Genomic DNA, 144,179 nt, shown 5'->3' on the forward strand with positions numbered 1-144,179 from the left:
TAATATGCTATTGATTTTTTCGTCTTTATTATGTGTAGAATTTGAGCTATATCCAGTGTGCTGTCAAGTAACTGAAGTAACATGTGTCGCATGTGGAGTTGATTTTACGGTTTGGTTGACTTTCGTTGAAGGCGCTTCTATACTATACGATCAATTTATTTACTGAAATACTTGATTTCTTTGAATAAAGATGTCAATTTCACCTGTCTGCTTAAAATGGGCTGATTTGGGCCAAGATTTCTCTAATGGAGTAATGGGTCAAATGAGGGTGTCAAATTGGCTTCAAATTATCAATAGTTAATATTAGCCCATAAAATCCCTTGAAGTTGTTTATGTTTAAAAGTTGGATCGTCACCGAAAATAGTAAAGATGATGGTGTGATTTGTATTTTATGGTAGTCTGTTTTCAACGTCGATGGCATTGACCGTATTTCCAACTTCATCGATGGTATTGTCACGACCCTACTTTTTCCGTAATCTTTTACCGTTTATTATTTAACGGCCGTTCATCGTTATCCGTGCCACGTCATTTCTATGACCTATATTATTATTTTAGTAATAATATAATAATTATTACGTGTTATATGAATATTTGTATTCATATTTATAATTATACGTTTCTACGTGCCGTGGATTTCAATCTGGCGAATCCTTTCGGTTTTCAAACCAAAAGTCAGACTTTTGAGATTTTCGAATCCCAATTATTTTAAATATGATATTTTTATAACATATGATTATATATATAGTGATTATATATTTTATTTGTCGCGTGTACGTTATCTCTTCAAATATTTAATCGCGTAGCGGTGTTTTCGCGTTTCGAGTTTCGTTCGAGCGTTCGGGCTAAAAGCAGTTGCACATTTTATAAATTTGGCCCACTATGGGGCCCACCCTCACCCAATTCAGCCGAACACCCCATGGAGGGGGGTGTTTAGCCCTTTTTCCTTCATTTGTCAATTCATTTGAAAATTACATTTCATTTCTCATAACCTACTTCTTATTTTTGCTCTCCTCTTCCTCTTTCTCCTTGTCTAGCGATCGCCACCACCAACCCTAAACATCATCATCATCATCAATTTTTCATCATCAAGTGCTTGGATCATTTGATTGTACACATAAACGGATTACTCTCCGGATTCTCTACACGATCGTATCTTCCATTTCTTGATTAGGGTATAAACTCTAACCCTAAATTTTTTATTTTTCTTTAATTTTACTGTTTTTGATGATTATTATAATAGTATAGTGCTTGTGTGTTGTTGGATTAATGATTGTATGCATAGAATCACTCGTTATTACATGTTTTCGGTTGATTGATTGTGGACAGCAGACTATTCGACCATTTCAGTGAACCTAACTTATGTTTTTGTAAAATTAAAGTGTCTTGATGTGTTCCTATCATCAAAGGCATTGATTTTAGAATCCGGATTCATGTTATTTCGATTCCCGGAACTCTAGTTATGATTAAAATGGTATTTTCATGAAATTAAAATGTAAAAACGAATGTGTTCAGGTTTGGTCCGACTTTGTGACCATTTTTGGAGTCTCTAGGGTGTACTAGTGTGTTAAGATTGATGATTGGATGAACATTCATGTTCGTGTCATCGAAATTCGAGCCACGGATCACCCGGTATGACTAAAACATGATTTTGATCGGATTAAAGTCTCAAGTTGAATTATGGCTGATGGTCACGACTTGAGGGCTGTTCTTAGGGTGTTCTTGAGTTCACTAATGTGTCGGGTGGTGTGGTTAGACAAGGATATATATAAGACTCGTCTAAAACTGACACCCGAGGCTCAAGTTATGACCCGGCGAACGTTTTAATTAAAACTTATGATTATAACATTTAACTTATGATATAAATAATGATTTTCATTATTATTAAATTACTTATGCTATAAAAGTAATTGATTAATTTAAGACTTATGATATATATATTTATTATATCATTTATTAATTACTTATGATTTAATTAAACTTTTAATTAAACTTATGATTAATAATACTTTTATTATTAATGAAAAATACTTATGATAAGTATTAAACTTATGTTATGAGATCATTATTATAAGACTTATAATAAATATTAAATAATTATTTAATTATTATAAGGCTTAGTTATTATTTAATCATAATTTAATTATTAAATACTTATGGTTTAATAATTATAATTAAATACTTATGATATGATTAATAATTCATTATTAATTAATAATACTTATGATATGATTAAAAATCTATTATTAATTAATAATACTTATGTTATGACTAATATTTAATTAATTAATTAAATACTTAATGTTATATTAATTATATTATTTAAAATTATGTTAACTTTATTAATTTAATTTAATTTAATTAAACTTATGTCATGATGTAATTATACATATATGACTTTAAATAACATTATAACTTATATTATTATTATAACTTATAGTTTTTGTAGTGACCCGAACTTTTCCATGTTTATATATATTAATTGAGATTGATATTTACATGACTAAATGTTTCCAACGTATTAAGCAATCAAACTTGTTAAGACTTGATTAAATGAAATAAGTTTCATATAGTCAATTGATCACCCAAGTTGACCGGCGATTCACGAACGTTACAAAATTGTGAAAACTACATATTGTGGTATATATAGACATATATATATATATATATATATATATATATATATATATATATATATATATATATATATATATATATATATTGTAACATCCCGCGTTTTTCCGTTAAATTTAATTTTAACACCGTCTTTTTTTTTAAAAACGTAATCTTTCGTGTTTAAATTAATAGTTTCCGTGAGTAACGTTCATTATATTCCCGCTATTTAATTTTGACATCACCCGTTTACTCGAGCGTTTAAAAATATTCGATCGGTTAAATCCCGCACCCGCTTCTAAACTCGAGGGACTAAAATTGACACGGGGCAAACTAGTTGACTAGGTCAACTAGTCCACCCCAATCACCACCATTCAACCACCTCCCTCTCTCTCTCTTTCTCTCTAGCAAGAACACACACACAAACCCCAACTTCATAGAATCATCATCTAAATTCGGGATTGGAAGCAAACTTCAAAACAAATTACATATTTGGAATCCTCTCTTCATCCTCTACAATTTGATACCAACTTCATCTCGTTTGGGTAACATTTCTAAAACTCTAGATTTCTCTAAATTCGTGTTTTTGATTTGAAATGGTGTTAGTTAGTGTCTATGGCTCGTGTCTAGCATGAATATATGATTTACTTGCTCGATTTGTTGTTTTGAGTAACTAGTTTGAACATTTGAAATGGGTTTGCTTAATCCTTGATTTTGGATGAGTTAATGTTGTTAGATTGTTAAAGTGCATGTTTTAATTGTGTTACTAGTATCATTAGCCACATTTGGATGTGTAGGTTGATTAAGGAAACTTCAAAAAAATCGATTAATGATTTTGTGATGTTTGACTAGGGTTTGATAGTTCTTGACATGAACTTTTGATGCTTGAATGCCATGGAATGTTAATTGTTAGTGATTAGTTGTAATGTATGCTTAATTACCTTCGAAACGGCATACCGTATGTGTGAATTGGATTCCCGGAACTCAAAATACGTTTTACGAACTTGAAACTTGAAAATAAACCTTTCTTGATCAATTGACGAGTTTTTGGTTATTGTAAATGATGTTTTTGATTGATGATATGTGGTTAGTTGTATTCCTTGTCGAAATAGCTTTCCGATGATATAAAATACATGTTCTAATTGTTTGCGGATCATAAAATGTGATTGTTTGTGTTTTGGTTCGTGCATACTTTGAAAACTGACCAGAATTCTCTGGCCAGGTAGTGGCGCGGCGCGCCACATCCCCGCGCGGCGCGCAGAATCGCCTGGCCAGATTCTGCTCACTTTGTCACATTTCACGCGAAATGTTTGACTAGCTACCGACCTCCGATTCACATGAAACTTGTTCTAATATGCTTATATATGAATAAAAACCTCAGAAAAATAGTTCGGGACCGAACCCGAACGCGTTGACTTTTTCGTTGACTTTGACCAAGTTTGACTTTTAGTCAAACTTAACCAAACTTTTATGCAATCGTTCTAACATGCTTTTATACTTGTTTCTTGTATGAAACTTGACAACGTGATTCACATGCTATACTTAATCGAGTCGTAACGAGCCATAGGACTAATTGAACACATTTCACCCGACCTTGTGTCGTAACCGGTTAATTGATACAACTTACTTGTTTAGGTCAAGGCTAAGCAACTTTCATGCATACGTTACTTTGTGAAGTACTTTTATACTCGTGCACTCGAGGTGAGATCATAGTCCCACCTTTTCAACAACTTTTTATACTTTAAATTGTGGGCTGAGAAACATATACTTTGTCGCATTTTGTACTACTTACTTTTATACTTTGAACACAAGTACAAGGAAAACAAACATTTCACAGCGAGTTAGAACAAAAATCCTCAATTCGATTATCATTAGTTATACTTGCAGGGTGTAAGCGAGAACTTATATTGTGTGGCCATACGGGTTTGACAAACCCTCATTACGGACGGTTCGCTACCGTCTACGGATGAAATATATTTTCGGGAAACAGTGTATGTTCTAACACTATTGTGATGGGGTTCTATGGAAGGAAACGTTAAGTCTTGATAATTGGGTGCTCGCGAACCAACTTTTGGAATGCAACTTTTGGATGATCAATTTATGGAAATACTAAATCTTGTGGTTCAAAATATAACATTTACTAATACACCTATGATTTCACCAACGTTTTTGCGTTGACAGTTTTCTATATGTTTCTCAGGTTCATACTTGGCTATTTGATACATGCTTCCGCGTACACTCATACTTGCTTGGGGTCAAGCATACATGCATACACTCTGATTTCATGCTTGGAGTCAAGCATACATACATGCATACGCTAGTGATAGCACCGTTGGATTCAAACATATTGTTTACATACTTACGCTATTTATAGCAACTGTGATTTTAAACTAATTATGTCGCAAGATATTTCATTTGTACCTTACTACTTTTGTAAACTTAAACTCGTTGTCGATCCGTCTGGTGAACTAAACTTTGCATGTCATGCACATTTCAAATGAATGCGACATAATTTTGGTCAAACGCGTCTCATATAGGGACTATGACCACGCAACGGGACCTAAGTAGTGGCGCCGTCAATAACGGATTTGGTCGGGTCGTTACAGATGGTATCAGAGCGTTGGTTGTAGGGAACTAGGACGTGCATTAGTGTGTCTAACAGAGTCGTTAGGACGCATTAGTGAGTCTAGACTACAACCGGATAGTTAACCATTGCATTCTGACATACATTTGCTATAGATAGCACTTACTTGACTACTTGTGCATTATACTTGAATCATTCTTAGGCAAACTTTTTAATGGTACCCAACCTTCATCATACGAACTCGTATTCCGCCACTTTTTGGTAAAACACATGAATTCAAGGTTTATACGCGTACGTATGACCACGACTTCGTTAGTCACTCTAGTTCGGGAATTCTGACTCCTTGGTTGTTATCCACCCCGTCTCAGCTTACTATACACAAGTGTTGTAAAGTTACCACCACCACTCTAGATGAGTATCGTCATCACTATTTATCACTACGGTTGCGTATTACTTGTTATCATGACTCGTTACTCTTTTCATACCTAAATACAATATTGTCTGACTCGAACCACATTGACGTGAACAACCATTTATACACTTCCCACGGGGAAACGCTTCTTTAGAGTTGTAGAAACTCTTTCGATTTAATACGAGTCACGTTTGAGACGTCGTTACATTTTGTTCATTTTAGATTTTCGCGATTACACGAACTTGAATCTATAGAGTGATGTGGGAATGGAAGTATGAGTTAGCGTAATATAACGACACTCGATCAACGTGGTTATATTACGGTAAGACATACCAAAGTTCTAGTGACGCGTGATGGTGGTTAGACTCGATCAACCTAAACACCACCATGTGCCATGTACATGACTTCATCTTTTCAGGTTTGGACATCCGAAAACTCCGAGAATATTTATAACAACCATACCGGGGACACACCTTCAATTATTGTCAAATTATATTTACGCTTCCGAATGAATTACCGATTCCATTCGACTTCAACCGTATGTCACACGGGTATACTAGCTCGTCCTCGCGCAGTCTTATTGACTAACTACAACTTACTCGTTATGCTCGTTATACTCACATCGGGGCGGAAACTTCTTTTGCATCACCTTCGTACTTCCGGTTCAGGAGGTCCTTATTCTAAATTCCCAATGGAGAGAGACTCTCCACGTTATACTAGTATTCACCTCGAGGGTGAATAGTTCCGACGAACGTTTTTGGAAACCGATAAATCTTCCGCAACGCAAATTTCTTGAGAAACTTGTTCTAACTAACGTTTTCGAGTCCTAAAGGATTTGTTCAAATATACCTTACGGAATGTACTCCGTTTCGGACCGAGATCCTCGTTTCATTCCTAGACTTCGGAGTGCCTCACAAAAAGCCTCGGGACCACGTTTAAACATGAGTACCGCGTATCATTCACAAACCAACGGACCAAGCAAACACATGATTCAAACCTTGAAAACCATAATACGAGTTTGCGTTATCAACTTCAAACCACTTGAGAAAAGTCTTGCCTTTAACCGGAATCTCTTACCACGATAGTTATCATTCGATTCTTAACGTCACACCTTTTGAAACCACATGTGACCGGAAACGTCATTCTCTTTTGTTGAACAAAGTAAACGATGATCAATTCACCGGGGCCGAGGTTATTCATGAGCAACCGAGAAAATTTATTCGTATTCAGGTAAAACCCTACGCGACTCGTAATCACCAAGAGCTACGCCGATGTTAGACGTAAACATTTCAAATTCCACGTGGGAAACCGCGTCACGTTAAGAGTCGCACCTTGGAAAGGTGAAATCCGTTTCGGGAAAACGTAGGAAGCTAAATCCGCGATATTTTGATCCTTTAAATTCTTGGGGTGTTTTGGACCCGTCGCTAGCCGTTTAGACTTTTCCGACTCATTTTGGGTCTCCGTTATCCTACATTCGATGTATCAACTCAAAGACGTGTTTTGCGAAACGAGAACTTGTTATCTCCTTTGATGAACTCACTATCGACGATAACCCTCACTTCCTAGGAGGACCGGTTGAAACCATGAATCATGGAAGCCAAACCTTAAAACAACATATGATCCCGACCGTCAAAATTCGTGGAAATACTCAAGGACGTACCTTCACTTATTCGTAGAATTTACAACGCAAGATCTCGAGTAAGATTCAACAACTACTACTTCCAACTAAATTTCGGGACGAAATTTCTTTTGAGGTGTGGATAATGTAACATCCCGCGTTTTTCCGTTAAATTTAATTTTAACACCGTCTTTTTTTTTTAAAAACGTAATCTTTCGTGTTTAAATTAATAGTTTCCGTGAGTAACGTTCATTATATTCCCGCTATTTAATTTTGACATCACCCGTTTACTCGAGCGTTTAAAAATATTCGATCAGTTAAATCCCGCACCCGCTTCTAAACTCGAGGGACTAAAATTGACACGGGGCAAACTAGTTGACTAGGTCAACTAGTCCACCCCAATCACCACCATTCAACCACCTCCCTCTCTCTCTCTCTTTCTCTCTAGCAAGAACACACACACAAACCCCAACTTCATAGAATCATCATCTAAATTCGGGATTGGAAGCAAACTTCAAAACAAATTACATATTTGGAATCCTCTCTTCATCCTCTACAATTTGATACCAACTTCATCTCGTTTGGGTAACATTTCTAAAACTCTAGATTTCTCTAAATTCGTGTTTTTGATTTGAAATGGTGTTAGTTAGTGTCTATGGCTCGTGTCTAGCATGAATATATGATTTACTTGCTCGATTTGTTGTTTTGAGTAACTAGTTTGAACATTTGAAATGGGTTTGCTTAATCCTTGATTTTGGATGAGTTAATGTTGTTAGATTGTTAAAGTGCATGTTTTAATTGTGTTACTAGTATCATTAGCCACATTTGGATGTGTAGGTTGATTAAGGAAACTTCAAAAAAACCGATTAATGATTTTGTGATGTTTGACTAGGGTTTGATAGTTCTTGACATGAACTTTTGATGCTTGAATGCCATGGAATGTTAATTGTTAGTGATTAGTTGTAATGTATGCTTAATTACCTTCGAAACGGCATACCGTATGTGTGAATTGGATTCCCGGAACTCAAAATACGTTTTACGAACTTGAAACTTGAAAATAAACCTTTCTTGATCAATTGACGAGTTTTCGGTTATTGTAAATGATGTTTTTGATTGATGATATGTGGTTAGTTGTATTCCTTGTCGAAATAGCTTTCCGATGATATAAAATACATGTTCTAATTGTTTGCGGATCATAAAATGTGATTGTTTGTGTTTTGGTTCGTGCATACTTTGAAAACTGACCAGAATTCTCTGGCCAGGTAGTGGCGCGGCGCGCCACATCTCCGCGCGGCGCGCAGAATCGCCTGGCCAGATTCTGCTCACTTTGTCACATTTCACGCGAAATGTTTGACTAGCTACCGACCTCCGATTCACATGAAACTTGTTCTAATATGCTTATATATGAATAAAAACCTCAGAAAAATAGTTCGGGACCGAACCCGAACGCGTTGACTTTTTCGTTGACTTTGACCAAGTTTGACTTTTAGTCAAACTTAACCAAACTTTTATGCAATCGTTCTAACATGCTTTTATACTTGTTTCTTGTATGAAACTTGACAACGTGATTCACATGCTATACTTAATCGAGTCGTAACGAGCCATAGGACTAATTGAACACATTTCACCCGACCTTGTGTCGTAACCGGTTAATTGATACAACTTACTTGTTTAGGTCAAGGCTAAGCAACTTTCATGCATACGTTACTTTGTGAAGTACTTTTATACTCGTGCACTCGAGGTGAGATCATAGTCCCACCTTTTCAACAACTTTTTATACTTTAAATTGTGGGCTGAGAAACATATACTTTGTCGCATTTTGTACTACTTACTTTTATACTTTGAACACAAGTACAAGGAAAACAAACATTCCACAGCGAGTTAGAACAAAAATCCTCAATTCGATTATCATTAGTTACACTTGCAGGGTGTAAGCGAGAACTTATATTGTGTGGCCATACGGGTTTGACAAACCCTCATTACGGACGGTTCGCTACCGTCTACGGATGAAATATATTTTCGGGAAACAGTGTATGTTCTAACACTATTGTGATGGGGTTCTATGGAAGGAAACGTTAAGTCTTGATAATTGGGTGCTCGCGAACCAACTTTTGGAATGCAACTTTTGGATGATCAATTTATGGAAATACTAAATCTTGTGGTTCAAAATATAACATTTACTAATACACCTATGATTTCACCAACGTTTTTGCGTTGACAGTTTTCTATATGTTTCTCAGGTTCATACTTGGCTATTTGATACATGCTTCCGCGTACACTCATACTTGCTTGGGGTCAAGCATACATGCATACACTCTGATTTCATGCTTGGAGTCAAGCATACATACATGCATACGCTAGTGATAGCACCGTTGGATTCAAACATATTGTTTACATACTTACGCTATTTATAGCAACTGTGATTTTAAACTAATTATGTCGCAAGATATTTCATTTGTACCTTACTACTTTTGTAAACTTAAACTCGTTGTCGATCCGTCTGGTGAACTAAACTTTGCATGTCATGCACATTTCAAATGAATGCGACATAATTTTGGTCAAACGCGTCTCATATAGGGACTATGACCACGCAACGGGACCTAAGTAGTGGCGCCGTCAATAACGGATTTGGTCGGGTCGTTACATATATATATATATATATATATATATATATATATATATATATATATGGTTGACATGAGATTATGATGAGTAAGTATCTCACTAAGTATATTAACAATGTGTGATATACATAAGAAATGAGTTTACCAAGATAAGAAACTCAAAATGATATATATAACGATTATCGTTATGATAACGTCTACTAAATACATATGTATCATATTAAGATATTTATACACTATATTTAACATGATAAAATGATATTTAAATATATCATTAAGTGTGTTAACAATGAACTACATATGTAAAAACAAGACTACTAACTCAAGAATTACGAAACGAGAACGATTATCGTTGTAACGATATTTTAATGTATGTATCATATTAAGAGATATTCATACATCATAATATCATGATAATATAATAATTAACATCTCATTTGATATAATAAACATTGGGTTAACAACATTAATTGAGATCGTTAACTTAAAGGTTTCAAAACAACACTTACATGTAACGACTAACGAAGACTTAACGACTCCATTAGAATGTATATACATGTTGTGTTTTGATATGTATTCTTACACTTTTGAAAGACTTCAAGACACATATAAAAGTACTTTTACTTAACAAAAATGCTTACAATTACATCCTCGTTCAGTTTCATCAACAATTCTACTCGTATGCACCCGTATTCGTACTCGTACAATACACAGCTTTTAGATGTATGTACTATTGGTATATACACTCCAATGATCAGCTCTTAGCAGCCCATGTGAGTCACCTAACACATGTGGGAACCATCATTTGGCAACTAGCATAAAATATCTCATAAAATTATAAAAATATTAGTAATCATTCATGACTTATTTACATGAAAACAAAATTACATATCCTTTATATCTAATCCATATACCAACGATTAAAAACACCTACAAACACTTTCATTCTTCAATTTTATTCATCTAATTGATCTCTCTCAAGTTCCATCTTCAAGTTCTAAGTGTTCTTCATAAATTCCATAAGTATAGTTTCATAAAAATCAAGAATACTTCCAAGTTTGCAAGTTTACTTCCAAGCTTTCTAATCCATTTCAATTAATCATCTAAGATCAAGGAACCATTATTATTTATAGTAGTTTATCTTTCTAATTCAAGGTAATATTCATATTCAAACTTTGATTCAATTTCTACAACTATAACAATCTTATTTCGAGTGAAAATCTTACTTGAACTGTTTTCGTGTCATGATTCTGCTTCAAGAACTTTCAAGCCATCCAAGGATCCTTTTGTGACGACCCGGAAATTTCTGAACAAATTTAAACTTTATCTTTATATCATTCCGACACGATAAGCGAAGTCTGTAATATTGAAACCTCAAAAACTTTGAACTGTGTTCATATAATCAAATTACCCTTCGACTGCTCTTGACGATTCACGAACAGTTATGTGTAAATGGGTATATATGCATATATATATATATATATATATATATATATATATATATATATATATATATATATATATATATATATATATATATATATATATATATATTTATACATATATATATATATACACACACACATGTATGATTATTAAATTGAGATATATTAATAAAATATTTAACGGTTTAGTTATGAGATCTATTTACGACTTGAAAACAATAATAAAATAGTGAATGAATAATACTCTACATGAGCGTATTGTTTCGATATAAGTTTAATATAGTATCGACGAGATATTAAGATAACATCAAATGGGTGGATTATCAAGATTCATTATGATAGGATTTGCGCGTCTCTATTGAGAGGTCCACTTTGATTTAGAAAACCTTTCCTTTTTATACGGCATCTGGAATATTGGTAAAAGTGATTTACAAAAGTATCATTAACGAGAGTTAGTCAAAAGCTAGTAATCATTTCCGTTTAAATTTCAAAAGTGTACTTACTTTGATTAACTCGTGTCCCTCGATAAACCGACTATTTAGTTTTCATATTAAAAACATTATTTGGTAAAATAAATACTATTATTTAAGACGAGTTAAAATATATAAAACGAACTTTGAAATGTAATTGGTTTTGAAAAAAAAAAAATGAAATATTATATCATTAGAAAAATATTTCAAATATATTTATTATGTACAAATTTACAATTCAAAAAAAAAAAAAAAAAAAAAAAATATATATATATATATATATATATATATATATATATATATATATATATTAACTTAGTCATAAAACGTCCTGATTTAAAATAATATATTTTGATAAACAACGAGTCACTGATTTATAGAAGCAAATGATCACGACGCTCAATTTTATAAGTTACATTTTTTATAAGGTAATTTATTGACGAGTAAGTCAAATTATTAATAAGGGTACATGTCACGTAACGTAAAAGGCTAGTTTTCTAATCATACGAGAGTGCGCTCGAAAAACCGAAAGTAGTACATGAGTCAAGTGACAACGTCCATGTCATTTGAGTAAAAATTACATTTTTACCATGAACGTAAATATAATATAATATATAAGTAATTATATAAATTAAATATAATAAATATATAATAATAATAAAATGGTGTCGGCACACTATTCCATCTAACTTTCACGTAAAATGGAAATTGCATCTTATCACTTACACGTTTTTTTTAAATCTATTATTATTATATTATTATATTTATTTTATATCATTATATTACCATATTTTGCAAAAAGGATGCAATTAGTCAAATTTCACGTGAGGCTAAAAACCAACAAACATGACACCACTTACTTTCAAGTGGAGCTAAAAAGAAGATGGTCTTTAAATTTTGTTTCTTCGCAAATGTAATCGATTTTTTTTTATATATAGATATAGTCCGAGTTAAATGGGGAGATCAACTTCAAAGCACATATTACAACGTAGTACTAATTTTTTTATTATTATTACTCTTAATATTAATATTAGTATTATTATTAAGTAGTATCATTAATATTAGTATTAGTAATATACATAAAATATTATGACAAGGGGTACGTGCGAGCTATTACAACATGGTTTTATGAGTATGATAAGGGTAAGGAAATTATGAGTTATAGCTATGGAGGTGATAGGTATGGTTCATGGTTATGCTCGCGAGGTCAATCTAGTGTTTATCATCTTCGTTGCGTCTACGTACTTTCCTGCAATATTGAATCTCAATATTGATACGTGAGTACTCATAATTTAACTTTTATATATTAATAGTGTATCCCTGACTAGTGCTCGAGTATATAGGATTATGCATGTGGTGGCGGAACTTGAAGTTCATAATTAGGAGGCGAAAACAACGATAATTAAAAATTATCAAGTGTACGACCACATAATTACGAATGATAATAGTAGTCATTGCCTTCCTACCATACGGTCTTTTAACATTTGAAAATCATAACTAATATAACAACTAATCCCTTGACTTTGATAATATCTAGGGGTTTCTTTTTACGAATTTAAGAAATAATATCATTCCTCTCGACAAGTAGTAATAAGTACCTCTATACAAATTACAAATACATTCAATATGACAATAAGTAATAAATACTCGTAATAATTTATTTTGAGATTGTTAGGCACCAATTTTGAAGAACTGAAAGCTATTGACTTTTCAAAAAGAAATAAATATGTGGTTGTTAATTTAGAGAGGCTAACAAAGTAAATATTTTATTTTACTTCTTGAAAACTAAAAAAAAAAAAAGTGTCCTACTAAAAAAAAAAAAATTTGTTTGGGATGGCTAGTGCTCTCCTACCCATAAACGAAGTTCCGCCTTTGTATGCATGTTTGTATTTTGATATTGTCGTTAGATAGGTCATGTTGAATCCTGAATTAGTTACATATGCGGTTAAGATAAGGTATAAGATATGCATGTCATTGGAAAGCTAGCGAAAAATTAAGAACTTTTCATTTAGATATCGAATGGTTTCGATGAACGGATTAGAAGTTATAATCAATTGAATTTTTGTATTATTATTAAAAATGATTATTATTATCGTCGTTACTATCGTCGTCCTAATTTTTATTTAATTATTATTATTATTATTATTATTATTATTATTATTATTATTATTATTATTATTATTATTATTATTATTATTATTATTATTATTATTATTATTATTATCATTATCTATAAAAAAAGTATTATCATTAAAAATTCTTATTTTTTAGTATTATTACTATCGTTATTATCATTAAAGTTATAATTAGTATTACCATTAATATATTCATAATATTTATTGTCATTAGTATTATTATAATTAAAAACTAATATTAGTAACCCCTAATTATTATGATTACTATTATTATCATTAACATGAACACGATATAAAAGACGATTAAAAGCTATTAAAAAAATCAATTAAGAAATAATGAGTATGAGTACCATGATGAAATTTAAATATTGTAAGATAATGATTTAGATAAAATTATCGTTCTTATTATTTTTATCATTAATATTATTATTAAAAGTATCGTTATATTAAAACTATCATTTTAACAAAAATTACCATTTTAATAGAAATGTCATTGTTACTATAAAATATCATTATAATTATCATTTTAAATAAAATTATTATTTTAAAAGATAATATTAAAAAGTATCATAAATATTAATGTTATCATAATTAGAATTATCATTTTATTTTAGTAATTATAAATATTGATATTTTAATTAATAGAATAATAATAATTATTATTACAAAATAATGCAACTTTTATTTACTATTATTATAGATATTATTTTATCAAATACATATGAGATACAAACATATTTTTACTACGTGTAATAAAATTTCTTTAATAATACCTATCATATTATCTTTATGATATTAAATGAACTTTATAAATTTTATTACTTAAGATATATAAAAGTATATTTTTATAAAGTTTTATTTATTAATAAATCAATTATATTATTTACTCTAATAAATCTTTTAAAGATATTTAAAAATATAAAACAACGATATTTAAACTATATATTAATCATGTATAGATTTTGGAAATCATTTTGAGTCAAATTGACTTTTGTTGACTTTTGCATACTAGACTCGAGCATTAGGATTGTGGTACACTATGACCTAACCTAATTTTGTTAGACAATTATTGACCAACACATAAATATATAATTAATTTAGGTTCGTGAATTCGAGGCCAACTTTGCACTTGTTCAATGATGTTATATGTATTTTTACTACGAAATACAGTATGGTGAGTTTCATTACTCCCTTTTTAAATGCTTTTGCAATATATATCTTTGGGACTGAGAATACATGCGATGTTTTTATAACTGTTTTACGAAATAGACACAAGTAATTGAAACTACATTATATGGTTGAATGATCGAAATCGAATATGCCCCTTTTTAGTCCGGTAATCTAAGAATTAGGGAACAGACACCCTAATTGACGTGAATCCTAATGATAGATCTATCGGGCCCAACAAGCCTCATCCAAAGTACCGGATGCTTTAGTACTTCGAAATTTATATCATGTCCGAAGGAGGATCCCGGAATGATGGGGATATTCTTATATGCATATTGTGAATGTCGGTTACCAGGTGTTCAATCCATATGAATGATTTTTGTCTCTATGCATGGGACGTATATTTATGACAACTGGAAATGAAATTCTTGTGGTCTATTAAAATGATGGAAATGAATGTTTATGATAAACTAATGAACTCACCAACCTTTTGGTTGACACTTTAAAGCATGTTTATTCTCAGGTGATAAAGAAATCTTCCGCTTTGCATTTGCTCATTTTAAAGATATTACTTGGAGTCTTTCATGGCATATTTTGAAGGACGTTGCATTCGAGTCATTGAGTTCATCAAAGATTATTATTAAGTCAATTTATAGTTGGATAGTGGATATTATGAAATGGTATTTATGCCTGTCAATTTTCGATGTAAAGAAAGTTTGTCTTTTAAAAACGAATGCAATGTTTGTAAAATGTATCATATAGAGGTCAAATACCTCGCGATGTAATCAACTATTGTGAATCGTTTATAATGTATATGAACGGGTCCTTTCAGTTGGTATCAGAGCGGTGGTCTTAGCGAACCAGGTCTGCATTAGTGTGTCTAACTGATAAGTCGTTAGGATGCATTAGTGGGTCTGGACTTCGACCGTGTCTGCATGTCAAAAGTTTTGCTTATCATTTTGTGTCAAAAAATACCTACTTATCATCCTTGTGAAATTACCTTCTTATCATTCTTAGTCTAGACACGTCTTACTGCATTAATTGCATGAATAGTGTATAGACAAAATTCATATCTTAGCGTATCTGTTACTGTAAACTTTTCCTGACATATTCCGTAAATTCCTCCGTAATCTACGAAATCTTTTGCTCTATATATATAGATATTCTATCTAATTAGAATACCATCCGATAGCCGAAAAATCATTTCATATCGAAATATCCTTTATCCAATCGTACGAAATGGAATTCGTCATCAGTTCAAGTCACTCGGATTCCGAAATGGAATCTCACTCAAGCTCCGAAAGCAGTGTGACTGGAATGGATCAACCAATCAGACATCATCTATTTTGGATGAATTGGGGGGGGGGGGGGGTTCGTAGCCTCCTCAATCATTGGAGACAAGAAGAAGGCGATCATTTCCATCCACCACATTGCCCTCTTGACGAAGAACCTGAAGCACTTACCGGCGAACCAATTCGAAACACCATTTTCTCTCTCATTTTCAGAGTATCTCGCCACGATTATATACTACATCAAATTCTAGATATTATTTATCCACTCGTCCGAACTGACAATCACCCCGGTGTAATAGAAGAAGTCAACGAGCTTCACGCTCGGGTAGTGGCTTTGGAGAATATGGTACAAAGATTACAAACACCATCAGCAGCATCAGCAGCATAACCAGTACCACCATCATCAACGCCAACAGTACCATTACCACCTCCAACCACAACCACATCGTAAACCTCAAACTCCACAATCTGTCCCACGAGCATCAACGTCATACGCACCATAGATACTAAGGAATACTGATGTCATGCGAGGTGTATATAAAATAGTTTATATTTTACTAGGAAAAACTATTAAATACGATACAATTTTACACAAGATATTTATTTATTTATAGAATGGATATACTTAAACCTTGCTACAACACTTATAGGCAGTGTACCTAATCGTAAAGTAGTGTAGTTTTTAGTAAGTCCGGTTCGTTCCACAGGGAAATCTTTAAACAAAGCTCAACGCTATATTAGTTTACTTTTATAAAAATACAAATATATATATAAGTAATATTATTATTATAAAGGGGGGTTTTTACCTTTTAATGACCGGTTTGTCGATTTTAAGACTTTAGTCGCAGTTAAAACCTAATGTAAAATATAAAATAAATACAAGACTTAAATTAAGGCGTAAAGTAAATAACGATAATGAAATTGCGAATAATAAAAGTGCGATAAAATAAAATTGCGATAATTAAAAAGTACGATAATTAAAAATGCAATTAAATATAATAACAATAAAAATGCGATAATTAGAAGTGCAATTAAATATAAAATAAAGGAAATTAAATATGAAATAAAAGAATTATGCTTATTTAAACTTCCGTAATCATGATGTTTGACGTGTTGATTTTAGTTTTATGCCCATGGGTTAATTGTCCTTTGTCCTGGATTATTTAATATGTCCGTCTGGTTTTTGTCCAATACAGTCCATCAGTCATAAATATAAAGTGCGAGTGTCCTCGTCAAATTATTATTATACCCGAAGTTAAATATTCCAACTAATTGGGGATTCGAATTGTAACAAGGTTTTAATACTTTGTTTAATGAATACACCAGGTTATCGACTGCGTGTAAACCAAGGTTTTACTACTTTGTTAACAATTACACCAATTACCCTTGAATGTAATTTCACCCCTGTTTTAATTATTCTAGTGGCTATTAATCCATTCCCGTGTCCGGTTAAATGAACGATTATTCGTACATATAAATACCCCGCCCATCGTGTCCGATCGAGTGTATATGGTAATTTATAGGGACGCCCAATTGTAAATCTTTATATTAACATTAACAAACTATCATTTAGTTAAACAAATATAAAGCCCATTAATAGTCCATAGTCTAATTTCCACAAGTGTCGTTCTTTTGTCCAAACCCCAATTATGGTACAAAGCCCAATTACCCAATTTTAGTAATTAGCCCAACATCATGATTACTTCGTTTTAAATAAGCATAATAATAACTTAGCTACGAGACATTAATATAAAAAGGTTGAACATAACTTACAATGATTAAAAATAGCGTAGCGTTACACGGACAGAATTTCGACTTACACCCTTACAACATTCGCTAACATACCCTTATTATTAGAATTATAATTAAAATTAAAATTAAAATATAAATTATATATATATATACGATATATATAGAGAAGAGAGAAAATAGAATATGAAAAATGATCAGAATTCGGTTTGCTTTATAGCCAGAGTTGATTTTTGGGGCTCCGCGACTCGCGGCAAAATGCTCTTCAAACTCCGCGAGTCGCGGATAGTTAACTTGTAATTTTTAGTCCGTTGCGTCGAGCGTTAAGAGTTGACTCTGGTCCCGGTTCCGGATTTTCGAACGTCCTTGCGTACAATTTTATATTTTGTATGTTGCGTTTTGAATCTTGTACTCTTGTAATTTCGAGACGTTTCTTATCAATAATTGGAACCTCTTTGATTGTCTTTTGTACTTTTGAGCTTTTTGGTCGTTTGCGTCTTCAACTCGTCGAATCTGTCTTTTGTCTTCACCTTTTATTATTTAAACGAATATCACTTGTAAATAGAACAATTGCAACTAAAAGCTTGTCTTTCTTGAGGAATAATGCTATGAAATATATGTTCGTTTTTAGCATTATCAAATATTCCCACACTTGAGCGTTGCTTGTCCTCAAGCAATATTGTCTTGAAATACTAGAATCACTTCTTTATTCTTCACACTTTGTACATCAGTGATTTCTATACGGCGGTATAAACAATGGTAGTAACGATATGGTTTACAGTCCCACATGACTATAAAAATTTAGATCCATTAAGGAAATTGGATCTTTATGAAAACATTTGATCTTTTGAAAATTAAATCTAGTTTTTACCCTAGATAAGTTTTCCGGGATAACCCTTTACCGGTGTTTGCAAAATATTTTTGTGGGTTTGGTGGGTTTCAGATTTGAAAATTTTAGCTCAAAACTTGCGGTTTTGTGTCACCCACTTGCTAACCTTGTATTTGGAAAGCAACACATCCAGTTTACTTGTCCCGTATATTACCTTTCGGTAAACTACCGTCCGGTTGTAAAGGAAAGCGTTGAACAAGCAACTGTTAAGGCAATGTCCCGTGACATGCTTTTAATTATGGTCTATAACGTGTCGGACGCAATTACTATCCTTGGTAGGAGCAATAGTAATGCTCACCCTTATAATTTTTCGGTCTGGCACAAGGTCCTGTCTTTGACCACTATGCAACCACCGTTCTTACGGTTGACACCCGATTTAGTTCAGGTGACCTAATGAATTCCAGGTGAATTCCTAGGATTTTACGTTCAATGGTAATGAACGCATTGAAAATAGGGTTTTTAGAAAACAAATCGGTTTATAATTTAGATCAAAATATTTTCTCGTTTAAGCTCGAGTTTAGATATCATTGAATTCCATGAGTTTGTAATTCTCAATCTTTAAGGTCAATCTCTAGGATTGAGTAATATCAGTCTTAAAAGCTGATTTTTAATCTTTAAGGAGATTATCCTTTCTGGGGATCTGATTCATTAGTCTTGTCCAGCTAATTTGCATGGTGCCCCCCCATTGTACGAGATAAATCCTTCTCATGGTTAGGATAAATCTGACCACTTGGCGACCCTGTTTAATGCTGAAGTCCGTGGATTTCCTGCTGATTTTAGAGATGACTTTTCTAGATTTTTCGTCAACCTACAGCTGGTCTGGACGACAACTTCATGACCTAAATCAAGAAGCGCGTTTCTTTTTCGGAAGACTTTACTTCCTTTTAATGATGGAATTGATTCATCATGTAGATCCATCTCTTCTTTTCTTTCATCGGGTAAAACAGTTTAGTTTAGTCCAAAGCAAAAGTATTTTTAGTTATTTGTTATAGATATATGTGACATATGTTTAAAATAACTTGGTAAATTTTCCCACACTTGGCTTTTATTTTCCTTTTTATCGTCCTCTATTCCATTTTAAATGAATTTTAACATTTTGGTTTGTTTCTCAATTTATGTCCTTTCCGAGGTAACAATAATTTCGGTGTTAAAACCTAGTTTTATCGTTCATAAATATGTATAAACATTATTTTGAGTTCATTTAATTGAAAATTTTGAAAAATTTTACTAGAATTGGGTAGTCAGTATATAAGACTAGGGCTGTTCTTTTTTATCAGAGAGCACTAGATTCTAATACAACTACTGCTTTACTAGTATTTTTAATGGTAACCAAATGTTTAAGATAAAAATTTTAAAATCCGAAAGAATTTAACCCCTTCCCACACTTAAGATCTTGCAATGCCCTCATTTGCAAGAAATCAGGAATAATTTAAATTATTGAGGGTGATTTGTGTGAAAATGATTAAATTTTTACCAAAGTTTCCAAATATATTGTCGTTTGTTTGCTGAATGATAAATGATGCACATCATTTGTTCATTCCGTCTTGTTGTTATTTCACATATATTTTGCATCTTGTCGTCAAAATTAGTTGCTTTTGCTGAACTTAATGCCAGTCTTTGAAAATGCGTTGTTTTACCCTGTTGTGTACATAAGATAAACTGCAAATATATATACATATTTTTGAAGTTTGGTATATTACCCCACATTCAAAAATTATTAAAATCTAAGAATAAAAGTTAGATAATTATAAAAATGATTACAATATTAACAAAAGTATTAAACATATCAATAATTACAAATTACAAAATAAAAAAAAAAAATAATAAGTAAACTAAGGATGATATTGGTACCAATAGGGGTTCCAGGCATAACCATAAGTGCTATAGAATGCTTCGGCAGGGTCATACGTAGGATATGGTGGCTGCATCTCTAAAGACCAAGGAGGGAAGATGGGTTTCGGTGTAGGAATATAGTTTCTACCTATATGTTGGCAATGAGCTATGATCTGGTTCTGATGAACTTGCCAATCTTCAAATGCTCTCTGTCTAGCATTTTCGTATTCCTGAGAAGCTATAAACCTATGCATTTCTTGCATCTCATTCCCCCCTCCTACATTACCTTGCTGCTGGTTTCTCTCCTCCTGTGGATGTCTACCATGGTATCGTACTGCGGCGTTATTTCGCCTCTTCAAAACTTTCGCACCATGGTATACATTTAAACCTATAGTATCGCGGGGTTCTGGTTCTTCTACTAATAATCCCCCCGACTTATATCCACACCGAGATATTCACCAATCAAAGTAATAAAAATACCACCTCCTATTATGCTATGTGGTCGCATCCCCCGAACCATAGCTGATAAATAATAACCCACACAATATGGTATACTTACAGCACCTTGTGGGTCTCGAATACACATATGGTAAAACAAATCTTGTTCATTTACCTTTTCTTTGTTTTTACCCCTTTGTGTAATCGAATTAGCTAAAAACCTATGTATCACTCTTAATTCGGCTCTATCTATATCCAAATAAGAGTAATTTCCCCCTTTGAAACGGTGATGGCTTGTCATTTGACTCCACACACCGTGTGTATCAAAATTTTCATCTATCTTTCTACCGTTTAGTATCAATCCTCTACAATCGGCAGACGCTAACTCCTCAGGCGTATATATACGTAAAGCCTGAGCCATGTCTAGTAAAGACATGTGGCGCATCGAACCGCCTAACAAAAATCTAATAAAAGAACGATCGGTTAAACTAGCTACCCGATCATTCAACTCTATACTACATAACAATTCTTCACACCATACTTTATATACAGGTCTACGTATGGTGAATAACCATACCCAGTCATTAAAAGAAGAATTACCATACCTCTGTACAAGTAATTCCCTAATTGGCCCGGCCAATTCTACAGCTTCTAAGGGTCCCCATTCTATGACCCTCGGTACCTCAACAACCTTGGAATGAAGAGTATGCAAACCCCGTTGATATTTTGGATAATCTATCCAAAGTCTGTCAAATCTCAGGTTCGGGTGCAACTCTTCCAAGTGCATATCGGAAAAGGTCATGACTGGATGAGGTACATCCTGCTTGTAGTAGTTATCCACCTCCTGTTGTTCCAAATTTTCAGCAGGAGCATTGCGGGCTTGGGATGAAGATTCACCCCTTTCATTCTGCAAAACACATCAAACACAATTTTTGTGCATCCAAATATGCATTAGTGTCAGCAAAATCATCAATCAAAATAATTACAATGACATTATCAATTTATATCAAACTTAAGCTCATTTTCACATTTTTATCAAATCTATACTTTTTCAAATAAGCATATACGAAAATGTTCGTCAAGTTCATAAGCATTCAACTTAAATAACATGTCAAAATAATCATTACTAGCAATCAAACAAGTCTCAAATGGCATTATCTTTCAAAAATCAAGTTCATGAATTTTAGACTTGAAAAAGTCCACTTTAATTCTCAAAATCATGTTTAGGCTCATAGTTTGGATCATTTAACGACCTAGACCTGTTACACTACTTATTTTAGCAACAATTCATGACAAAAATTGGCCATAACCTGTTTATATCAAAAAGCCCCAAATTGCTCAAGAACACAAACCCTAGATTATTCAAAATTTGAAGTTTAAGGCTTCTAATCATGTTAAACAGCATCAATCTAGGTTATACAAGCATAATACATAAACAATTTAAGCTTAATTACACTAAAAAGCATCAAAATCAAATTGGGGAAAAAAATAGCTCAAGAACATCAAATTTCGAATTAAATGGTGTTTAGGTGTAGAAATTTTCCGTTTTTCTTGAGTAATTCTTAGATAGCATCCTCCTCAACATGATTTTAGCAAAAAATTTGGTGATTAACGGTTAAAAATTGTGATTTTGGGGGGTTTTTTTCGTGTTTTTGCGGAGTGTTTTTCGCAGGTTTTTATTGTTTTGGGGTTGGGACTGATCTGTTCCAGCTCTTTATTTTTTTTCGGATTTTTTATCCCTCCGCAACTCGCGGGGATTTACCCTCCAAACTCCGCGAGTCGCGGAGTTTGGTAATTTTTTTTTTTTTTTTTTTTTGTTTTTGGCATACTTTAAATCAATAAGATTAAAAATAATGATAATAAAAGTTCTCGTCCCTTCCTCGGGTAAAGCAATTTCGGTTCAAAGACCTAGTCTTCAACTTACGACGAATTTTAAAAATCATATTCTTAACTTAATGAGATAAAGTAAATTTTTGTTTTTAAATTCACACAACTTAAATATAAAATTCAAAATTAATATTAAAAATTCACACAATTTAAATATGAAATTCAAAATTAATATTAAAAATTCACACCAAACTTAAAATTTGAAATGCATAAAATTAAAAATTCATATCTTAAAAATTAAAAGTTCACACCAAACTTAATTTAAAAATTCACATTATAAATTCACACCAAACTTATATTAATTTTTCAAATTTTTACAATTTTAAATATATTGTTTTTACAAAGTTTACAATATTAATTTAAGATTTAAATATTAATTTTAAAAACATGGTAAAGATAAATTTAAAAATCTTTTTGTCTTTTTATCCCACTTTAATCAATCAAATATTATCAAAAATATGCGCCCCTCTTTTCGGTAAAGTAATTTCGGTTCCAAAACCTAATTTAACTCATAACGAATTTTTGAAATATTTTGGGTTGATTGATTAAAGATATTTATACCTTAAGAATAAACGTTAAATTTCGCAGTGATGTAATAAATTTTTGAATGATATCAATAATTTCGGTCGCCAAACCTAATTTTATTCAATACCAATTTAATACTTTTTAGCGAACAAATTAGCGTTTATTATCAAAAGGTTAAAAATAAAAAAAAATAAAAACTGTACAGACATACCTGTGAAATAGATTTCTTAGTTATATGATCTATCCCATTCATAAGATAGTCGGTTTAATTGGTTTTCCATGGCTACATAGGCGTAACCTCGAGCATTCAGTGTCTTTTCTTCTAAACATATGAACGGTCCGTCTCTGCATAAAGTAACAAATTCGGTATTTGAATAGGTTTGATTATTTGAACATTTACCTCCATGTGACCATTTTCCGCATTTGTGACATCGTTCTAGGTGTCGTGCTCTTCTTTTCGCTGCGGATTTTGATTTTCCTTTACCAAATTGTAACTTATTATCTTCGCATCTGGATTCTTTTCTAACTCCGTCCATTCTTTCTCTGATTACTGATACTAATTCACTCGGTAGTATGTCATTATTTCTTTTAGTGATTAAAGCGTGTAGCATTAGACCATGGTTTAGTTCACAGGCAGTCTTCATTTTGTAAAAACCTAAAAAAAATAAAAATTCAGAATGGGGGGAGAAGACTAGTTCTTTAGGGTCTGCTAGGGAAAGACCATACGTGTTCTATTTTCGAGAACTACACGAAAACAGACAATCTAACTCTAACAGAAATACATATTATCCTTTAAAGACTTGGTTCTCCCCACACTTAGTTAGCTGTGGTGTCGAAATTGTGATTAACTTCGTTGTCGACTTCCATCGGACCATGTATGTAATGTTTAACTCTGTGACCATTAACTTTAAATTCAATCCCATTTGAATTTATCAATTCTATCGTTCCGTATGGGAAAACTCTTTTGACTATGAATGGTCCAGACCATCTTGATTTCAATTTTCCAGGAAATAGCTTGAATCGTGAATTGAAAAGAAGAACTCTGTCTCCTTCTTTAAATTCTTTTGAACTTCTGATTCTTTTATCATGCCATTTCTTCGTTCTTTCTTTATAGATTAACGAATTATTGTATGCTTCATGTCTTAATTCTTCTAATTCGTTTAGTTGACTTAATCGTAGACGTCCGGCTTCATGTAAATCAAGATTACATGTCTTCAAAGCCCAAAATGCTTTGTGTTCAATTTCTACTGGAAGATGACATGCTTTTCCATAAACAAGTCTAAAAGGTGTGGTTCCAATTGGAGTTTTGTAGGCTGTTCTAAAAGCCCAGAGTGCATCCTCCAATTTAATGGACCATTCCTTTGGATTTGATCCTACGGTTTTCTCTAGAATACGTTTTAAAGCTCGGTTGGTATTTTCAACTTGTCCACTTGTTTGTGGATGATATGCGGTGGAGATTTTATGAGTTACTCCATATCTTTTAAGAACTTTCTCAAGTTGATTATTACAGAAATGAGTACCCCGATCACTTATTAAAGCTTTCGGTGTTCCAAACCTTGCAAAAAGACGTTTTAAGAAATTGACTACAACTCGTGCATCGTTAGTTGGGAGAGCTTGTGCTTCCGCCCATTTAGATACATAATCAATGGCTACGAGTATATATAGATTATTATTAGATTTTGGAAATGGACCCATAAAGTCGATACCCCAAATGTCAAATACTTCACATACTTGGATGACATTTTGTGGCATTTCATCACGTTGACTTATTTTTCCGGCCCTTTGACATGCATCACAGGTTATGCAAAGAAGGTGTGCGTCTTTGTAAATTGTTGGCCAATAGAATCCAGCTTCATAAACTTTTCTTGCTGTTAGTTGAGGCCCATAATGCCCTCCTGTTGGTCCTGTGTGACAATGGTTTAAAATTTTACTAGCTTCATCTCCAAATACACATCGGCGTATTATTCCATCGGGACAACTTTTAAACAGGTGTGGATCTTTCCAGAAATAGTGTTTTATATCACTGAAGAATTTCTTTCGTCTTTGGTATGATAATCCTTTTTCAAGGAATCCACAAACTAAGTAGTTTGCATAGTCTGCAAATCATGGGATTTCTTTATAATCTATCTTCAATAGATATTCATCAGGAAAGTTGTCTTGTATGGCTGATTCATTTAGAACTTCTAATTCGGGATTTTCAAGACGAGAAAGATGATCAGCGGCGAGATTTTCTGCTCCTCTTTTATCTCTGATTTCAATATCAAACTCTTGTAAGAGTAAGATCCAACGGATTAATCGTGGTTTGGCATCTTGTTTCGAAAATAAGTATCTAAGAGCAGAATGGTCGGTATAGACTATTGTTTTTGATAGAACGAGATACGAACGAAATTTGTCAAAAGCGAAGACAATAGCAAGGAGTTCTTTTTCAGTAGTTGTGTAATTCGTTTGTGCTCCTTGTAATGTCTTACTAGCATAATATATAGGTTGAAATCGTTTTTCAATCCTTTGTCCTAAAACGGCTCCCATTGCAAAATCACTTGCATCGCACATTAGTTCAAATGGTAGATTCCAATTTGGTGTTATCATGATCGGTGCATTAGTGAGTTTTTCTTTAAGAATATTAAAAGATTTGATACATTCATCTGAAAAGATGAATGGCGCATCCTTTTCTAGGAGTTTATTCATAGGAGTGGCAATTTTAGAAAAATCTTTTATGAAACGTCGGTAAAAACCGACATGCCCTAGAAAACTCCTAACTCCTCTAACATTGGTGGGATGTGGAAGTTTAGCAATTACATCTACTTTAGCTCTATCCACTTCAATTCCTTCTTTTGAAATTTTATGTCCAAGAACGATGCCTTCTTTAACCATGAAATGGCATTTCTCCCAATTAAGTACTAGATTTGATTGTTCGCATCTAATTAGCATTCGTTCCAGATTAACTAGACATGATTTAAATGTATCACCGAAGACTGAAAAGTCATCCATGAATACTTCCATGCATTCTTCTATCATGTCGTGAAAAATCGCCATCATACACCTTTGAAAGGTTGCAGGGGCGTTACAAAGTCCAAATGGCATGCGTTTGTAAGCAAAAGTACCATAAGGGCACGTGAATGTGGTTTTCTCTTGATCTTCGGGTGCTATTGGAATTTGAAAATATCCGGAAAATCCATCTAGAAAACAATAGTAACTATTTCCGGCTAATCTTTCCAACATTTGATCTATGAAAGGTAAGGGAAAGTGATCTTTTCTGGTGGCGTCATTTAATTTTCTATAATCAATACATACACGCCATCCTGTTACAGTCCTAGTAGGAATAAGCTCATTTTTCTCATTTGTAATGACAGTCATACCACCCTTCTTAGGCACGCATTGAACTGGGCTTACCCATGGACTATCAGAGATTGGATAAATTAAACCTGCATCTAGCAGTTTAATAATCTCTTTCTTAACTACATCTTGCATATTAGGATTTAGTCTTCGTTGGCGTTGCACATACGTTTTATGACCTTCTTCCATAAGGATTTTATGTGTGCAATATGAAGGACTTATTCCTTTAATATCATGAATCTTCCATGCAATGGCTGGTTTATGAGCTTTCAACACAGAAATGAGTTGTGATTTCTCATTTTCAGTAAGAGAAGACGATATTATTACAGGTAATTCAGATTCACCATGTAAATAAGCGTATTCCAAATGGTTTGGAAGTGGCTTTAACTCTAATTTAGGAGGTTCTTCTATCGATGATTTATATCGATATCTGTATTCTTCTTTTAACATTTGAATTTCTTCTGTTGTTGGTTCATATCCATTAGCTATAAGTGTAGCTAACATTTCAGCTTCATCAATTGGTTCATTACCTTCTCCTAAAGAACATTCTCCTGTTCCTTGTAATTCTGGAAATTCTTTTAATAATTCTGCATGTGCATCTATAGTTTGAATATAATAACATGTATCATCTGCAGATTGTGGTTGTTGCATTGCTCTATCAACTGAAAAGGTAACACTCTCATCCTCTATACTTAGGGTCAGTTTCTTACCGAACACGTCTATCATTGCTTTAGCCGTGTTTAAGAATGGTCTTCCTAATATGAGAGGAACTTGAGAATCTTCTTCTATGTCCAAAACAACAAAATCTACTGGAAATACTAAAGTACCAACTTTAACTAGCATGTTCTCCATTATCCCTCTAGGATATTTTATTGATCTATCGGCTAGTTGTATACTTATTCTTGTTGGTTTTAATTCTCCAAGGTCTAGTTTAGCGTATAGTGAATACGGCATTAGATTTATACTAGCACCTAAGTCTGCTAATGCTTCTATTGAACTAAGACTACCCAGAAAACATGGAATTGTGAAACTTCCTGGATCAGATAATTTTTCTGGTATCTTATTCAACAGCACTGCTGAACAATTAGCATTCATAGTAACAGCCGAGAGTTCTTCCATTTTCTTTCTATTTGAGATTAGATCTTTCAAGAATTTAGCATATCTTGGCATTCCTGAAATTACATCAATGAAAGGAAGATTTATATTTATTTGTTTAAACATATCCAAGAATTTGGATTGCTCGGCTTCAAGTTTTTCTTTCTTCATTTTACTCGGATAAGGAAGTGGTGGTTGGTATGGTTTAACATAAGGTTTATCCTTAACTGTGTTATCTTTATTAACCTTTTCAACTACCGGTTCTTTTTCCTTATTTTGATCAGGTTGTGGTTCTTGTAGAGTAGGAATAGCTTCATCAGAAGTTACATGTAATTCAGGTGGTTTAAGTGTTGTACCACTTCTTGTGGTAATGGATTTAGCTGTTTCATTCCGGGGGTTAGCATTTGTATCACTAGGTAGACTTCCCGGTTTTCTTTCACCTATTAACCTTGCTAGGTTACTCACTTCTTGTTCCAGATTTTGAATAGAAGCTTGTTGATTTCTAAATGCTTGAGCATTTTGTTCATTAGTTTGTTTCTGAGATGTGAAAAACTGTGTTTGAGTTTCAACTAGCTTCGTCATCATATCTTCTAAATTCGGCTTTTTATCATCGGTTTGTTGTGGTGGTTTGTTTTGAAAATTCGGTCTTTGCTGATTGTAAGTATTATTGGATACTTGTTGATTGCTAGGACCTTGTTGGTTGTTATATGGAATATTTCGGTTATAATTCTGGTTTTGATTGTAAATCGGTCTTGGCGGTTGATAATTATTCTGATAATTATTTCCAGGCCTTTTGGTTTATGTATGAAATATTCTCTCTTTGTTCCATTGTTAATTCAATACTGAGACAATCTTTTGTCAAATGTGGTCCTCCACACTGCTCACAACTAATTCGTATTGAGTGAATATCCTTAGTCATCTTTTCCATTCGTCTCTCCACAGCATCTATCTTTGCGGAAATGGAATCTAAGTCATGGCTAGAATCGGCTCTAGCTGCTTTAGATGATCTAATGATATCTTTTTCTTGGTGCCACTCATGTGAGTGGGAAGCAGTATTATCAATAATTTTGTAAGCATCAGTTTCGGTTTTCTTCATAATCGAACCACCAGCTGCTATATCTATGTCTTTTCTTGTAGTGATGTCGCATCCTCGGTAGAATATTTGTACTATTTGACAGGTGTCTAAACCATGTTGCGGACATCCTCTTAATAACTTTCCATATCTTGTCCACGCCTCATATAGAGTTTCATTTGGTTTCTGTGTAAACGTAACAATTTCTGCTTGAAGTCTTACGGCTTTAGATGCAGGAAAGAATTGTTTAAGAAATTTGTCAACTAAAACGTCCCATGTATCGATCGCCCCTTCAGGTAACGATTCCAACCAATCTTTGGCTTCTCCCTTTAAAGTCCAGGGAAATAACATGAGATATATCTGTTCATCCTCCACTTCTCGGATTTTAAATAGTGTGCAGATCCTATTAAAGGTACGTAGATGTTCATTTGGATCTTCCTTCGGCGCACCACTAAATTGGCATTGATTAGTTACCATGTGTAGAATTTGTCCTTTGATTTCATAATCTGGCGCATTAATGTCTGGATAAGTAATTGCGTGACCTTGGCCAGTGCGTTTAGCTCTCATTCGGTCTTCCATACTTAAAGGTTCCAGATTCTCCATAATTGAATTTGTTGAATCGGTATCACTAGATGATTCTGATTTAATGGTTCGTTCCTCAACAATATGATTCTGATTTAATGGTTCGTTCCTCAACAATCTCTGTTTGAATGATTGGTGATTCCGGAGGAAAGTTTAGTGGTTCAGGATCTACGAACCGTTCCTGAATATTCTCCGGATTCTCAATTGTGAGGTCGGGTTCAAAAAATGGATTATCGGAAATTTGAATTGAAGTACTTGGTCGACTGGATGACGATTCTAAAGAAAAATCAACGGCGGTAATATTTGCTAAATATCTTGATCTAGTTACAGGTGGTGAACGTACAAAAGGTGGTGAATGTCTTGCTCGGTGCATTCACTGAATATCCTATTAGTTTTTAAAAAGGAAAGAAAAATTATAATAAGTTATCCAATTAATAGACTTTTCTGATTTTGCCCACGTTTCGAATAGCCAAAAGATGCAGCAGAGGGGCAGGATTCGTTTGGTCTCAATATAATTGAGGACTGTTTGGCTCCAATAACCCGGTCCACGTACAAATCCAACTATTACTACGAACCAGAAAATTTTGATGTCTATTAATTTAACCACTTAAAATAAATTTTCGTAATTTTAAGAAATTTAGATAAGAAGTAGAAAAAATTCTAAGTCCTAAAAACTAGAATGGCGAGAAATAAGAGAGATAAAGAGTTCATCGCAAAAGGTCGAAAAAGAAAAAAAAAATGGTTGAAAAATAAAAGGTGACGGAAAAATAAAAGAAACTTATAATAACTTAAAAATACTTAACTAACCTAATCTTATTACTACAACTAACTTAAAATTATAATCGCAAATTGAAATTACTAATTGGAATGATAATTGATACATAGTAAAAGTCGTCTAAAAATATTAAAGCTTACAGGAAAAACTAAATCCCAAATGGAAATAACTTAAAAAGAAACTAAAACTTAAAAAGGCGTCGCAAAATTCTAAAACACCTAAATCTTGGTATAAAGAAAAAGCACTTAAGGAATTCTACGGCAAAGCCTAAAAATCTAGGAGTAAAAATAACTATAGCAAAAACTAAGTTTAAAATTAAATATGAGCTAAAAATACAAATATTACGCTACAACGATTAAAAAGGGACAAAATATAAAAATATACAAAAAGTTGTAAAAAGTACAATTTTTATAAAAATATTATTTTTATATTATTTATTTAATAAAACTACTAATTTTACAATTTAATAAAACTAATTTAACTAAAATATATAAATTAAATAAAACTTAAATTAAAATAAAACTTAATTATAATATTAATAATAATTAGGTTTAATAATAATAATAATTAATAATAAACCGTAATTAATGCTGAATTAGGGCTCCTGTCCGCGTGTCAGAGAAGCTCCGCGAGTCGCGGCATTTTAAACATCAAACCCCGCGAGTCGCGGGGTTCCAGAATTCAGCTGACAGGTTTGAATTTTTACGCGTTTTTCTTTATTTTTTTTTTATTTTCTGTTTTCTGTTTTTTTTCTATATATAAAAGATATTTAATAAAACTTATATTTTTATAAATTAAAATAAGAATAAAGAAACTTATAAAACTTAAATATTTAACAATACTTATATTTTTGTTTTTTCTTTTTATATTTTCGAATATTTAAAACGTATTTTTACAAAAACGAATTATTAATAGAAATAAGCTAAAAATCTTTTTTTTTTATATATATTAGCGTTGCGCTTCCGGCGTTTAAGAGTGTCCCCGCAGCGGCGCCAAAAATACTTGATGTCATGCGAGGTGTATATAAAATAGTTTATATTTTACTAGGAAAAACTATTAAATACGATACAATTTTACACAAGATATTTATTTATTTATAGAATGGATATACTTAAACCTTGCTACAACACTTATAGGCAGTGTACCTAATCGTAAAGTAGTGCAGTTTTTAGTAAGTCCGGTTCGTTCCACAGGGAAATCTTTAAACAAAGCTCAACGCTATATTAGTTTACTTTTATAAAAATACAAATATATATATAAGTAATATTATTATTATAAAGGGGGGTTTTTACCGTTTAATGACCGGTTTGTCGATTTTAAGACTTTAGTCGCAGTTAAAACCTAATGTAAAATATAAAATAAATACAAGACTTAAATTAAGGCGTAAAGTAAATAACGATAATGAAATTGCGAATAATAAAAGTGCGATAAAATAAAATTGCGATAATTAAAAAGTACGATAATTAAAAATGCAATTAAATATAATAACAATAAAAATGCGATAATTAGAAGTGCAATTAAATATAAAATAAAGGAAATTAAATATGAAATAAAAGAATTATGCTTATTTAAACTTCCGTAATCATGATGTTTGACGTGTTGATTTTAGTTTTATGCCCATGGGTTAATTGTCCTTTGTCCTGGATTATTTAATATGTCCGTCTGGTTTTTGTCCAATACAGTCCATCAGTCATAAATATAAAGTGCGAGTGTCCTCGTCAAATTATTATTATACCCGAAGTTAAATATTCCAACTAATTGGGGATTCGAATTGTAACAAGGTTTTAATACTTTGTTTAATGAATACACCAGGTTATCGACTGCGTGTAAACCAAGGTTTTACTACTTTGTTAACAATTACACCAATTACCCTTGAATGTAATTTCACCCCTGTTTTAATTATTCTAGTGGCTATTAATCCATTCCCGTGTCCGGTTAAATGAACGATTATTCGTACATATAAATACCCCGCCCATCGTGTCCGATCGAGTGTATATGGTAATTTATAGGGACGCCCAATTGTAAATCTTTATATTAACATTAACAAACTATCATTTAGTTAAACAAATATAAAGCCCATTAATAGTCCATAGTCTAATTTCCACAAGTGTCGTTCTTTTGTCCAAACCCCAATTATGGTACAAAGCCCAATTACCCAATTTTAGTAATTAGCCCAACATCATGATTACTTCGTTTTAAATAAGCATAATAATAACTTAGCTACGAGACATTAATATAAAAAGGTTGAACATAACTTACAATGATTAAAAATAGCGTAGCGTTACACGGACAGAATTTCGACTTACACCCTTACAACATTCGCTAACATACCCTTATTATTAGAATTATAATTAAAATTAAAATTAAAATATAAATTATATATATATATATATACGATATAGATAGAGAAGAGATAAAATAGAATATGAAAAATGATCAGAATTCGGTTTGCTTTATAGCCAGAGTTGATTTTTGGGGCTCCGCGACTCGCGGCAAAATGCTCTTCAAACTCCGCGAGTCGCGGAGAATGTATTTACAGCTCACACCCTTGGAGTTTCTCTGCCGACGGTTTTATAATATATATATATAATATATATATAATTAATATAATTAATTATATATTATATTATATTTATATGCATAGTTAACTTGTAATTTTTAGTCCGTTGCGTCGAGCGTTAAGAGTTGACTCTGGTCCCGGTTCCGGATTTTCGAACGTCCTTGCGTACAATTTTATATTTTGTATGTTGCGTTTTGAATCTTGTACTCTTGTAATTTCGAGACGTTTCTTATCAATAATTGGAACCTCTTTGATTGTCTTTTGTACTTTTGAGCTTTTTGGTCGTTTGCGTCTTCAATTCGTCGAATCTGTCTTTTGTCTTCACCTTTTATTATTTAAACGAATATCACTTATAAATAGAACAATTGCAACTAAAAGCTTGTCTTTCTTGAGGAATAATGCTATGAAATATATGTTCGTTTTTAGCATTATCAAATACCAACAACAATAACTGATGAAGTATAACTTCATTGGAGAAATATTCCGCGGAGATTATGTAATCTCTAAAGTCTTAGAGATTATCTAATCTAGCCCTAACCATAAAGCAATTAAGCAAACCAAAATGATAGAAGGAAGAGTATAAACCCTGACAAGAATGATGCGAGATTCACAAGCTAGACTTGTTTTACCAAAAGCATCAACAATGCCGTTAACATCACCAGCACAGTCAGTGCCATCAGCATCGTCAGAATCAGCAGCACCTATAACATCAAAAGCTCCGCCAGTTCAAGAATCACTGTTGACATCATTACGAATCAATAACACACATATTGTATCAACGAGTTATGAAGAATTAACTCATTCCCTCTGAAGAAATTATATGTATATTTTATACATATATATTTTGAAATAAAAATAAATCTTTCCGTGCTAAGCTTTTGTGTGTAAATCTTAACTACTCGATTAATTCATATTACAAATATGCAATAATGTACGTCTTTCGCCCGCAAATTAACCAGCGTTAACTACAATCTCTGTCTCAATTCAACAAATTTCAATTCATAATAAATCAAGGATATATTTGATTTTACACCTTCATCATCGATATAACCGAAACTTTTCAGATACCATCATTCGTACTTTGCGAAGTTCACAAGAATTTTTTTTAAAAAAAAACAAACCAACATCACGCCTCAACAAATAACGAAGTATTGATTCATGAATTCAATATCATTGAAGAAATGTTTATGTAATTTCTAAAGTTTTAGGGATTACTCAATTCTAGCTTCAATCGTAAATCAAATGAGTTTAATTTAATATTAACTCGTTAAATCTATGTTACATCTGAAGAAAATATACCTAGATATATATTTTCATAAAGATAGTAATAAAAATTCCTTTGTACAAAATATTAACTGTGAAATTTTTTTTAACGGGTAAGTAATACCCGAGAGATATAGAAATTCACAATTAATATGTTACATTCTTCAAATCTGATTCAACAATCATCAACTACACTCACTACTTTCACAACAATATACATTCTTTTATAGAAATCAAAACAACCATTCGCATCCAAATTAGATTACATATTTTGATTTTTGACAAATCAAAATCCAAGTCAAGATTTAACAGAAGACATCACTTTTAGATTCCTACATCTTTCAAAATTACACTTTGACTACAAAACTGTACTAGAACATCATTTCTATTTATGGAACCCAGAAAAATAATTGTATCATTCAGAAATCCTAGAACATCAAATGTATATTAACGATTACAATCTATGTTCAAATCCCTCGAAATTCCTGAAGACACTTCAAATAATGAATCATTGAGATAATGATCCAACCACATGTTACCCATAGTTATGCACCTGAAAAACTCTCGAAACCAAAGTCATAGTTTAACATGTACCCACGACAGATCCTTTGGCATTTATTAGCAAAAATAACCTTGCGATTTCTTCTCAATGTAGTTAGTTTTGTCACAGCTCCAACAAGTCAACTTCGACGTTTCAGTCAGACTAGTATCCTTATAACCTCGATAGATACGTTGCCCTTTCGCCATCATTACTGGAAAACCTTTCATATCTCACCACATTAGCAGTAAACTTATTAACAACTTCACTGGTCTATGGCTTTCCGAAAAATCTTCATATTTATCAAAACCCCATCAGTTACTCATCCGCATCTTGTAACAAGGATTTCCAAACCAATTATTGAGAATCAGCAATCAGCATTTTGAAACCTCGCAGCATATCTATATCAACAATTACATATACATACAACGTCTACCTCCAAGACTTACACTCTTTGAATGAGAAATTTCTGAAAAACACCCTAAACTGCGAACCAGTTCTCAAAATTTTGAAAAATGCTGATGAAGCAGCAAAAACTGTAAACGACCTTAACAGTAAAAAGTTTGATGATAAATGATAGTATATTGGCAAAGCTCAGAAAAAGAGAAGTTTTGGATCTGGAAAACGGATTGAGCAAAGTATGAAGGAGTCTGTGGACAAATCACAAAGACTGAACCTGCCTTCAAAGAATCCAAATGATTCAGTATCCGCTGAAGTCATTAACAAATACCTTGCTTCTGACTCTAAACCATTACGGACAATATCTTTCATCATCCTCTGACATTAGAAATTCTAAGATATCGTCGTATCTTTCATTATAAATATCCTCCATATTACTAAAGATATTTTTATATTTATTCTTATCTGAAATCATTTACCTCTTCGTGCTATATGTATTATAACATAAAAGAAACTATTTTAGTTTCTAAATTATGAAACATTCGAGTTTAAAATAAGAATACTTTTAAAGTAGTGTTGGGAGCTGAAGCATGAATTAGTATAATATAATGACACTTGATCAACGTGATTATATTACAGTAAGTCATGCTGAGTTTCTAAATGGAACGTGATGATTCACATATCATAACGTCATCATGTGCTATGTTACACGACTCCTGTATTCTATTTAACCTCTAAAATATCAAGAAAATATCTCTTGATGATTCGGCATTTTCCAGGGTATTCTGGTAATTTAACAAGTCAAAATCGTGCCATTTTGATTTCCTTCTTAGAACATTAACAATGTTCATTTTGAAATCTATATCTGCGAATTCTGGACCATTACAAGCGGTGCTTAATCGCAAGAAGAAGAAACGAAGGGATAAAACTCCGAAATAGAAATTGGGGTATAAATCGTAGCAAATAAAAGAGAGCATTAACTGGGGATGACAATGATTATAGAAAAACAGAAGCAAGGACTTCGAAGTATAAGGGATGATATAAAGTCCAATAACAACCTAGAAATTATAAACCATATATATCGATACAAATAGCAATATAAAGACACGGGAAAACTAAAAACACTATAAACCTAAGGGTATAGTAAAAGTAAATAGATTCCTCCGGCGGCAGATGAAAAAGAAGAACGACAGATATGAAAGTGAGGAGTATATCGAGAACCAGAACTGGATGGAGCATATCGATAAATGAATTCAAAATATGAATTAAAGGAGAAAGAATTGAAGGTGTGAATGGTAAGAAAACGAAGAGGGCGGATTTATAGCAAAATATCCGATAGGGCAATTAAAAAGGATGATCGCATTTAAAGCGGATCCTAATTCCCTTGGTTACCGGAGAATTAAATCTGATTACAAAGATTTTCTCCAAATCTCTTGAACTTGGAAATCAATCCTATCTACGTCAAAAGATATGATGAATCACTATTATCTTATTTCATTCATTTATAATAACTTTCCTCATACGCTTCGAGTAATCGAATTATTTTATCCATACTTCTTAAACATAATGAAACTCTATAAATCATCATAATAACATTCTCATTGTCAGCCATGACGACCTCTATCAAATTTTGGGGACGAAATTTCTTTAACGGGTAGGTACTCTGACGACCCGGAAATTTCTGAACAAATTTAAACTTTATCTTTATATCATTCCGACACGATAAGCAAAGTCTGTAATATTGAAACCTCAAAAACTTTGAACTATGTTCATATAATCAAATTACCCTTCGACTGCTCTTGGCAATTCACGAACAGTTATGTGTAAATGGGTATATATGCATATATATATATATATATATATATATATATATATATATATATATATATATATATATATATATATATATATATATATATATATATATATACACATGTATGATTATTAAATTGAGATATATTAATAAAATATTTAACGGTTTAGTTATGAGATCTATTTACGACTTGAAAACAATAATAAAATAGTGAATGAATAATACTCTACATGAGCGTATTGTTTCGATTTAAGTTTAATATAGTATCGACGAGATATTAAGATAACATCAAATGGGTGGATTATCAAGATTCATTATGATAGGATTTGCGCGTCTCTATTGAGAGGTCCACTTTGATTTAGAAAACCTTTCCTTTTTTTACGGCATCTGGAATATTGGTAAAAGTGATTTACAAAAGTGTCATTAACGAGAGTTAGTCAAAAGCTAGTAATCATTTTCGTTTAAATTTCAAAAGTGTACTTACTTTGATTAACTCGTGTCCCTCGATAAACCGACTATTTAGTTTTCATATTAAAAACATTATTTGGTAAAATAAATACTATCATTTAAGACGAGTTAAAATATATAAAACAAACTTTGAAATGTAATTGGTTTTGAAAAAAAAAAAACGAAATATTATATCATTAGAAAAATATTTCAAATATATTTATTATGTACAAATTTACAATTCAAAATAAATATATATATATATATATATATATATATATATATATATATATATATATATATATATATATATATATATATATATATATATATATTAACTTAGTCATAAAACGTCCTGATTTAAAATAATATATTTTGATAAATAACGAGTCACTGATTTATAGAAGCAAATGACCACAACGCTCAATTTTATAAGTAACATTTTTTATAAGGTAATTTATTGAGAGTAAGTCAAATTATTAATAAGGGTACATGTCACGTAACGTAAAAGGCTAGTTTTCTAATCATACGAGAGTGCGCTCGAAAAACCGAAAGTAGTACATGAGTCAAGTGACAACGTCCATGTCATTTGAGTAAAAATTACATTTTTACCATGAACGTAAATATAATATAATATATAAGTAATTATATAAATTAAATATAATAAATATATAATAATAATAAAATGGTGTTGGCACACTATTCCATCTAACTTTCACGTAAAATGGAAATTGCATCTTATCACTTACACATTTTTTTAAATATATTATTATTATATTATTATATTTATTTTATATCATTATATTACCATATTTTGCAAAAAGGATGCAATTAGTCAAATTTCACGTGAGGCTAAAAACCAACAAACATGACATCACTTACTTTCAAGTGGAGCTAAAAACAAGATGGTCTTTAAATTTTGTTTCTTCGCAAATGTAATCGATTTTTTTATATATAGATATAGTCCGAGTTAAATGGGGAGATCAACTTCCAAACACATATTACAACGTAGTACTAATTTTTATTATTATTATTATTATTACTCTTAATATTAATATTAGTATTATTATTAAGTAGTATCATTAATATTAGTATTAGTAATATACATAAAATATTACGACAAGGGGTACGCGCGAGCTATTATAACATGGTTTTATGAGTAGGATAAGGGTAAGGAAATTATGGGTTATAGCTATGGAGGTGATAGGTATGGTTCATGGTTATGCTCGCGAGGTCAATCTAGTGTTTATCATCTTCGTTGCGTCTACGTACTTTCCTGCAATATTGAATCTCAATATTGATATGTGAGTACTCATAATTTAACTTTTATATATTAATAGTGTATCCCTGACTAGTGCTCGAGTATATAGGATTATGCATGCGGTGGCGGAACTTGAAGTTCATAATTAGGAGGGCGAAAACAATGATAATTAAAAATTATCAAGTGTACGACCACATAATTACGAATGATAATAGTAGTCATTGCCTTCCTACCATACGGTCTTTTAACATTTGAAAATCATAACTACTATAACAACTAATCCCTTGACTTTGATAATATCTAGGGGTTTCTTTTTACGAATTTAAGAAATAATCTCATTCCTCTCGACAAGTAGTAATAAGTACCTCTATACAAATTACAAATACATTCAATATGACAATAAGTAATAAATACTCGTATTAATTTATTTTGAGATTGTTAGGCACAAATTTTGAAGAACTGAAAGCTATTGACTTTTCAAAAAGAAATAAATATGTGGTTGTTAATTTAGAGAGGCTAACAAAGTAAATATTTTATTTTACTTCTTGAAAACTAAAAAAAAAAAAGTGTCCTACTAAAAAAAAAAAAAATTGTTTGGGATGGCTAGTGCTCTCTTACCCATAAACGAAGTTTCGCCTTTGTATGCATGTTTGTATTTTGATATTGTCGTTAGATAGGTCATGTTGAATCCTGAATTAGTTACATATGCGGTTAAGATAAGGTATAAGATATGCATGTCATTGGAAAGCTAGCGAAAAATTAAGAACTTTTCATTTAGATATCGAATGGTTTCGATGAACGGATTAGAAGTTATAATCAATTGAATTTTTGTATTATTATTAAAAATGATTATTATTATCGTCGTTACTATCGTCGTCCTAATTTTTATTTAATTATTATTATTATTATTATTATTATTATTATTATTATTATTATTATTATTATTATTATCTATAAAAAAAGTATTATCATTAAAAATTCTTATTTTTTAGTATTATTACTATCGTTATTATCATTAAAGTTATAATTAGTATTATCATTAATATATTCATAATATTTATTGTCATTAGTATTATTATAATTAAAAACTAATATTAGTAACCCCTAATTATTATGATTACTATTATTATCATTAACATGAACACGATATAAAAGACGATTAAAAGCTATTAAACAAATCAATTAAGAAATAATGAGTATGAGTACCATGATGAAATTTAAATATTGTAAGATAATGATTTAGATAAAATTATCGTTCTTATTATTTTTATCATTACTATTATTATTAAAAGTATCGTTATATTAAAACTATCATTTTAACAAAAATTACCATTTTAATAGAAATGTCATTGTTACTATAAAATATCATTATTATTATCATTTTAAATAAAATTATTATTTTAAAAGATAATATTAAAAAGTATCATAAATATTAATGTTATCATAATTAGAATTATCATTTTATTTTAGTAATTATAAATATTGATATTTTAATTAATAGAATAATAATAATTATTATTACAAAATAATGCAACTTTTATTTACTATTATTATAGATATTATTTTATCAAATACATATGAGATACAAACATATTTTTACTATGTGTAATAAAATTTCTTTAATAATACCTATCATTTTATCTTTATGATATTAAATGAACTTTATAAATTTTATTACTTAAGATATATAAAAGTATATTTTTATAAAGTTTTATTTATTAATAAATGAATTATATTATTTACTCTAATAAATCTTTTAAAGATATTTAAAAATATAAAACAACGATATTTAAACTATATATTAATCATGTATAGATTTTGGAAATCATTTTGAGTCAAATTGACTTTTGTTGACTTTTGTATACTAGACTCGAGCATTAGGATTGTGGTACACTATGACCTAACCTAATTTTGTTAGACAATTATTGACCAACACATAAATATATAATTAATTTAGGTTCGTGAATTCGAGGCCAACCTTGCACTTGTTCAATGATGTTATATGTATTTTTACTACGAAATACAGTATGGTGAGTTTCATTACTCCCCTTTTAAATGCTTTTGCAATATATATCTTTGGGACTGAGAATACATGCGATGTTTTTATAACTGTTTTACGAAATAGACACAAGTAATTGAAACTACATTATATGGTTGAATGATCGAAATCGAATATGCCCCTTTTTAGTCTGGTAATCTAAGAATTAGGGAACAGACACCCTAATTGACGCGAATCCTAATGATAGATCTATCGGGCCCAACAAGCCCCATCCAAAGTACCGGATGCTTTAGTACTTCGAAATTTATATCATGTCCGAAGGAGGATCCCAGAATGATGGGGATATTCTTATATGCATATTGTGAATGTCGGTTACCAGATGTTCAATCCATATGAATGATTTTTGTCTCTATGCATGGGACGTATATTTATGACAACTGGAAATGAAATTCTTGTGGTCTATTAAAATGATGGAAATGAATGTTTATGATAAACTAATGAAATCACCAACCTTTTGGTTAACACTTTAAAGCATGTTTATTCTCAGGTGATAAAGAAATCTTCCGCTGTGCATTTGTTCATTTTAAAAATATTACTTGGAGTCTTTCATGGCATATTTTGAAGGACGTTGCATTCGAGTCATTGAGTTCATCAAAGATTATTATTAAGTCAATTTATAGTTGGATAGTGGATATTATGAAATGGTATTTATGCCTGTCAATTTCCGATGTAAAGAAAGTTTGTCTTTTAAAAACGAATGTAATGTATCATATAGAGGTCAAATACCTCGCGATGTAATCAACTATTGTGAATCGTTTATAATGTATATGAACGGGTCCTTTCACCTTTGAAGCTAGATCCATTTTTCTCATTACTAGTAGTTTTATCTAGAAAACTTGAGGTAGTAATGATGTTCATAACATCATTCGATTCATACATATAAAGCTATCTTATTCGAAGGTTTAAACTTGTAATCACTAGAACATAGTTTAGTTAATTCTAAACTTGTTCGCAAACAAAAGTTAATCCTTCTAACTTGATTTTTAAAATCAACTAAACACATGTTATATATCTATATGATATGCTAACTTAATGATTTAAAACCTGGAAACACGATGAACACCATAAAATCAGATATACGTCGTCGTAGTGAAACCGGGGGCTGTTTTGGTTTGGATAATTAAAAACTATGATAAACTTTGATTTAAAAATTGTTCTTCTGGGAAAATGATTTTTCATATGAACATGAAACTATATCCAAAAATCTTGGTTAAACTCAAACTGAAAGTATGTTTTTCAAAATGGTCATCAAGATGTCGTTCTTTCGATGGAAATGACTACCACTTTAGTAATTGATATGTAACTTAAATTTCTGACTATAAACCTATACTTTTTATGTTTGGATTCTTAAATTAGAGTTCAATATGAAACCATAGCAATTTGATTCACTCAAAACGGATTTAAAATGAAGAAGTTATGGGTAAAACAAGATTGGATATTTTTGATCTTTTTAGCTACGGGAAATGTTTAATAAATCTATACAAATCATATCCTAGCTAACTTATATTGTATTATACATGTATTCTAATATATTATGTAATCTTGGGATACCATAGACACGTATGCAAATGTTTTGACATATCATATCGACCCATGTATATATATTATTTGGAACAACCATAGACACTCTATATGCAGTAATGTCGGAGTTAGCTATACAGGGTTGAGGTTGATTCCAAAAATATATATACTTTGAGTTGTGATCTAGCCTGAGACGTGTATACACTGGGTCGTGGATTGATTCAAGATAATATATATCGATTTATTTCTGTACATCTAACTGTGGACAACTAGTTGTAGGTTACTAACGAGGACAGCTGACTTAATACACTCAAATCTTTAAAACATATTAAAAATGGGTGTAATTATATTTTGGTCATACTTCGATATATATGTACATATTTGTATAGGTTCGTGAATCTATCCGTGGCCAAGTCTTATTTCCGAGGAAGGAAATATCTGTGAAAGTGAGTTATAGTCCCACTTTTAAAATCTAGTATTTTGAGATGAGAATACATGCAGTTTTATAAATGTTTTACGAAATAGACACAAGTAAATGAAACTACATTATATGGGTGAATAATCGAAGCCGAATATACCCCTTTTGCTTGGTAGCCTAAGAATTAGTAAAGCGATCTACTAATTGATGCGAATCCTAAAGATAGATCTATTGGGCCTAACAAACCCCATCCAAAGTACCGGATGCTTTAGTACTTTGAAATTTATATCATATCCGAAGGGTGTCCCGGAATGATGGGGATATTCTTATATATGCATCTTGTTAATGTCGGTTACCAGGTGTTCACCATATGAATGTTTTTTATCTCTATGTATGGGATGTGTATTGAAATATGAAATCTTGTGGTCTATTGTTACGATTTGATATATATAGGTTAAACCTATAACTCACCAACATTTTTGTTGACGTTTAAAGCATGTTTATTCTCAGGTGAATACTAAGAGCTTCCGCTGTTGCATACTAAAATAAGGACAAGATTTGGAGTCCATGTTTGTATGATATTGTGTAAAAACTGCATTCAAGAAACATATGTCGATGTAATAATTTCTATTGTAAACCATTATGTAATGGTCGTGTGTAAACAGTATATTTTAGATTATCATTATTTGATAATCTACGTAATATTTTTAAAACCTTTATTGATAAAATAAAGGTTATGGTTGTTTTAAAAATGAATGCAGTCTTTGAAAAATGTCTGATATAGAGGTCAAAACCTCGCAACGAAATCAATTAATATGGAACGTTTATAAACAATATGAACGAGACATTTCAGTTGGTATCCAAGCGTTGGTCTTAGAGAACCAGAAAATTTACATTAATGTGTCTTATCGAGTTTGTTAGGATGCATTAGTGAGTCTAGACTTCGACCGTGTTTTCTTTAAAAATGATTGCTTAATATTTTTGTTGAAAACTATATATTATTAACATGTAAATATTATGTGATATATTAATCTCTTAACACGTTTGATATTGTGTGATAGATGTCTACCTCTAGCACAAATCCCATTGACTCACCTAATAATAACGAAGAGTCGGATATATATTGGTAAGATTCACAAGTTCTCGAAGAACCGGAAGAAGAGGAAACGGAACCGGAAGAAGAGGAACCGGAAGAAGAGGAACCAGAAGAAGAGGAACCGGAAGAAGAAGAGGTTCCGGAGGGGGGAATAGCAGGAACCACATAAAACCGGTCAAATAAAAGAAAATCCTCAACCAATGGACCAAAGTTAATAATGGTCAATGGTGTTTCCGCTAAGGAAGCAAAATATTGGGAAAATTACCAATTTTCCGATGAATCGGATCCTGATGAGGATTCCGATGATGTTATAGAAATTACCCCGACCCAATTTAATGAGGCAAAAGAAAATAATAAGGGAAAATGCATCAAAATAGAGAAATCTGATTCCGACCCCGATGAACTTTATATGTACCGTCAACACCTGTATTTTCAATATCGTGACAATAACCCGGGAACCTCTAAACCACCAGGTTTTTCTAAACCAATGTGGAAAACGATGACTCATATTAGAGGAACATCATATATCCCTAGAAGATTAGGAAAAAGAACCAAGTCCGAAGAAGAAGAAACCAGTGATTCAGATTAGAGGGGTGTGAGCATGTTGTGTAATAAATGTATTGTAGTGTGCTTGTACTTTTATGTTCTATGTAAAAATTGCTTGTATTGTTTGTTATTACGAATCTAATCCTTGTCTACTTTACAGTATAAAAACAAAATGGACGTTAAGGGTAGACAACCGAATATTTTAGAAGACCTACCAGAGGATATGATTGAGGAAATCTTGTCTAGAGTCGGTCAGAATTCATCAGCACATTTAGCTATGGCGAAATTAACCTGTCAAACATTTGAAAGACTTTCCAGAAATGCCTTAGTTTATAAAAGGATTTTCTTTGATAGGTGGGGTATATCACATTGGGGAGACTTTAAGTTACACCGTGTTTTCTTTAAAGCATTAAATGCGGGGAACCCAAATGCAATTTTACGCTACGGGTTAAGAACCTATTTTGACTCAACATATCCCAACATAGGATTTCGTGAATTAGAAAGAGCTTCTAACCTGTAACATAAAGAAGCATGTTATGCTTACGGGTTAGTGATGTTTGCTTCTTACCAAAGTGAGAAAAAGAACATCGGATTGCAGCTTTTAAATAAAACTTTTCCATAAGTGACGGATTCAGTAGTTAGGGTGAGAAACAAGGTTTTTAGATTATTACGGGGCTATTGGACATTATGAAACCCTCGTCCTTTTGACGACATTACAGCATGCTACATAGCCAATGGTCATAACGGTTATTTTCCACAAGACCAAGGATGGGAAGTCGTCTTAGTAAAACCAGAATGCATGACTTGTTTCTGGACTTATGAATTACGTGTCTTTATTTCCTTTGCTGAACAACTTGCGTATTAACTAGATTTATTTTCAAAACTGTCCTGTATCATAGTGTACTATATTTCATGTTATATGTAATATAGCGAAGTTGTAAGTTTGAAGAATATTTGTATGTGACATATTATTATAATCAGTTTTTCATATGGAATTGTAGTAGTTGAATTGTATATTAGCTACTAAGTATGAACTTAACGGGTAGGTAGTACCCGAATTTAAACTTATAAAACGCTAATATGAAGAAAAAGCTTTTATAAATGAGTTCATATTATGCTACGAGATACTATTGACTACTCTTAATATTCTGTATGATTAACTTGTTTCATTTGACTATTTTGAAGGAAATGGCACCGACTACTCGACACACCTTGAATATGAACGAAGAGGAATTTCGTGCCTTTCTTGCTTCAAACATAGCCACAGTACAGGCCGCGCTACATACCAACAATAACTCTGAATCTAGCAATACAGCTAACAGTGCAAGAAATCGTGTAGGATGCTCCTACAAGGAATTCACTGCCTGCAAACCTTCAGAATTTGATGGGACCGAAGGACCAATCGGATTGAAACGGTGGACCGAGAAAGTTGAATTGGTGTTTGCCATAAGTAAGTGTGCTGAAGGGGACAAAGTGAAGTACGCTACACATACCTTCACAGGTATTGCGTTAACATGGTGGAATACCTATCTAGAGCAAGTGGGACAAGATGCTGCTTACGCGCTACCGTGGTCAGCATTCAAGCACTTAATGAACGAGAAGTACCGTCCGAGAACCGAGGTCAATAAGCTCAAGTCAGAACTTAGAGGGTTACGAACACAGGGATTCGATATTACTTCGTACGAAAGACGATTCACAAAATTGTGCCTATTGTGTCCGAGAGCGTTCGAAGATGAGGAAAAGAAGATCGACGCGTTTGTGAAAGGGTTACCGGAGAGAATCCAAGAAGATATAAGTTCACACGAGCCTGCCTCCATACAAAAGGCATGTACAATGGCTCACAAACTAGTGAACCAGATTGAGGGAAGAATTAAAGAACAGGCTGCCGAAGAGGCCAACGTGAAGCTAGTAAAAAAAAAGTGGGAGGAAAATGGTGATAAGAGTCACCAAAACAACAACAACTATCCCAACAATCGCAACATCAATCGCAACTACAACAAACGGTAAAACAACAACAACAACAACAACAACTACAACAATCATCCCAACAACAATAACAACCGCAATAACAAAAACAATCAGAAGCAGCTATGCCAAAGGTGTGAAAAGTATCACTCGGGGTTCTGCACCAAATTTTGCAACAAGTGTAAAAGAAATGGTCATAGCGCGGCGAAGTGTGAGGTCTACGGACCAGGGGTTAACAGAACGAAAGGAATAAATGGTGTTGGAACGAGTAATGGCGGAGCAAGTAGTGTCGGAGCAAGTTATGCCAATGTAGTTTGTTATAAATGTGGAAAACCGGGCCACATTATTAGGAATTTCCCGAACCAGGAGAACACGAATGGACAAGGCCGCGAAAGAGTTTTTAATATTAATGTGACAGAGGCACAGGAAGACCCGAAGCTTGTTACGGGTACGTTTCTTATTGACAATAAATATTCTTACGTTTTATTTGATTCGGGTGCGGATAGGAGCTATATGAGTAGAGATTTTTGTGCTAAATTAAGTTGTCCATTGACGCCGTTGGATAGTAAAATTTTACTCGAATTAGCAAACGGTAAATTAATTTCAGCAGATAATATATGTCGGGAGAGAGAAATTAAACTGGGGGATGAAATGTTTAAAATTGATTTAATACCAGTCGAGTTAGGGAATTTTGATGTAATAATTGACATGGACTGGTTGAATAAGGTGAGAGCAGAGGTTGTTTGTTACAAAAATGCGATTCGCATTGTGCGTGAAAAAGGAAAACCTTTAATGGTGTACGGAGAAAAGAACAACGCGAAATTAAATCTTATTAGTAGTTTGAAGGCGCAAAAACTAATAAGAAAAGGTTGTTACGTCATTCTAGCACACAATGAGGAAGTTAAACCTGAAGAAAAGAACATCAGTGATGTTCCCGTCGCAAAAGAATTTCCCGATGTATTTCCGAAAGAATTACCGGGATTACCCCCACATCGATCCGTTGAATTTCAAATAGACCTTGTACCGGGAGCTGCACCAATAGCTCGTGCTCCATACAGACTCGCACCCAGCGAAATGAAGGAACTTTAGAGCCAATTACAAGAACTTTTAGAGCGTGATTTCATTCGACCAAGCACATCACCGTGGGGAGCTCTTGTTTTGTTTGTCAAGAAGAAGGATGGTATATTTAGGTTGTGTATTGACTATAGAGAGTTGAATAAACTTACCATCAAAAACCGTTATCCACTGCCGAGAATTGACGACTTATTTGATCAACTACAAGGCTCGTCGGTTTATTCAAAAATTGAATTACGTTCCGGATATCATCAAATGCGAGTAAAGGAGGATGATATTCCAAAAACTACTTTTAGGACGCGTTATGGTCATTACGAGTTTATGGTTATGCCGTTTGGATTGACTAACGCACCAGCTGTGTTCATGGACCTTATGAACCGAGTGTGTGGGCCATATCTTGACAAGTTTGTCATTGTTTTCATCGATGACATACTTATTTACTCAAAGAATGATCAAGAGCACGAAGAACATTTGAGAAAAGTGCTAGAAGTATTGAGGAAAGAAAAACTGTACGCTAAGTTTTCAAAGTGTGCATTTTGGTTGGAAGAAGTTCAATTCCTCGGTCACATAGTGAACAAAGAAGGTATCCAGGTGGACCCGGCAAAGATCGAAACCGTTGAAAAGTGGGAAACCCCCAAAACTCCTAAGCATATACGTCAATTTTTAGGATTGGCTGGTTACTACAGAAGATTCATCCAAGATTTCTCCAAAATAGCAAAACCCTTGACTGCATTAACGCATAAAGGGAAGAAATTTGAATGGAAGGATGAACAAGAGAAGGCGTTTCAGTTATTGAAGAAAAAGCTAACTACGGCACCTATATTGTCATTGCCTGAAGGGAATGATGATTTTGTGATTTATTGTGACGCATCAAAGCAAGGTCTCAGTTGTGTATTAATGCAACAAACGAAGGTGATTGCTTATGCGTCTAGACAATTGAAGATTCACGAGCAAAATTATACAACTCACGATTTGGAATTGGGTACTGTTGTTTTTGCATTAAAGACTTGGAGGCATTATTTATATAGGGTCAAAAGTATTATATATACCGACCACAAAAGTCTCCAACATATATTTAATCAGAAGCAACTGAATATGAGACAACACAGGTGGATTGAACTGTTGAATGATTATGATTTTGAGATTCGATACCACCCGGGGAAGGCGAATGTGGTAGCCGACGTTTTAAGTAGAAAGGACAGAGAACCTATATGGGTAAAAGCTATGAATATAATTATTCGTACTAACCTTACTACTCAAATAAAGGAGGCGCAACAGGGGGTTGTAAAAGAAGGAAAGTTGAAGAATGAGATACCCAAAGGATCAGAGAAACATCTTAATATTCGGGAAGACGGAACCCGATATAGGGCTGATAGAATTTGGGTACCAAGTTTTGGAGATGTAAGAGAAATGGTACTTAAGGAAGCACATAAAACCAGATATTCAATACATCCCGGAGCGGGGAAGATGTATAAAGATCTCAAGAAACACTTTTGGTGGCCGGGTATGAAAGCCGATATTGCTAAATATGTAGGAGAATGTTTGACGTGTTCTAAGGTCAAAGCTGAACATCAGAAACCATCAGGTCTACTACAACAACCTGAAATCCCAGAATGGAAATGGGAAAATATTACCATGGATTTCATTACTAAATTGCCAAGGACTGCAAGTGGTTATGATACTATTTGAGTAATAGTTGATCGTCTCACCAAGTCAGCACACTTCCTGCCAATGAGAGAAGATGAAAAAATGGAGAAGTTGGAGCGATTGTATTTGAAGGAGGGTGTCTCCAGACATGGAATACCCGTCTCTATTATCTCTGATAGGGATGGTAGATTTGTTTCAAGGTTCTGGCAGACGTTGCAACAAGCATTGGGAATCGTCTAGACATGAGTACTGCCTATCATCCACAAACTGATGGGTAAAGCGAAAGGACGATACAAACGCTTGAAGACATGCTACGAGCATGTGTTATTGATTTCAGAAACAGTTGGGATCGACACCTACCGTTAGCAGAATTTTCCTACAACAATAGTTATCATTCTAGTATTGAGATGGCGCCGTTTGAGGCACTTTATGGTAGAAAGTGCATGTCTCTGATTTGTTGGAATGAAGTGGGGGATAGACAGATTACGGGTCCGGAGATAATATAAGAAACTACCGAGAAAATCATCCAAATTCAACAACGATTGAAAACCGCCCAGAGTCGACAAAAGAGCTACGCGGACAGTAAAAGAAAAGATATAGAGTTTGAAATTGGAGAAATGGTCATGCTTAAGGTTTCACCTTGGAAAGGCGTTGTTCGATTTGGTAAACGAGGGAAACTAAATCCAAGGTACATTGGACCATTCAAGATTATAGATCGTGTCGGACCAGTAGCTTACCAACTAGAGCTACCTCAACAACTCGCGGCTGTACATAACACTTTCCACGTCTCGAATTTGAAGAAATGTTTTGCTAAAGAAGATCTCACTATTCCGTTGGACGAAATTCAAATCAATGAAAAACTTCAATTCATTGAAGAACCCGTCGAAATAATGGATCGTGAGGTTAAGAGACTTAAGCAAAACAAGATACCGATTGTTAAGGTTCGATAGAATGCTCGTAGAGGACCCGAGTTCACCTAGGAGCGTGAAGATCAGATGAAGAAGAAATACCCACATCTATTTCCAGAAGATTCGTCAACACCTTCAACAGCTTAAAATTTCGGGACGAAATTTATTTAATGGGTAGATACTGTAGTGACCCGAACTTTTCCATGTTTATATATATTAATTGAGATTGATATTTACATGACTAAATGTTTTCAACGTGTTAAGCAATCAAACTTGTTAAGACTTGATTAAATGAAATAAGTTTCATATAGTCAATTGATCACCCAAGTTGACCGGCGATTCACGAACGTTACAAAATTGTGAAAACTACATATTGTGGTATATATAGACATATATATATATGGCTGACATGAGATTATGATGAGTAAGTATCTCACTAAGTATATTAACAATGTGTGATATACATAAGAAATGAGTTTACTAAGTTAAGAAACTCGAAATGATATATATATATAACGATTATCGTTATGATAACGTCTACTAAATACATATGTATCATATTAAGATATTGATACACTATATTTAACATGATAAAATGATATTTAAATATATCATTAAGTGTGTTAACAATGAACTACATATGTAAAAACAAGACTACTAACTCAAGAATTACGAAACGAGACTTATATGTAACGATTATCGTTGTAACGATATTTTAATGTATGTATCATATTAAGAGATATTCATACATCATAATATCATGATAATATAATAATTTAACATCTCATTTGATATAATAAACATTGGGTTAACAACATTAATTGAGATCGTTAACTTAAAGGTTTCAAAACAACACTTACATGTAACGACTAACGAAGACTTAACGACTCCATTAGAATGTATATACATGTTGTGTTTTGATATGTATTCTTAAACTTTTGAAAGACTTCAAGACACATATAAAAGTACTTCTACTTAACAAAAATGCTTACAATTACATCCTCGTTCAGTTTCATCAACAATTCTACTCGTATGCACCCGTATTCGTACTCGTACAATACACAGCTTTTAGATGTATGTACTATTGGTATATACACTCTAATGATCAGCTCTTAGCAATCCATGTGAGTCACCTAACACATGTGGGAACCATCATTTGGCAACTAGCATAAAATATCTCATAAAATTACAAAAATATTAGTAATCATTCATGACTTATTTACATGAAAACAAAATTACATATCCTTTATATCTAATCCATATACCAACGACCAAAAACACCTACAAATACTTTCATTCTTCAATTTTCTTCATCTAATTGATCTCTCTCAAGTTCCATTTTCAAGTTCTAAGTGTTCTTCATAAATTCCATAAGTATAGTTTCATAAAAATCAAGAATACTTCCAAGTTTGCAAGTCTACTTCCAAGCTTTCTAATCTATTTCAATTAATCATCTAAGATCAAGGAACCTTTGTTATTTACAGTAGGTTATCTTTTTAATTCAAGGTAATATTCATATTCAAACTTTGATTCAATTTCTACAACTATAACAATCTTATTTCGAGTGAAAATCTTACTTGAACTGTTTTCGTGTCATGATTCTGCTTCAAGCACTTTCAAGCCATCCAAGGATCCTTTGAAGCTAGATCCATTTTTCTCATTTCCAGTAGTTTTATCTAGAAAACTTGAGATAGTAATGATGTTCATAACATCATTCGATTCATACATATAAAGCTATCTTATTCGAAGATTTAAACTTGTAATCACTAGAACATAGTTTAGTTAATTCTAAACTTGTTCGCAAACAAAAGTTAATCCTTCTAACTTGAATTTTAAAATCAACTAAGCACATGATCTATATCTATATGATATGCTAACTTAATGATTTAAAACCTGGAAACACGATGAACACCGTAAAATCGGATATATGCCGTCGTAGTGAAACCGGGGGCTGTTTTGGTTTGGATAATTAAAAACTATGAGAAACTTTGATTTAAAAGTTGTTCTTCTGGGAAAATGATTTTTCATATGAACATGAAACTATATCCAAAAATCTTGGTTAAACTCAAAGTGAAAGTATGTTTTTCAAAATGGTCATCAAGATGTCGTTCTTTCGACGAAAATGACTACCTCTTTAGTAATTGACATGTAACTTAAATTTCCGACTATAAATATATACTTTTTCTGTTTGGATTCTTAAATTAGAGTTTAATATGAAACCATAGCAATTTGATTCACTCAAAACGGATTTAAAATGAAGAAGTTATGAGTAAAACAAGATTGGATATTTTTGATCTTTTTAGCTACGGGAAATGTTTAATAAATCTATACAAATCATATCCTAGATAACTTATATTGTATTATACATGTATTCTAAAGTATTATGTAATCTTGGGATACCATAGACACGTATGCAAATGTTTTGACATATCATATCGACCCATGTGTATATATTATTTAGAACAACCATAGACACTCTATATGCAGTAATGTCGGAGTTAGCTATACAGGGTTGAGGTTGATTCCAAAAATATATATACTTTGAGTTGTGATCTAGCCTGAGACGTGTATATACTGGGTCGTGGATTGATTCAAGATAATATATATCGATTTATTTATGTACATCTAACTGTGGACAACTAGTTGTAGGTTACTAACGAGGACAGCTGACTTAATATACTCAAATCTTTAAAACATAATAAAAATGGTTGTAATTATATTTTGATCATACTTTGATATATATGTACATATTTGTATAGGTTCGTGAATCGATCCGTGGCCAAGTCTTATTTTCGAGGAAGGAAATATCTGTGAAAGTGAGTTATAGTCCCACTTTTAAAATCTAGTATTTTGGGATGAGAATACATGCAGTTTTATAAATGTTTTATGAAATAGACACAAGTAAATGAAACTACATTATATGGGTGAATGATCGAAGCCGAATATGCCCCTTTTGCTTGGTAGCCTAAGAATTAGTAAACTGATCTATTAATTGACGCGAATCCTAAAGATAGATCTATTGGGCCTAACAAACCCCATCCAAAGTACCGGATGCTTTAGTACTTCGAAATTTATATCATATCCGTAGGGTGTCCCGGAATGATGGGGATATTCTTATATATGCATCTTGTTAATGTCTGTTACCAGGTGTTTACCATATGAATGATTTTTATCTCTATGTATGGGATGTGTATTGAAATATGAAATCTTGTGGTCTATTGTTACGATTTGATATATATAGGTTAAACCTATAACTCACCAACATTTTTGTTGACGTTTAAAGCATGTTTATTCTCAGGTGAATACTAAGAGCTTCCGCTGTTGCATACTAAAATAAGGACAAGATTTGGAGTCCATGTTTGTATGATATTGTGTAAAAACTGCATTCAAGAAACATATGTCAATGTAATATATTTCTATTGTAAACCATTATGTAATGGTCGTGTGTAAACAGTATATTTTAAATTATCAGTATTTGATAATCTATGTAATGTTTTTAAAACCTTTATTAATAAAATAAAGGTTATGGTTGTTTTAAAAATGAATGCAGTCTTTGAAAAACGTCTCATATAGAGGTCAAAACCTCGCAACGAAATCAATTAATATGGAACGTTTATAATCAATATGAACGGGACATTTCACTTTTAAAGTTAATGTTGACTATGTTTGACCATGGTTGACTTTTAAGTTGACTTTTGGTTGACTTTGACTTTCAGTTGACTTTCTAATTAAGGAAACTTTCCTAACTTAAAAACTTTCTAAAAATAGAAACTTTCTAAATATGAAAACTTTCTAAATATAGAAACTTTCCTAAAATAGAAACTTTTCAAAAATAGAAATTTTTTCCAGAAATGGAAACCTGCTAAAAATAGAAACTTTCTAAAAATAGAAAGTGTGTGTCCGTACGATGTCCTGATCAAACCGAAGCATACTGAGTGTTGTTCTATGTTTACTTGCAACAAGTACTATAGCTATCATACTAAGACTTGACCTAAGTTAGTTATTTATATCGACCTGCTTTATTTATAGGTCGGCATTGTGATCATTCTTGATCACTTTATCATTTGCTACTCACGTTTCTGTGTTATTACTTCGTTTACGTTAAGGTGAGTTATAGTCCCATTTTTCTATTTTAAATCTTTTGGGATTAGAATACATGCATTTTATTTTTCATATTGGACACAAGTGGAAGTTGGTTTAAATTATTCATTGTGAGTCGAACAAAAATATTCCCTAATCTGGTAATTGTAATCACTGGTTTCTACTGGTGAACGCGAATCCTATAGATAGATCTATCGAGTTTGAAAACCCCATTTCGAGCTAGACGCGCTAGCATTTTATAATTGAAATGTATTATGAAACGACCCGACCCAATCCATAGGGACGAATACAATAACATATGATTACATCGCGAGCCATTTGACCTCTATATGATACGTTTTATAAACATTGCATTCTTTTGAAAAGATATACCATAAATGAATATTTAAAATTCAATGTTTTCGACATCTGATGATTTCTACATATAGACAATCACCATAAATAACAGTTTACAAGAATATTCCATTGACAATGCAGTCAAAATAAATACACGGTGATGATTTTGTGAATGCAAAGCTTCCTCGAATAAAACATGTATGACTCCATGCACATGGTTTCTCTAACATATATTCAAACAGCGGAAGACTTCTAGGAACCTGAGAATAAACATGCTTTAAACGTCAACATAAAGTTGGTGAGATATAGGTTTAATGCTAGCAGCGTTATAAATATAGACCACAAGATTTCATATACATAAACGTTTTAATAAAAATATTCTAAGTGGTTGAGCACTTGATAACCATACTTAACATTTAATCAACGTCGCATATTCCCTTTATTATGAAATCTCACTAGACTGTACCAAGTGTAGTCACCAAAACGAAGTACTGTGCAACCGTTGAATACTGGTCGTCCAGTCCGGTTGGGGTTGTCAGGCCCGATAGATCTATCAACAGGATTCGCGTTTACAATACCACATGTAAATAGTAGTTACCAAGCTACAGGGAAGTATGCCAGTGGTACAACTCAACGTAGAATATATTTTTTTATCACTTGTGTCCATAACGTAAATCATAAAATGCATGTATTCTCATCCCGAAATATTTAGAGTTTAAAAGTGGGACTATATACTCACTTTTGCCTTGAAGGTATTTAACTCGACTTGGTCTCCGATAGATATCACGAACCTAACCATATATATATAATATATCAACATATTTTCTTTTCAAGTAATCGTTATATATATATATATATATATATATATATATATATATATATATATATATATATATATATATATATATATATATATATATATATATATATATATATACTTATAATACTTATAATACTTTTAATATTTTCTTAGTCCGTAGTTAGCAGTCCGATGTTAGTGGTCCACAATTAGTTGCTCAATAAAATAAATAAAGACCCCATCGTATTCGTATTGATCAGAATTAATCTCGACCCATGGTACCATGTTGTCAAATGACGTGTTGCGTACATAAAGTACCGTGTTGTCAAATGACGTGTTGCGTACAATCATGAGGTCTTATGATTAATCTTCTCGTGTTGTTTACGGGTGGTCCTGAAATATATAAAATCAAATCATAAGTAATTATATATAAAATATCATATTAATTAGAAAAGATATGATTAATTTACTTTATCTCCAAATATTTTTGTAGCTAAACTAGCTTCGGATACCCAATCTTGTTTTAGTCATAGTTTCTTCATTACAACTCCGTTTTTGTTGGTTCAACTTGCCACTTCCTTGGATCGAGTCAAATTTTAAGAATATGAACTGAAAATACCTTAGTTTGTATTCGAAATCACAAGTTATAGGTCAAACTTTGGTAAAACTTATGAAAGTGATCATTTTCCATCATAAAAACAACATTTAATGATCATTTTTCTAAAAATACTTACACTTTGAGTTAAACCATGAAATTTTTATGTGTTAACATATTCATAAGAAATATCATTTTTCCAGAACATGAACTTCCAATTCAAAGTTCAAGATGGTTTTTAATTATCCAACCCAAAACAGCCCCCGGTTGCACTCTGACGACGTAGATTCAGTTTTTAAGGTGTTCTTTGTAAAACCAAGTTATATCTTGTTAAGTTAGCATATCATTATGATATATTATAGGTCTTGAAGTGTTTTAAAAGTTAGGTTAGAAGGATCTATTTAGTTTGCAAATAAGTTTGAAATCATTCAAACTATGTTCTTGTTGTTAAAATTTTACAACATAAAATAAGATAGCTATATAATTATGAATCGAACAAGATTATGAACAAGGTTACTACCTCAAGTTACTTGGACAAAGTTACTGTAAGAGATAAGAAAAAATCTTGGAATCAAAGAGTGGTGGAGTTAGATCAAAAGGTTGGAAGTATACTTCTTCAAATGGGTGGTTATTTTGATATGTTCTTGAAAGGGTTTTCTTATGGTATTTAAGGCTTGTAATTGAAGCTAAATGATGGGGAAAATGCTTGGAGATGATCAAGTATGAAGTTAGGAGTATTTTGAGAGAGAAATGAGGGTGTAGGTATGAGAAAATGGAGTGAAGAAATGGTGTTCATTCATAAAAACGTTTTTAGTTTATAAAGAAAGAAAAGGATTCCTAATTTTGTTTTCTTACTAATAATTCATGCTACTTGACAAATCCTAGTTATCTCATATCTAGGGCAGTAATAATGTTGATTAGGATGTTGATTTGATGTGTATATACCAATAGTAAATACATATAGAAGCTGGGTATGATACGGGTACATATACCCTGTATATATGTATAGAAATCTTGAGGAAACGGAATGAGAATTCAAATATAGCTATCTTTTTTGAACATACTTATATTGTTTTATGTATTTAAGTCCTTAAAAAGTGATTAAATACATTATATATACGATACATGTATAAGCATTATAGGTTATAAGTATATATATCAAAGAATGTTACGTATAGTTATCGTTTTGAAAACTTAAGTTAGTAGTTTCAAAATATACTTATAACTCATTGTCATTAGTACACAATGAGATTTTAAACCATCTTAGATCATGTTAAATATATATAAATACATATATATACACAAACGTATAATTATCTTATGTTATATAGTTCGTGATATCATCGGTCAAATTGGACTGTCAAACGTTGTGTAAAACTCTTCTCAAAAACACAATTCTCAACAATTTGGATTGCTTATCATGTTGGTAAGGTTTAATTTATGTAAATATTAATCTCATAAGTATAAAACGATTGGAAAAATCCGGGTCGTTACAGTACCTACCCGTTAAATAAATTTCGTCCCGAAATTTGAATGGGATGGTCATGGCTGACAATAAGTATGTTTTCATGACGTATACAAGTTGGAAATTAGACTTTTATTATCATCAAGTAATATTGATAAAGCAATTTGATTTTTGTGAAGAGTACGAGTGAGGCTATCACCAAAGGGTGAAATGAGTAGGTATAGATTCGTCATATCTTTTGACGTAGATAGGATTGATTTTCAAGTTCAAGAGATTTGGAGTAAAATCTTCATAATGAGATTTGATTCTTCGATAATCAAGGAAATTAGAATCCGCTTTAAATGTGATCATCTATTTTGATTGCTCTGTCGGATCTTTTACTATAAATCCACCTCCCTTCATTTCCTTACAACTCATACCTTCTATTCTTCCTCCCTCAATTCATACTTTAAAATATTTATCAGTATGCTTCATCCAGTACTGATCCTGGATATACTCTTAACTTTCATCTCTGTCATTCTTCTTTTTCATCTACCTCCGGAGGATTTTATTTATTTCTACTATTACCTTGGGGTTATAGTATTGTTAATTCTCCCGTGCCTTTACGTTGCAATACGTATTGATATACACGGTTTGTAATTTATTTGTTTTTGTCGAGCTTTATATTTTCTTTTATATTCAACAGTTCCATACTTCTGTTTCCTCTTCCCGACTTCGAGTCAAGCGAATAATGGTCCGGAATTCGTAGGTATGGATTTTGAAATAAACATAGTTAATGTTCTAAGAAGGAAATAGTAATTGAACGATCTTGATTTGGTAAGTTACCAGAATGTCCGAAAAGATAGAATTATCAAGGAGATATGTTCTTAATATGTTTGGAGATTGGGTAGAATGTAAGAGTTGTGTAACATGGCACATGATGACGTTATGATCTGTGAATCATTATGTTCTATTTAGAAACTCAGCATGAATTACTGTAATATAATCTCGTTGATCAAGTGTCATTATATTATACTAATTCATGCTTCAGTTTTCAACACTACTTCAAAACATTCATATTTTAAACTCGAATTTTTCAGAATTTAGAAACTAAGACAGTTTCTTTTATGTTGTAACGCAAATATTGTGAAGAGATAAATGATTTTTGATGAGGATAGTTGGGAATATATCTTCAGGAATATCAGAGATATTTATAATGAAAAATACGATGATATCTTAGAATATCTAAGATCAGGGAATGACGTGGAAAATCTGTCTGTGAAGGTTTAGAATAAGGAGTAAGATTCTTACTAACGGTTTCAGCAGACACTGAATCATTTGAATCCTTTGAAGGTAGATTTCGTCATTATGATTTGTCCACGACCTCCTTTATACTTTGCTCAATCCGTTTTTAAGTACCAAATTTTTCATTCGAGCTTTTCCAATCTATTATTTATCAAACTTCTAACCGTAATTGTTGTCTACTGTCTTTACCACTTTATCAGTCTTTTCCAAAACTTAATAGCACTAATTCGTAGACTGGAGCATTTTTCAGAAACTTCACATTTGAAATATGTAATTCTTGGGGATAGACGTTGTATATATATAACTGCCGAAATAGAAATGCTGCGAGATTTCAAAATACCAATTGTTGATTCCGCCAAAGGGGTAACGAGTTGCTGGTACATCTACTGATAATGTCGTGGAATATAAAAGGTTCCCTGGTAACAAAAGGGTAATCGTATGTATTACAGGTTATAATAAGGCTACTTCGAATGGAAAGTCGAGGTTGACTTGCTGAAACTGTGACAAAATTTGCTATTTTGAAAAGGAATCGCAAAGTTATTTTTGCTAATAAATGCTAAAATATTTAACGCGGATACGTGTTAAATTATGTCCTCGGTTTCGAGAGCTTTTCAGGTACAAGACTGCGGGTAATGTGTGGTTGGATCATCATCTCGATTGTCCATTATTTGAAGTGTCTTCAGGAATTTCGAAGGGTTTGATCATAGATTGTAATTGTTAATATACATATGATGTTTTAGGACTTTGAATGATACAAATATTTTTCTAGGTTCCAAGAATCGAATGATGTTCTAGCATAGTTTTGAAGTCAAAGTATAGTTTTGAAAGATGTAAGAGTCCTAAGAGTGATGTCTTCTGTTAAGTCTTGACTTGGATTTCGTTTTGTCGTAATCAAATTTGGATGAGAATGGTTGTTTTGATTTCTATGAAAGAATGTATATTATTGTGAAGGTAGTGAGTATAGTTGATGATTGTTGAATCAGAGTCGAAGAATATAATCATATTAATTGTGAATTTATATATCTCTCGGGTATTACCTACCCGTTAAAAAAAATTTCACAAGTAATGTTTTGTACCAGAGAATTTTATTACAATCTTTATGAAAATATATGTACATATATATCTTCTTCAGATGTAATCATGAATTTAATAAGTCAATATAATATTAGACTCATTTGATTTTCGGTTTGAGCTAGAATAAGTAATCTCTAAAACGATTAGGAACCACATATTCTTCACAGAATATTAATGAAGTTATGGATCAATACTTCATTATTTATTCTTATATATATTTCCTTAGTGAATCATGCTGATACTCATTGAACTCTTGCTAACTTCGCAAGATATGAATGTTGTTTCCCAGTAAGCTTCGAGTACATTGAAGATGAAAGTGTAAAATCAAACATATTATTGAATAATACACTTGGTTTATAATAAAACGAAATTCATTGAATTGAAACAGGGATTGTAGTTAACGATGATTAAGTTGCTGACGAAGGACGTATATCATTGCATATTTGTAGTATGAATTTAAACGAGTAGTATCTACCCTTTTTCAATTCATACTTAATAGCTTAGTACGAAAAGATTTATTTTGGTTTCCGAATTCATATATATAAAATATTTATATAAATTCTTCAGAAGAATGAGTTAATACTTCATAACTCGTTGATGCAATATACGCGTTATTGATGATGTCCACGGTGATTCTTGAACTGGTGGAGCTTGTGATGTTAAAGTTGCTGATGATTCTAACGATGTTGACAGCGCTGACTGTGTTGGTGAGGCTAAGGGTACTGCTGATGCTGTTGGTAAAACAAGTCTAGCTTGTACCTTACACATCATTCTTGTCGGGGCTTCTACTCTTCCTTTTATCATTTATGTCCACTCATCTGATTTATGGTTAAGGCAGAAATAAGTAATCTCTATGTCTTTAGAGATTACATAATTACCATAGAATGTTTCTCCGATGAAGTTATGAATCAATACTTCATCGTTTGTTGTTGTTGGTACTTCTTGGTATCTATGGTGTGTGTGACGTTGATATCCGAGGTACGGATGGTGATATTGAGGCGTGTGATGCGGATGTGATTGTTGGTGGTGGTAATGATCCTGTTGATGTTGATGATGGTGATAACGTTGATGCTGGTGATGCTGCTGGTGCTTAGGGTATTGAGGCTTGCGATGTTGATGTTATTGACGGTACTGGTTATGCTGCTGATGCTACTGATGGTGTTTGTAACCTTCGTACCGTATTCTCCAAAGCCACTACCCGAGTGCGAAGCTCGTTGACTTCTTCTATTACACCGGGGTGATTGTCGGTTCGGACGAGCGGATAAATAAAATCTAGAATTTGATGTAGTATATAATCGTGACGAGATACTCTGGAAATGAGAGAGAAAATGGTTTCTCGAACAGGTTCGCCGGTAAGTGCTTCAGGTTCATCGTCAAGAGGGCAATTTGGTGGATGGAAGGGATCACCTTCTTCTTGTCTCCAATGATTGAGGAGGCTACGAACCCATCCCCAATCCATCCAAAATAGATGATGACTGATTGGTTGATCCATTCCGGTCACACTGCTTTCGGAGCTTGAGTGGTATTCCATATCGGAATCCGAGGGACTTCAACTAGTGACGAGTTCCATTTCGTATGATTGAATAAAGGATTTTTCGATATGAAATGATTTTCAGACTATCGGGTGGTATTCTAATTATATAGAATATCCACATATATAGAACAAAAGATCTCATAGATTACGGAGGGATTTACGGAATATGTCAGACAAAGTTTACAGTAACAGAGACGCGTAGATATGAATTAGCAAATACGCTAAGATATGAATTTTGTCTATACACCATTCATGCAATGAATGCAGTAAGACGCGTTTAGACTTAAGATGATAAGCAGGTAATTTCCTACAGATGATAAGTAGATGATTTTCGACACAAAATGATAAGCAAAATTTTGACATGCAGACACGGTCGAAGTCCAGACTCACTAATGCAACCTAACGACTTATCAGTTAGAGACACTAATGCAGACCTGGTTCGCTAAGACCACCGCTCTGATATCACATGAAACCAGTGGGGACGCATCCCACCCAGTGCCTTCCTAGCTAACCGCCTGGTGACCACTGAGCGTACCTCAGACACTGATTTTACGGCCCGCCTCTCGGCAATGTACAGCCAACCCTAATATGGACCGCGAGGAGTAAGAGCCAATGCTTCGTCACAGGTAACACTGTGAGAACCCCCTCTACGATTAACCCGCTAATAAACGGCATTAAACCAGCTCTGATACCACATGAAACGACCCGACCCAATCTATAGGGACGAATACAATAACATATGATTACATCGCGAGCCATTTGACCTCTATATGATACGTTTTATAAACATTGCATTCTTTTGAAAAGATATACCATAAATGAATATTTAAAATTCAATGTTTTCGACATCTGATGATTTCTACATATAGACAATCACAGTAAATAACAGTTTACAAGAATATTCCGTTGACAATGCAGTCAAAATAAATACACGGTGATGATTTTGTGAATGCAATGCTTCCTCGAATAAAACATGTATGACTCCATGCACATGGTTTCTCTAACATATATTCAAACAGCAGAAGACTTCTAGGAACCTGAGAATAAACATGCTTTAAACGTCAACATAAAGTTGGTGAGATATAGGTTTAATGCTAGCAGCGTTATAAATATAGACCACAAGATTTCATATACATAAACGTTTTAATAAAAATATTCTAAGTGGTTGAGCACTTGATAACCATACTTAACATTTAATCAACGTCGCATATTCCCTTTATTATGAAATCTCACTACACTGTACCAAGTGTAGTCACCGAAACGAAGTACTGTGCAATCGTTGAATACTGGTCGTCCAGTCCGGTTGGGGTTGTCAGGCCCGATAGATCTATCAACAGGATTCGCGTTTACAATACCACATGTAAATAGTAGTTACCAAGCTACAGGGAAGTATGCCAGTGGTACAACTCAACGTAGAATATATTTTTTTATCACTTGTGTCCATAACGTAAATCATAAAATGCATGTATTCTCATCCCGAAATATTTAGAGTTTAAAAGTGGGACTATATACTCACTTTTGCATTGAAGGTATTTAACTCGACTTGGTCTCTGATAGATATCACGAACCTAACCATATATATATAATATATCAACATATTTTCTTTTCAAGTAATCGTTACATATATATATATATATATATATAATTATAATACTTATAATACTTATAATATTTTCTTAGTCCGTAGTTAGCAGTCCGATGTTAGTGGTCCACAATTAGTTGCTCAATAAAATAAATAAAGACCCCATTGTATTCGTATTGATCAGAATTAATCTCGACCCATGGTACCATGTTGTCAAATGACGTGTTGCGTACATAAAGTACCGTGTTGTCAAATGACGTGTTGCGTACAATCATGAGGTCTTATGATTAATCTTCTCGTGTTGTTTACGGGTGGTCCTGAAATATATAAAATCAAATCATAAGTAATTATATATAAAATATCATATTAATTAGAAAAGATATGATTAATTTACTTTATCTCCAAATATTTTTGTAGCTAAACTAGCTTCAGATACCCAATCTTGTTTTAGTCGTAGTTTCTTCATTACAACTCCGTTTTTGTTGATTCAACTTGCCACTTCCTTGGATCGAGTCAAATTTTAAGAATATGAACTGAAAATACCTTAGTTTGTATTCGAAATCACAAGTTATAGGTCAAACTTTGGTAAAACTTATGAAAGTGATCATTTTCCATCATAAAAACAACATTTAATGATCATTTTTGTAAAAATACTTACACTTTGAGTTAAACCATGAAATTTTTATGTGTTAACATATTCATAAGAAATATCATTTTTCCAGAACATGAACTTCCAATTCAAAGTTCAAGATGGTTTTTAATTATCCAACCCAAAACAGCCCCCGGTTGCACTCTGACGACGTAGATTCAGTTTTTAAGGTGTTCTTTGTAAAACCAAGTTATATCTTGTTAAGTTAGCATATCATTATGATATATTATAGGTCTTGAAGTGTTTTAAAAGTTAGGTTAGAAGGATCTATTTAGTTTGCAAACAAGTTTGAAATCATTCAAACTATGTTCTTGTTGTTAAAATTTTACAACATAAAATAAGATAGCTATATAATTATGAATCGAACAAGATTATGAACAAGGTTACTACCTCAAGTTACTTGGACAAAGTTACTGTAAGAGATAAGAAAAAATCTTGGAATCAAAGAGTGGTGGAGTTAGATCAAAAGGTTGGAAGTATACTTCTTCAAATAGGTGGTTATTTTGATATGTTCTTGAAAGAGTTTTCTTATGGTGTTTAAGGCTTGTAATTTAAGCTAAATGATGGGGAAAATGCTTGGAGATGATCAAGTATGAAGTTAGGAGTATTTTGAGAGAGAAATGAGGGTGTAGGTATGAGAAAATGGAGTGAAGAAATGGTGTTCATTCATAAAAACGTTTTTAGTTTATAAAGAAAGAAAAGGATTCCTAATTTTGTTTTCTTACTAATAATTCATGCTATTTGACAAATCCTAGTTACCTCATATCTAGGGCAGTAATAATGTTGATTAGGATGTTGATTTTATGTGTATATACCAATAGTAATATTAAATACATATAGAAGCTGGGTATGATACGGGTACATATACCCTATATATACGTATAGAAATCTTGAGGAAACGGAATGAGAATTCAAATATAGCTATCTTTTATGAACATACTTATATTGTTTTATGTATTTAAGTCCTTAAAAAGTGATTAAATACATTATATATACGATACATGTATAAGCATTATAGGTTATAAGTATATATATCAAAGAATGTTACGTATAGTTATCGTTTTGAAAACTTAAGTTAGTAGTTTCAAAATATACTTATAACTCATTGTCATTAGTACACAATGAGATGTTAAACCATCCTTAGATCATGTTAAATATATATAAATACATATATACACAAACGTATAATTATCTTATGTTATATAGTTCGTGATATCATCGGTCAAATTGGACTGTCAAACGTTGTGTAAAACTCTTTTCAAAAACACAAGTCTCAACAATTTGGATTGCTTATCATGTTGGTAAGGTTTAATTTATGTAAATATTAATCTCATAAGTATAAAACGATTGGAAAAATCCGGGTCGTTACATATTAGTACTTCGTATTTATTTGAAGATACACCTGTTCAGTGTATATTGTGTTTGGTAAGGGTGGAATTGGTTAAGTGGTTACCAGGTGGCTCATGGATAATGGAATAATGTTTTTATATATTTTCGAGCATATAATTTTGTGGTCCAAAATGAGTTTTTATGTTTTCAAACATAATTTTTTATGGTTTAATTTAAATATTGTTTGCAATATTAAACCTATATTTCACTCAACATTTTTGTTGACAGTTACTCGCATGTTTTATTCTCAAGTTCATGATTGATTGCTTCCGCTGTGCTTAGAGAGTCTGCATATTTTTGATGCTTGCTTTTGTTAAACATTAACTTGCATTCTATTTTGATACATTAAATTGTGGGTGTTTGTTGACTTTTTTTTGGTCAACTTTTGATTAAGTATTTATGTATGGTTTTTCTAAACTTACATATTTTGGTTGATCTCATTTATAGGAAATTATTTTTAAATAAAGAATGCAAGGTTGTTTTATTAAATTCATGTAGAGTTTCGATCAAGCTATGTGACCAAGATAACGATGGTCGTCAAGTGTACTTTGACTGGTCGTTTCAGGTATAGACCGTGATGGTATTAGATTACTTTTGGTGGGTGAACGGTGAAAATGTTTTCGAATACTATTTTATAAACTTGTCGTGCAACGCACGGGCTCATAAATCTAGAGCAATTGAATAAACGAAATGAGGTTGAATGGTGATTTTGGAGATGTATGTCACTTATGGAGCTGCTGAAAACATTACAACTACCCCACCTATTGAGAATGGTAATTCTTTATTTACTTATATTTTCATTTGTAATTCATGTTATTGTCATTTATTATGGATTAACTATGTTGTGTCTTTTTGTTTGTTAAATGCTCTTTCATTTGGCAGTAACAACATGTCAATCTGATGTTCATTTACATTCGGCTTCTATTTACAGTTATGTATTTGCACATTGTGTTAGAGGCGTGGTTACAAACGTTGAAGGTACAATTCATCGTGAATGGTTCATTGCCACAAAGACTACTGGAGTTGCATCTTCTATACTCTACATATTGTGGATACAATACGCTTCAACTTTACTTTTTGTGTCGCTCTAGGTAGCATTTTCAGCCCATTTTTTTGTGGACATTACAACCCATTTGACATATTTGTTGGTAAAACAGCAGCATGAAGTTGATCACACAAAAATATTTAAGTAGATTATGTTTATTTCATGCACAACAATACTTGCGATACTGTCTTAATACCGTTACTTGATATAACATCTTACGTTCCCAGTTTGTTTGATTAAGAGTCGCCGTGCAACGCATGGGCTCATACATCTAGTATGTATATGTGAACAATATGAACCATGAATATTTAATAAGTTGACATCCTATGTCCTCTGTGCTTGTAAGGTCGTTTAACGAACAATATTTTTATATCCTTAACATAACCTAAACGTTGTTTTGCGACTTTGCAATGTACTTGCAATCTATGTTGCTTAAGTTTTCGCTTACTGCTTACACATATGAGATTTTCATAAGGCCACCTGGAATTATAATCCACCGAAATTTGCAACTAACACATATTATTTAAAATCATTAATGTTTTACCTAAGCAAGCATAGTAGTTAACATAAATATTAAAACGTCCCGTCAGAAAACCGCCTGACGACCAACGTTATTTCGGTCCCAAAGCCTTGATCGATAACTCTATATGAATATTTTTAAAAAATCATTGCATTCATTTATTAGAAAGAGATTTCACAAAAAGGAAAAATCAAACATTTGTAAGTTTTAAAGACAAACCAAATGTAATAAATGTTGACTCAAAATGTGTAACACCCCGTCAAAATGCGGCTTGACGTGGCGTGTTACTTTTGAAGTCAAAGTCTAGTCGAAGCACTATATGCGACGTTTTCAAAAAGTAGCATTCATTTATTAAACGAAAATCAGAGTAACCAAGTCTTACAACACTTGACAAAACCGTCAAGTAAAACCAAATTAAATGTATTTTAAACAATAATGTAAATAAAATATGAATGCTAATATGATAGTTTCAAAAGACTCCATTGATGCCATGCTTGACCTCTACACAGTCTCTTGGTTTGCGGAAGCTAGCTACAGTTATTCATCTGAAAATAACATGCTAAAAAGTCAACACAATGGTTGAATGAAATCATAGGTTTAAAGTTATGTAATGTAGACATAGACCACAAGATTTCAGTTTAAAACAATATTAAAAGTAGTGTATACAATCATGAGCACTCGAATTATTAAGCTTAACACCTGCATGTGATAATTCACACGTCTTCTTTTACCCTATCACAGCGTATATCGTCCAAGTATACAGTTACGAAGTAACATGCACCTCCGTTAAGTTTGGGGTGGGGTTTTTCAAAACTCAATAGATCTATCCACATGATTCGCGCATAATTAACATATTCGAGTTAAGGGCTTTTTGGACTGTGTGATGCCCCGTACAAAACCATCGTGTACGGATCATCAACAACAGGATCATTACAAGGTCAAACGCTTTATGCTGTTTGAAAACTAGTTTTGCATTCATGAAAAGATAATGTTTTACAAAAGATAATGTGCTTCCCATGAATAGAAGCATAAACATAAGTATGTGACCCAAAGGTCGTTACAAAGCCATTGTTTGAAAATAACATAAATTACTAATGCAAAAGAAAAGTTTCATGATTGAGACATCTCTAAGTAATGCAGCGGAATTCTAACACAGCAGGTCCTTAACAGCAAGTCTATAACAGCAAGACAACAAGTCTAAATAGCGGAAGCAACAAACCTCTAAGCACCTGAGAAAACATGCTTTAAAACGTCAACAATAATGTTGGTGAACTATAGTTTAAGTCGTAACAGTAATGTAAGGTAGGCCACGAGATTTCAATGTTTCAAAACAGTATGAAAAGTATATGTTTAACCATGGGCACTTGTTAACTAAATTAACGTAATATCACCCCCTAAAAGTACACTTGGCGAGTGCATAAGTTTACGAAGTATTGAACACCCGTTAAATGCTAGCGCGAATAGCCCGAGTGGGGATGTCAAACCCTATGGATCCATATCTAAGATTCACGTTCACCGGTTCAAAAACCAATGACTAAACGTTACCGAGCTAAGGGGAAAGTTTATGCCGTTGTGTAACCCACACATATATAAAGTTTAAGTACTCGTGCCTAGTAAGTAAAACGTAAAAAGCGCATGCATTCTCAGTCCCAAAAATAGTTGAAGTAAAAAGGGATGCTATTAGGGGTGTTCACGAAACCGTCAAACCGCGAAAACCGGCCGGACCGGACCGATTTATTGGTTCGGTCCAGTTTTAGATATTAGCGGTCCGGTCGCCGGTTTTAAGATCTCCAAACCGCGAAACTCGGTCCGGTTTGCGGTTCATTAGGCGACCTGCCGGTTAAACCGGACCGAACCGGATTGTATATACGTCACTGATATTAATTTTATGTAACTATATACTTTACTGAATAAACATATTTATACGTACATGGCAGATGCGAACACGTTTAGCTTTGTTCATGAGTGTAGTAAATAGATGCATTTGTATTTGATATGCAGGATGTATATGTAATATGTAATTATATATAAAGGAGGAATATAATTATATAATATGCATGACACATTCACTTAAAAAGGATGTATACTGATATAATTCGGAGACGTAAAGACTTAATAAATATGTATCTACAAAGAATGTTACTTAATAATAATAACTTATGAATCAGTTACGAAGGATTCACATTGTTTGTTTTGCCTTTTTTGGTACAAAAGGAGAAAAATGTACACAAACTTAATAATAATAACTTATGGAACTTGAAACTGTCAAACTGGTTAAACCGGACCGGCCAAAACCGGACCAAACCGTCCAGTCTGACGACTATCTTAGTCTAGTCTGGTTTGATATATGCTTAAACCGTAGATGCCAGTTTGGTTTGAGATTTAATCAAAACCGGACCAAACCGGACCGTGAACACCCCTAGATGCTATAACTCACAGTGAATAAGCAATACAAGTCGATACGAAAGTGTGCAAGTAGTAAGTCGGTCCGAAAGGTCGTCAACCTAAATCAAAGGTTACTAGGTCAGTATGTTGTCCTTATAAGTTCTAATGGTGCATAAAATAAGTTTAAGTGTCATCGTCATCATCATTCATCATTGTAAAAGCTAAGTAAGTTTAACAAGTATAGAGGTCGAAACAATAGGATGAATTTGATCAGCTGCTACGGCCTCTACGTAAATCGAAAAGACGCGAAATTAGTAGCCTTGGCTCCGTATGGGAGTCCTCTGGTTGCTGACCAATTTCTAGACTCAAACTCGTCTTCGTTTGACTGTGGCAACGGTTTAAGTGCAAGTAGGTCCGAATTTTCAGCACAACGTTACAAAGGTGTAGTGACTTTCGGAGTGCTATAAATCCTAAACTGTATGTCGGATTAAGTCGAGGCCTAAACGAAAAGTCATCTACTCGAAAAGAACTAACTGAAAATAAATTTTCTAGAAGTCCAGGAATCTGGTCACATCCCGAAAAACAGTAAGTAAGTGTTCCGGTGGGGTTCTTGGTGCTTGATGCTCATCACGGTTCTCATCCTTGATGCTTGTAGCTTCAAGTGTACAACTCGTTGATGGGTTAGCATCACCTTGACCAAGATTCTATCATCAACACACAATATGTTAAGACCAAGTAAGAACACAACTCATTTAAGAGTCTTAGATGGATGATGAACCAAGGTTATATCATATCCTTAGTCTTAACACAATTTCAAGTTCTATTTACAACTAAAGCTACAAACTTTACTTCAATCAAACAAGTATGAACATAATCTAAATCAAATAAGGTGATAGAACCCTAAGATAGAGAGCTTGGATCCTTTTCACACAAGTTATAAGATTACAAAGCTATAAAGCTTGAACCTTTGATGTGTTTGAAGATCTTGAAGCATAAAGCTTGGATCTTTAAGTTACATGAAGATCATAAACACAAGTTTTGATCTTTATAACAAAGTAATGAGATCATAAGTTAGAAAACTTAGATCCATCAAAAGATATGAAGATTCAAGCTAGAAAGTTTGCATCTTGGTTGTTCTTGAAGATCTTGAAGCATAAAGCTTGGATCTTTAAGTTACATGAAGATTACAAACATAAGTTTGAATCTTTATAACAAAATAACAAGATTAAAGTTAAAAGATTTAGATCTACAAAGTAGGTGAAGATTCAAAGCTAGAAAGCTTGAATCTTCCATGTTCTTGAAGGATTCAAATCCATGTTTGAATCTACAAGATGTAATCAAGATCAAAGCTAAAACGCTAGACCCTTAGATGATGGTGATGATCACGTGAATGGGAAGGAAAGAAGAAGAAGAAAAATCAATTACTTACACTTTTTAGAGAAAGAAAGACTAGAGAAATAATTTTAGAGTAAGTGTGTGTGAAATGCAAATGAGAGCAAGTGTAAAATGGATGGAATAAGGCTTGTATTTATAGGTGGTGAGGTGAGGGTGGGGTGATGGTGGCCGTGGGATTAGAGGGGGGACAAGGGAGCACCTTTTTCACTTTTTGGTTAATGGTTGTCTAAAGTTGGTGCTTATGTTAGGATCCCATGCAACATTAAGGATAATACTTGACAAAAATGCTAGCATGTTCACTCTAATAAATGGGTATTTGTCTTACATATTAATGGGTCACTAATTACTTATAATTGGGCTAATTAAACAGTCCACTAACTAGAGTAGGGTGGGCTAAGGTCCAACAAGGTAGAAAGTCCAACAAGACTAACTAGTAAGCATAAGTAAATTACTAAGCGTAATTAAGCATCCAAAATCCCAAGTAATTATTATTATAAAATCATAATTAATATTTCGTAGTCATAATATTTCAATTACGACAAAAGTTAAGCGTGTACGCAGGTCATAAAGGCATCCGATGATCAAGTTAAGTAACCTATGTACTCAAAGGCACGTTTTAACATATAAATGAAAGTAATCCATGTGTAGTAAGATTCCAGAGTATAAAATAGCACAGTACGCATAAATACACAGTTTTGCAAAAACACAAGGCACAAAAGCAAGTCGAAAAAGTCGGGTCGTTACATTACCCACCTGTTAATGGAAATTTCGTCCCGAAATTTAAGCTGAGGCAGGTGATGGAGTTGGGAAAAGGTGAGGATACTTCTGCATTATTTGATCATCTCGTTCCCAGGTAAACTCAGGTCCACGTTTGGCATTCCACCGGACTTGGACAATTGGAATCTTATTGTGCTTCAACGTCTTAACCTCACGGTCCATGATTTCGACAGGTTCTTCCACAAAGTGGAGTTTGTCATCCAGTGTAAGCTCCTCAAGTGGTATAACAAGTTCTGGTCCAGCAAGACACTTATTCAAATTTGATACGTGAAAGGTAGGATGAACGGAGTTCAATTGGGTCGAAAGGTCCAAACGGTAAGCAACTGGTTCGACACACTCTAGGATTTCAAAAGGACCAATGTATCGCGGGTTTAACTTTCCACGCTTTCCGAATCGGATTACACCTTTTTAAGGTGCGACCTTCAACATTACATGGTCACCCACGTTAAATTCGAAGTCTTTTCGTTTAAGGTCAGCATAACTCTTTTGACGATCGCGGGCCGTCTTGAGCCTCGCTTGGATTTGGGCAATCTTCTCGGTTGTTTCATGGACTAACTCGGGTCTGGTGATTTGCTTTTCGCCTACTTTGGCCCAATAGATAGGGGAACGAAATCTACGACCATACAAGGCTTCGAAAGGTGCGTCATTAATAATCGAATGATAACTGTTGTTGTAAGAGAATTCGGCTAGCGGCAAATGCCTCTCCCAAGCCTTTCCGAAGTCAATAACACATGCACGCAACATGTCCTCCAAAGTCTGAATCATTCGTTCGCTCTGACCGTCGGTCTGTGGGTGATACGCGGTGCTCATGTCGAGACGAGTTCCCAAGGCTTCTTGTAAAGAACGCCAAAATCTGGAAGCAAAACGGGTATCGCAATCTGAGATGATCGATAAGGGCACTCCATGTCGAGATACAATCTCTTTTATGTACAGCTGAGCGAGTCTCTCCATCGTATCAGTTTCCTTCATAGCTAGGAAATGTGCAGATTTGGTAAGTCGGTCAACGATAACCCAGATGGTATCATAACCGCCTACCGTCTTTGGTAGCTTTGTGATGAAATCCATCGTTATCCTTTCCCACTTCCATTGCTGGATTTCCAGTTGTTGAAGTAATCCAAATGGCCTTTGATGTTCGGTCTTAACCTTCGAACAAGTTAAACACTTCCCAACATAAGTTGCAACATCCCTCTTCAGGTTTGGCCACCAATACTGAACCTTGAGATCGTGGTACATCTTACCAGCTCTTGGATGAATCGAATACCTTGACTTATGGGCTTCGTCTAGAATGAGGCTCCGTAGATCTCCGTAACTAGGTACCCAAATTCTCCCAGTAAAGTATCGGAGTCTAGTCTCCTTGACCTCAAATCGAGAAACAAGAATGTTTAAGTGCTCTTGAGCAATATTCTCCTTCTTGAGAGCCTTATCTTGGGCTACTCGGATCTGGCTATTAAGGTTCGAATGAATAGTGATGTTCAGGGCCCGAACATGAAGAGGTACCGTTCTCTCCTTTCGACTCAAAGCGTCGGCTACAACATTGGCCTTGCCAGGATGGTAACGGAGTTCACAATTATAGTCGTTCAGCGTCTCAATCCATCATCGTTGTCTCATGTTCAGGTGTTTCTGGTCAAAGATGTGTTGGAGGCTTTTGTGGTCGGTGAAGATGGTACTCTTTGTTCCATAAAGATAATGTCTCCACAGCTTTAATGCGAAGACAACAGCTCCCAGTTCGAGATCGTGAGTAGTGTAGTTTCGCTCATGAACCTTCAGTTGACGAGAAGCATAAGCAATGACCTTCGTTCTTTGCATCAATACGCAACCAAAACCATTTTCGAAGCATCGCAATACACAACGAAGTCATCACTGCCTTCGGGAAGAGATAGGATAGGTGCGGTGGTCAACTTCTGCTTCAAGGTTTGAAATGCTGATTCTTGTTCGGTTTCCCAAACGAACTTCTTCCCTTTCCGAGTTAACGCAGTCAAAGGATGCGCAATTGATGTTATGCGAGGTGTATATAAAATAGCTTTATTTTTACTAGGAAATACTATTAAATACGATACAATTTTACACAAGATATTTATTTATTTATAGAATGGATATACTTAAACCTTGCTACAACACTTATAGACAGTGTACCTAATCGTACAGTAGTGTAGTTTTTAGTAAGTCCGGTTCGTTCCACAGGGAATCTTTAAACAAAGCTTAATGCTATATAAAAAAAATACAATTATATATATAAGTAATATTATTATTATAATGAGGGTTTTTACCGTTTAATGACCGGTTTGTCGATTTTTAAAACTTTAGTCGCAGTTAAAACCTAATGTAAAATATTAAAAATAAATAAAAGACTAAATTTAAAGCGTAAAGTAAATAATGATAATGAAATTGCGATAAATAAAAGTACGATAAAATAAAATTGCGATAATTAAAAAGTACGATAATTAAAAGTGCAATTAAATACAATGACAATAAATAAAAGTGCGATAATTAGAAGTGCAATTAAATGTAAAATAAAGGAAATTAAATATGAAATAAAAGAATTATGCTTATTTAAACTTCCGTAATCATGATGTTTGACGTGTTGATTTTAGTTTTATGCCCATGGGTTAATTGTCCTTTGTCCTGGATTATTTAATATGTCCGTCTGGTTTTTGTCCATAACAGTCCATCAGTCATAAATATAAAGTGCGAGTATCCTCGTCAGATTATCCTTATACCCGAAGTTAAATATTCCAACTAATTGGGGACTTAAACTGTAACAAGGTTTTATTACTTTGTTTAATAATTACACCAGGATATCGACTGCGTGTAACCCAAGGTTTTAATACTTTGTTATCAATTATGCCAAGTGTCCTTGTACATAATTTCACCCCTGTTTTAATAATTCTAGTGGCTATTAATCCATTCCCGTGTCTGGTTAAATGAACGATTATTCGTACATATAAATACCCCGCCCATCGTGTCCGATCGAGTGTATATGGTTATTTATAGGGACGTCCAATTGTAAATCTTTATATTAAAATTATTAAATTATCATTTAGTTAAAAAATATAAAGCCCATTAATAGCCCATAGTCTAATTTCTACAAGTGTCATTCTTTTGTCCAAACCCCAATTATGGTACAAAGCCCAATTACCCAATTTTAATATTTTTAGCCCAACATCATGATTACTTCGGATTAAATAAGCATAATAATAACTTAGCTACGAGACATTAAATTAAAAAGGTTGAACATAACTTACAATGATTAAAAATAGCGTAGCATTACACGGATAGAATTTCGACTTACACCCTTACAACATTCGCTAACATACCCTTATTATTAGAAATTAAAATTAAAATTAAAATTAAAATATAAATTATATATATATATATATATATATATATATATATATATATATATATATATATATATATATATATTTTACGTTTGTGAGATAGAGAGATAGGATATATGGATGGATATATGGTGCACCAAACACTCGTTTTTATAGGGCATGTGAACTCAAAAAGTTGGCCATGCGATCGCATGGCTTTTGTGTAGTGATCCGAACTTTTCCATGTTTATATATATTAATTGAGATTGATATTTACATGATTAAATGTTTCCAACATGTTAAGCAATCAAACTTGTTAAGACTTGATTAATTGAAATATGTTTCATATAGACAATTGACCACCCAAGTTGACCGGTGATTCACGAACATTAAAACTTGTAAAAACTATATGATGACATATATATGGATATATATATAGTTAACATGATACTATGATAAGTAAACATATCATTAAGTATATTAACAATGAACTACATATGTAAAAACAAGACTACTAACTTAATGATTTTTAAACGAGACATATATGTAACGATTATCGTTGTAAAGACATTTAATGTATATATATATATATCATATTAAGAGATATTCATACATGATAATATCATGATAATATAATAATTTAAAATCTCATTTGATATTATAAACATTGGGTTAACAACATTTAACAAGATCGTTAACCTAAAGGTTTCAAAACAACACTTACATGTAACGACTAACGATGACTTAACGACTCAGTTAAAATGTATATACATGTAGTGTTTTAATATGTATTTATACACTTTTGAAAGACTTCAATACACTTATCAAAATACTTCTACTTAACAAAAATGCTTACAATTACATCCTCGTTCAGTTTCATCAACAATTCTACTCGTATGCACCCGTATTTGTACTCGTACAATACACAGCTTTTAGATGTATGTACTGAAATGTCCCGTTCTTATTGATTAAAAACGTTCCATATTAATTGATTTCGTTGCGAGGTTTTGACCTCTATATGAGACGCTTTTCAAAGACTGCATTCATTTTTAAAACAAACCATAACCTTTATTTCATAAATAAAGGTTTAAAAAGCTTTACGTAGATTATCAAATAATGATAATCTAAAATATCCTGTTTACACACGACCATTACATAATGGTTTACAATACAAATATGTTACATCGAAATCAGTTTCTTGAATGTAGTTTTTACACAATATCATACAAACATGGACTCCAAATCTTGTCCTTATTTTAGTATGCAACAGCGGAAGCTCTTAATATTCACTTGAGAATAAACATGCTTTAAACGTCAACAAAAATGTTGGTGAGTTATAGGTTTAACCTATATATATCAAATCGTAACAATAGACCACAAGATTTCATATTTCAATACACATCCCATACATAGAGATAAAAATCATTCATATGGTGAACACCTGGTAACCGACATTAACAAGATGCATATATAAGAATATCCCCATCATTCCAGGACACCCTTCGGATATGATATTAATTTCGAAGTACTAAAGCATCCGGTACTTTGGATGGGGTTTGTTAGGCCCAATAGATCTATCTTTAGGATTCGCGTCAATTAGGGTGTCTGTTCCCTAATTCTTAGATTACCAGACTTAATAAAAAGGGGCATATTCGATTTTGATAATTCAACCATAGAATGTAGTTTCACGTACTTGTGTCTATTTTGTAAATCATTTATAAAACCTGCATGTATTCTCATCCCAAAAATATTAGATTTTAAAAGTGGGACTATAACTCACTTTCACAGATTTTTACTTCGTCGGGAAGTAAGACTTGGCCACTGGTTGATTCACGAACCTATAACAATATATACATATATATCAAAGTATGTTCAAAATATATTTACAACACTTTTAATATATTTTGATGTTTTAAGTTTATTAAGTCAGCTGTCCTCGTTAGTAACCTACAACTAGTTGTCCACAGTTAGATGTACAGAAATAAATCGATAAATATTATCTTGAATCAATCCACGACCCAGTGTATACGTATCTCAGTATTGATCACAACTCAAACTATATATATTTTGGGATCAACCTCAACCCTGTATAGCTAACTCCAACATTCACATATAGAGTGTCTATGGTTGTTCCGAAATATATATAGATGTGTCGACATGATAGGTCGAAACATTGTATACGTGTCTATATATCTCAAGATTACATAATATACAATACAATTTGATTAAGTTATGGTTGGAATAGATTTGTTACCAATTTTCACGTAGCTAAAATGAGAAAAATTATCCAATCTTGTTTTACCCATAACTTCTTCATTTTAAATCCGTTTTGAGTGAATCAAATTGCTATGGTTTCATATTGAACTCTATTTTATGAATCTAAACAGAAAAGTATAGGTCTATAGTCGGAAAAATAAGTTACAAGTCGTTTTTGTAAAGGTAGTCATTTCAGTCGAAAGAACGACGTCTAGATGACCATTTTAGAAAACATACTTCCACTTTGAGTTTAATCATAATTTTTGGATATAGTTTCATGTTCATAATAAAAATCATTTTCTCAGAATAACAACTTTAAAATCAAAGTTTATCATAGTTTTTAATTAACTAACCCAAAACAGCCCGCGGTGTTACTACGACGGCGTAAATCCGGTTTTACGGTGTTTTTCGTGTTTCCAGGTTTTAAATCATTAAGTTAGCATATCATATAGATATAGAACATGTGTTTAGTTGATTTTAAAAGTCAAGTTAGAAGGATTAACTTTTGTTTGCGAACAAGTTTAGAATTAACTAAACTATGTTCTAGTGATTACAAGTTTAAACCTTCGAATAAGATAGCTTTATATGTATGAATCGAATGATGTTATGAACATCATTACTACCTTAAGTTCCTTGGATAAACCTACTGGAAAAGAGAAAAATGGATCTAGCTTCAATGGATCCTTGGATGGCTCGAAGTTCTTGAAGCAGAATCATGACACGAAAACAAGTTCAAGTAAGATCATCACTTGAAATAAGATTGTTATAGTTATAGAAATTGAACCAAAGTTTGAATATGATTATTACCTTGTATTAGAATGATAACCTACTGTAAGAAACAAAGATTTCTTGAGGTTGGATGATCACCTTACAAGATTGGAAGTGAGCTAGCAAACTTGAAAGTATTCTTGATTTTATGAAACTAGAACTTTTGGAATTTATGAAGAACACTTAGAACTTGAAGATAGAACTTGAGAGAGATCAATTAGATGAAGAAAATTGAAGAATGAAAGTGTTTGTAGGTGTTTTTGGTCGTTGTTGTATGGATTAGATATAAAGGATATGTAATTTTGTTTTCATGTAAATAAGTCATGAATGATTACTCATATTTTTGTAATTTTATGAGATATTTCATGCTAGTTGCCAAATGATGGTTCCCACATGTGTTAGGTGACTCACATGGGCTGCTAAGAGCTTATCATTGGAGTGTATATACCAATAGTACATACATCTAAAAGCTGTGTATTGTACGAGTACGAATACGGGTGCATACGAGTAGAATTGTTGATGAAACTGAACGAGGATGTAATTGTAAGCATTTTTGTTAAGTAGAAGTATTTTGATAAGTGTATTGAAGTCTTTCAAAAGTGTATAAATACATATTAAAACACTACATGTATATACATTTTAACTGAGTCGTTAAGTCATCGTTAGTCGTTACATGTAAGTGTTGTTTTGAAACCTTTAGGTTAACGATCTTGTTAAATGTTGTTAACCCAATGTTTATAATATCAAATGAGATTTTAAATTATTATATTATCATGATATTATCATGTATGAATATCTCTTAATATGATATATATACATTAAATGTCTTTACAACGATAATCGTTACATATATGTCTCGTTTAAAAATCATTAAGTTAGTAGTCTTGTTTTTACATATGTAGTTCATTGTTAATATACTTAATGATATGTTTACTTATCATAGTATCATGTTAACTGTATATATATCCATATATATGTCATCATATAGTTTTTACAAGTTTTAACGTTCGTGAATCACCGGTCAACTTGGGTGGTCAATTGTCTATATGAAACATATTTCAATTAATCAAATCTTAACAAGTTTGATTGCTTAACATGTTGGAAACATTTAATCATGTAAATATCAATCTCAATTAATATATATAAACATGGAAAAGTTCGGGTCACTACAGTACCTACCCGTTAAATAAATTTCGTCCCGAAATTTTAAGCTGTTGAAGGTGTTGACGAATCTTCTGGAAATAGATGCGGGTATTTCTTCTTCATCTGATCTTCACGCTCCCAGGTGAACTCGGGTCCTCTACGAGCATTCCATCGAACCTTAACAATTGGTATCTTGTTTTGCTTAAGTCTTTTAACCTCACGATCCATTATTTCAACGGGTTCTTCGATGAATTGAAGTTTTTCGTTGATTTGGATTTCATCTAACGGAATAGTGAGATCTTCTTTAGCAAAACATTTCTTTAAATTCGAGACGTGGAAAGTGTTATGTACAGCCGCGAGTTGTTGAGGTAACTCTAGTCGGTAAGCTACTGGTCCGATACGATCAATAATCTTGAATGGTCCAATATACCTTGGATTTAATTTCCCTCGTTTACCAAATCGAACAACGCCTTTCCATGGTGCAACTTTAAGCATGACCATCTCTCCAATTTCAAATTCTATATCTTTTCTTTTAATGTCAGCGTAGCTCTTTTGTCGACTTTGGGCGGTTTTCAACCGTTGTTGAATTTGGATGATCTTCTCGGTAGTTTCTTGTATAATCTCCGGACCCGTAATCTATCTATCCCCCACTTCACTCCAACAAATCGGAGACCTGCACTTTCTACCATAAAGTGCTTCAAACGGCGCCATCTCAATGCTTGAATGGTAGCTGTTGTTGTAGGAAAATTCTGCTAACGGTAGATGTCGATCCCAACTGTTTCCGAAATCAATAACACATGCTCGTAGCATGTCTTCAAGCGTTTGTATCGTCCTTTCGCTCTACCCATCAGTTTGTGGATGATAGGCAGTACTCATGTCTAGACGAGTTCCTAATGCTTGCTGTAATGTCTGCCAGAATCTTGAAATAAATCTGCCATCCCTATCAGAGATAATAGAGATTGGTATTCCATGTCTGGAGATGACTTCCTTCAAATACAGTCGTGCTAACTTCTCCATCTTGTCATCTTCTCTTATTGGCAAGAAGTGTGCTGATTTGGTGAGACGGTCAACTATTACCCAAATAGTATCAAAACCACTTGCAGTCCTTCGCAATTTAGTGATGAAATCCATGGTAATGTTTTCCCATTTCCATTCCGGGATTTCGGGTTGTTGAAGTAGACCTGATGGTTTCTGATGCTCAGCTTTGACCTTAGAACACGTCAAACATTCTCCTACGTATTTAGCAACATCGGCTTTCATACCCGGCCACCAAAAATGTTTCTTGAGATACTTGTACATCTTCCCCGTTCCAGGATGTATTGAGTATCTAGTTTTATGAGCTTCTCTAAGTACCATTTCTCTCATATCTCCAAATTTTGGTACCCAAATCCTTTCAGCCCTATACCGGGTTCCGTCTTCCCGAATATTAAGATGCTTCTCCGATCCTTTGGGTATTTCATCCTTTAAATTTCCCTCTTTTAAAACTCCTTGTTGCGCCTCCTTTATTTGAGTAGTAATGTTATTATGAATCATTATATTCATAGATTTTACTCGAATGGGTTCTCTGTCCTTCCTGCTCAAGGCATCGGCTACCACATTTGCCTTTCCCGGGTGGTAACGAATCTCAAAGTCGTAATCATTCAATAATTCAATCCACCTACGCTGCCTCATATTCAGTTGTTTCTGATTAAATATGTGTTGAAGACTTTTGTGGTCGGTATATATAATACTTTTGACCCCATATAAGTAGTGCCTCCAAGTCTTTAATGCAAAAACAACCGCGCCTAATTCCAAATCATGCGTCGTATAATTTTGTTCGTGAATCTTCAATTGTCTAGACGCATAAGCAATCACCTTCGTTCGTTGCATTAATACACAACCGAGACCTTGCTTTGATGCATCACAATAAATCACAAAATCATCATTCCCTTCAGGCAATGACAATATAGGTGCCGTAGTTAGCTTTTTCTTCAATAACTGAAACGCTTTCTCTTGTTCATCATTCCATTCAAATTTATTCCCTTTATGCGTTAATGCAGTCAAGGGTTTTGCTATTCTGGAAAAGTCTTGGATGAACCTTCTGTAGTAACCAGCTAGTCCTAAAAACTGGCGTATGTGTTTCGGAGTTTTCGGGGTTTCCCACTTTTCAACAGTTTCTATCTTTGCCGGATCCACCTTAATACCTTCTTTGTTCACTATGTGACCGAGGAATTGAACTTCTTCCAACCAAAATGCACACTTTGAAAACTTAGCGTACAATTCTTCCTTCCTCAATACTTCTAACACCTTTCTCAAATGTTCACCGTGTTCTTGGTCATTCTTTGAGTAAATAAGTATGTCATCAATGAAAACAATGACAAACTTGTCAAGGTATGGTCCACACACTCGGTTCATAAGGTCCATGAACACAGCTGGTGCATTAGTTAAACCAAACGGCATGACCATAAACTCGTAATGACCGTAACGTGTTCTGAAAGCAGTCTTTGGAATATCATCTTCTTTCACCCGCATTTGATGATACCCGGAACGTAAGTCAATCTTTGAATAAACAGACGAGCCTTGTAGTTGATCAAATAAGTCATCGATTCTCGGTAGTGGGTAGCGGTTCTTGATGGTAAGTTTGTTCAACTCTCGGTAGTCGATACACAACCTGAATGTACCATCTTTCTTCTTGACAAACAAAACAGGAGCTCCCCACGGTGATGTGCTTGGTCGAATGAAACCACGCTCTAAAAGTTCTTGTAATTGGCTTTGTAGTTCTTTCATCTCGCTGGGTGCGAGTCTGTAAGGAGCACGAGCTATTGGTGCAGCTCCTGGTACAAGATCTATTTGAAATTCAACGGATCGATGTGGGGGTAATCCCGGTAATTCTTTCGGAAATACATCAGGAAATTCTTTTGCGACGGGAACATCATTGATGCTCTTTTCTTCAGTTTGTACTTTCTCGACGTGTGCTAGAACAGCATAGCAACCTTTTCTTATTAGTTTTTGTGCCTTCAAATTACTAATAAGATGTAGCTTCGTGTTGCCCTTTTCTCCGTACACCATTAAGGGTTTTCCTTTTTCTCGTATAATGCAAATTGCATTTTTGTAACAAACGATCTCCGCTTTCACTTCTTTCAACCAGTCCATACCGATTATCACATCAAAACTCCCTAACTCTACTGGTATCAAATCAATCTTAAATGTTTCGCTAACCAGTTTAATTTCTCAATTCCGACATATATTATCTGCTGAAATTAATTTACCATTTGCTAATTCGAGTAAAAATTTACTATCCAAAGGCGTCAATGGACAACTTAATTTAGCACAAAAATCTCTACTCATATAGCTTCTATCCGCACCCGAATCAAATAAAACGTAAGCAGATTTATTGTCAATAAGAAACGTACCCGTAACAAGCTCCGGGTCTTCCTGTGCCTCTGCCGCATTAATATTGAAAACTCTTCCACGGCCTTGTCCATTCGTGTTCTCCTGGTTCGGGCAATTTCTAATAATGTGGCCCGGTTTTCCACATTTATAACAAACTACATTGGCATAACTTGCTCCGACACTACTTGCTCCGCCATTACTCGTTCCGACACCATTTGTTCCTTTCGTTCTATTAACCCCTGGTCCGTAGACCTCACACTTCGCCGCGCTATGACCATTTCTTTTACACTTGTTGCAAAATTTGGTGCAGAACCCCGAGTGATTCTTTTCACACCTTTGGCATAGCTGCTTCTGATTGTTGTTGTTGTTGCGGTTATTATTGTTGTTGGGATGATTGTTGTAGTTGCTGTTGTTGTTGTTGTTGTTGTTGTTGTTGTTGTTGGGCCGTTTGTTGTAGTTGCGATTGATGTTGCGATTGTTGGGATAATTGTTGCGATTATTGTTGTAATTGCTGTTGTTGTTGTATTGGTGATTCTTATCACCGTTTTCCTCCCACTTTCTTTTGACTTGCTTCACATTGGCCTCTTCAGCAGTCTGTTCTTTAATTCTTTCTTCAATTTGGTTCACGAGTTTGTGAGCCATTCTACATGCCTGTTGTATGGAGGCGGGCTCGTGTGAACTTATATCTTCTTAGATTCTTTCCGGTAATCCTTTCACAAACGCGTCGATCTTCTCTTCCTCATCTTCGAATGCACCCGGACACAATAGGCACAATTCTGTGAATCGTCTTTCGTACGTGGTAATATCAAATCCTTGGGTTCGTAACCCTCTAAGTTCTGTCTTGAGCTTATTGACCTCGGTTCTGGGGCGGTACTTCTCGTTCATCAAGTGCTTGAATGCTGACCACGGTAGTGCGTACGCATCGTCTTGTCCCACTTGCTCTAGATAGGTATTCCACCATGTTAACGCAGAACCTGTGAAGGTATGCGTAGCGTACTTTACTTTGTCCTCTTCAGTACACTTACTTATGGCAAACACCGATTCGACCTTCTCGGTCCACCATTTCAATCCGATCGGTCCTTCGGTTCCATCAAATTCCAAAGGTTTGCAGGCAGTGAATTCTTTGTAGGTGCATCCTACACGATTTTCTGTACTGCTAGATCCAAGGTTATTGTTGGTATGTAGCGCAGCCTGTACTGCGGCTATGTTTGAAGCTAGAAAAGTACGGAATTCCTCTTCATTCATATTCACGGTGTGTCGAGTAGTCGGTGCCATTTCCTTCAAAATAGTTAAATGGAACAAGTTAATCATACAGAATATTAAGAGTAGTTAATAGTATTTCGTAGCATAATATGAACTCATTTATAAAAGCTTTTTCTTCATATTAGCGTTTTATAAGTTTAAATTCGGGTAGTACCTACCCGTTAAGTTCATACTTAGTAGCTAATATACAATTCAACTACTACAATTCTATATGAAAAACTGATTATAATAATATTTCGCGTTCAAACTTTTATACAATATTTTACAAACTTACAATACCGCTTATTTTACATAAAGCATGAAATATAGCACACAATAACTTTGATACAAGATAGTTGTGAAGATAATTCTAGCTAGTACACAAGTCGTTCAGCAAAGGCAATAAAGACACGTAATTCATACGTCCAGAAACAAGTCATGCATTCTGGTTTTACTAGGACTACTTCCCATCCTTGGTCTTGTGCAACATAACCGTTATGGCCGTTGATAAGACAGCGTGTTGTAACTTCGTCAAAGGGACGAGGGTTACGTAATGTCCAACAGTCCCGTAATAATCTAAAAACCTCATTTCTTACCCCAATTACCGACTCCGTCACTTGTGGAAACGTTTTGTTTAATAGTTGTAGCCCGATGTTCTTGTTCTCACTTTGGTGAGAAGCGAACATTACTAATCCGTAAGCATAACATGCTTCTTTATGTTGCATGTTAGCCGCTTTTTCTAAATCACGAAGTCCAATATTCGGATATATTGAGTCAAAATAATTTCTTAACCCGTTGCGTAAAATAGCATTTGGGTTCCCCGCAATATATGCGTCAAAGTAAACACATCGTAACTTATGGGTTTCCTAATGTGATATCCCCCATCTTTCAAACGAAAGTCTCTTATAAACCAAGACATTCTTGGAACGTTCTTCGAATGTCTTACTGATAGTGCTCCAAATGAACATATATTTAGTAGCAATATCGTTCCAATATGTAAAGTTTTTAAATGTAATTTCCTTATTTTTAGTTGTAATAGTTAAATAAATAAGTGCGAAGACGAAAGACGCAAATCGCTCGAAAATGAAGATTTAAAGACAAAAACGAAGATTTGAAAGACCAAAACATCCAAAAAGCTCAAATGTACAAGATACAATTCAAAAGGTTCAATTTATTGATGAGAAACGTCTAAAAATGACAAGAGTACAAGTTACAAAACGCAAAGTACAAGATATTAAATTATACAAAAGGACGTTCGAAAATCCGGAACCAGGACATGAACCAACTCTCAACGCTCGACGCAACGGTGTAAAAATTACGAGTCAACTATGCACAAGAATAAAATATAATATTTAAATAATTCATAATAAGAATAATATTAAATAATAAAAAATTGTTAATTGAGCATAGTTTAGGGGTCGTAAATGAAAATTCAATTTCTAATTTAGCCTATAAAAGGCTATGTAACGATCGATTGAAGATCATACATTTTTCTATCCTAAATCTATATATCGATCCATCTATCTATTATCAATATCTATATTCTATATCTCTATCATAATGTTAACTTAATAAGATATAACAATAATCTTAATTTTAATTTTAAATTATGATAATAATAAGATTTATGATAGAGATCGTTTGAGTGTGTAAGTCGAAATTCTGTCCGTGTAACGCTACGCTATTTTTAATCATTGTAAGTTATGTTCAACCTTTTTACATTAATGTCTCGTAGCTAAGTTATTATTATGCTTATTTAAAACGAAGTAATCATGATGTTGGGCTAATTACTAAAATTGGGTAATTGGGCTTTGTACCATAATTAAGGTTTGGGCAAAAGACCGACACTTGTGGAAATTGGACTATTGACTATTAATAGATGGGGGGTATTGTCTAATTGAGTGACAACTCATTAGAGTCTGTCGAACCTATCTTCAAATTAATTATCCTAATAATTAATAATGATTATGGTTGTCCTATTTAGTGACGTTCATATGGAATCTATTATAATCATTTAATTAATTATTCGGGTTGGGTAATTGATTATTCAAACTGATCAAGTGGGTAAATTAATATTCATATCTAATCAAAACAGGGGTAGATTACATACAGTGATAACTGGTGTAATTGTTGACAGAAGTGATAACTGCGTCACAGTTTAAATCCTTAATTAGTTGGAATATTTGACTTCGGGTATAAGGGTAATTTGACGAGGACACTCGCACTTTATATTTATGACCGATGGACTATTATGGATAAAAAACCAGATAGGTATCAAATAAACCATGACAAAGGACAATTAACCCGAGTAACAATTAATTAAAATCAAAACGTCAAACATCATGATTACGGAAGTTTAAATAAGCATAATCCTTTTATTTCATATTCTATCGCAATTTTATTTATTGTTATTTTATTTATAGTCATTTATTTATTTTACGCACTTTAATTATTGTCATTTATCTTTACGCTTAAAAATATAAAATCGACAAACCGGTCATTAAACGGTAAAAACCCCCCTTTTATAATAATATTACTACTTATATATATATATATATATATATATATATATATATATATATATATATATATATATATATATATATATATATATATATATATATATATATATATATATATATATATATATTTATATAAATATAGTTATAGTTAAAAATATAGTACGTAATCACTAGCTCCCTGTGGAACGAACCGGACTTACTAAAAACTACACTACTCTACGATTAGGTACACTGCCTATAGTGTTGTAGCAAGGTTTAGGTATATCCCATCCGTAAATTAATAAAACTTGTGTCATATTTTGTAGTATTTCCTAGTAAAAATAATACTATTTCGTACCCTCACGCTACATCATCAAGTTTTTGGCGCCGCTGCCGGGGAGCGCTAAAACGCTATATTTTTAATTATAATAATATTGAAATAAAATATAATAATATAATAATATTGAAATAGAATATAATAATATAATAATATTGAAATAGAATATAATAATATAATAATATTTTAGAATATATTTTGAATCGTAAAAGTTTTAAAAAGTCGTATTTATTAAATACTTCAGGGGTATATTATGTAAATTGTAATTAATAATTTCTATCATGTCGCTTTCATGTGAATAATAAATTAATTAATTTCTTTTCATTTACTATTCATGAATAGTAAATGAATTAAAAAAAAAGTTTTGAAAAAAAAATAATAATTATAAAAAAAGTATTAATTTGTAAAAAAAATCATTTTTTTAAAAAAAAAAAAAAAAAAAATTGTAAAAAAAAAAAACGTTTTTTTTAGAAAAAAAATTCGTTTTTAAAAAAAAAACGTAAAAAAAAAAAAAAACTAAAAAAAAAAAAAAACGTAAAAAAAAAAACAAAAACGTAAAAAAAAAAAACGTAAAAAAAAAAAATTTATTAAAAAAAAATATATATTTTTTAAGATTTTGTCTATAAAAAAAAATTGTTTTTTTTTAGTTTTATTACCTTTAGATTTTTAGACTATAGTCGCAACTTTTAGTATTAAGTTTAGTTTTGCCATAGTTATTTTTACTTCTAGAATTTTTAGGCTTTGCCGTAAAATCCCTTAAGTGCTTATTCCTTAGATTAAGTTTTAGGTGCTTTAGAATTTTACGACGCCGTATTTCGCACTACTTTCTTATTTTTATTTTTCGACGCCTATTTTTCGACCTTTTTATTTTTCGACCTTTTTCGACGCGCAATCTTTTTCTTTCTTATTTCTCGCCATTCTAGTTTTTAGGACTTAGATTTTTTTCTACTTCTTCTCTAAATTTCTTAAAATTACGAAAATTTATTTTAAGTGGTTAAATTGATAGACATCAAAATTTTCTGGTTCGTAGTAATAGTTGGATTTGTACGTGGACCGGGTTATTGGAGCCAAACAGTACTCAATTATATTGAGACCAAACGAATCCTGCCCCTCTGCTGCATCTTTTGGCTATTCGAAACGTGGGCAAAATCAGAAAAGTCTATTAATTGGATAACTTATATAATTTTTCTTTCCTTTTAAAAACTAATAGGATATTCAGTGAATGCACCGAGTAAAACGTTCACCACCTTTCATACGTTCACCACCTATAACTCGATCAAGACATCTAGCCAATATTGTCGCCGTTGATTTTTCTTTAGAATCATCATCTAGTCGACCAAGAACTCCAACTCAAATTTCCGATAATCCATCTTTTGAACCCGACCTCACAATTGAGAATCCGGAGAATATTCAGGGACAATTCCAAGATCCAGAACCACTAATCATTCCTCCTGAACCACAAACCATTAAATCAGAATCCTCTAGTGATTCGTATTCAACAAATTCAATTATGGAAGTAACGGAACCTCTAAGTATGGAAGATCGAATGAGAGCCACACGCACGGGCCAAGGTCACGCCATTATTAAGCCAGAAGTTAATGCGCCAGATTATGAAATCAAAGGACAAATTCTACACATGGTAACTAACCAATGCCAATTCAGTGGTGCACCGAATGAAGATCCTAACGAACACCTTCGTACGTTTAAAAGAATTTGTACACTATTCAAAATCCGAGAAGTGGAAGATGAGCAGATCTATCTCATGTTGTTTCCCTGGACTTTAAAGGGAGAAGCCAAAGATTGGTTAGAATCGTTACCTGAAGGGGCGATTGACACATGGGATGTTTTAGTTGAAAAATTTCTTAAACAATTCTTTCCGGCATCCAAAGCCGTGAGACTTCAAGGAGAAATTGTTACGTTCGCGCAAAAGCCAAATGAAACTCTATATGAGTCGTGGACAAGATTTGGAAAGTTGTTGAGAGGATGTCTGTAACGACCCGCACTTTTTCGATCATACTATACTTATAAGATTAATATTTACATAAATTAAACCTTGCCAACATGATAAGCAATCCAAATTGTCGAGATTTATATTTCCGAAAAGAGTTTTACACAACGTTTGACCGTCTAGTTTGACCGATGATATCACGAACTATACAATATATGATAATTATACGTTTGTGTATATATATGTATATATATACATATTTAACATGATTAATAAATGTTTTAATATCTCATTTTGTATTAATAACAACAAGTTATAAGTATATTTTGAAACTACTAACTTAAGTTTTCAAAATGATAACAATACGTAACGTTAATTGACATAAATACTTAAGACTTATAATGTTTATACATATATTGTATAAGTAATGTATTTAATCACTTTTAAAGACTTAAATACATAAAATCATATAAGTGTATTCACAAAAGATAGCTATATTTGAATCCTCATCCCATTTTTCATAAAATTTCTATACGTATACCTAGAGTATTTGTACTCGTATCATATCTAGCTTCTATACGTATTTACTATTGGTATATACATGTCAAATCACCACCTAACCAACCCTTTATACTACCCTTGGTATAAGGTAATTGATTTTGGAAGCTTATTGACTAATTACACAAAAGAACAACTTGAAATCTTGTCATGGATACCCCATGAAACACGTTTTTTGTAGCTTATATACATGAGCATTTTTGATTCATTTTACCTTAAATTCTCTAGCAAAACACACACATACTTTGAAGCCTTAAAACCCTTAATCAATTCAGCAAAGTTTCCAAGAAGATCTAGCTTCAAAAACCATACTAAAACACCATAAGAAAACCATACAAAAACACTTCAAGAAAACCTTCCAAGAACACCAACTTACTTCCAATCTTTCATCCACTTCCATCACCCTTTTTATTCTAGCTTCTTACTTCTCTTTTACAGCAACTTTATCCAAGGAACCTGAGGTAGAATCTATGTTCATAACCTTATTCGATTCATATATATATAGCTATCTTATTTTGTGGTACAAAAGTTTAACAACAAGAACATAGTTTGAATGCTTTCAAACTTGTTTGCAAACTAAATAGATCCTTCTAACTTAACTTTTAAAATACTTCAAGACCTGTAATATAACTTATGTATATGCTAATTTAACAAGGTAAAACTTGGTTTTTCAAAGTATAAGTATTTTTAGAAAAATGGTCATTAAATGATTTTGTTGTAACAAAAATGTTTAACTTCATATGTTTCACTAATGTTTCACTTATGCCGTATGATTTTGAATACAAACCAAGGTATTTACAGTTCATAGTCTTAAAGAAGAACTCGATCCAAGAAGATGGCAATTTGAATCAACGAAAACGGATTTGTAACGAAGAAACTATGACCGAAACAAAATTGGTTATCCTAGATCATTTCAACCACGGGATCAATTGGAAAAAAATGATATAAATCACATATTTCTAAGATAACATGATATTTTATATATATGTACTTATAATTCAATTTTATATGGTTCAGGATCACCCGTAAACAACACGAGAAGATTAATCATAAGATCCCATGATTGTACGCAACACGTCATTTGACAACACCGGTACTTTATGTACGCAACACGTCATTTGACAACACCGGTACCATGGGTCAAGATTAATCTCGACCAATACATATACGATGGGGTTTTATTTATTTCGTTGGGGGTTTTGTTTATTGCGGGTATATTAAACATCTAAAAATGAACCATTAAAAATTGAATTACTAACATCGGAATGCTAACTACGGACTAAGGAAATATTCAAAATATTAAAAGTATAACAAGTATATATATATATATAACGTTTGTTTTAAAATGAAAACATATTGATATATTATATATGGATAGGTTCGTGATATCAACCGGAAGACCGAGTTAAAATATATATATCATCAAGACAAGAGTGAGTATATAGTCCCACTTTTAAACTCTAAATATTTCGGGATGAGAATACATGTATTTTATGTTTTACATTATGGACACAAGTAACTGAAAAATATATTCTACGTTGAGTTGTACCACTGGCATACTTCCCTGTAGCTTGGTAACTAATATTTACAGCGGTATTGTAAACGCGAATCCTGTTGATAGATCTATCGGGCCTGACAACCCCAACCGGACTGGACGACCAGTATTCAACGGTTGCACAGTACTTCGTTTCGTGACTACACTTGGTACAGTGTAGTAAGATTTCATATTAAAGGGAATATGCGACGTGATTAATTGTTAAGTATGGTTACCAAGTGCTCAACCACTTAGAATATTTTTATTGAAATGTTTATATACGAAATCTTGTGGTCTATATATATATATTGCTGCGCACTTAACCTATATCTCACCAACTTTATGTTGACGTTTTTAAACATGTTTATTCTCAGGTGATAATTAAAGCTTCCGCTGCATTATGTTGAATCTAAGCAGGATCATGCGTACTCATATTTGTGTCAAAAATAAAACTGCATATCCGAGGACGTGTGTTGTAAAATATGCTAGAAATCGTGTTGTTATTATCATTTGTAAAGTTTGTAAGTCGAAGATTATCGTTAAACGATAATCATCTTTTTATTGTCTAAAGCTTGTAACAAAAATAATGGTTTGGTTTGTAATGTATAATATATGCAGTTTTCCTTTTTAAAAATGTCGCATATAGAGGTCAATACCTCGCAATGAAATCATACGTTATCTAACACGTTCTTATGGTTAAGGACGGGTTATGACATGTGGTATCAGAGCGTTGGTCTTAGCGAACCAGGTCTGCATTAGTGTGTCTAACCGAGAAGCCGTTAGGATACATTAGTAAGTCTGGACTTTGACCGGGTCTGATTTAAAAAAAAAAAACCATTGCTTATCACTGTTGGTTAAAATTTATATGTAAATATTATATAAGTACTAATGGGTTAGTTGTTGTGTGATAGATGTCGAGCTCAAAAATTGTTATCACAATCAACGACTCCGAATCAGAATCTTCAGATGGCGTTCCAGTCATTAACCTGTCCGATGACGAAAATGATATCCTTGGGGAAGACTCACAAATTCCGGATGAACCAACTATAGAGAACCCGGAAAGTGAACCCGAGGAGGAAAGTGAACCCGAGGAGGAAAGTGAACCCGAGGAGGAAAGTGAACCCGAGGAGGAAAGTGAACCCGAGGAAGAAATACAGGAAATTACAAAAGACGAGTTCGAACTAGGAAAGAAACGAAAGGCTAATGAATTAGAAAATCCAAATCCCGAGTTTAATGAGAATGATGTGGCACCAATTCCACTCAACACTACCACCCCTATCCCCGCTATTCCTATTCGTTCTGTCCCGGCATCCAGTTCTTCAGTCCCACAGCCAAAATATAGGCAGACAGTTAGGATAAGCGTTAAGCAAATCTTTGTGTCTAAACGTTCTAGAAAATAGATCAAACGATGCGCTGCTGTGTCAAACCATGGAACCGAATAATGTTTTGTATAATATTAATAGTGTGGTTTGCTTAATGTTCGATGTAAGATAAGCATATGTAAAATATTGAAGTATGAAATGCAATAATTTTCCATGGTTAAGTATTATTTAGATTGTAGTAATTGATTCTGTACTAAGCTATTAAGTATGAACATTAACGGGTAGGTACTACCCAAGATATAATTATAAAACGCTAATAAGAAGAAAAGGCTTTTATAATAATACCTAGTTCATATTATTAATAAGCTATAATGTACTATAAATACACACTACATCTATAATAATCCATGTGAATAATTATTTTCTTTCATTAGGAAATGGCGCGATTGAATCGAATGACGGAACAAGAAGTCGAGGACTTCATCAACCAGCGAGTGAACGACAGAATGTTATGGGTTGAGGCTGCAAGAGCTGCTGCAGTTAATCCAAATCCTCGTGTAGGATGCTCCTACAAGACGTTTCAAGCTTGCAAGCCTTCATCATTCAGTGGAACGGAAGGACCGATCGGTTTAACCCGATGGATAGAAAAGATGGAGACGGTGTTTAAAATCAGTGGTTGTGATGAAAAAGACATGACCAAGTTTGCATCGTGCACTTTACAAGATAGTGCACTCACATGGTGGAAGAATTATGTGAAGGCGGTAGGAGGAGATGTAGCTTATGATACTCCATGGGAAGAATTCAAAGCAATGGTAATCACCGAGTATTGTCCAAGGAATGAGGTTATTAAGTTAGAAGATGAGTTACGAAGTTTGAAGGTGGTTGGTACTGAAATCACCAACTACAACCAGCGATTCATGGAATTAGTTTTGCTATGTCCTGAATTGGTTCCAACCGAAGCACGGAAGATTGAAATGTACAAAGGTGGTTTGCCCAAAAAGGTCAAAGCAAACGTTACAGCATCGAAACCTAAGACAATTCATGAAGCTATAACCATGGCAAACGAGCTAATGGATCAGGTCATTTTGGACAAGAAAGCATTCAATACTGAGGTGAAGGTATTGGGGAACAAGAAAAAGTGGAATGGAGGTTATGATCGAGGTAACCAACAACAACCTTATAAGAAACAAGAAACCACGAAAGGTGCGGGTAGCGGTTCAGGCTTTGGTTACAAAGGACAAAGTCCTTTATGCAACCGTTGTCACAAACATCATTTTGGTTACTGTAGTGTGTTGTGCACTAAATGCAATAGACAGAGACATCTTGCTGAAGATTGTAAGGCTCTCGTTACAAATGCAAATGGTAACAAGACTCCTGCCACCAACGCAAATAGAACTGCTTTGGCTAACATTACTTGTTTTGGGTGTGGAAAACAAGGTCATTATAAGAGCCAGTGCCCGAATCAGAATGGCGGACCTGCACGTGGAAGAGCGTTTGTTATTAATGCTAGAGAGGCACGAGAAGACCCGGAACTTGTTACGGGTACGTTTACCATTAATAACTTATCAGCATCTATTTTATTTGATACTGGCGCCGATAGAAGTTACGTGTGTATAAATTTTTACACTAAATTGAATTGTTCATCATTACTGTAACGACCCGCACTTTTTCGATCGATCTATACTTATAAGATTAATATTTACATAAATTAAACCTTACCAACATGATAAGCAATCCAAATTGTTGAGACTTATGTTTTTGAAAAGAGTTTTACACAACGTTTGACCGTCTAGTTTGACCGATGATATCACGAACTATACAATATATGATAATTATACGTTTGTGTATATATATGTATATATACATATTTAACATGATTAATGAATGTTTTAATATCTCATTTTGTATTAATAACAACAAGTTATAAGTATATTTTGAAACTACTAACTTAAGTTTTCAAAACGATAACCATACGTAACGTTATTTGACTTAAATACTTATAACATATAATGTTTATACATATATCGTATAAGTAATGTATTTAATCACTTTTAAGAACTTAAATACATAAAATCATATAAGTGTATTCACAAAAGATAGCTATATTTGAATCCTCATTCCATTTTTCACAAAATTTCTATACGTATATCTAGAGTATTTGTACTCGTATCATACCTAGCTTCTATACGTATTTACTATTGGTATATACACATCAAATCAACTTTAAATCAATCCTATATCTGCCCTCATCAAGAGGGAATTCCTTTTTGACATTTACCTTCAATAATTATACAAGAATACAAGTTAAAACTTTGTCTTTGTCTCCCCTCATGATCACGCCACCAACACCATTTATACAAGCATCCATTTCCAAATTTTGATTCATTTTTACTTCAAGTCTTTAGCTAGAAACACACACACACTCAAGAGCCTTAAACTCCATAACCATTCAGCAAGAAACCAAGAAGATCTAGCCATAGAAACAAGCCTTAAACACCATAAGAAAACCATACAAAAACACTTCAAGAAATCCTTCCAAGAACACAAACTTACTTCCAATCTTTCATCCACTTCCATCACCCTTTTGGTTCTAGGTTCTTACTCCTCTTTTACAGCAATCTTGTCCAAGTAACTTGAGGTAGTAACTTTGTTCATAACCTTATTTGATTCATATATATATAGCTATCTTATTTTGTGGTATAAAATTTTAACAACAAGAACATAGTTTGAATGTTTTCAAACTTGTTTGCAAACTAAATAGATCCTTCTAACTTAACTTTTAAAATACTTCAAGACATGTAACATAACTTATTTATATGTTAATTTAACAAGGTAAAACTTGGTTTTTCAAAGTATAAGTATTTTTGGAAAAATGGTCATTAAATGATTTTGTTGTAACAAAAATGTTTAACTTCATATGTTTCACTAAACTTTCACCTATGCCGTATGATTTTGAATACAAACCAAGGTATTTACAGTTCATAGTCTTAAAGAAGAACTCGATCCAAGAAGATGGCAATTTGAATCAACGAAAACGGACTTGTAACGAAGAAACTATGACCGAAACAAAATTGGTTATCCAAGACTTAATTGACTTCGGGATTCATTGGAAAAATTTACATAAAATCACATCTTTATAAGATAACATGATATTTTATATATATGTACTCATAATTCAATTTCATATGGTTCAGGATCACCCGTAAGCAACACGAGAAGATTAATCATAAGATCCCATGATTGTACGCAACACGTCATTTGACAACACCGGTACTTTATGTACGCAACACGTCATTTGACAACACCGGTACCATGGGTCAAGATTAATCTCGACCAATACATATACGATGGGGTTTTATTTATTTCGTTGGGGGTTTTGTTTATTGCGGGTATATTAAACATCTAAAAATGAACCATTAAAATTGAATTACTAACATCGAAATGCTAACTACGGACTAAGGAAATATTCAAAATATTAAAAGTATAACAAGTATATATATATATAACGTTTGTTTTAAAATGAAAACATATTGATATATTATATATGGATAGGTTCGTGATATCAACCGGAAGACCGAGTCAAAATATATATATCATCAAGACAAGAGTGAGTATATAGTCCCACTTTTAAACTCTAAATATTTCGGGATGAGAATACATGTATTTTATGTTTTACGATATGGACACAAGTAACTGAAAAATATGTTCTACGTTGAGTTGTACCACTGGCATACTTCCCTGTAGCTTGGTAACTAATATTTACAGCGGTATTGTAAACGCGAATCCTGTTGATAGATCTATCGGGCCTGACAACCCCAACCGGACTGGACGACCAGTATTCAACGGTTGCACAGTACTTCGTTTTGTGACTACACTTGGTACGGTGTAGTAAGATTTCATAATAAAGGGAATATGCGACGTGATTAAATGTTAAGTATGGTTACCAAGTGCTCAACCACTTAGAATATTTTTATTAAAATGTTTATATATGAAATCTTGTGGTCTATATATATATATATTGCTGCCGGCATTAAACCTATATCTCACCAACTTTATGTTGACCTTTTAAAACATGTCTATTCTCAGGTGATTTCTAAAGCTTCCGCTGCATCATGTTGAATCTAAGCAGGATCTTGCGTACGCATATATGTGTCAAAAATAAAACTGCATATCCGAGATGTTGTATTGTAAAATATGCTAGAAACCGTGTTGTTGTCATCATTTGTAAAGTTTGTAAGTCGAAGATTATCGCTAAACGTTAATCTTCTTTTTATTGTCTTAAGCTTGTAACAAAAATAATGGTTATGGTTTGTAATGTATAATATATGCAGTTTTCTTTCAAAAATGTCTCATATAGAGGTCAATACCTCGCAATGAAATCATACGTTATCTAACGCGTTCTTATGGTTAAGGACGGGTTATGACATGTGGTATCAGAGCGGTGGTCTTAGCGAACCAGGTTTGCATTAGTGTGTCTAACTGAAAAGTCGTTAGGATACATTAGTAAGTCTGGACTTTGACCGGGTCTGATTTAAAAACCATTGCTTATCATTGTTGGTTAAAATTTATATGTAAATATTATGTAGTACTAATGGGTTAGTTGTTGTGTGATAGATGTCGGGCTCAAAACTTGTCATCACATTCAGCGACTCCGAACCAGAATCTTCAGATGGTGTTCCAGTCATTAACCTATCCGATGACGAAAATAATATCTTTGGGGAAGACTCACAAATTCCGGATGAATCGACTATAGAGAACCCGAAAAGTGAACCCGAGGAGGAAAGTGAACCCGAGGAGGAAAGTGAACCTGAGGAGGAAAGTGAACCCGAGGAGGAAAGTGAACCCGAGGAAGAAATACAGGAAATTACAAAAGAAGAGTTCGAACTAGGAAAGAAACGAAAGGCTAATGAATTAGAAAATTCAAATCTCGAGTTTAGTAAGGATGATGTGGCACCAACTCCACTAGACACTACCACCCCTATTCCCGCTATTCCTATTCGTTCTATCCCGGCATCCAGTTCTTCAGTCCCACAGCCAAAATATAGGCAGACAGCCAGGATAAGCGTTAAGCGATTCTTTGAACCTAAACGTCCTAGAAAATAGACCAAACGATGCGCTGCCATATTAAACCATGGGATCATATAATGTTTTGTATAATATTATTAGTGTGGTTTGCTTAATGTTCGATGTAAGATAAGCATATGTAAAATAGTGAAGTGTGAAATGCAATAATTTTCCATGGTTAAGTATTATTTAGATGGTAGTAATTGATTCTGTACTAAGCTATTAAGTATGGACATTAACGGGTAGGTACTACCCTAGATATAATTATAAAACGCTAATAAGAAGAAAAGGCTTTTATAATAATACCTGGTTCATATTATTAATAAGCTATAATGTACTGTAAATATACACTACATCTATAATATTCCATGTGAATAATTATTTTCTTTTCATTCTTATAGAAGAATATGGCGCGATTGAACCGAATGACGGAACAAGAAATCTAGGAACTCATCAATCAGCGAGTGAATGACAGAATGTTATGGGTTGAGGCTACAAGAGGTGCTGCAGTTAACCCAAATCCTCGTGTGGGGTGCACTTACAAAACTTTTCAAGCTTGCAAGCCCTCATCATTCAGTGGAACAGAAGGACCGTTTAACCCGGTGGATAGAAAAGATGGAGACTGTGTTTAAAATCAGTGGTTGTGTTGAAAAGGACATGACCAAGTATGCATCGTGCACTTTACAAGATAGTGCACTCACGTGGTGGAAAAATTATGTGAAGGCTGTAGGAGGAGATGTAGCTTATGATATTCCGTGGGAAGAATTCAAGACAATGTTAATCAACGAATATTGTCCAAGGAACGAGGTTAGGAAGTTGGAAGATGAGTTACGAAGTCTGAAGGTTATTGGTACTGAAATCACCAACTACAATCAGCGATTCATGGAATTAGTTTTACTATGTCCTGAATTGGTTCCAACCGAAGCACGGAAGATTGAAATGTACAAAGGTGGTTTGCCCAAAAAGGTCAAGGCAAATGTTACAGCATCGAAACCTAAGACAATTCATGAAGCTATAACCATGGCAAACGAGCTAATGGATCAGGTCATCATGGATAAGAAAGTATCCAATACTGATGTGAAGGTATCAGGTAACAAAAGAAAGTGGAATGGAAATTATGATCTAGGTAACCAACAACAATCTTTTAAGAAACAAGAAAACACGCAAGGTACGGGTAGTGGTTTAAGCTTTGGTTATAAAGGACAAAATCCTTTATGCAACCGATGCCACAAACATCACTCTGGTTACTGTAATGTGGTATGCAACAAATGTAATCGAAAGGGCCATCTTGCTGAAGATTGTAGGGCTCTCGTTACAAATACAAATGGTACCAAGACTCCTGCCACCAATGCAAATAGAACTGCTTTGGCTACCATTACTTGTTATGGGTGTGGAAAACAAGGTCACTATAAGAGCCAGTGCCCGAATCCAGAGAAAAATATCGGACCTGCACGAGGGAGAGCATTTGTTATTAATGCTAGAGAGGCGTGTGAAGACCCGGAGCTTGTTACGGGTACGTTTACCATTAATAACTTATCCGCATCTATTATATTTGATACTGGTGCTGATAGAAGTTACGTGTGTAGAGACTTTCACGCTAAATTGAATTGTTCATCATTACCTCTAGATTCTAAGTACATGATTGAGTTAGCTAATGGTAAACTAATTAAAGCCGATAAAATTTGCCGTGATTGTAAAATAAATTTAGCCGGAGAAACGTTTAAAATTGACTTAATACCCGTAGAATTAGGAAGTTTTGATGTAATAGTCGGCATGGACTGGATGTCCAAAATAGGAGCTGAAGTTGTGTGTGCCAAGAAGGCAATTCGCATTCCTCGTAAGGATAAAACGCCAGTAATGATTTATGGAGAGAAGGGTAACTCAAAGCTAAAACTCATTAGTTATTTGAAAGCTCAAAAGTGCTTGAAGAAAGGGTGCTATGCTATCTTAGCACATGTTAATAAAGTCGAAATGAAGGAAAAAGTGAAGAGCATCAATGACGTGCCTGTGGCAAGAGATTTTCCTGAAGTTTTTCCGGAAGAATTGCCGGGATTACCTCCATTTAGATCGGTAGAATTTCAAATAGATTTAGTACCAGGAGCTGCACCAGTGGCTCGTGCTCCATATAGACTTGCACCGTCTGAGTTAAAAGAACTTCAAAGTCAGTTAAAAGAATTACTGGACCGTGGATTCATACGACCGAGTACTTCACCGTGGGGAGCTCCAATTTTGTTTGTTAAGAAGAAAGATGGATCTTTTAGGATGTGTATAGACTATCGTGAATTAAATAAGTTAACTATCAAGAATCGGTATCCACTACCGAGAATTGATGACTTATTTGATCAATTGCAAGGATCATGTGTTTATTCGAAAATCGACTTAAGATCGGGCTATCATCAACTACGCGTCAAAGAAGAGGACATTCCGAAAACTGCTTTTCGGACACGTTATGGTCATTACGAATTTTTGGTTATGCCGTTTGGATTGACGAATGCGCCAGCTGTATTCATGGACCTCATGAATCGAGTTTGTAGTCCGTATTTAGATAAGTTTGTTATCGTTTTCATTGATGATATTCTTATCTATTCCAAGAGTGAGCAAGAGCATGAAGAGCATTTAAGGTTGATACTGGAGTTGTTGAGAAAAGAACAACTTTATGCTAAATTTTCTAAGTGTGCTTTCTGGTTGAAAGAAGTACAATTTCTTGGCCACGTTGTTAGTAGCAAAGGAATTCAGGTTGATCCAGCAAAAATTGAAGCCATTGAAAAATGGGAGACTCCTAAGACACCAACGCAGATACGCCAATTTTTGGGTTTAGCCGGTTATTATAGAAGGTTTATTCAAGATTTTTCCCGAATAGCTAAGCCGTTGACAGCGTTAACGCAAAAAGGGAAGAAATATGAATGGACCTCGGAGCAGGAGAACGCATTTCAAATACTGAAAAAGAAGTTAACTACGGCGCCTATTTTATCGTTACCTGAAGGGAACGATGATTTTGAAATATATTGTGACGCTTCGCGACAAGGTTTTGGTTGTGTTCTTATGCAACGGAAGAAAGTTATTGCATTTGCATCCCGACAATTGAAGATTCACGAGCGGAATTATACGACGCATGATCTAGAACTGGGAGCAGTCGTGTTTGCATTGAAGATGTGGAGACACTACTTGTATGGGGTTAAATTCACTGTGTTTACTGATCATAAAAGCCTTCAACATATTTTTGATCAGAAACAATTGAACATGAGGCAACGTAGGTGGGTCGAGTTAATAAACGACTATGATTGTGAAATTCGTTATCATCCCGGGAAGGCGAACGTGGTGGCCGATGCTCTAAGCAGAAAGGAACGAGAACCAATTCGAGTACGAGCGATGAACATAAAAATTCGCATGAATCTCAACTCACAAATCAAAGAAGTTCAACAAGAAGCACTCAATAAAGAAAACATAAAGAATGAAATAATGAAGAAGTATGAGAAGCAACTCGTTATACGGGAAGATGGAATTCGATATTTTGCAAATCGTATTTGGGTACCGAAGTTGGGTGGATTAAGGAAGTTAATATTGAACGAGGCACATAAGACAAGATACTCGATACATCCTGGAGTTGGAAAGATGTATCAAGATCTTAAGACACGTTATTGGTGGCCTAATTTGAAGACAGATGTTGCAACATATGTTGGGGAATGTTTAACTTGTTCCAAAGTCAAAGCAGAACACCAAAATCCGTCAGGGTTACTTCAACAACCAGAAATTCCAGAATGGAAATGGGACGGTATTACCATGGATTTCATCACGAAGTTACCAAAGACTGCCTGGGGATACGACACCATTTGGGTAATTGTTGATCGTCTTACCAAATCTGCACATTTCTTGCCTATAAAGGAAACAGATAGAATGGAGAAATTATTACGATTATATATAAAGGAAATAGTTTCAAGGCATGGAATACCTATTTCCATTATATCTGATCGTGATAGTAGATTTACCTCAAAGTTCTGGCAATCACTACAGGAGGCACTAGGAACTCGTTTGGATATGAGTACCGCATATCATCCGCAAACCGACGGGCAGAGTGAAAGAACAATTCAGACTCTTGAAGACATGCTCAGGGCATGTGTGATCGATTTTGGAAACGGATGGGATAAATATCTACCGTTAGCAGAATTCTCGTATAATAATAGTTATCATGCGAGCATTGGAGCTGCGCCATTCGAAGCATTGTATGGAAGGAAGTGTAGATCTCCTATCTGTTGGAATGAAGTAGGAGATCGACAATTAACTGGTCCCGAGATCATACATGAAACGACTGAGAAGATAGTGCAAATCAAGGAGAGATTGAAAACAGCCCGTAGTCGCCAAAAGAGCTACGCCGATGTCCGAAGGAAACCGTTAGAGTTTCAGGTCGGGGACATGATTATGCTAAAGGTGTCACCTTGGAAAGGTGTAATACATTTCGGCAAAAGGGGTAAACTGAACCCAAGGTATGTAGGCCCGTTCAAGATCATCGAACGCATTGGACCGGTAGCTTATCGACTCGAGTTACCGCAACAACTCGCCGGAGTACATAATACCTTTCACGTCTCAAACCTTAAGAAGTGTCTTGCAAAGGAAGACCTCACCATTCCTCTTGAAGAAATCCATGTCGACGAGAAACTACAATTCGTCGAAGAACCAATCAAAATCATGGATCGTGAAGTTAAACAGCTCAAGCAGAGCAACATACCGATCGTTAAGGTTCGTTGGAGTGCTAGAAGAGGTCCCGAGTTTACGTGGGAATGAGAGGATCAGATGAAACAAAAGTATCCACACTTGTTTCTCGATGACGCAAAATAGGTACAATTTTAAAATTTCGGGACGAAATTTATTTAACGGGGAGGTAATGTAACGACCCGCACTTTTTCGATCGATCTATACTTATAAGATTAATATTTACATAAATTAAACCTTACCAACATGATAAGCAATCCAAATTGTTGAGACTTATGTTTTTGAAAAGAGTTTTACACAACGTTTGACCGTCTAGTTTGACCGATGATATCACGAACTATACAATATATGATAATTATACGTTTGTGTATATATATGTATATATACATATTTAACATGATTAATGAATGTTTTAATATCTCATTTTGTATTAATAACAACAAGTTATAAGTATATTTTGAAACTACTAACTTAAGTTTTCAAAACGATAACCATACGTAACGTTATTTGACTTAAATACTTATAACATATAATGTTTATACATATATCGTATAAGTAATGTATTTAATCACTTTTAAGAACTTAAATACATAAAATCATATAAGTGTATTCACAAAAGATAGCTATATTTGAATCCTCATTCCATTTTTCACAAAATTTCTATACGTATATCTAGAGTATTTGTACTCGTATCATACCTAGCTTCTATACGTATTTACTATTGGTATATACACATCAAATCAACTTTAAATCAATCCTATATCTGCCCTCATCAAGAGGGAATTCCTTTTTGACATTTACCTTCAATAATTATACAAGAATACAAGTTAAAACTTTGTCTTTGTCTCCCCTCATGATCACGCCACCAACACCATTTATACAAGCATCCATTTCCAAATTTTGATTCATTTTTACTTCAAGTCTTTAGCTAGAAACACACACACACTCAAGAGCCTTAAACTCCATAACCATTCAGCAAGAAACCAAGAAGATCTAGCCATAGAAACAAGCCTTAAACACCATAAGAAAACCATACAAAAACACTTCAAGAAATCCTTCCAAGAACACAAACTTACTTCCAATCTTTCATCCACTTCCATCACCCTTTTGGTTCTAGGTTCTTACTCCTCTTTTACAGCAATCTTGTCCAAGTAACTTGAGGTAGTAACTTTGTTCATAACCTTATTTGATTCATATATATATAGCTATCTTATTTTGTGGTATAAAATTTTAACAACAAGAACATAGTTTGAATGTTTTCAAACTTGTTTGCAAACTAAATAGATCCTTCTAACTTAACTTTTAAAATACTTCAAGACATGTAACATAACTTATTTATATGTTAATTTAACAAGGTAAAACTTGGTTTTTCAAAGTATAAGTATTTTTGGAAAAATGGTCATTAAATGATTTTGTTGTAACAAAAATGTTTAACTTCATATGTTTCACTAAACTTTCACCTATGCCGTATGATTTTGAATACAAACCAAGGTATTTACAGTTCATAGTCTTAAAGAAGAACTCGATCCAAGAAGATGGCAATTTGAATCAACGAAAACGGACTTGTAACGAAGAAACTATGACCGAAACAAAATTGGTTATCCAAGACTTAATTGACTTCGGGATTCATTGGAAAAATTTACATAAAATCACATCTTTATAAGATAACATGATATTTTATATATATGTACTCATAATTCAATTTCATATGGTTCAGGATCACCCGTAAGCAACACGAGAAGATTAATCATAAGATCCCATGATTGTACGCAACACGTCATTTGACAACACCGGTACTTTATGTACGCAACACGTCATTTGACAACACCGGTACCATGGGTCAAGATTAATCTCGACCAATACATATACGATGGGGTTTTATTTATTTCGTTGGGGGTTTTGTTTATTGCGGGTATATTAAACATCTAAAAATGAACCATTAAAATTGAATTACTAACATCGAAATGCTAACTACGGACTAAGGAAATATTCAAAATATTAAAAGTATAACAAGTATATATATATATAACGTTTGTTTTAAAATGAAAACATATTGATATATTATATATGGATAGGTTCGTGATATCAACCGGAAGACCGAGTCAAAATATATATATCATCAAGACAAGAGTGAGTATATAGTCCCACTTTTAAACTCTAAATATTTCGGGATGAGAATACATGTATTTTATGTTTTACGATATGGACACAAGTAACTGAAAAATATGTTCTACGTTGAGTTGTACCACTGGCATACTTCCCTGTAGCTTGGTAACTAATATTTACAGCGGTATTGTAAACGCGAATCCTGTTGATAGATCTATCGGGCCTGACAACCCCAACCGGACTGGACGACCAGTATTCAACGGTTGCACAGTACTTCGTTTTGTGACTACACTTGGTACGGTGTAGTAAGATTTCATAATAAAGGGAATATGCGACGTGATTAAATGTTAAGTATGGTTACCAAGTGCTCAACCACTTAGAATATTTTTATTAAAATGTTTATATATGAAATCTTGTGGTCTATATATATATATATTGCTGCCGGCATTAAACCTATATCTCACCAACTTTATGTTGACCTTTTAAAACATGTCTATTCTCAGGTGATTTCTAAAGCTTCCGCTGCATCATGTTGAATCTAAGCAGGATCTTGCGTACGCATATATGTGTCAAAAATAAAACTGCATATCCGAGATGTTGTATTGTAAAATATGCTAGAAACCGTGTTGTTGTCATCATTTGTAAAGTTTGTAAGTCGAAGATTATCGCTAAACGTTAATCTTCTTTTTATTGTCTTAAGCTTGTAACAAAAATAATGGTTATGGTTTGTAATGTATAATATATGCAGTTTTCTTTCAAAAATGTCTCATATAGAGGTCAATACCTCGCAATGAAATCATACGTTATCTAACGCGTTCTTATGGTTAAGGACGGGTTATGACAATTACCTCTAGATGCTAAGTACTTGATTGAGTTAGCTAATGGTAAGCTAATTAAAGCCGATAAAATTTGTCGTGATTGTGAAATAAATCTAGCTGGAGAAACGTTTAAAATCGACTTAATACCCGTAGAATTAGGAGGTTTTGATGTAATAGTCGGCATGGACTGGATGTCCAAAATAGGAGCGGAAGTTGTTTGTGCCAAGAAGGCAATTCGTATTCCTGGTAAGGATAAAATGCCAGTGATGATTTATGGAGAGAAGGGTAATTCAAAGCTAAAACTCAATAGCTGTTTGAAAGCCAAGAAGTGTTTAGAAAAGGGATGTTACGCTATTTTAGCACATGTTAATAAAGTCGAAAAGAAAGAAAAGTGCATCAACGATGTGCCTGTGGCAAGAGATTTTCCTGAAGTTTTTCCGGAAGAATTGCCGGGATTACCTCCATTTAGATCGGTAGAATTTCAAATAGATTTAGTACCAGGAGCTGCACCAGTGGCTCGTGCTCCATATAGACTTGCACCGTCCGAGTTAAAAGAACTTCAAAGTCAGTTAAAAGAATTACTGGACCGTGGATTCATACGACCGAGTACTTCACCGTGGGGAGCTCCAATTTTGTTTGTTAAGAAGAAAGATGGATCTTTTAGGATGTGTATAGACTATCGTGAATTAAATAAGTTAACTATCAAGAATCGGTATCCACTACCGAGAATTGATGACTTATTTGATCAATTGCAAGGATCATGTGTTTATTCGAAAATCGACTTAAGATCGGGCTATCATCAACTACGCGTCAAAGAAGAGGACATTCCGAAAACTGCTTTTCGGACACGTTATGGTCATTACGAATTTTTGGTTATGCCGTTTGGATTGACGAATGCACCAGCTGTATTCATGGACCTCATGAATCGAGTTTGTAGTCCGTATTTAGATAAGTTTGTTATCGTTTTCATTGATGATATTCTTATCTATTCCAAGAGTGAGCAAGAGCATGAAGAGCATTTAAGGTTGATACTGGAGTTGTTGAGAAAAGAACAACTTTATGCTAAATTTTCTAAGTGTGCTTTCTGGTTGAAAGAAGTACAATTTCTTGGCCACGTTGTTAGTAGCAAAGGAATTCAGGTTGATCCAGCAAAAATTGAAGCCATTGAAAAATGGGAGACTCCTAAGACACCAATGCAGATACGCCAATTTTTGGGTTTAGCCGGTTATTATAGAAGGTTTATTCAAGATTTTTCCCGAATAGCTAAGCCGTTGACAGCATTAACGCAAAAAGGGAAGAAATACGAATGGACCTCGGAGCAGGAGAATGCATTTCAAATACTGAAGAAGAAGTTAACTACGGCGCCTATTTTATCGTTACCAGAAGGGAACGATGATTTTGAAATATATTGTGACGCTTCGCGACAAGGTTTTGGTTGTGTTCTTATGCAACGAAAGAAAGTAATTGCATTTGCATCCCGACAATTGAAGATTCACGAGCGGAATTATACGACGCATGATCTAGAACTGGGAGCAGTCGTGTTTGCATTGAAGATGTGGAGACATTACTTGTATGGGGTTAAATTCACTGTGTTTACTGATCATAAAAGCCTTCAACATATTTTCGATCAAAAACAGCTGAACATGAGGCAACGTAGGTGGGTCGAGCTGATAAACGACTATGATTGTGAAATTCGTTATCATCCCGGGAAGGCGAACGTGGTGGCCGATGCTCTAAGCAGAAAGGAACGAGAACCAATTCGAGTACGAGCGATGAACATAAAAATTCGCATGAATCTCAACTCACAAATCAAAGAAGTTCAACGAGAAGCACTTACTAAAGAAAATATAGGAAATGAAATAATGAAGAAGTATGAGAAGCAACTCGTTATGCGGGAAGATGGAATTCGATATTTTGCAAATCGTATTTGGGTACCGAAGTTGGGTGGATTAAGGAAGTTGATATTGAACGAGGCACATAAGACAAGATATTCGATACATCCTGGAGTTGGAAAGATGTACCAAGATCTTAAGACACGTTATTGGTGGCCTAATTTAAAGACCGACGTTGCAACATATGTTGGGGAGTGTTTAACTTGTTCCAAGGTTAAAGCAGAACACCAGAAGCCGTCAGGGTTACTTCAACAACCAGAAATTCCAGAATGGAAATGGGACGGTATTACCATGGATTTCATCACGAAGTTACCAAAGACTGCCTGGGGATACGACACCATTTGGGTGATTGTTGATCGTCTCACCAAGTCTGCACATTTCTTGCCTATAAAGGAAACGGATAGAATGGAGAAACTATTACGATTGTATATAAAGGAAGTTGTTTCAAGGCATGGAATACCTATTTCCATTATATCCGATCGTGATAGTAGATTTACCTCAAAATTCTGGCAATCACTACAGGAGGCACTAGGAACTCGGTTGGATATGAGTACCGCATATCATCCACAAACCGATGGACAGAGTGAGAGAACGATTCAGACTCTCGAAGACATGCTCAGGGCATGTGTGATCGATTTTGGAAACGGATGGGATAAATATCTACCGTTAGCAGAATTCTCGTATAATAATAGTTATCATGCGAGCATTGGAGCTGCGCCATTCGAAGCATTGTACGGGAGGAAGTGTAGATCTCCTATCTGTTGGAATGAAGTAGGAGATCGACATTTAACTGGTCCCGAGATCATACATGAAACGACTGAGAAGATAGTGCAAATCAAGGAGAGATTGAAAACAGCCCGTAGTCGCCAAAAGAGCTACGCCGATGTCCGAAGGAAACCATTAGAGTTTCAGGTCGGGGACATGGTTATGCTAAAGGTGTCACCTTGGAAAGGTGTAATACGTTTCGGCAAAAGGGGTAAACTGAACCCAAGATACGTAGGCCCGTTTAAGATCATCGAACGCATTGGACCGGTAGCTTATCGACTCGAGTTACCACAACAACTCGCCGGAGTACATAATACCTTTCACGTCTCAAACCTTAAGAAGTGTCTTGCAAAGGAAGACCTTACCATTCCTCTTAAAGAAATCCATGTCGACAAGAAACTACAATTCGTCGAAGAACCAATCGAAATCATGGACCGTGAAGTTAAAAAGCTCAAACAGAGCAATATACCGATTGTTAAGGTTCGTTGGAATGCTAGAAGAGGTCCCGAGTTTACTTGGGAATGAGAGGATCAGATGAAGCAAAAGTATCCACACTTGTTTCTCGATGACGCAAAATAGGTACAATTTTAAAATTTCGGGACGAAATTTATTTAACGGGGAGGTAATGTAACGACCCGCACTTTTTCGATCATACTATACTTATAAGATTAATATTTACATAAATTAAACCTTGCCAACATGATAAGCAATCCAAATTGTCGAGATTTATATTTCCGAAAAGAGTTTTACACAACGTTTGACCGTCTAGTTTGACCGATGATATCACGAACTATACAATATATGATAATTATACGTTTGTGTATATATATGTATATATATACATATTTAACATGATTAATAAATGTTTTAATATCTCATTTTGTATTAATAACAACAAGTTATAAGTATATTTTGAAACTACTAACTTAAGTTTTCAAAATGATAACAATACGTAACGTTAATTGACATAAATACTTAAGACTTATAATGTTTATACATATATTGTATAAGTAATGTATTTAATCACTTTTAAAGACTTAAATACATAAAATCATATAAGTGTATTCACAAAAGATAGCTATATTTGAATCCTCATCCCATTTTTCATAAAATTTCTATACGTATACCTAGAGTATTTGTACTCGTATCATATCTAGCTTCTATACGTATTTACTATTGGTATATACATGTCAAATCACCACCTAACCAACCCTTTATACTGCCCTTGGTATAAGGTAATTGATTTTGGAAGCTTATTGACTAATTACACAAAAGAACAACTTGAAATCTTGTCATGGATACCCCATGAAACACGTTTTTTGTAGCTTATATACATGAGCATTTTTGATTCATTTTACCTTAAATTCTCTAGCAAAACACACACATACTTTGAAGCCTTAAAACCCTTAATCAATTCAGCAAAGTTTCCAAGAAGATCTAGCTTCAAAAACCATACTAAAACACCATAAGAAAACCATACAAAAACACTTCAAGAAAACCTTCCAAGAACACCAACTTACTTCCAATCTTTCATCCACTTCCATCACCCTTTTTATTCTAGCTTCTTACTTCTCTTTTACAGCAACTTTATCCAAGGAACCTGAGGTAGAATCTATGTTCATAACCTTATTCGATTCATATATATATAGCTATCTTATTTTGTGGTACAAAAGTTTAACAACAAGAACATAGTTTGAATGCTTTCAAACTTGTTTGCAAACTAAATAGATCCTTCTAACTTAACTTTTAAAATACTTCAAGACCTGTAATATAACTTATGTATATGCTAATTTAACAAGGTAAAACTTGGTTTTTCAAAGTATAAGTATTTTTAGAAAAATGGTCATTAAATGATTTTGTTGTAACAAAAATGTTTAACTTCATATGTTTCACTAATGTTTCACTTATGCCGTATGATTTTGAATACAAACCAAGGTATTTACAGTTCATAGTCTTAAAGAAGAACTCGATCCAAGAAGATGGCAATTTGAATCAACGAAAACGGATTTGTAACGAAGAAACTATGACCGAAACAAAATTGGTTATCCTAGATCATTTCAACCACGGGATCAATTGGAAAAAAATGATATAAATCACATATTTCTAAGATAACATGATATTTTATATATATGTACTTATAATTCAATTTTATATGGTTCAGGATCACCCGTAAACAACACGAGAAGATTAATCATAAGATCCCATGATTGTACGCAACACGTCATTTGACAACACCGGTACTTTATGTACGCAACACGTCATTTGACAACACCGGTACCATGGGTCAAGATTAATCTCGACCAATACATATACGATGGGGTTTTATTTATTTCGTTGGGGGTTTTGTTTATTACGGGTATATTAAACATCTAAAAATGAACCATTAAAAATTGAATTACTAACATCGGAATGCTAACTACGGACTAAGGAAATATTCAAAATATTAAAAGTATAACAAGTATATATATATATAACGTTTGTTTTAAAATGAAAACATATTGATATATTATATATGGATAGGTTCGTGATATCAACCGGAAGACCGAGTCAAAATATATATATCATCAAGACAAGAGTGAGTATATAGTCCCACTTTTAAACTCTAAATATTTCGGGATGAGAATACATGTATTTTATGTTTTACATTATGGACACAAGTAACTGAAAAATATATTCTACGTTGAGTTGTACCACTGGCATACTTCCCTGTAGCTTGGTAACTAATATTTACAGCGGTATTGTAAACGCGAATCCTGTTGATAGATCTATCGGGCCTGACAACCCCAACCGGACTGGACGACCAGTATTCAACGGTTGCACAGTACTTCGTTTCGTGACTACACTTGGTACAGTGTAGTAAGATTTCATATTAAAGGGAATATGCGACGTGATTAATTGTTAAGTATGGTTACCAAGTGCTCAACCACTTAGAATATTTTTATTGAAATGTTTATATACGAAATCTTGTGGTCTATATATATATATTGCTGCGCACTTAACCTATATCTCACCAACTTTATGTTGACGTTTTTAAACATGTTTATTCTCAGGTGATAATTAAAGCTTCCGCTGCATTATGTTGAATCTAAGCAGGATCATGCGTACTCATATTTGTGTCAAAAATAAAACTGCATATCCGAGGACGTGTGTTGTAAAATATGCTAGAAATCGTGTTGTTATTATCATTTGTAAAGTTTGTAAGTCGAAGATTATCGTTAAACGATAATCATCTTTTTATTGTCTAAAGCTTGTAACAAAAATAATGGTTTGGTTTGTAATGTATAATATATGCAGTTTTCCTTTTTAAAAATGTCGCATATAGAGGTCAATACCTCGCAATGAAATCATACGTTATCTAACACGTTCTTATGGTTAAGGACGGGTTATGACAATGTCCTCAACACGGTTTAGACACTTATCAAATAGTACAAATATTCTACCAAGGTGTCAACGTTGCTACACGAAAAGACATCGACATAACAGCTGGTGGTTCCATTATGAAGAAAACCGCAACTGAAGCTTACAAAATTATTGATAACACAGCCTCCCACTCTCATGAGTGGCATCAAGAAAAAGATATTTTTCGTTCATCTAAAGCGGCTAGAGCCAATTCTAGCCATGACTTTGATTCCGTTTCAGCAAAAGTAGATGCTTTCGAAAGACGAATGGAAAAGATGAATAAAGATATTCACGCAATACGAATCAGTTGTGAGCAATGCGGTGGACCACACTTATTGAAAGATTGTCACATTGAACCAACATTGGAACAACGAGAGAATGTTTCCTATATGAACCAAAGGCCTGGAAATAATTATCAAAATAATTATCAACCGCCAAAGTTAAACTTCAATCGAAATCAAAACATTCTTTACAATCCAAACGGACCCAACAACAACTCGTACAACCAACAAGGTCCGAATAACCAACCAACTCAAAACAACACTTTCAATCAACAAAGACCTAGCTTGTATAAACCACCACAACAACCCGAAGAGAAAAAGCCAAATCTAGAAGAAATGATGGCAAAGCTGATTGAATCTCAAACACAATTCATTACATCTCAAACCCAAACGAACGAGAGGTTTGATCAGTCATTAAGAACTCAACAAGCTTCCATTTTGAATCTAGAAAAACACGTAGGTACTCTTGCTAGCATGATGAGTGAGAGGGAACAAGGAAAGCTACCGAGTAATACTGAAGTAAATCCTCGAAATGAGAATGTTAATATGGTTTCAACGAATTCTGAAAAACCAGCACCAGAAGATGGGAAGGTTTTAGATGAGAGTAACAATGAAGAAGTTACACCACCACCACCCGAGTATGTAAAGCCAGTGGTGGCACCATACAAACCACCCATCCCGTTTCCAAGAAAAGGAGTTGAGTATGAGCAAGTAATAAGTAATAAAGATTGTGATTTTTCTGGAAAGAAGAAGAAGAAAAAGAATAAGAAAGTATAAGAAACAAAAGCCGTAGAAGTAAACCCGGTGAATACAGTTCCACCAAAACCTCCACCTAGGGTAGGTGATCCGGGTGAATTTATTGTTCCTTGTCTACTTAGTGATTGTGTCATGTATGATGCACTAGCAGATTTAGGTGCAAGTGTGAGTGTTATGTCTCTTTCATTATATAAGAGATTAGGGGTAGGTGAGTTAAGTCCAACGGATATGAGTGTTCGACTCTTTGATCAAACCATTAAGCACCCAGTTGGAATTGCTGACAACCTACCCATTCAAGTAGGTAATTTAACCTTTCTAGTCGAATTCATTGTCATTGACATAGAAGAGGCCCCAAACATTCCTCTAATTTTAGGTCGACCATTCTTTGCGTCCACCGGGGCGTTATTTGATGTAGGAAATGGAAGAATGACACTTAAAAGTGGTAACAAATCAATCACCTTTATAATTCGAAAGTCTAAATCTCCACCAACTAAAACCGTTGAACCAGTAAAAACGATTGGTAATAACCATGTTATTTTACCAACTCCAACGGTAGTGCTTAGCAATAATAAAACGCCTAAGTGTGGGGAAAATAAAGTAACACCTAATGATGACTTGATAATAAAGAACCCCGTTGTTGATACGAAATTAAATGACCCCGTTATTAATAGTTCAATGAAGAAACTTATTAAACGGATTCGCGATGCTATAACCAAGGGGAACTTTAAGTTATGTAACCGGTTAGTATCCAATCTATCGCCTAAAGAAAAGGTGAAGCTAGTTGAAATTGTGGATATTACACAGGAATCCGACCAATGGCTTAAAGAGAAAGTCACAGATATGCAAGTTGATTATGGTCCAAGAGAAATTGACGATGAAGTTAATCACAATTTCGACACCACATCTACCTAAGTGTGAGGAGATTTAAATATTCTGAAAAGAAAATGCTGTTTGGAGTTAGTTGTTCTGTTCTCGTGTAGTTCCGAGAATGGAATCCGATTGGTCTTTTCCACTAGCAGACACTAAAGAACTAGTTTTCTCCCCCCATTCTGAATTTTTTTGTTTTTTAGGTTTTATATGAAATTAATATGTTTTCTTTTTAAGTTTTGTGTGAATTTAAAAACAAAAATTTACTTTATTTCATTAAGTTGAAAAAAAAATGATTTCTAAAATTCGTCGTGAGTTGAAGACTAGGTCGTTGAGCCGAAATTACTTTACCCGAGGGCGGAACGAAAAATTTTGTCATCATTATTTTTAATTTTATTGATTTAAAGTATGCAAAAAAAATAAAAAAATATTTGATTTTATAAATTTTTGAACGTGGGGTAATATACCCAACTTTAAAAATATGTATATATGTTTGTATTTTATCATGTAAACAACAGGGTAAAACAACGCACTTTCAAAGACTAACATTAAGTTAAGCAAAAGCTACTGATTTTGACGACAAGATGCAAAACAACAAATGTGATATAATAAATGAAGGAATGAACGATGAGGCGCGCCATCTATCATTCGACGAGCTTTGTAATTACAAACTGGGTATTTTTAATCACTTTCCTACACTAATCACCCTCATAAATTTATAATTATAGTCTGATTTCATGCAAATGAGGGCATTGCATGATCTCAAGTGTGGGGAAGGGTTATAAATTCTCTCGGGTTTATACTTGGCTTATTTTCTAAATATTAAGAAAATTTTAAAATTTTTTAACTAAATGAATTCAAAATCATGTTTATACATATTTATGAACGATAAAACTAGGTGTTAATACCGAAATTATCGTTACCTCGAAAAGGACATAAATTGAGAAACAACTAAAACGCTTGAATTTATTTATTAAGATATAAAAAGACGAATGAAAAAAGCCAAGTGTGGGGAGAATGTACCAAGTTATTCAATTAAAAACTATCTATCACATGTTTTTGTAAAGTTATTGCAGGTGCTTTTACTTTGGACTAAATTAACTGGTTTACCCGATTTACTGTAAGAAAGATGGATCTACATGATGAATCAATTCCATCATTAAAAGGAAGTAAAGTCTTCCGAAAAAGAAACACGCTTCTTGATTTAGGTCATGAAGTTGTCGTCCAGACCAGCTGTAGGTTGACGAAAAATCTAGAAAAGTCATCACTAAAATCAGCAGGAAATCCACGGACCTCAGCATCAAACAGGGTCGCCATGTGGTCAGATTTATCCTAACCATGAGAAGGATTTATCTCGTACAATGGGGGGCACCGTGCAAATTAGCTTGATAAGACTAATGAATCAGATCCCCAGAAAGGATAATCTCCTTAAAGATTAAAAATCAGCTTTTAAGACTGATAATACTCAATCCTAGAGATTGACCTTAAAGATTGAGAATTCAAACTCATGGAATTCGATGATATCTAAACTCGAGCATGAACGAGAAAATATTTTGATCAAAAATACAAACCGATTTGTTTTCTGAAAAACCATTTTCAATGCGTTCATTACCATTGAACGTAAAATCCTAAGAAATTCACCTGGAATTCATTAGGTCACCTGAACCAAATCGGGTGTGAACCGTAAGAACGGTGGTTGCATAGCATGGTCGGAGACAGGACCTTGTGCCAGACTGAAAAATTATAGGATGATCTTTACTATCGCTCCTACCAAGGATAGTTCTAGCATCCGACACGTTAATAAGACCATAATCATCTGCATGTCACGGGACATTGCCTTAACAGTTTCTTGTTCATCGCTTTCCTTTACAACCGGACGGTAGTTTACCGAAAGGTAATATACGGAACAAGTAAACTGGATGTGTGCTTTCCGATACCGGGATAGCAGTGGAATACACGAGCCTAAAAGTTTTAGCCAAAATAATGATCTACAAATATATTTTGCAACACCAATGATGGATCAAATCAGAAAACTTGTCTAGGGTAAAAGCTAGATTAAATTTTCAAAAAGATCAAATGTATAACGACCCTCATTTTTCCATTCTATATTTTTCCAATATTAAAAGCCCAAACAATATAATTAAAACTTAATGATTAAACTTTAATCAACAATTGTTAAGTGTTAAGAGTTAGAAAACATATTAATTAACTTTGTACAAAAATTGACAAGTTAATAAAAGATGAAAATAATAAACTTTTAGTCGACACTCACTGCTAATTAAAATTTATGCATTTATGTAATATTATAACTAATAACCTATAAGTAATAAATAAAAAGTGACATTTATATAAATAATAAAACAATTGGGAACTAAATATATACAAGTCATGAATTAGTAAAAAGAAAATAATACTTATCATGTAGTAAATGTAAAAATAATAATAATAATAATAATAATAGTAATAATAATGAGACTAAAAAAATCTTACATCCTTATGTTGACTAAAAATAAAGTGTAAACTAGTACATCCTTATGTTGACTAATTATAAACTAGTACCACCTATTGTTGACTAAAAATTATAAAACAAAATAAAATCATTAATTAGAACATCCTTATGTTGACTAACACTCTAATACTTGCACTATATAAACACCTAGTTTCTCATTCACAAATCACACCAAAATCCTCTCTCAAAAACAATCTCTCCCTCTCCCTCTCTTGTGGTATTCGGATCTTCAAGCTTGTTCTTCGTGTTCTTCAAGAATCTTCAAGGAGTTCTTCAAGATTTTCAAGGCTTTGATCTTCCATCTTCATCGTGTTCATCTTTTCTTTGTTAATTATCTTGAATCTTCAAAGGTATAACATAAACCCTAAACTATTTACATAAACTTTGATCTTTGATAATTCATATTCATATTATAAACTTGTTATTCATAAGTATATACATAAATACACCTAGATTTATATATACATATATACATGTAAAAAAAAATATTTTTATATATATATATATACATATATATACGAATTATATATACATATACATATTAAAACCTTAAACCCTAATTACACCTAAACTATAATTCTTAAACCCTAATTAATTAAACTCTAAACATTTATGAAACCCTAGGACATTAATTACTAAACCCTAGTTATTAATTACTACTTTAATTAACTAACCTTAATTAATGAAACCCTAATACTACTTATACTAGTACTTAACATGTATACACTATTACTATTACTAGCACCTATAACCTACTAATTATATTGTAGCACAAAAACATTTTGGGATATGTATTAGAGATGTATAGATCTTCGAACTTTCTTGACGAATGGTTTCTACGAGATTCTAGGCAGAGGGTTTGGATTTCCGATTTAAAGGGTCCTATGGCTCAAGCCCCTAGATCTAAATTAGCCATTCGAAGGGAAAGGGGTGATTGGAAGCTTATCTAATACGGCAAGTATTCTAAAATGGAAACACTCATAAAAGTAGAAACTCTCTAGTCATAGAAACTTAGTAAAATAAGAAACTTTCTAAAAATAGAAACTTTATAAAAATAGTAACTTACTAGGAATAGAAACTTAGTAAAACAAACTATACTTAAACACATACTTAAACTTAAACATGGGCAAAACACTTAACTACTCTTAAATGTCAATAGGTTGACTTTCCTGCTCACTCGTTCAACTCTCTATTCCGAGGAATAACTCTCTCTACTTACTAAGGTGAATTCATAGCCCCACTCTTTATTGCTAGCAAACTTATTTAACTTATTTGGGGTGAGACACATGCTGCTTTTACTATTTACAATTTAGACACAAGTACCAACTGCTAAAACTATGCTATACCCGGCTACGTCCGACTAAGTCCCTACAGTGATATTTTTAAGTGCTGCGGCATGCTTATTTATTGGGGGTAGGCCTATCGGGAGTAACGTCCCCGATACATTTGACTCAGTCTTTGTATTACTTGATAATGAAATTTAAACCGACAAGGACAGACACAACTTGTCATGGGGCAAACTTGAACGTTTAGTCTAAATATCACGCACTGGCATAACTTTTGGATCTGCGAGATCTACTTTTTGATCCTGCGGGAGATCAACTTTACAACTAAATCTTGTGGTCTAAAAACAACGATAACTACTTTTGTTAAACCTATGAACTTCACTCAACCTTTTTGGTTGACACTTTAGCATGTTTTGTCTCAGGTGCTGTTTGATTCAAGCTTTCTTATCTACTACTTATGTGATGCTACTTGGACTTAGGATCAAGAGATATCGCATTTATTACTTCTGCATATGAACAATTACTTTATCGTTATTTCCATTATTGTAACGACATTTCATTTTCCGCTGCGTACTCAATAAAGTTAAATTTTCTCATTTAGTATTGTTCTCGTATTATAATATGTTGGTTTATTTGATATTAGTAACGTTTCTTCCAGACCCTATTGGGAGGATGTTACAGATTGGTATCAGAGCATAACCAGGCTGTTATAGAGAACCAGGATTGCATTTTTATGTGTGCCTTACTTGCTAGATAGGGTGCCTTAGCAATCTAGGAAACTATAACCTTTCCTGCCTTACACTTAAAGCACTTAGGATTGCCTTATAATCTTAACAATCATGCTTTACCAAACTTGACTTAAAGATTCTAATCAAAGTCTCTTTCCTAATGTAGGACTACAACTTTTCTTGACCATAGTGCCTTTAATTGTTGCCTTTAACTGTTAAATGCTACACTATACTTTATAAACTTTACTTATCTTAGAATGACGAGCTAATCTAAGAACTCTGCTCACTTTCCTGAGTACTATCCAATTACACCACCGCATCTAAATGCGACACAATGATTTCAGAAATTCTTGACATTCATAAGTCATCTATCATGGTTATGTGTATTACATATGTATTACATGAAATATTATCCATGATTTTGAAACTCTTATAATTGTTACTACTCACACACAAACGTATATAACTCCCTGTTATATCACGTACCTATATGCCTTATGCCTTTATGCATCGGTTTATGAATCGAAAAATGTCATTGGGTTATCACAGTATACGAATTGAAAGTCTTTAATCAAAAGATTATTAGATTACATACTTATCACTTTATGATCTCGACACGTCATACTGCCATTATTAAAGTATAGACACATCATATCTTATTATATCTTATCGTATCTATCCCAATAGATTTTGTCTAACACTTTTCCTAAATTCCCTCCGTAAATTACGGAAATCTTTTTGCTATATACACGTATTCGAGGAGACGAATATATCATCCAGTATTCAACACTAATCTCATATCAAAAACCCTAATTCCAAACACATAATATGGATTCCTCGAACTCTTCGAGCTCCAATGGCAGCGTAACCGGAATGAACCAACCAATCAGCCATCATCTATTTTGGATGAATTGGGGATGGGTTCGTAGTAAACTTAATCAATGGAGACAAGAAGAAGGTGATCCCTTCCACCAACCGAATTCACCTCTTGGTGAAGAACCTGAAGCACTTACTGGCGAACCCGTTCGGAACACTATTTTCACCCTCATTTCCAGGATATCCAGTCACGAATATATAATATCTAAAATTTTAGATCTTATTCATCCACTTGTCCGAACCGCCAATCATCCCGGAATAATAGAAGAAGTCAACGAGCTTCGCGCTCGAGTAGTGGCTCTGGAGAATATGGTGCGAAACCTACGAACACCAGCAGCAGCACCAGCAGCATAACCAGTACCACCAGTACCATCAGCATCACCACCAACATCACCAGCTTCACCAACGACAACATCCACATTCCACGCCTCAACATCGCACTCAGTACCTCAAACATCAACATCATACGCCCCATAGATACCAAGGAATATTATTAATAATGAGTTAAGGTGTATTGACTCATTCTTCCCGAAGAATTACATATGTATACTTTATATATATGGATTGGAACAATAATAAATCTTTTCGTACTAAGCTATTACGTGTGAATCTTAACTAGTATGTACTACATGGTTAATTCATATCACAATATGCTATGATGTACATCTTTTGTTAATAACTTAACAATCGTTAATCATTGCTTCAATACAATAAACTCCATTTCGTAATAAACCAAGTGTATTACTCAAATATATGATTGATTGTATACTTTAATTTTCGATGTACTCGAAACTTTCTAGAAAATATCATTAGTGCCTTATGAATTTCACAAGAATTCCAAGAGCACCAACATCATATACCGAAGTATATCAATAACAATGAACGATGAAGTATTAATTCATAACTTCATTAGCGAAATATTTCACGACAATTATGAAATCTCTAAGGTTTTGGAGATTATTTATTCTCGTTTCAACAGCAAATCAAATGAGTTTAATATTATATTAGCTCATTAAAACCATGATTACATCTGAAGAATACATATATGAACGTATATCTTCTCTTTTGTACAAACTGTTAATTGTAAAAAATATTTTAACGGGTAGGTAAAACCCGAGAGATATTCATATCTCATATAAATATGTTACATTGTACATTTTTCCATTCTGATTCAGCAGTTGTTAACTATACTACTTACATTCACATGATATATGTATATGTTCACCAAAGAAAAACCATTTTCATACAAATTCAGTTACATACTCTGATTTTGACATATCGGAACTTAAGTAAAGCTTTAGCAAGTGTTATCTTCCTAAAGATCACTACATTCATGAATTATATTCATTCGTATTCTATGATGAATTATCAAATCAAACCACCGAACTTACCATTCCTTACTTTTGAAAATCACAACATTTCTTCGTCAACCGTTAGATCCATTGATGGATGCATCTTACGCTTAAACACTTCAAATTCAAAATTCTTGAAAACATCCTTTGAATCTTGACGATCGCAATCAGCGTTTAATCATCTAAAAATGAAATTTCTTGAAACCATTTCGGATTGATAACCGATGATTCAAATATGGCTGCATTAAATGTAGAGGAAACAGAAAAATTGTAGATGGTCTTAAGGGCCAACAGTTTGATAATAAAGAATGGTACGTTGGAAAAAGCTCAAAAGAAAATTTGGAACTGAAAAACGGATTGAGCTAACCATGGAGGAGACCAAGGACAAACACAAGGGCCAAACCCTATATTCAAAGAATCCAGGTAATTTTGGATCCGGTGAAATATTTAGAGAATATCTTGCTCCGAAGTCATGTTAAAAGCTTGCGGAAAGTTTTTCTTCATCAACTTTCAAACTTAGAAATTCCAAAATATCATCATAAATATCCTCTATATTTCGAAAGATATCTTCATAACGATTCATGTCCGCAATTAAGTATCTCTTTGCGATATCTTTATAAAGGAAACTGTTTTAGTTTCTATATTCTGTAAAATTCGAGTTTAAATTATAAATGCTTTGAAGAAGTGTTGGGAATTGAAGCATGAGTTAGTATAATATAATGACGTCAGGCCAACGTGATTATATTACAGTAAGTCATGCTAAGTTTTTAATGGAAGATGATGATTCATAGATTTTATAATCATCATTTTCCATGTTACACGACTCTTACATTCTATTTAACCTCTAAACATATCAAGAAAATATTTTTCTTGATGATTCGGTCTTTTCCGGATATTCTGGTAATATGACAAATCAAATCGTGCTATTACATTTCCTTTCTACTTTATATATTATGATCATTCGAAACTTCATACCTATGAATTCTGGACCATTACTCGCTTGACTTGAAGTCGGGAAGAAGAAACAAAAGCATAAAGCTCCGACATATAAGGGAAAATATAAAGCCCGATAACGACTCCGAAATTACAAACCGTGTATATCAATGCGTATAGCAATATAAAGACACGGGATAATTAAAAACACTATAACCCCAAGAGCATAGTAGAAGTAAACAGATTCCTCTGGCGGTAAAAGAAAAAGAAGAATGACTGCATAGATGGTCAATATAATAACCAGGATCAGAACTGGATTAAGCATTTTCTTAATCTTTTAGAAGTTTGAATTGAGAAAGAAAGTATAGAAGTGGTGAAGATAATGAAACGAAAGAAGCTAATTTATAGCAAAATTCCAAACACATCAATCGAGGCAAATCACCGCATTTAATCAAACAAATCTCAAAATTTCGTAAATACCGGAGAATCAAATCTTATAGATTACGAAGATTTCCTTTAATTCCTTGAATTCCGGAAATCAATCGTGACTACGTCAAAAGTTAAGGCGAACATTTAATTTTCTCATTTCACTCTTTTATGATAGCTTCATTTATACTCTTCCTATAAACGAATCGTTTTATCCATATTATTCAATAGTGATAAAACTTTATTTTTCAACTTATATTCATCATTAAAATATTCTTGTTGTAAACAATGAAGATCTCTATCAAATTTCATGACTGTGATTTTCACGAACTCCTCTTTGTTTGTCTGCCCTAATATTGTGGCATAAAATGCTCAAGGTTTTAAATGAGCTCAGTACTATTCATAACACATTTCATGTATCCAATTTACTGAAATGACTTGTATAACATCATCATTTTGAATGATATTCGCATTAATGATAAAATGCACTTCGTTGAATAACCTATAGAAATCATGGAAGGAGAGGTCAAACAAACGCGTAAAAGCAATATACCTATCGTTAAAGTCCGTTGGAATTCGCGTAGAGGCCCCGAATATACCTGGGAACCCAAAGACCATATGAAACGGAAATATCCCCATCTCTTCTCAACTGCTGATGCAAACGAGGAAACTACCTAAAAACTTCGGGACGAAGTTTTCAATAACGGGGAGGTACTATAACGACCCTCATTTTTCCATTCTATATTTTTCCAATATTAAAAGCCCAAACAATATAATTAAAACTTAATGATTAAACTTTAATCAACAATTGTTAAGTGTTAAGAGTTAGAAAACATATTAATTAACTTTGTACAAAAATTGACAAGTTAATAAAAGATGAAAATAATAAACTTTTAGTCGACACTCACTGCTAATTAAAATTTATGCATTTATGTAATATTATAACTAATAACCTATAAGTAATAAATAAAAAGTGACATTTATATAAATAATAAAACAATTGGGAACTAAATATATACAAGTCATGAATTAGTAAAAAGAAAATAATACTTATCATGTAGTAAATGTAAAAATAATAATAATAATAATAATAATAGTAATAATAATGAGACTAAAAAAATCTTACATCCTTATGTTGACTAAAAATAAAGTGTAAACTAGTACATCCTTATGTTGACTAATTATAAACTAGTACCACCTATTGTTGACTAAAAATTATAAAACAAAATAAAATCATTAATTAGAACATCCTTATGTTGACTAACACTCTAATACTTGCACTATATAAACACCTAGTTTCTCATTCACAAATCACACCAAAATCCTCTCTCAAAAACAATCTCTCCCTCTCCCTCTCTTGTGGTATTCGGATCTTCAAGCTTGTTCTTCGTGTTCTTCAAGAATCTTCAAGGAGTTCTTCAAGATTTTCAAGGCTTTGATCTTCCATCTTCATCGTGTTCATCTTTTCTTTGTTAATTATCTTGAATCTTCAAAGGTATAACATAAACCCTAAACTATTTACATAAACTTTGATCTTTGATAATTCATATTCATATTATAAACTTGTTATTCATAAGTATATACATAAATACACCTAGATTTATATATACATATATACATGTAAAAAAAAATATTTTTATATATATATATATATACATATATATACGAATTATATATACATATACATATTAAAACCTTAAACCCTAATTACACCTAAACTATAATTCTTAAACCCTAATTAATTAAACTCTAAACATTTATGAAACCCTAGGACATTAATTACTAAACCCTAGTTATTAATTACTACTTTAATTAACTAACCTTAATTAATGAAACCCTAATACTACTTATACTAGTACTTAACATGTATACACTATTACTATTACTAGCACCTATAACCTACTAATTATATTGTAGCACAAAAACATTTTGGGATATGTATTAGAGATGTATAGATCTTCGAACTTTCTTGACGAATGGTTTCTACGAGATTCTAGGCAGAGGGTTTGGATTTCCGATTTAAAGGGTCCTATGGCTCAAGCCCCTAGATCTAAATTAGCCATTCGAAGGGAAAGGGGTGATTGGAAGCTTATCTAATACGGCAAGTATTCTAAAATGGAAACACTCATAAAAGTAGAAACTCTCTAGTCATAGAAACTTAGTAAAATAAGAAACTTTCTAAAAATAGAAACTTTATAAAAATAGTAACTTACTAGGAATAGAAACTTAGTAAAACAAACTATACTTAAACACATACTTAAACTTAAACATGGGCAAAACACTTAACTACTCTTAAATGTCAATAGGTTGACTTTCCTGCTCACTCGTTCAACTCTCTATTCCGAGGAATAACTCTCTCTACTTACTAAGGTGAATTCATAGCCCCACTCTTTATTGCTAGCAAACTTATTTAACTTATTTGGGGTGAGACACATGCTGCTTTTACTATTTACAATTTAGACACAAGTACCAACTGCTAAAACTATGCTATACCCGGCTACGTCCGACTAAGTCCCTACAGTGATATTTTTAAGTGCTGCGGCATGCTTATTTATTGGGGGTAGGCCTATCGGGAGTAACGTCCCCGATACATTTGACTCAGTCTTTGTATTACTTGATAATGAAATTTAAACCGACAAGGACAGACACAACTTGTCATGGGGCAAACTTGAACGTTTAGTCTAAATATCACGCACTGGCATAACTTTTGGATCTGCGAGATCTACTTTTTGATCCTGCGGGAGATCAACTTTACAACTAAATCTTGTGGTCTAAAAACAACGATAACTACTTTTGTTAAACCTATGAACTTCACTCAACCTTTTTGGTTGACACTTTAGCATGTTTTGTCTCAGGTGCTGTTTGATTCAAGCTTTCTTATCTACTACTTATGTGATGCTACTTGGACTTAGGATCAAGAGATATCGCATTTATTACTTCTGCATATGAACAATTACTTTATCGTTATTTCCATTATTGTAACGACATTTCATTTTCCGCTGCGTACTCAATAAAGTTAAATTTTCTCATTTAGTATTGTTCTCGTATTATAATATGTTGGTTTATTTGATATTAGTAACGTTTCTTCCAGACCCTATTGGGAGGATGTTACAAAATGTTTTCATAAAGATCCAATTTCCTTAAGGATCTACATTTTCATAGTCATGTGGGACTGTAAACCACCTTTCAAATGTGCACTTTGCTTTGGAAACCGAAAGTAAATCGGCTATTTGATTGCAAGTGTCGTTGACCTAAACCCGAGGCAACTGTGGATGACACACCCACCTTTAACCATCATTACTGTCATTGTTTATACCGCTATATCAAAATCACTGATGTACAAAATGTGATGAATAAAAAAGTGATTCATGTATGTTTTTATTTCAAGTTCTGTATTGCTTGAGGACAAGCAACGCTCAAGTGTGGGGATATTTGATAGTGCTCCAAATGAACATATATTTAGTAGCAATATCGTTCCAATATGTAAAGTTTTTAAATGTAATTTCCTTATTTTTAGTTGTAATAGTTAAATAAATAAGTGCGAAGACGAAAGACGCAAATCGCTCGAAAATGAAGATTTAAAGACAAAAACGAAGATTTGAAAGACCAAAACATCCAAAAAGCTCAAATGTACAAGATACAATTCAAAAGGTTCAATTTATTGATGAGAAACGTCTAAAAATGACAAGAGTACAAGTTACAAAACGCAAAGTACAAGATATTAAATTATACGAAAGGACGTTCGAAAATCCGGAACCAGGACATGAACCAACTCTCAACGCTCGACGCAACGGTGTAAAAATTACGAGTCAACTATGCACAAGAATAAAATATAATATTTAAATAATTCATAATAAGAATAATATTAAATAATAAAAAGTTGTTAATTGAGCATAGTTTAGGGGTCGTAAATGAAAATTCAATTTCTAATTTAGCCTATAAAAGGCTATGTAACGATCGATTGAAGATCATACATTTTTCTATCCTAAATCTATATATCGATCCATCTATCTATTATCAATATCTATATTCTATATCTCTATCATAATGTTAACTTAATAAGATATAACAATAATCTTAATTTTAATTTTAAATTATGATAATAATAAGATTTATGATAGAGATCGTTTGAGTGTGTAAGTCGAAATTCTGTCCGTGTAACGCTACGCTATTTTTAATCATTGTAAGTTATGTTCAACCTTTTTACATTAATGTCTCGTAGCTAAGTTATTATTATGCTTATTTAAAACGAAGTAATCATGATGTTGGGCTAATTACTAAAATTGGGTAATTGGGCTTTGTACCATAATTAAGATTTGGGCAAAAGACCGACACTTGTGGAAATTGGACTATTGACTATTAATAGATGGGGGGTATTGTCTAATTGAGTGACAACTCATTGGAGTCTGTCGAACCTATCTTCAAATTAATTATCCTAATAATTAATAATGATTATGGTTGTCCTATTTAGTGACGTTCATATGGAATCTATTATAATCATTTAATTAATTATTCGGGTTGGGTAATTGATTATTCAAACTGATCAAGTGGGTAAATTAATATTCATATCTAATCAAAACAGGGGTAGATTACATACAGTGATAACTGGTGTAATTGTTGACAGAAGTGATAACTGCGTCACAGTTTAAATCCTTAATTAGTTGGAATATTTGACTTCGGGTATAAGGGTAATTTGACGAGGACACTCGCACTTTATATTTATGACCGATGGACTATTATGGATAAAAAACCAGATAGGTATCAAATAAACCATGACAAAGGACAATTAACCCGAGTAACAATTAATTAAAATCAAAACGTCAAACATCATGATTACGGAAGTTTAAATAAGCATAATCCTTTTATTTCATATTCTATCGCAATTTTATTTATTGTTATTTTATTTATAGTCATTTATTTATTTTACGCACTTTAATTATTGTCATTTATCTTTACGCTTAAAAATATAAAATCGACAAACCGGTCATTAAACGGTAAAAACCCCCCTTTTATAATAATATTACTACTTATATATATATATATATATATATATATATATATATATATATATATATATATATATATTTATATAAATATAGTTATAGTTAAAAATATAGTACGTAATCACTAGCTCCCTGTGGAACGAACCGGACTTACTAAAAACTACACTACTCTACGATTAGGTACACTGCCTATAGTGTTGTAGCAAGGTTTAGGTATATCCCATCCGTAAATTAATAAAACTTGTGTCACATTTTGTAGTATTTCCTAGTAAAAATAATACTATTTCGTACCCTCACGCTACATCATCACTTACAAACTGATCTCGCCTTAAATAGTTGTGCCGAGGAATTCTGGCCGACTCTAGACAAGATTTCATCAATCATGTCTCCGGGTAGGTCTCTTAAAATATTAGGTTGTCTATCCATTTTGTGTTTTTAAACTGTAAAATAGACAAGAGTTAGATTCATAAAAAAAATACTTATTAATACAAGAAATTTTTACATATATCATAAAGCATAAGAACACTATATTACATATATTACACCACACGAATACAACTATCTTATTCCGACTCGCTAGTTTCTTCTTCTTCGGTTTTGGTTCGTTTTGCCAAGTTTCTAGGGATATATGATGTTCCCCTAATACGAGCCGTCGTTGTCCACATTGGTTTAGAAAAACCTGGTGGTTTAGAGGTTCTCGGGTCATTGTTACAACTTAAGGACTTCGGGCGTTGACGATACATATAAAGTTCATCGGGGTTGGAATTAGATTTCTCTATTTTTATGCCCTTTCCCTAATTATTTTCTTTTGTCTTTTTAAATTCAGTTGGGGTAATTTCTATAACATCATCGGAATTCTCGTCGGAATCCGATTCATCGGAGAATTGGTAATCCTCCCAATATTTTGCTTCCTTGGCGGAAACACCATTGACCATAATTAACCTTGGTCGGTTGGTTGAGGATTTTCTTTTACTTAACCGTTTTATTATTTCCCCCACCGGTTCTATTTCTTCATCCGGTTCCGATTCTTCTTCCGGTTCCGATTCTTCTTCCGATTCCGACTCTTCTTCCGGTTCCTCTTCGGGAACTTGTGAATCAGTCCACGAATCATTCCAATTTACATTTGACTCTTCATTATTATTAGGTGAGTCAATGGGACTTGTTCTAGAGGTAGACATCTATCACATAATATCAAACGCGTTAAGAGATTAATATATCACATAATATTCACATGTTAAAAATATATAGTTTCCAACAAAATTTGTTAAGCAATCATTTTTCAAGTAAACACGGTCGAAGTCCAGACTCACTAATGCATCCTAACAAACTTGATAAGACACACTAATGCAAAATTCTGGTTCTCTAAGACCAACGCTCAGATACCAACTGAAATGTCCCGTTCTTATTGATTAAAAACGTTCCATATTAATTGATTTCGTTGCGAGGTTTTGACCTCTATATGAGACGTTTTTCAAAGACTGCATTCATTTTTAAAACAAACCATAACCTTTATTTCATAAATAAAGATTTAAAAAGCTTTACGTAGATTATCAAATAATGATAATCTAAAATATCCTGTTTACACACGACCATTACATAATGGTTTACAATACAAATATGTTACATCGAAATCAGTTTCTTGAATGTAGTTTTTACACAATATCATACAAACATGGACTCCAAATCTTGTCCTTATTTTAGTATGCAACAGCGGAAGCTCTTAATATTCACCTGAGAATAAACATGCTTTAAACGTCAACAAAAATGTTGGTGAGTTATAGGTTTAACCTATATATATCAAATCGTAACAATAGACCACAAGATTTCATATTTCAATACACATCCCATACATAGAGATAAAAATCATTCATATGGTGAACACCTGGTAACCGACATTAACAAGATGCATATATAAGAATATCCCCATCATTCCGGGACACCCTTCGGATATGATATTAATTTCGAAGTACTAAAGCATCCGGTACTTTGGATGGGGTTTGTTAGGCCCAATAGATCTATCTTTAGGATTCGCGTCAATTAGGGTGTCTGTTCCCTAATTCTTAGATTACCAGACTTAATAAAAAGGGGCATATTCGATTTCGATAATTCAACCATAGAATGTAGTTTCACGTACTTGTGTCTATTTTGTAAATCATTTATAAAACCTGCATGTATTCTCATCCCAAAAATATTAGATTTTAAAAGTGGGACTATAACTCACTTTCACAGATTTTTACTTCGTCGGGAAGTAAGACTTGGCCACTGGTTGATTCACGAACCTATAACAATATATACATATATATCAAATTATGTTCAAAATATATTTACAATACTTTTAATATATTTTGATTTTTTAAGTTTATTAAGTCAGCTGTCCTCGTTAGTAACCTACAACTAGTTGTCCACAGTTAGATGTACAGAAATAAATCGATAAATATTATCTTGAATCAATCCACGACCCAGTGTATACGTATCTCAGTATTGATCACAACTCAAACTATATATATTTTGGAATCAACCTCAACCCTGTATAGCTAACTCCAACATTCACATATAGAGTGTCTATGGTTGTTCCGAAATATATATAGATGTGTCGACATGATAGGTCGAAACATTGTATACGTGTCTATGGTATCTCAAGATTACATAATATACAATACAATTTGATTAAGTTATGGTTGGAATAGATTTGTTACCAATTTTCACGTAGCTAAAATGAGAAAAATTATCCAATCTTGTTTTACCCATAACTTCTTCATTTTAAATCCGTTTTGAGTGAATCAAATTGCTATGGTTTCATATTGAACTCTATTTTATGAATCTAAACAGAAAAGTATAGGTTTATAGTCGGAAAAATAAGTTACAAGTCGTTTTTGTAAAGGTAGTCATTTCAGTCGAAAGAACGACGTCTAGATGACCATTTTAGAAAACATACTTCCACTTTGAGTTTAATCATAATTTTTGGATATAGTTTCATGTTCATAATAAAAATCATTTTCTCAGAATAACAACTTTAAAATCAAAGTTTATCATAGTTTTTAATTAACTAACCCAAAACAGCCCGCGGTGTTACTACGACGGCGTAAATCCGGTTTTACGGTGTTTTTCGTGTTTCCAGGTTTTAAATCATTAAGTTAGCATATCATATAGATATAGAACATGTGTTTAGTTGATTTTAAAAGTCAAGTTAGAAGGATTAACTTTTGTTTGCGAACAAGTTTAGAATTAACTAAACTATGTTCTAGTGATTACAAGTTTAAACCTTCGAATAAGATAGCTTTATATGTATGAATCGAATGATGTTATGAACATCATTACTACCTTAAGTTCCTTGGATAAACCTACTGGAAAAGAAAAAAATGGATCTAGCTTCAATGGATCCTTGGATGGCTCGAAGTTCTTGAAGCAGAATCATGACACGAAAACAAGTTCAAGTAAGATCATCACTTGAAATAAGATTGTTATAGTTATAGAAATTGAACCAAAGTTTGAATATGATTATTACCTTGTATTAGAATGATAACCTACTGTAAGAAAAAAAGATTTCTTGAGGTTGAATGATCACCTTACAAGATTGGAAGTGAGCTAGCAAACTTGAAAGTATTCTTGATTTTATGAAACTAGAACTTTTGGAATTTATGAAGAACACTTAGAACTTGAAGATAGAACTTGAGAGAGATCAATTAGATGAAGAAAATTGAAGAATGAAAGTGTTTGTAGGTGTTTTTGGTCGTTGGTGTATGGATTAGATATAAAGGATATGTAATTTTGTTTTCATGTAAATAAGTCATGAATGATTACTCATATTTTTGTAATTTTATGAGATATTTCATGCTAGTTGCCAAATGATGGTTCCCACATGTGTTAGGTGACTCACATGGGCTGCTAAGAGCTGATCATTGGAGTGTATATACCAATAGTACATACATCTAAAAGCTGTGTATTGTACGAGTACGAATACGGGTGCATACGAGTAGAATTGTTGATGAAACTGAACGAGGATGTAATTGTAAGCATTTTTGTTAAGTAGAAGTATTTTGATAAGTGTATTGAAGTCTTTAAAAAGTGTATAAATACATATTAAAACACTACATGTATATACATTTTAACCGAGTCGTTAAGTCATCGTTAGTCGTTACATGTAAGTGTTGTTTTGAAACCTTTAGGTTAACGATCTTGTTAAATGTTGTTAACCCAATGTTTATAATATCAAATGAGATTTTAAATTATTATATTATCATGATATTATCATGTATGAATATCAACGATAATCGTTACATATATGTCTCGTTTAAAAATCATTAAGTTAGTAGTCTTGTTTTTACATATGTAGTTCATTGTTAATATACTTAATGATATGTTTACTTATCATAGTATCATGTTAACTGTATATATATCCATATATATGTCATCATATAGTTTTTACAAGTTTTAACGTTCGTGAATCACCGGTCAACTTGGGTGGTCAATTGTCTATATGAAACATATTTCAATTAATCAAATCTTAACAAGTTTGATTGCTTAACATGTTGGAAACATTTAATCATGTAAATATCAATCTCAATTAATATATATAAACATGGAAAAGTTCGGGTCACTACATGTACTATTGGTATATACACTCCAATGATCAGCTCTTAGCAGCCCATGTGAGTCACCTAACACATGTGGGAACCATCATTTGGCAACTAGCATGAAATATCTCATAAAATTACAAAAATATGAGTAATCATTCATGACTTATTTACATGAAAACAAAATTACATATCCTTTATATCTAATCCATACACCAACGACCAAAAACACCTACAAACACTTTCATTCTTTAATTTTCTTCATCTAATTGATCTCTCTCAAGTTCTATCTTCAAGTTCTAAGTGTTCTTCATATATTCTACAAGTTCTAGTTACATAAAATCAAGAATACTTTCAAGTTTCCTAGCTCACTTCCAATCTTGTAAGGTGATCATCCAACCTTAAGAAATCTTTGTTTCTTACAGTAGGTTATCATTCTAATACAAGGTAATAATCATATTCAATCTTTGGTTCAATTTCTATAACTATAACAATCTTATTTCAAGTGATGATCTTACTTGAACTTGTTTTCGTGTCATGATTCTGCTTCAAGAACTTCGAGCCATCCAAGGATCCGTTGAAGCTAGATCCATTTTTATTTTTTCCAGTAGGTTTATCCAAGGAACTTAAGGTAGTAATGATGTTCATAACATCATTCGATTCATACATATAAAGCTATCTTATTCGAAGGTTTAAACTTGTAATCACTAGAACATAGTTTAGTTAATTCTAAACTTGTTCGCAAACAAAAGTTAATCCTTCTAACTTGACTTTTAAAATCAACTAAACACATGTTATATATCTATATGATATGCTAACTTAATGATTTAAAACCTGAAAACACGAAAAACACCGTAAAATCGGATTTACGCCGTCGTAGTAACACCGCGGGCTGTTTTGGGTTAGTTAATTAAAAACTATGATAAACTTTGATTTTAAAGTTGTTATTTTGAGAAAATGATTTTTATTATGAACATGAAACTATATCCAAAAATTATGGTTAAACTCAAAGTGGAAGTATGTTTTCTAAAATAGTCATCTAGACGTCGTTCTTTCGACTGAAATGACTACCTTTACAAAAACGACTTGTAACTTATTTTTCCGACTATAAACCTATACTTTTTCTGTTTAGATTCATAAAATAGAGTTCAATGTGAAACCATAGCAATTTGATTCACTCAAAACGGATTTAAAATGAAGAAGTTATGGGTAAAACAAGATTGGATAATTTTTCTCATTTTAGCTACGTGAAAATTGGTAACAAATCTATTCCAACCATAACTTAATCAACTTGTATTGTATATTATGTAATCTTGAGATACCATAGACACGTATACAATGTTTCGACCTATCATGTCGACACATCTATATATATTTCGGAACAACCATAGACACTCTATATGTGAATGTTGGAGTTAGCTATACAGGGTTGAGGTTGATTCCAAAATATATATAGCTTGAGTTGTGATCAATACTGAGATACGTATACACTGGGTCGTGGATTGATTCAAGATAATATTTATCGATTTATTTCTGTACATCTAACTGTGGACAACTAGTTGTAGGTTACTAACGAGGACAGCTGACTTAATAAACTTAAAACATCAAAATATATTAAAAGTGTTGTAAATATATTTTGAACATACTTTGATATATATGTATATATTGTTATAGGTTCGTGAATCAACCAGTGGCCAAGTCTTACTTCCCGACGAAGTAAAAATCTGTGAAAGTGAGTTATAGTCCCACTTTTAAAATCTAATATTTTTGGGATGAGAATACATGCAGGTTTTATAAATGATTTACAAAATAGACACAAGTACGTGAAACTACATTCTATGGTTGAATTATCGAAATCGAATATGCCGTTTTTTATTAAGTCTGGTAATCTAAGAATTAGGGAACAGACACCCTAATTGACGCGAATCCTAAAGATAGATCTATTGGGCCTAACAAACCCCATCCAAAGTACCGGATGCTTTAGTACTTCGAAATTTATATCATATCCGAAGGGTGTCCTGGAATGATGGGGATATTCTTATATATGCATCTTGTTAATGTCGGTTACCAGGTGTTCACCATATGAATGATTTTTTATCTCTATGTATGGGATGTGTATTGAAATATGAAATCTTGTGGTCTATTATTATGATTTGATATATATAGGTTAAACCTATAACTCACCAATATTTTTGTTGACGTTTTAAGCATGTTTATTCTCAGGTGATTATTAAGAGCTTCCGCTGTCGCATACTTAAATAAGGACGAGATTTGGAGTCCATGCTTGTATGATATTGTGTAAAAACTGCATTCAAGAAACTTATTTTGTTGTAACATATTTGTATTGTAAACCATTATGTAATGGTCGTGTGTAAACAAGATATTTTAGATTATCATTATTTGATAATCTACGTAAAGCTTTTTAAAACCTTTATCTATGAAATAAAGGTTATGGTTTGTTTTAAAAATGAATGCAGTCTTTGAAAAACGTCTCATATAGAGGTCAAAACCTCGCAACGAAATCAATTAATATGGAACGTTTTTAATCAATAAGAACGGGACATTTCATTTTGTGCCTCCAGGCCATGCGATCGCATGGTGGTAGGTGACAGCTCAAAATCCTTGTTTTCTTGTTTGTCGACGTTTTAATTAAATAAATATAATATATAAATAATTATAAGAATTATTTAAATATTATATTTTATTTATGTGCATAGTTGACTTGTAATTTTTAGTCCGTTGCGTCGAGCGTTGAGAGTTGACTCTGGTCCCGGTTCTGGATTTTCGAACGTCCTTGCGTACAATTTAATATCTTTTACTTTGCGTTTTGAATCTTGTACTCTTGTAATTCTTAGACATTTCTTATCAATAATTGGAACCTCTTTGATTGTATTTTGTACTTTTGAGCTTTTTGGTCGTTTGCGTCTTCAATTCGTCGAATCTGTCTTTTGTCTTCACCTTTTATTATTTAAACGAATATCACTTGTAAATAGAACAATTACAACTAAAAGCTTGTCTTTCTTGAGGGATAATGCTATGAAATATATGTTTGTTTGGAGCACTATCAGCAATCAACAAAAAACCTTCGATGAATCTTCGGTAATAACCGGCGAGACTTAAAAATTGGCGGATATGGGTCGGAGTAGTGGGGGTCTCCCACTTGCTGATAGCTTCGATCTTTGTGGGATCAACCTTGATACCCCGGCTGCTCACAATATGACCCAGAAATTGAACTTCCTTCAACCAAAACTCACACTTGGAGAATTTGGCATAAAGTTGCTCTTGTCTCAAGAGTTCCAGCACTAGTCGTAGATGTTGCTCATGTTCTGCTTCACTTAGGGAATAGATGAGGATATCATCTATGAAGACGATAACGAACTTGTCCAAATATGGCTTGCATACACGATTCATGAGATCCATGAATACAACAGGTGCGTTAGTTAATCCAAACAGCATCACGAGAAACTCATAATGATCATAGCGGGTTCTTAAGACAGTCTTCATCACATCACTCTCTTTCACCCTTAACTGGTGATAACTGGATCGTAAATCGATCTTAGAGTAAACGCTTGATCCTTGCAGCTGATCGAAAAGATCGTCAATTCGAGGAACGGGATACCGATTCTTAATCGTCAACTTATTCAGCTCACGATAATCGATACACATGCAGAAAGATCCGTCCTTTTTCTTCACGAATAAAACAGGTGCGCCTCAAGGCAATGAACTCGGTTGGATGAATCCACGGTCTAGAAATTCCTGTAGTTGACTCTGTAAGTCTTGCAGTTTGGAAGGTGCTGGTCGATAAGGTGCGCGAGCTACGGGTGCAGCTCCCGGCACTAGATTGATCTGGAACTCCACTGCTCTCGGTTTCGGAAAGACGTCGGAAAATTCATTCACGATTCGTACATCATCTACGCTCTTTACCTTAGTTTCTAAAGCCTTCACATGTGCTAAAATAGCAAAACGTCCTTTCTTCATGATCTTTTGCGCTTTCATGCAACTAATGAGGTTCAGCTTCGAGTTACATCTCTCTCCGTAAATAATCAGTGGCTCACCATCTCCGTGTGGTATGCGAAGAGCTTTATCTCCACAGATAATGTCGGCCCTTACTTTGGTCAACCACTCCATACCGACAATCACATCAAAGCTTCCCAATTTGATGGGTATTAAGTCAATTTCGAAATCCACACCAGCTATATTGATAATTCCTCCTCGGCTAATTTGGTCAACTTTCTCAAGTTTTCCATTGGCTACCTCAACAAGCATACTCTCCTCTAAAGGTACTAATGACCAATCTATCTTAGAGCAAAAGTGTCTACAAACATAGCTCCTATCGGCACCAGTATCAAATGGGACAGAAGCTAATAGATTGTTGATAGTGAATATACGTGTAACCAAGTCGGGGTTCTCACGGGCATTCCTTGCGTTCACGTTGAATGTTCTTCGACGCGCTGGCCCGCCGTCCTTTTTCTTATTGGGAAATTCATTCCTGAAGTGGCCATGTTGTCCGCACTCATAGCACAGCCTTGGTTCAGTAGGGTTTGTCTTCACCGCTGGGGTGGGAATCTTGCTGTAGTGACCCGAACTTTTCCATGTTTATATATATTAATTGAGATTGATATTTACATGATTAAATGTTTCCAACATGTTAAGCAATCAAACTTGTTAAGACTTGATTAATTGAAATAGGTTTCATATAGACAATTGACCACCCAAGTTGACCGGTGATTCACGAACGTTAAAACTTGTAAAAACTATATGATGACATATATATGGTTATATATATAGTTAACATGATATTATGATAAGTAAACATATCATTAATTATATTAACAATGAACTACATATGTAAAAACAAGACTACTAACTTAATGATTTTGAAACGAGACATATATGTAACGATTATCGTTGTAACGACATTTAATGTATATATATCATATTAAGAGATATTCGTACATCATGATATCATGATAATATAATAATTTAAAATCTCTTTTGATATTATAAACATTGGGTTAACAACATTTAACAAGATCGTTAACCTAAAGGTTTCAAAACAACATTTACATGTAACGACTAACGATGACTTAACGACTCAGTTAAAATGTATATACATGTAGTGTTTTAATATGTATTCATACACTTTTGAAAGACTTCAAGACACTTATCAAAATACTTCTACTTAACAAAAATGCTTACAATTACATCCTCGTTCAGTTTCATCAACAATTCTACTCGTATGCACCCGTATTCGTACTCGTACAATACACAGCTTTTAGATGTATGTACTATTGGTATATACACTCCAATGATCAGCTATTAGCAGCCCATGTGAGTCACCTAACACATGTGGGAACCATCATTTGGCAACTAGCAAGAAATATCTCATAAAATTACAAAAATATGAGTAATCATTCATGACTTATTTACATGAAAACAAAATTACATATCCTTTATATCTAATCCATACACCAATGACCAAAAACACCTACAAACACTTTCATTCTTCAATTTTCTTCATCTAATTGATCTCTCTCAAGTTCTATCTTCAAGTTCTAAGTGTTCTTCATAAATTTCAAAAGTTCTAGTTTCATAAAATCAAGAATACTTTCAAGTTTGCTAGCTCACTTCCAATCTTGTAAGGTGATCATCCAACCTCAAGAAATCTTTGTTTCTTATAGTAGGTTATCATTCTAATACAAGGTAATAATCATATTCAAACTTTGGTTCAATTTCTATAACTATAACAATCTTATTTCAAGTGATGATCTTACTTGAACTTGTTTTCGTGTCATGATTCTGCTTCAAGAACTTCGAGCCATCCAAGGATCCGTTGAAGCTAGATCCATTTTTCTCTTTTCCAGTAGGTTTATCCAAGGAACTTAAGGTAGTAATGATGTTCATAACATCATTCGATTCATACATATAAAGCTATCTTATTCGAAGGTTTAAACTTGTAATCACTAGAACATAGTTTAGTTAATTCTAAACTTGTTCGCAAACAAAAGTTAATCCTTCTAACTTGACTTTTAAAATCAACTAAACACATGTTCTATATCTATATGATATGCTAACTTAATGATTTAAAACCTGGAAACACGAAAAACACCGTAAAACCGGATTTACGCCGTCGTAGTAACACCGCGGGCTGTTTTGGGTTAGTTAATTAAAAACTATGATAAACTTTGATTTAAAAGTTGCTATTCTGAGAAAATGATTTTTATTATGAACATGAAACTATATCCAAAAATTATGGTTAAACTCAAAGTGGAAGTATGTTTTCTAAAATGGTCATCTAGACGTCGTTCTTTCGACTGAAATGACTACCTTTACAAAAATGACTTGTAACTTATTTTTCCGACTATAAACCTATACTTTTTCTGTTTAGATTCATAAAATAGAGTTCAATATGAAACCATAGCAATTTGATTCACTCAAAACGGATTTAAAATGAAGGAGTTATGGGTAAAACAAGATTGGATAATTTTTCTCATTTTAGCTACGTGAAAATTGGTAACAAATCTATTCCAACTAAAACTTAATCAACTTGTATTGTATATTATGTAATCTTGAGATACCATAGACACGTATACAATGTTTCGACCTATCATGTCGACACATCTGTATATATTTCGGAACAACCATAGACACTCTATATGTGAATGTTGGAGTTAGCTATACAGGGTTGAGGTTGATTCCAAAATATATATAGTTTGAGTTGTGATCAATACTGAGATACGTATACACTGGGTCGTGGATTGATTCAAGATAATATTTATCGATTTATTTCTGTACATCTAACTGTGGACAACTAGTTGTAGGTTACTAACGAGGACAGCTGACTTAATAAACTTAAAAATCAAAATATATTAAAAGTGTTGTAAATATATTTTGAACATACTTTGATATATATGTATATATTGTTATAGGTTCGTGAATCAACCAGTGGCCAAGTCTTACTTCCCGACGAAGTAAAAATCTGTGAAAGTGAGTTATAGTCCCACTTTTAAAATCTAATATTTTTGGGATGAGAATACATGCAAGTTTTATAAATGATTTACAAAATAGACACAAGTACGTGAAACTACATTCTATGGTTGAATTATCGAAATCGAATATGCCCCTTTTTATTAAGTCTGGTAATCTAAGAATTAGGGAACAGACACCCTAATTGACGCGAATCCTAAAGATAGATCTATTGGGCCTAACAAACCCCATCCAAAGTACCGGATGCTTTAGTACTTCGAAATTTATATCATATCCGAAGGGTGTCCCGGAATGATGGGGATATTCTTATATATGCATCTTGTTAATGTCGGTTACCAGGTGTTCACCATATGAATGATTTTTATCTCTATGTATGGGATGTGTATTGAAATATGAAATCTTGTGGTCTATTGTTACGATTTGATATATATAGGTTAAACCTATAACTCACCAACATTTTTGTTGACGTTTAAAGCATGTTTATTCTCAGGTGAATATTAAGAGCTTCCGCTGTTGCATACTAAAATAAGGACAAGATTTGGAGTCCATGTTTGTATGATATTGTGTAAAAACTGCATTCAAGAAACTGATTTCGATGTAACATATTTGTATTGTAAACCATTATGTAATGGTCGTGTGTAAACAGGATATTTTAGATTATCATTATTTGATAATCTACGTAAAGCTTTTTAAACCTTTATTTATGAAATAAAGGTTATGGTTTGTTTTAAAAATGAATGCAGTCTTTGAAAAACGTCTCATATAGAGGTCAAAACCTCGCACCGAAATCAATTAATATGGAACGTTTTTAATCAATAAGAACGGGACATTTCAGTTGGTATCCGAGCGTTGGTCTTAGAAAACCAGAAAATTTGCATTAGTGTGTCTTATCTAGCTTGTTAGGACGCATTAGTGAGTCTGGACTTCGACCGTGTTTTCTTTAAAAATGATTGCTTAACATTTTTGTTGGAAACTATATATTTTTAACATGTGAATATTATGTGATATATTAATCTCTTAACGCGTTTGATATTATGTGATAGATGTCTACCTCTAGAACAAGTCCCATTGACTCACCTAATAATAATGAAGAGTCAAATGTAAATTGGAATGATTCGTGGACTGATTCACAAGTTCCCGAAGAGGAACCGGAAGAAGAGTCGGAACCGAAAGAAGAATCGGAACCGGAAGAAGAATCGGAACCGGATGAAGAAGTAGAACCGGTGGGGGAAATAATAAAACGGTTAAGTAAAAGAAAATACTCAACCAACCGACCAAGGTTAATTATGGTCAATGGTGTTTCCGCCAAGGAAGCAAAATATTGGGAGGATTACCAATTCTCCGATGAATCGGATTCTGACGAGAATTCCGATGATGTTATAGAAATTACCCCAACTGAATTTAAAAAGGCAAAAGAAAATAATAAGGGAAAGGGCATAAAAATAGAGAAATCTAATTCCAACCCCGATGAACTTTATATGTATCGTCAACCCCCGAAGTCCTTAAGTTGTAACAATGACCCGGGAACCTCTAAACCACCAGGTTTTTCTAAACCAATGTGGATAACGACGGCTCGTATTAGGGGAACATCATATATCCCTAGAAACTTGGCAAAACGAACCAAAACCGAAGAAGAAGAAACAAGCAAGTCGGAATAAGATAGTTGTATTCGTGTGGTGTAATATATGTAATATAGTGTGCTTATGCTTTATGATATATGTAAAAATTGCTTGTATTAATAAGTATTTTTTTTTATGAATCTAACTCTTGTCTATTTTACAGTATAAAAACACAAAATGGATAGACAACCCAATATTTTAAGAGACCTACCCGGAGACATGATTGATGAAATCTTGTCTAAAGTCGGTCAGAATTCTTCGGCACAACTATTTAAGGCGAGATCAGTTTGTAAGACATTCGAATAACGTTCCAAGAATGTCTTGGTTTATAAGAGACTTTCATTTGAAAGATGGGGGATATCACATTGGGAAACCCATAAGTTACGATGTGTTTACTTTGATGCGTATATTGCGGGGAACCTAAATGCTATTTTACGCAACGGGTTAAGAAATTATTTTGACTCAATATATCCGAATATTGGACTTCGTGATTTAGAAAAAGCGGCTAACATGCAACATAAAGAAGCATGTTATGCTTACGGATTAGTAATGTTCGCATCTCACCAAAGTGAGAACAAGAACATCGGGCTACAACTATTAAACAAAACGTTTCCACAAGTGACGGAGTCGGTAATTGGGGTAAGAAATGAGGTTTTTAGATTGTTACGGGACTGTTGGACATTACGTAACCCTCGTCCCTTTGACGACGTTACAACACGCTGTCTTATCAACGGCCATAACGGTTATGTTCCACAAGACCAAGGATGGGAAGTAGTCCTAGTAAAACCAGAATGCATGACTTGTTTCTGGACGTATGAATTACGTGTCTTTATTGCCTTTGCTGAATGACTTGTGTACTAGCTAGAATTATCTTCACAACTATCTTGTATCAAAGTTATTGTGTGCTATATTTCATGCTTTATGTAAAATAAGCGGTATTGTAAGTTTGTAAAATATTGTATAAAAGTTTGAACACGAAATATTATTATAATCAGTTTTTCATATAGAATTGTAGTAGTTGAATTGTATATTAGCTACTAAGTATGAACTTAACGGGTAGGTACTACCCGAATTTAAACTTATAAAACGCTAATATGAAGAAAAAGCTTTTATAAATGAGTTCATATTATGCTACGAAATACTATTAACTACTCTTAATATTCTGTATGATTAACTTGTTCCATTTAACTATTTTGAAGGAAATGGCACCGACTACTCGATACACCGTGAATATGAATGAAGAGGAATTCCGTACTTTTCTAGCTTCAAACATAGCCGCAGTACAGGCTGCGCTACATACCAACAATAACCTTGGATCTAGCAGTACAGGAAATCGTGTAGGATGCACCTACAAAGAATTCACTGCCTGCAAACCTTTGGAATTTGATGGAACCGAAGGACCGATCGGATTGAAACGGTGGACCGAGAAGGTCGAATCGGTGTTTGCCATAAGTAAGTGTACTGAAGAGGACAAAGTAAAGTACGCTACGCATACCTTCACAGGTTCTGCGTTAACATGGTGGAATACCTATCTAGAGCAAGTGGGACAAGACGATGCGTACGCACTACCGTGGTCAGCATTCAAGCACTTGATGAACGAGAAGTACCGTCCCAGAACCGAGGTCAATAAGCTCAAGACAGAACTTAGAGGGTTACGAACCCAAGGATTTGATATTACCACGTACGAAAGACGATTCACAGAATTGTGCCTATTGTGTCCGGGAGCATTCGAAGATGAGGAAGAGAAGATCGACGCGTTTGTGAAAGGATTACCGGAAAGAATCCAAGAAGATATAAGTTCACACGAGCCCGCCTCCATACAACAGGCATGTAGAATGGCTCACAAACTCGTGAACCAAATTGAAGAAAGAATTAAAGAACAGACTGCTGAAGAGGCCAATGTGAAGCAAGTCAAAAGAAAGTGGGAGGAAAACGGTGATAAGAATCACCAATACAACAACAACAACAATTACAACAATAATCGCAACACTTATCCCAACAATCGCAACATCAATCGCAACTACAACAAACGGCCCAACAACAACAACAACAACAACAACAGCAACTACAACAATCATCCCAACAACAATAATAACCGCAACAACAACAACAATCAGAAGCAGCTATGCCAAAGGTGTGAAAAGAATCACTCGGGGTTCTGCACCAAATTTTGCAACAAGTGTAAAAGAAATGGTCATAGCGCGGCGAAGTGTGAGGTCTACGGACCAGGGGTTAATAGAACGAAAGGAACAAATGGTGTCGAAATGAGTAATGGCGGAGCAAGTAGTGTCGGAGCAAGTTATGCCAATGTAGTTTGTTATAAATGTGGAAAACCAGGCCACATTATTAGAAATTGCCCGAACCAGGAGAACACGAATGGACAAGGCCGTGGAAGAGTTTTCAATATTAATGCGGCAGAGGCACAGGAAGACCCGGAGCTTGTTACGGGTACGTTTCTTATTGACAATAAATCTGCTTATGTTTTATTTGATTCGGGTGCGGATAGAAGCTATATGAGTAGAGATTTTTGTGCTAAATTAAGTTGTCATTTGACGCCTTTGGATAGTAAATTTTTACTCGAATTAGCAAATGGTAAATTAATTTCAGCAGATAATATATGTCGGAATCTAGAAATTAAACTGGTTAGCGAAACATTTAAGATTGATTTGATACCAGTAGAGTTAGGGAGTTTTGATGTGATAATCGGTATGGACTGGTTGAAAGAAGTGAAAGCGGAGATCGTTTGTTACAAAAATGCAATTCGCATTATACGAGAAAAAGGAAAACCCTTAATGGTGTACGGAGAAAAGGGCAACACGAAGCTACATCTTATTAGTAATTTGAAGGCACAAAAACTAATAAGAAAAGGTTGCTATGCTGTTCTAGCACACGTCGAGAAAGTACAAACTGAAGAAAAGAGCATCAATGATGTTCCCGTCGCAAAAGAATTTCCTGATGTATTTCCGAAAGAATTACCGGGATTACCCCCACATCGATCCGTTGAATTTCAAATAGATCTTGTACCAGGAGCTGCACCAATAGCTCGTGCTCCTTACAGACTCGCACCCAGCGAGATGAAAGAACTACAAAGCCAATTACAAGAACTTTTAGAGCGTGATTTCATTCGACCAAGCACATCACCGTGGGGAGCTCCTGTTTTGTTTGTCAAGAAGAAAGATGGTACATTCAGGTTGTGTATCGACTACCGAGAGTTGAACAAACTTACCATCAAGAACCGCTACCCACTACCGAGAATCGATGACTTATTTGATCAACTACAAGGCTCGTCTGTTTATTCAAAGATTGACTTACGTTCCGGGTATCATCAAATGCGGGTGAAAGAAGATGATATTCCAAAGACTGCTTTCAGAACACGTTACGGTCATTACGAGTTTATGGTCATGCCGTTTGGTTTAACTAATGCACCAGCTGTGTTCATGGACCTTATGAACCGAGTGTGTGGACCATACCTTGACAAGTTTGTCATTGTTTTCATTGATGACATACTTATTTACTCAAAGAATGACCAAGAACACGGTGAACATTTGAGAAAGGTGTTAGAAGTATTGAGGAAGGAAGAATTGTACGCTAAGTTTTCAAAGTGTGCATTTTGGTTGGAAGAAGTTCAATTCCTCGGTCACATAGTGAACAAAGAAGGTATTAAGGTGGATCCGGCAAAGATAGAAACTGTTGAAAAGTGGGAAACCCCGAAAACTCCGAAACACATACGCCAGTTTTTAGGACTAGCTGGTTACTACAGAAGGTTCATCCAAGACTTTTCCAGAATAGCAAAACCCTTGACTGCATTAACGCATAAAGGGAAGAAATTTGAATGGAATGATGAACAAGAGAAAGCGTTTCAGTTATTGAAGAAAAAGCTAACTACGGCACCTATATTGTCATTGCCTGAAGGGAATGATGATTTTGTGATTTATTGTGATGCATCAAAGCAAGGTCTCGGTTGTGTATTAATGCAACGAACGAAGGTGATTGCTTATGCGTCTAGACAATTGAAGATTCACGAACAAAATTATACGACGCATGATTTGGAATTAGGCGCGGTTGTTTTTGCATTAAAGACTTGGAGGCACTACTTATATGGGGTCAAAAGTATTATATATACCGACCACAAAAGTCTTCAACACATATTTCATCAGAAACAACTGAATATGAGGCAGCGTAGGTGGATTGAATTATTGAATGATTACGACTTTGAGATTCGTTACCACCCGGGGAAGGCAAATGTGGTAGCCGATGCCTTGAGCAGGAAGGACAGAGAACCCATTCGAGTAAAATCTATGAATATAATGATTCATAATAACATTACTACTCAAATAAAGGAGGCGCAACAAGGAGTTTTAAAAGAGGGAAATTTAAAGGATGAAATACCCAAAGGATCGGAGAAGCATCTTAATATTCGGGAAGACGGAACCCGGTATAGGGCTGAAAGGATTTGGGTACCAAAATTTGGAGATATGAGAGAAATGGTACTTAGAGAAGCTCATAAAACCAGATACTCAATACATCCTGGAACGGGGAAGATGTACAAGGATCTCAAGAAACATTTTTGGTGGCCGGGTATGAAAGCCGATGTTGCTAAATACGTAGGAGAATGTTTGACGTGTTCTAAGGTCAAAGCTGAGCATCAGAAACCATCAGGTCTACTTCAACAACCCGAAATCCCGGAATGGAAATGGGAAAACATTACCATGGATTTCATCACTAAATTGCCAAGGACTGCAAGTGGTTTTGATACTATTTGGGTAATAGTTGATCGTCTCACCAAATCAGCACACTTCCTGCCAATAAGAGAAGATGACAAGATGGAGAAGTTAGCACGACTGTATTTGAAGGAAGTCGTCTCCAGACATGGAATACCAATCTCTATTATCTCTGATAGGGATGGCAGATTTATTTCAAGATTCTGGCAGACATTACAGCAAGCATTAGGAACTCGTCTAGACATGAGTACTGCCTATCATCCACAAACTGATGGGCAGAGCGAAAGGACGATACAAACGCTTGAAGACATGCTACGAGCATGTGTTATTGATTTCGGAAACAGTTGGGATCGACATCTACCGTTAGCAGAATTTTCCTACAACAACAGCTACCATTCAAGCATTGAGATGGCGCCGTTTGAAGCACTTTATGGTAGAAAGTGCAGGTCTCCGATTTGTTGGAGTGAAGTGGGGGATAGACAGATTACGGGTCCGGAGATTATACAAGAAACTACCGAGAAGATCATCCAAATTCAACAACGGTTGAAAACCGCCCAAAGTCGACAAAAGAGCTACGCTGACATTAAAAGAAAAGATATAGAATTTGAAATTGGAGAGATGGTCATGCTTAAAGTTGCACCTTGGAAAGGCATTGTTCGATTTGGTAAACGAGGGAAATTAAATCCAAGGTATATTGGACCATTCAAGATTATTGATCGTGTCGGACCAGTAGCTTACCGACTAGAGTTACCTCAACAACTCGCGGCTGTACATAACACTTTCCACGTCTCGAATTTGAAGAAATTTTTTGCTAAAGAAGATCTCACTATTCCGTTAGATGAAATCCAAATCAACGAAAAACTCCAATTCATCGAAGAACCCGTCGAAATAATGGATCGTGAGGTTAAAAGACTTAAGCAAAACAAGATACCAATTGTTAAGGTTCGATGGAATGCTCGTAGAGGACCCGAGTTCACCTGGGAGCGTGAAGATCAGATGAAGAAGAAATACCCGCATCTATTTCCAGAAGATTCGTCAACACCTTCAACAGCTTAAAATTTCGGGACGAAATTTATTTAACGGGTAGGTACTGTAGTGACCCGAACTTTTCCATGTTTATATATATTAATTGAGATTGATATTTACATGATTAAATGTTTCCAACATGTTAAGCAATCAAACTTGTTAAGACTTGATTAATTGAAATAGGTTTCATATAGACAATTGACCAC

Source organism: Rutidosis leptorrhynchoides, chromosome 3 (genome assembly GCF_046630445.1).
Source record: "Rutidosis leptorrhynchoides isolate AG116_Rl617_1_P2 chromosome 3, CSIRO_AGI_Rlap_v1, whole genome shotgun sequence".
Taxonomy (NCBI): Eukaryota; Viridiplantae; Streptophyta; class Magnoliopsida; order Asterales; family Asteraceae; genus Rutidosis; species Rutidosis leptorrhynchoides.